Source organism: Coturnix japonica, chromosome 1 (assembly GCF_054131305.1).
Source record: "Coturnix japonica strain WE chromosome 1, WE-NBRP24, whole genome shotgun sequence".
NCBI lineage: Eukaryota > Metazoa > Chordata > Aves > Galliformes > Phasianidae > Coturnix > Coturnix japonica.
In genome coordinates, this window is record NC_140663.1 from 77,974,444 (window position 1) to 78,116,056 (window position 141,613).

At 42.9% G+C, this 141,613-nt stretch overlaps 5 protein-coding genes and 1 long non-coding RNA gene across 25 annotated transcripts; 4 read left to right on the top strand and 2 right to left on the bottom strand.

Annotated features, from left to right (window-relative positions):
• Nucleotides 1-1,399: 1,399 nt before the first annotated feature.
• Nucleotides 1,400-16,392, bottom strand: ZBTB11 (zinc finger and BTB domain containing 11). Of its 3 annotated transcripts, XM_015877240.3 has the most exons (11): nt 15,811-16,392; nt 13,717-13,952; nt 12,832-13,063; nt 10,905-11,728; nt 9,372-9,551; nt 8,667-8,903; nt 7,686-7,830; nt 6,196-6,313; nt 5,740-5,898; nt 5,081-5,256; nt 1,400-4,477 (listed from the first exon to the last, which is right to left on the bottom strand). In XM_015877240.3, the coding sequence occupies exons 1-11, from the start codon at nt 16,118-16,120 to the stop codon at nt 3,951-3,953; spliced, it is 3,144 nt and encodes a 1,047-aa protein (XP_015732726.2). In that variant the 5' UTR covers nt 16,121-16,392; the 3' UTR covers nt 1,400-3,950. The 3 variants fall into 3 exon arrangements, with proteins under 3 accessions (XP_015732726.2, XP_085402023.1, XP_085402026.1); XM_085545897.1 differs by lacking the exons at nt 12,832-13,063; nt 13,717-13,952; nt 15,811-16,392 and adding an exon at nt 12,215-12,396; XM_085545900.1 differs by lacking the exons at nt 1,400-4,477; nt 5,081-5,256 and having other exon boundaries at nt 5,857-5,898; nt 6,196-6,267; nt 15,811-16,377.
• Nucleotides 16,393-18,866: 2,474 nt separating this feature from the next.
• On the bottom strand, nt 18,867-23,002 carry RPL24 (ribosomal protein L24). Its single transcript, XM_015877277.3, has 6 exons — nt 22,974-23,002; nt 22,775-22,850; nt 21,999-22,109; nt 20,520-20,656; nt 19,617-19,680; nt 18,867-18,994 (listed from the first exon to the last, which is right to left on the bottom strand). The coding sequence occupies exons 1-6, from the start codon at nt 22,976-22,978 to the stop codon at nt 18,914-18,916; spliced, it is 474 nt and encodes a 157-aa protein (XP_015732763.1). The 5' UTR covers nt 22,979-23,002; the 3' UTR covers nt 18,867-18,913.
• A 67-nt stretch (nt 23,003-23,069) lies between these two features.
• Nucleotides 23,070-32,288, top strand: CEP97 (centrosomal protein 97). 3 transcript variants are annotated; one of them, XM_015877253.3, is made up of 12 exons: nt 23,070-23,344; nt 23,800-23,942; nt 24,685-24,843; nt 25,323-25,424; nt 25,928-26,041; nt 26,184-26,350; nt 27,253-27,417; nt 28,077-28,207; nt 28,332-29,076; nt 30,076-30,151; nt 30,647-31,301; nt 31,737-32,288. In XM_015877253.3, exons 1-12 carry the CDS (start codon nt 23,290-23,292, stop codon nt 31,835-31,837), a joined length of 2,613 nt encoding a protein of 870 aa, XP_015732739.1. In that variant the 5' UTR covers nt 23,070-23,289; the 3' UTR covers nt 31,838-32,288. The 3 variants fall into 3 exon arrangements, with proteins under 3 accessions (XP_015732739.1, XP_085402034.1, XP_085402031.1); XM_085545908.1 differs by having other exon boundaries at nt 30,647-31,216; XM_085545905.1 differs by having other exon boundaries at nt 30,647-32,288.
• Nucleotides 32,289-39,847: 7,559 nt separating this feature from the next.
• NXPE3 (neurexophilin and PC-esterase domain family member 3) lies at nt 39,848-60,010 on the top strand. 14 transcript variants are annotated; one of them, XM_015877311.3, is made up of 10 exons: nt 39,848-39,971; nt 41,207-41,281; nt 42,243-42,385; nt 44,245-44,298; nt 44,667-44,864; nt 49,707-50,467; nt 51,371-51,444; nt 52,064-52,129; nt 55,294-55,500; nt 56,917-60,010. In XM_015877311.3, the coding sequence occupies exons 5-10, from the start codon at nt 44,772-44,774 to the stop codon at nt 57,465-57,467; spliced, it is 1,752 nt and encodes a 583-aa protein (XP_015732797.1). In that variant the 5' UTR covers nt 39,848-39,971; nt 41,207-41,281; nt 42,243-42,385; nt 44,245-44,298; nt 44,667-44,771; the 3' UTR covers nt 57,468-60,010. The 14 variants fall into 14 exon arrangements, with proteins under 14 accessions (XP_015732797.1, XP_015732787.1, XP_085402158.1 ...); XM_015877301.3 differs by having other exon boundaries at nt 42,262-42,385; XM_015877341.3 differs by lacking the exon at nt 39,848-39,971 and adding an exon at nt 39,985-40,289.
• A 14,627-nt stretch (nt 60,011-74,637) lies between these two features.
• On the top strand, nt 74,638-82,859 carry NFKBIZ (NFKB inhibitor zeta). Of its 3 annotated transcripts, none has more exons than XM_015877405.3 (12): nt 74,638-75,011; nt 75,531-75,670; nt 76,273-76,309; nt 76,436-76,542; nt 76,659-77,422; nt 77,861-77,966; nt 78,291-78,437; nt 78,778-78,841; nt 79,403-79,572; nt 80,017-80,127; nt 80,234-80,401; nt 81,385-82,859. In XM_015877405.3, the coding sequence occupies exons 1-12, from the start codon at nt 74,783-74,785 to the stop codon at nt 81,436-81,438; spliced, it is 2,097 nt and encodes a 698-aa protein (XP_015732891.1). In that variant the 5' UTR covers nt 74,638-74,782; the 3' UTR covers nt 81,439-82,859. The 3 variants fall into 3 exon arrangements, with proteins under 3 accessions (XP_015732891.1, XP_015732910.1, XP_015732900.1); XM_015877424.3 differs by having other exon boundaries at nt 74,649-75,011; nt 76,439-76,542; XM_015877414.3 differs by having other exon boundaries at nt 74,649-75,011; nt 75,534-75,670.
• Nucleotides 82,860-92,382: 9,523 nt separating this feature from the next.
• Nucleotides 92,383-93,516, top strand: LOC146762539 (uncharacterized). Its single transcript, XR_014945626.1, has 3 exons — nt 92,383-92,552; nt 93,185-93,278; nt 93,422-93,516. It is a non-coding gene; the product is annotated as an uncharacterized LOC146762539 (long non-coding RNA).
• The last annotated feature ends 48,097 nt before the right edge of the window (nt 93,517-141,613 follow it).

Sequence of the window (141,613 nt, forward strand, 5' to 3'; positions counted from 1 at the left end):
TGCAGCAGTCAGTGAGTACAGCTGTGCAGATGTCATTTGAGATAGGAAGGAGACAGTCCTGGAGTTCCTGGAAGCATGACAAACCATTGATGCTGACTGAAATAAAGGCTCAAATTTCAAGTCAGGTTAGAGAAGACAACCACCTTTCTCTTCCAATACAATAATGCCAGTCTTCCATACCAGTTGGAGGAAAGTGGAGCAAATTGCTTGTCATGGCTGGACTGCTGTGCCACACTCGATGAGTAGGCCAGATTTGGCATTTTCTGACTTCCATCTGTTCAGGGCAATGAAAGATGGACTAGATGGGCAACATTTTCCTATTTTCCTAGCAACGATGCACTCACAGCAGCTATGAAACACAGCAGGGCACCTCTGCTGGTGCAGATTTTCATGAGCGTGGCTCTCGGTCATTGCTGGTGAAAACACACAGCTAGGGGTGGTGGCTATGCTGAAAACCGGATGAGGTTTAACAAAAGCAAGTGTAGAGTCTTGCACCTGGGTAGAAATAATTGCATGCACCAGTACAGGCTGGGGGAAGACCTGCTGGAGAGGAGCTCTGCTGAGAGGGACCTGGGCGTCCTGGTGGACGACAGATTGACCATGAGCCAGCACAGTGCCCTTGTAGCCAAAAAGGCCAATGGCATACTGGAGTGTATTAAAAAGAGCGTGTCCAGCAGGTCGAAGGAGGTGATCCTCCCCCTCTACTCTGCCCTGGTGAGGCCTCATCTGGAATATTGTGTCCAGTTCTGGGCTCCCCAGTACAAAAAAGACAGGGATCTCTTGGAAAGAGTCCAGCGGAGGGCCACTAAGATGGTGAAGGGCCTGGAGCATCTCCCCAATGAGGAGAGACTTAGGGAACTGGGTCTGTTTAGCCTTGAGAAAAGAAGGCTGAGAAAGGACTTGATCCAGGTTTATAAATACCTGAGGTGTGGGAGCCATAGTGGTGAGGCTGGTCTGTTTTCAGTAGTGCGTGGGGACAGGACTAGGGGTAATGGGATGAAAGTACAGCATAGGAAGTTCCGCATGAATGTGCGGAAGAACTTCTTTACAGTGAGGGTGACGGAGCACTGGAACAGGCTGCCCAGGGAGGGGGTGGAGTCTCCTTCTCTGGAGATATTCAAGACCCGCCTGGACGCCTATCTGTGCGATGTGGTGTAGGGAGCCTGCTTTGGCAGGGGGGTTGGACTCGATGATCTCTAGAGGTCCCTTCCAACCCCTACAATTCTGTGATTCTGTGAAAAACGTTCAGTAGCTGAGAATGCACTCTATCAAAGTGTTACTGTGCTCTTTGCAGCATGGAGGCATTACTTTTGGAGGAACCAGCATAGATGGTAGAACACAGAGAATAAAGAACTCTAAATCCTTTTCCACAGGGAAAAAAAGGTTGCTTAGGAGAATATTTTCTGACAATACTGGATTTATTTAATGACAGAAACCATAACTTTATACATCAAACACTAAATAAAAACGGTATAGTTTACAGATCCAATTATGTACAGGAATTTATTACTAGGAATATAAATGGATACATCTTAGGAGCTTTATTTAAAAAAAAATAATAAATCAACTTAAATAATATCAACTGCATTATTAGCAGTCTTCAAATAGGCGATGGGAGAATCTTAAATTAAGAGCTTAAGGAATCTGAAGGAATACATAAGGCAGCTGCACAAACACAGGAACAGCAAAGCAGGCATCGACAGCCCCCTGTTAACTTTGTGCCGTTCTGAAGAGGCAAGGCACAGTACGTTAGGAAAGAGATGTCCCCAATGTTCAGCTTTGATATTCCTGGCTGAGTTTTGCTTATGAAACAACATCTCAGGTGGTTTTTCATCTGTTTTGAACAGCAGGCCTATGGGCTCTGAAATTTCTGTTTTTACCACATATTGGGCAAATAAATTAATGCATCAAAAATTAAAAGATCAGACTGAGGTGCCGATAATATTCTTTGAAAGGTAATGCACTAAATATACAAATAATGTTCTAGCATCATTTACAGCTATATTTCCTTGAAATTTCATCACTTAATACGTAATTATCTGTCAGATACAAACACTGGAGTAAGTTTGAAAGATTACTTAGCAAGTCTATTCTTTTCCCATCATAATGGCGTTAAGAATTGTTAATTGACTTATGTCTGTGTAATTTAAAGCAGGGTGGCTATCTCAAGATTCCTCTACCTTACAAAAATGGAAGCATTATAAGCTAGCAGTACTTCTTCCCCCAGAGTATTCCTCTTAGTTTTAATCAACTGGGTAGCCAGAAAAAAAACAACCCACAATTGTGAATGCTGCAGGATATATAAATGATGACATTAATTCTCGGCAGGATGACCTGCACTTCTGAAATGATCATCCACAGATTAACACAAATGCAAGGTGGGAACTTCCTTAGATTACCTTAAGAAAAAAAGACTAAGAAAAAAAGAAAAGAAAAATCTATAACTGCTTATTTGCATGCTTGTAAAATAGAAAAAGAGCAGTCTGTGCTGTAGCTTCATAAGCAGATGCTCGTAGTTAAATATAATGAAAGGTAGAAATACTAATTCATATGAAGTGGTGGCTTTGTCACGGATTTTGCAGTGCAGAGATACACACATGTAACTTCACGTCACACCCTGCAGTGTTCCAGGCTTCCTTGGGTACGCTGCTGCTGTCCAGGTTGGAAAGCATTGGGCAGTGCCAGAGGGACTAATTTAAAGCAAACAGTTCTGACTGTTCACATACATCCCATTATCTCCAACCGGACGCATTTCTTGTTTGAACTTAAAAATGGAAGAACCCACACCTTGAGATGCATACAGTACATAGTATTAAATCACAGACATTTCAACTAGGGCCAAGAATAGCTGTGAGTTGAGCTTTTCCAGTATGAAAACCTAGTAAGAATGTTTCAATCCACATAGCATAACGCTAAGTAATTAGCTTCCCCTAGCATTTGTTACAGCAGCAGCAATTAAATCACCAGCCTCCAGAAGACATTAAGACCAATTTATTACATGATACTGAGATACTCACAGTTCTCTACCCTGATACTGCTGTGTCTCCCATTTGGGAACCATTGGGGTTCCTCCCCTCAGCAAGACACCAAATCAGATCATAAGCAGCAGGACTCCTTCAGTACAAACATACACCCATTCTCAAAGAAACATGCCATTAATCTCTTTCACTTACAGGAAGTTGTATTAAATTCAATGCAGAAATAAATCCATCACTAAGTCACCTGCTTTGGATACACAGTCGTGCATAGAGGATGAAGTGCAAGCTCCTCACTTAAAGAACGAAAGATTACTGTAGAGTAATGGTTGAACTTACATTCCTCAACTCAGACAGCAGTGCAGCCCTGCCCGTTAGCTTTCTTTTGTGGAACCTTGGACCTGCAGCCCACTGCCCTGACATTTCAATGACCTCTGCAAAACTGGGATTCACCGATTGCAGATGTCACATCTGCCGAAAGACAAAAGCCTCACATCTTCTCTAAGTCACTCACAAAGCACAGCCGCATGAAGCCTTTCATCATTGCTTCGTTTTGGGCAAGAGATGGGACCCAACTCTGGTGATTTGCTCACAGGCATGATGAAATGCACATGAAACAAAAGTTTATCGATCAGTTGCTATGTTTCTAGGTTTTAGTGCAGCCTCTTTGTACATGTTCTTCAATTTACAGCATGATACTTACCCTGTAACACAGGAAACATCAGTAGTCCAGCCTTTTTTGTTTTTTAACTGGACCAGTACAGACATCTTTGCCTTCAAAGCCTTGGCCTAAACTGAAGCATTTATACTTTTTCCCCCGTAACACACAGTGCTGTATTTCATAGCCAAGAAATTCAGTATAAGGGATTAACTGTTAGAGAGCAGGTGTCACTGTAAGACTCAGATACCCAGCTAAAGCTCGGCTGTCCCACATGGCAAGGCTTTGGCCCCCTTGCTTTCTCTTTCAGGCTCTGCTCACTCTGTCTCAGTAACTTGGGCTACTTCCACTTCTACAGTTTCCATGGCCTGAGTAACTTCAGCCATTTTCTGTCCTTGCTGCTGTGCAAGTACATAATTTACCACCTGCATGATGCTTTGGTCAGAAAGAGTGGAGACTGATGAACACTGTTCAGTAGTTGCAACTGCTTCAATTGCCTCAAGCGTGTCTCCAGTCACCACCACAGTCTCTATCTCCTCACCACCAACACTAATCTCAGTTTCTTGTTCCTGCATGTCTGCCGCTAAAATACTGATGGCGTGCTCCACCTGCGTCCCCTGGTTATGAAACTGAAGAGTATCTTTTTCCAGCATGATTTTACAGGGTACGTAGTCCCTGTGAAACTTGGTCATATGCTTTCTTAGCGTCCGGGCATCGATGTAAGCTTCATTGCAAACTGGGCAGACATACGGTCGCTCTCCAGTGTGCGTCCTCACGTGGCGCTTCAGGGAGCGTGCGTCAGCCCAGGCGACCCCGCAGGTTAGACATTCAAATGGCTTCACACCTGTTCTCAAACGCAAAGCAAAGATGACTCAGCTTTTGTAAAGCAATGAAAAATGACAGGGAGGACAGCAGTATAACAGAACAACAATCATAGAAGAAAAGGATTTTGCTTACCCCTTCCCCAGTAACACCTCATTTCTGTAAACACACCTCTCAGCAAATCAACACTTATTCTAGTTAGCTTCTAAGGCTATCTACAGCTTTTTCTTCCTCCTTCACTCTGCATACATTGAAATACTGCATGGGGTGTGAAGTTCTTATAATCTTGTAATACATCACGAAGGTGACCCATTTCCAGCAGACTTTTTTCTAAATTCAAGCCAACAGTTCTCTTGACTTTTAGAAATGTTTTGTTAACTGTGCGCCCATTCCAAACTACTAGGTACGAATCTTTGCCAGATACGCTGCTTTGTATCATTTCTAAAAGATATGACCAAAAGACTTCGTTGACTGTACAGACAAGCCTAAAACTAACTGGACGGTCTATAAGAACTTCTGTGTGTCCTGCATCACAGGACAGACAGAATCAATGAAAACCCACAATAATCTCTGCACAAGGTTTTTAAGGGTTGGAGAACATTCCGACTACCCGCTTTCTACACACCTTGATGATTGTTCATGTGTCTCCTGTATTCCCGGAGCTGTGTGAATTTTCTTCCACAGTGCTCGCAAACTCGTTCTAGGTTTTGTTTTGCTCTTCCTTTTTTCCCATGTGTGGCTTTCTTCACATGTCTTCTGTACAAAGCCTTCTCATAAAATTCTTTACCACATACATTACACCTGGAACATGTTACACAGGAGATCTGTCAGAACCATTACCCTGTGCTTCTCTTATGTTGTTTGAACAAAAGTTGAGCTTTAATTCGCGTAGGTAATGTTTAATAAGAACGCTCCTTTATATGACAGATAATTCCATAATTACAAATACTACTAGGCTGTGAAAGACATATTTTGTCCTAATCACAGCCATAAAGCTTCCACTTACTCTAGCTCTGGAGCAGCAAGACCACATGCAAGGCATTTCTAAACTAATTACATTTATTCTCTTACGGCTTCCAATGTATTAGGCCCTGGATCGTGCCAGCAAATTACCAGTTTGACAACTCTATCTGAAATCATCCATCCATTCCTAAGGACTCAAGGTCCCAGTTAAGGACAATCAATTAGCACTTTTATCACAGACAAGGCAGCTCCTTGGTGACTAATGTAGGGCCATGGAGCTGAGTAATCTCATATACTTCAGTTAAGTACCTTTCCTCTTACCTATAAGGGTCTGTGACAGAGTGAGACTTTACATGAGAATACCAATCTTTCTTCCAACTGTAACATTTTCCACAGAACTGGCACTGAAATGGCTTCACATCTAAATGCTTGTTCATGTGCTGACGGAGATCTCTAGCTTCATAGAAACTCTTTTCACACCTGTAAAAGTAAAGGCTTTAGCGTTCCAATGTAGTGTCATCAATATTGATACAGCATTTGCTCAACATTCTGTATTGCATATACAAGAACATTACAACACGATTGCATGAGACTACGTAAAAGTTAAGAAACAATCTTCTTCTCTCCAATGCATGTATTAACAAAAGCCCTTTTTACTCTTCTTGTTAAATATTATTTAGCACTTTACAAGTCTTACTGCAGGCAAATGAACAGTTGTGTTACAAACAGGAACTGCTTTTAATCTTCATAAAAAAACAACAGCACCGGACAACTTACTGAGTACACTGATAGCCACGAACTTCAGGCTTTGGCTGGTGTTTCTTTATGTGCTTACTGAGTCCCGATGCCCTGTGGAAAGATTTTCCACATATGTTGCAAAGATACTTGGATTCTCCTGCCAAAACCAAAACCAAACATGTTACAAAGGAAAGCTTCCATCTCTTTGGAATGCTTTGTGAAAGAGTGTTACTTTCTTCTCCTAGAATTTATCCGAAGGGGTGAGAGCAGCGGTACCAAAAGAAGATGATTTAATTACATGCAGATGGAATTCTGAAAAGTATTTTGTATGTGCTAATATTGTAGCATACGGAGGAGGGAGTAACAATCCTAAATTACTTTCATTGCATGTTTCTAAGCGCAGAGTACAACATTACAGCTACTGATATGTGAACTGTATAAACATTTGCCCCCTTGCATAAAAGCATTCAGTGCTTTTTCAGTGTTTTAGCAGAAAGAAACATCATCTTTCCACATATCAAGGTCTTTCAAGACACCAGTTTAAAAAACAAAGGTATTCTAATATCACACATTTTAAATAAGTCCTTGATTTCTCAGTTAAAAGTACAGCTTTCCAAGTGCCATTTTATCATTGCTAAGAACTCGGAAGAAAACCCCACAGCAATTCATTATTCCTTTGTAATGAGAACATTCACAGAGATCACCTACAGGTTGCAGACCATACAAATAATATCCCACGAAAGAGGAAAACAGAATCTTAAAGAGATATAAGCTATTTAGATATAAACAGACATAAGCTTTAGACATAAGGAAGAACTTGCTCTCTCAGAGAGTGGTCAGGCACTGCAATGGCTGCCCAGGGAGGTGGTGGAGTTGCCATCCCTGGCAGTATTCAAAAGGCATCTGGATGAGGAGCTATGAGATCTGGTTTACTGGCTTGTAGCAACAGTAATGGGAGGGCAGTTGGACTAGATGATCTTGTAGGTCCTTTCCAACCTTGTGATTCTATGGTAGGAATAAGAATTGATGGATATTTCTCATATTGACTAAAAATATCTATCTTTTACTGAAGTAATTTAGAAGAGCAGCACATAGTATCTTCTTTTTTATAGATGTTTAATTAGTGCAGAAAGTCTTGTAAAACATACATGGATTCTGAAGAAATTTAACTTAGTAAGTATTCCTCTGAAAGCACACACTAAAAGAGTCGGTGCTTCAAAATATTCCATCCCCGTGTCTGTCTTTTTTGAACTGATATAATATAGGCACAAACAACAAAAACATAGGAAGAGACTAAACATGACTCCTTCTTCTTCTCATATGCAATGTTTGCATAATAACCTTAAGCTATGGTGAAATACGCCCAGAGAAGGAATGCAAAACATCTGCTTACCTCTAAGTCAACAGGCTGACCAAGGGGAAAAACTACTTATTTTTCAAAGTACTTCTCACACTGAAGGGCAGTGTTAAGAGTTCACCAGCATACAAAAGCCATCCAAAGTAAAAGGTTCCTCCTCCTTTTCACTTACCAGTGTGAATGCTCATATGCTCCTGAAGGCTTCTTTTTGTGACAAAGGACTTCTCACACAAATCACACTTGAACTGTTTCTGTACTTCGTGAAGAGCTAAGTGCATTTTTAATCCATGCTTATACGTAAAGGTCTTTCCACAAACCTAAAAAGAAATCCAGATCCAAAAACAAATTAAACTCAATACTTAACAGGTTTTCAAAGCAGTTGTATTTTATCTTCAAACACTGAAAAAACTCCTGGATTTCTTAGGAACTAGGATGACCAAGCTTGTGATATCTCACATGTAGCAAAACAAGTCTGTTAAAAACACAAATGCTCAAGCAAATACATTTTCCAGACTGAGAATATTAGCTTTCAAGATTCCGTATCTAGTTCAATTCTACTTCTCAGTTTTGGACTACAAGAAATGTCGTCAGGAATGTTACAATATTTTCTCCATACTGTAATGACATAAGTCAGAGGGCTGGAGCACCTCTCCAATGAGGAAAGGTTGAGGCAACTGAGCTTGTTCAGCTTGGGAAAGAGAACGCTCCAGGGAGACCTCATTGTGGACTTCCAGTACTTGAAGGGAAAGTATAAACAGGAGGGGAACAGCCGTTTATGAGGGCGGACAGTGATAGGACAAGGGGGAATGGTTTTAAACTGAGACAGGGAGGTTTGTTTAGGTTAGAGATTAGGAGGAAGTTTTTCACACAGAAAGTGGTGTCACACTGGAACAGGTTGCCCAAGGAGGCTGTGGATGCCCCATCCCTGCAGGCATTCAAGATCAGGCTGGATGTGGCTCTGGGCAACCTGGTCTGGTGGTTGGTGACCCTGCACATTGCAGGGGGTTGGAACTAGATGAGCATTGCGGTCCTTTTCAACCCAGGCCATTCTGTGATTCTGTGATTAAGCTCTTTTTTAGGACAGAGGGTCAATACTAAAATATAATAAATATATTACTAAATTGATTATGGAATAAAATAATTTTCTCTTTACCTTGCAAGCATGTGGTTTTACGCCAGTATGTTTGAGCATATGTATCCTGAGAGAATAGAGCTTAGGTAGAGTTCTCCCACATATATCACATATGAACTCTCGTTTAGTTCTCCCTTTCACCGAGGATGCGCCCGTCTCTTCTACACCATCAGCTGCAGCATTCACCTCAGTCTTGCGCGTGTGCCGGACAAGATGAGCTCGCAGGGAGGCACCATACTGGAATTCTTTTTTACATAACTGAGAAAGGAAACATCACAACTTTACTTAGCCTTTAACATCTAAAAGTAATTTCAAAAAAGCTGAATCAAGGATTTTAAGAGTAGTAATCCGATTAGGTAGGCCTACATCTTGACTCCAATAGACACTTTATGTCTGTAATGAAATGCTGAATTTTATAGCTAACTGAAGAAGTGCTGATAGCTTCCCAATAAGGCTACAACTTGCAGGCTAATCTAAACATAGTTGCAGAGGTACTGCTGCGGTAAGAAGGAAAAACCCACCCCAGCACTATGAACAACAGCATGCTCCCATGTCACACGATGCTACTGGGCAATGTGACTGCACTGAATTTTACCTATTCAGGCTCCATCTGTCTCTAAAATCTATGAGGAAAATAAAAGCACATACTAAGAGACAAGAAAAATAATTATTAATGTTATTACTGAATGAATTTTAACAGCAAGGTTACAGACAAAAAAAACTTACAGGGCACTTGTAGTCTTTAGACCTTTCATGTTTCAGTGTGTGCATGATAAGTGCATAGCGTCGCTGGAACACCATTCCACACTCAGTGCATTTGTGCTGAGCTTCTACTTCGTTATTTTCAGTGGTCTCTCTTTTGGGCTGTTTCATTTTCTTCCCTCTCTGAACCAGCTTCATGGCAACCTAAATTGAGAAAGTATAACCTGTGAATGAACTTTATTACATTACATTTCATACGTCGTCTGAAAGTCAGCACTAAAGCTTATTTCTTTCTTACTGTAACATCAGCCAACCTTGCTTTGTTTACTTAGCTACTGGAGTACACAGCTTTCTGTGTACAGCTATTGTGGTTTTAAAACAGGACCATTCTTTCCTGTCATGATCTGATTATAATTAATTGTGTCCACCTCAGAGACAACTAACCCTTCAACCCTGAGTAACTACGTAACCTAGCTTATAATATGCTTATAGCTTACAATTGCCAACTGCAATTATTCTAATTTAAGGCAGCAGTATTTTTTGCTGCAATTTGTCTTGTTATTCTTCCAGTATCAAAACTGGGACCTCAGGAAGGATCAGCTCTTTCCTAATGCTCATCTAACATCCAGCACCACACGAGGAGTTGAGACAAGCATGAGACAAAAGATTAGATATTAGGAAGATATTCTTTACTGTGAGGGTGGTGAGAGGCTGGAACAGGTTGCCCAGAGAGGCTGTGAATGCCCACTCCATGGAAGCATTTAAGGCCAGGCTGGATGGGGCTCTGAGCAACATGGTCTAGAGGGAAGTGTCCCTGACTATAACAGGGGGGTTGGAACCAGGTGATCTTAAAGGCCTCTTCCAACCCAAGCCATTCCATGATTCTAGGATACTCTCCCACAAGAACAAACAACAACAGAAAACCCTAACACTCTCTGAGATCAATGTCATGTATCCACATACACCAAACAGGAAAGGCTCCTGAATGGGACAGAATAAGACCTCTATTTCATTGAAAGAAAAATATATATATTCAACTACTAAGCATTTACTGTGTCTGAGTGCTTGCTTATTAATATCAGAGCTTTTTTTTCCATTAAATAATCCCAATCTGAAGGTAAAAGGGCTGGATCATTGTGCTTTATAACTGTCTTAACCTAGGATGTGAGTCTTAACATAAGTAGGGCCTGACTTCAATAATGGATCTACATATCTACGTTTTTATCTATCACTGACATAAACGTGTACCAGCTAAGAACTAAATTCCCAGGTCATTAAGAATTTCAAGGAGTAGATGTCCAACCAATAGAAGCTATGAGGGGGATACTCGAGCTAAGATAAGAATAGCAAGCATTCCAAAAATCTGGAAACAATTTTGATACTCCCCCCCAACAATGGTCACATCTTAAAAGTTACTTTGGTTTGGAGTAATGTTGATTTCTCGAAAAAGAAAACACTTAAAACATTTGCCAGGCACTGCTTGGAAATGAGAAATAGTCTTTTCAAAGAGGTTTGGAAACACAGGACTACCACCACCAACAGGCCTAAACAGAATACCTGCTGTATTGCAGACTTAGGATTTGTCTTTCTGTTCTGCAGTTTCTTCTCGATTCCTTTGTGCAACCTGATGTATCCACCTTCACTAACAGACCGCTGCCGAAGCTTACTCTTGTAAGTGTCATCCTGGCTGGAAGTCAGGCTTTCCGATGGTGAAGCTGAAAGGCTCTGTTCTCTACTTTGCCTGCCATGCTTTTCCTTGAGCGTATCTGAGGAGTCTTCAGAAACAGTCTCTGCATTTACTTTACAATTTTCATTTTCGTCTGTCTCCTTTTCCAATGGACTTTCTGTATCCATGGCTTCCACAGCTGATGGCTCAGGCTGCCTGGCAGACATAGGGCTATTTGAACTGCTCTCTACCAGCTGCATTTTGACACCATTTTCAATTGCTTCAGACTGCTCCACAGGCTTTGAAAGATCATCAGGAGAGGCCTCCGCAGGCCCTGGGGGCAGGACACCAGGCTGGGGTTCTGCTTTCTCCTCTGGCTCAACAGAGGAAGGAGCTCCATTCACAGTTGCTGTCACTTCACCAGCCGTCAGCTCTACTGGCAGAGACTGCTCAGCACTGTCCGCAGGAGGCATCTCAGCTGCAGTTTGCTCTGCTAAGTTTTGTGTCGATTCTACTGTTTGAATATCTCCCTTTTGGTACACTGTAATTTGTTTCTCTTCCATTTGTTTGTGCACGTTCTCACAGATTTCAAGAACCTCTGACATGAGGAGATGCCGGGCAAGCATGGCCAGTTCTGCCATACTACAGAAGTCAAAAGTTAATTCTGAAGTATAAGCAAATTCCAATAGCGGAAGGAAACTTGACTTGCAAAACCCTACCAAGAACAAAACAGAAGATTAGAGCAAGCACTGATGACCCCCCTAGTTACACCAAAATACCCCAAGATAGATACAACAAGTTCACCTTTGATATGCTTAAGTCTTAAATTTACACTTTAAACACACCCACGTGAAGCCCCGCTACTCAAACCCAAATCACCGTCACTTACACAAAAACATTCTCCTTATATATTTTGTTCATGGAAGCCAAACTCAGACAACTTTTTCAATAAGTAGAAGGGAAGTAGTTTCACAATAGAACTGTTAAGATGACTGTTTGAATATCTTTGAAGCAAATGAATCCTAATTTCACCCAAGTCTTTCAGGGCTGCTACATTCAGAAAGCATTTAAGAGTTATGTAACAACCGATACTGCAGAAAAATAAGGCTACAAAGTGGCCAGTGGGGGAAAGAAAAAAAGAATATACAAAAACTTAGAAAGAAGCATTTGGTATAATCTCCCACAGTTCAATAAATCATACATCTAATATTTGGGGAATCTTCTGGACCATCATATATGTTCATTCACGTCTATTGTTCATGCAAAGACAGAGACAGTTAAGAAACCACCGGGCAAGGAATGGAACACATGCAAGTTCTGCACAATATTCTTCATCACTACAGAGCTGTTTCTTGTGCATTTCTTTTTGGACCATCTCCCATCTTCAAAGAAACAAAAGGTTTGAGAAAGAAGCAAAAATATGGGTAATGATGTTTTCCAGACATGAGACAATTTAGTCTTTGCTTCTTAATTTGTTGAGAAGCCACTGAACGTCTCTTCTTTGTGTCTTGTAACATTTAAAGTGTGGGACTAACATAAGAATAAAATGCAAGTAAATAAGCTAAAAAAAAAGAAACCAAAGACTCTTAGAAATTAGGAGATAGAATTCCATTGTCAATTCAATATGGGAGATCAGATATGCTAAACCAGAGCGATCGCTTAAGCATTAAATGCATATAAAATACTTAGAGATTAAAAGAAGAAAACAAAATTAGCAAGATATTGGCTGTCTCAAACACTCGAAAGAGACTAAAGCAAATACTGTACAGCGTACTTCAGATATAACAATTTCTATCTTTGAAACCCACAACAATTCACCTGACAGATCCACTACAGCTTCGTGACTAGTGACAGCTCCCTTCTCAATGAAGAGCTCTCGGAAGTACTCGCTGTTGGCTGCCAAGACGGATTTGTGAGCTTTGTACTCCTCTCCTTCAATCAGCAGAGTCACATCACAGAACTGATTGGAAAGCCTCTGCTGATTCAGTTGGTTTAAGACTGACAGACAGTGTTTGGAAGACGACTGCTTCACAAGGCCCTTACTATCAACCTGCCACAAACAACATGATGAGAACTTCATTACATTTAGACTATGCCATTCTTTAAGCATTCAGACTGAAACACAAAGACAATTACTTGCTGCAACCAGAAAAGTAGTTCAAGACTGTATCATCTTAACTCCCATTCTCTTTCTTTAGATGTGCCAAACCTCACCCTCCCTCCAAACAATTAAAAGCAAACAGGAAACATGGGAAGCCATATCCAATCAGGTCCTTTACTGTATTTTTCAATGCTGCAACATGAAACTGCTTCTAGATTCAGAAGCCTTTACACACGTGAACCCCCAATTACCATCATCAAACATTTTATATACAAACACAGCGTAGTTTATTAAGTAACAGACACGAACATCATGAGAATCTTATATGGAATACTTCACTTATACTTCTGCAGTTCATTTTCCCTCAAGACTCACATACATATATAGAAACTTTATATATATAATCATTTTATTTTCCAAAGGCCACGTACTATCACTGGTTTCATGTCATATATACCAGTCACCTGCTTCCACATACTGAATATCTCTGCCAAATCATGTCATCTTATCCTTACCAGATAATCACAGCAATGGAAAATAGGTATACAGCCAGGAATGCATTAACATCTCAAAGACATTCAGATGTAAACAACGGTACTTACAAATACAAGCTCATGCTTTGCTATTGGCTTCTTCTTCGCAGGCTTTGGGGATGCAGTTGGGATTGATGCCGCGTTACTCACTTCATCATCTGTTTCATTACTGTCTTCGTGAGATTTTACGTCCAGTCCAAGCTCCTCAAGCATTTCTGAAGGATCTGACAGAGATCTAGAACGATCCAGCTTTTCCTGGCACTTGCTGCATTCTTTAATGTAATCTTTAACCTGCTTAAGAATACCTAAGGAAAATTAACAGATTATCATTAGGTTTCTAATCTTCATTCAATTCACCTTAAAAGCATAATTAAATACGTAAGTGACGAGCAAAAATAGATGAAATGATTACTTAAGAAAAATGAAGTCAGTTCTCTGTGCTTTCCCTTTATAGCAGTTCTGTCACAAGGTCGGTATAAGAGCCTGTGGAACACACTCCTTTATGCTTCAAAATCTACCAGATCTCAGAACCTCAGCTGACACAGTGTTAGACTCACGCTGCTCATCCTATTGTGGAGCACACCGTGTTCCATCGTTAGATATGCATCCCTGTTAAGGACTGGCAAAACACAGACCTCAAGCAACCTGGGACACACCATCACAGGACATCTGTGCCCATTTCAGACATGGTTTATGTTCCCCTGATTCCTGCTAGAAGCTGGGCAGGACACACGGTCTCCTATTTGCAAATCACACTTCTAATACCATTTTCAACCCCTGGGCCGCATTCCAGCCCATTGGTTGCCAACTGCAGCCCCAGTAGGTCAGCATCAACCTAGGAATGATGAATGAGTGAAGGCTGCTGTCCCCTAACACCAAGGAAGGATCATCACAGCAGGGCAAGCACTACCTTCACAGAGACAAGAGATAAAATGCATAAATTGAAAGCTAGGTGTGAATTTCAGCATTCTCATTATAAGAGAAATAAGAAAAGATAGGTTATGCAATAAAGCTACCTAATAAAATTGAAAGATACAGAACATCCTACTCTGACAAACAGAAAATAAACTGATGTCCATTAAGAATGTATCAGTTGATGGATGCCAAGGATAACAGCAGATTCCATAACAGTCTGATGTTGGGCAGACAGCAAGATGCTACACAAAGGCAAGGAGACCATCATCCAGAATGTGTCTATCAACTTGGAGACTCCAACTCCTTTTTCACATCAAACAACTTCAACTCAACAAGATCTGGACTGGAATGATGGACTGCAGCTAGAGCATGAAGCCTACAAATTAAGACAGAGAAAACTAACGCTGCAAGGGCAGATGTTAGGGGAAAATGGGAGGGAGTTTGGGTTTGTTCAGCCTGGAGAAGAGAAGGTTGCGGGGTGACCTCATTGCAGCCTTTCAATACCTGAAGGGAACCTTACTCCCAGGAGGGGAGTAAACTCTTCAAAAAGGCTGATAATAGCAGGACTAGGGGAAATGGTTTTAAGTTAAAAGAAGGAAGATTTAGGTTGGATGTTAGGGGGAAGTTCTTCACTAGGAGAGTGGTTAGGCCCTGGAACAGGCTGCCCAGGGAGGTTGTGGATGCCCCGTCCTTGGAGGTGTTCAAGACCAGGTTGGACAGGGCCCTGGGCAACCTGATCTAGTAAATGTGTATGTTTGGTGGCCCTGCCAGGCAGGGGGGTTGGAACTACATGATCCTTGAGGTCCCTTCCAACCCGGGTCATTCTGTGATTCTATGTTGAAGCTGTGGGTGGGAATTACTGATGTTAACACAGCACTGTTTCTAACTGCTGTGACATCACTCCACTCCCAGCCGGGGGTTAACTCTGTGCGTGCAGCTTCCCATTGGATGGAAACAGGCAAATATAACGGTGAGTGCAACAAGCACACTTACAGTGCTGCTACTGGACAGCGAAGCCAACACCTTAAAGACTGACCTAAGGCCACATAGCACACAACGGAGCCGCCAGAAGCATCAAGCAGGAGCTCTCTCACGACACATCCCCCTTTGAAGGGCAAAGCCTCCCACTCCCAAAGCTCCAGCCGCGAGGCGGCGGAGCACGCTCGGACAGCCCCCCAGCGTCCCCACGGCCAGGAGGAGCACAGCAACCCATGGCAGCACCATCCCCTGGGGTGCCCCCGCTCTCACCTCGCCACCAGTACTTCTGCGACAGCCCCTGCCATGTCTGCAGCCGGGTGCGGTGCGCTCCGTCGGGCGCCAGGTGGGCGGCGCGGATGAGGCGGGCGCGGCGCTCGGCCTGCAGCACCACCTCGAGCTCGGCGAAGCGCTGCTGGTCCCTCTGCCGCCGCTGGTAGTACAAGGTCCCGCCGCGCACCACGTAGCAGGCGGCCGCTTTGCGGATCTTTCGCTTGGCGTTGCCCTCCGTGCCGGGCGCGTAAGGCTCCCGCTCGTTGGTGAGGTAGCGGAGGATGGCCAGGTAGCTCTCCTCGCTGGACATGGCGAGACGAGGACGCGCGGGGCCGGGCTCCCGCTCCCGGGGCCGGCAGTGTGCGGTGGGCCCCGGGAGAGGGGGGCCGGGGAACGGCGGGGATCCGAGCGGGGCGGGGTGGGCGCCGGGCGCCGCCGGGAGCAGTGAGGGGGAGGGGAACGGACGGGCAGCGGGAGCCGGGCCTGAGGGGGAACTGGAGTTTCGCGGCCAGCGGCGGCGGGAGGGAGGGAGAAGCTCGGGCAGCAGCAGCAACGGAAAGACAAAATGGCTGCTGCACAAGAGGAAGTGGCGTCAGCGGCCCGCGCCCCGCGGCGGGGGCGGGTGAGCGTGCGCGGGGAAGGGAGAGAAAGAGGGGGGCCGCCATCTTGGAGCTGGGCACGGAATGAGATCACAGAATCACAGAATTATCAAGGTTGGAAAAGACCTAGAAGATCATCTAGTCCAACCATTACCAATACTTCCCTGCTAAATTATATTAGATGGCTTCGTGGGGTGCCTTGTTGTTCCTCAGCTGTGTCACCAGGGGGTGCAGAAGAGGTGGGTGCAAGCGCCTCTGAGCTGAGGGGCAGGAGGCAAGAAATGCAGGATTGTGCACGGAATTCTGGTTATATGTGAGATGTTTCATCTTATGGCAGCCTTACACTTCACCGCAGTAAACTCAAGCATCCAAAGTCTGCAAGACTTCAGTGTGTGACCTGATTGTCTGTATGGGAAATTGGTAATCACAGCCTCTGATTAACCAGCTGAGGCAAGTGTTGGGTCAGCTGTTGGAGCACAGGTGAGAGTAATTGAGCTGTGCTCCCGGAAGGGGTGGAGCTTGACTCCACCTCCTCTAGACCTCATTTAAAGGCTGACCACCACTAAGGCAGCATCTCTTGGAGATTGCTCCCTGGTTGAGATAGCCTCAGCAGTTCCCAGTGAAGGCATCTGTATGGGTGAGTTTTTCCCTATACATAAACTCTTGAATATCTCTTACCATCTTTGTATCATTCCACCTTACGTTGTCATATGTGACAATCAATTCCTATGTATCACTTGTGGTATTACAAGCAGATTGTTTCTAATGGCTTATTTCTGCTTTTCAGCTGATGAACTTCATTTACAATTAAGACTTGCTTTGACAGGCATGTATGCAGGGTGCAAGCAATACCAAAATACCAAATACAAATACCAAATACTGGTAACTAGTGATAGGACTAGAGGTAATAGCCTGAAGTTGCACCAGAAGAAGTTGCAATCCAGAAGATAAAGTTTATATTCTCCTAAACTTCTAGTAAGTTAAACACCGCTTTCCTGAAGCTATTACTACCCAAAGCTAAGGGGGAGTTTGGGCACACTGCCTACAAGGCACAAGTACTAAACTAGAGAGCTGTGTACCTTACATTAACAATTTTGGATGCCATTTTGCCTGGGAGTAGGAGCTAAGCTAGTTTTCTGACTCCTCCGCTTAATTTCTTTTGCTGATGGATGGAGAGCTTTTGTGCTCTCAGAAAGGCATCCTTAAAGAGCTGCCAGCTCTGTTGTTTCTTCATCTCTAAGGATAATTTCCCAGGGTAACAGTAATTCCTTAAATAGATTGAAGCTCACTGTCCTGAAATTTGTGATTCAGAGTCCGTTCTTTGCTAGACCCGTGTTCCTTGAGATCACAAACTCAACCAGGACATAGCTGCTACAGCCTAGGCTGCCACTGGTCTTAATTTCTTTTAATGACCCCCTCCACGTGGTGAGCACCAGGTCTAAATAGCACTTGCCCTCTCATTTGTCTATCCAGTACCTGGACTAGGAAGTTATCAACAGACTCCATCAGTCTCCTGGATTGCTTGCAGCTCACAGCATTGTTTTCCTAGAAGATATCTGGGTGGTAGAAATCCCCTACCACAATGAGAGCCTGTGAGCATGAAACCCCTTGCAGCTGAAACAAGGCCTTGTCAGCAGGCTTCCCTTGATCAGATGGCCTGTAACAGAACCTAACCACCAGATGTCCTTCATTGGTCTGGTCCCCAGTTTGAACCCATAGGCTGTATCATCCTGGTAATGCTAGTTTCTCACAGGCAGCCCTTCAGTCTTAACATAAGGAGGCAAACCCACCATTTCTTACCTTCTACAAAGCTTGTAGCCCTCAGCTGCAGTATTCTAGCTACATGATTCATTCCCAGCGTCCTTCTGCAATAACAATTTTAAGCTTATTCAACCTGTTATAAATGGTTTAAGCGCTGCTAACTGGATCACACTTGCAGAATGGCCATACTAGGTCAAGCTGTGCTGTTTAGCTTAGCAAAAGCTCAAGGAAAGGGTGCAAGACCTCAATAAGCTTTGCCTGCATTCAGTGGTTTTGTTACTTCCTAAGGAGTTGAATCTCAACCTGTTCAAAAGCCATATGGTTTGTGAAATATTCATTTCTGAAACCCTTTTTCCTTTTATCTCGTTCAACCCCTTTGCAAACATCTGGTTTCATAATGCAGGGGGTGTACTTTGTGTCACAGTCTGCGCTGTTTCACATCCCCTACAGTTTGTATTGTGAACTCACAACTCTATGCCGTTTGATGTTCATGTCGTAGCTTATTCTGCTTGTGCACATATCAGCTCAGACCCTCCTGATGCCTGGACTACTCTGTTCATTTTAAAGACTTCCAAGATGTCTTCTAGTACAGCAGATCCTTTAAGGAACTGAGCATTTCACGGCATAAGGGTGTTCATCAGTCTTTAATTCTCTTCAGCATCTGTCACACGGTCAAAAAGAACACGGCACAAGTTGTGAAAGCGAGTCAGCTGTTTATTCAGTATGGCTAACACATTGGCAAGCTAGCGCTTCCCACCAACACGGGGAGCAGAAACCTTGACTGGCTTCACAATTTTCTGCTTAGGTGCTGCCTTTGTTGGAGCCTGTGGAGAAACAACAAGGTATGAGCAAAGAGAAACACATTATCCACATTACTGAAAGCATCCCTACGTTACACTTATAATTCACAGTTGTGAATTGTGGGTTGGAAGGGACCTTAGAGATCATCGAGTCCAACCCCCAGGATTCGAGCCTCCTGTGTAGCAGAGCGGCACTTCTACCACTTGTGCCACAGGGGGATTCGAACCCGGTATTCTTTACATAAATGAGGCAATCTAAAAATCAGATAGGAGTTAACAGATTGTTATTACACCTATCACTGTGAGCTTGCAATATGGATGATGCTAACCTTCGGCGTTAGGTCAGAAGCAGAACTGAAGAGCATGTTAACACTCAGCAATACACTGCTACCAAGTCCCTAAATAATGTCACACCTAGACAAGCTGACATCTACACATCATTGCCATCTGCTCACAAAGTGGTTTTACTATAATATTTACTCTCCCTCTAAGAAGTGGTTTGTTCTGTTCAGCAGTTCACATGCGTATCTGTAGTGCATTAGCTTGGTCAGTATGCTTCAGGATCAAAACGGACAAAACCCCAGTTCCCAAGTTCTGTAGTAGTGTTACAACATGGCATATTCCAAGTATACCCACTGCATCTTACCTTTGCAGCAGAAACAGCTGTTTTCTTGGTGGCCTGCTTAGCCTTCTTGGCTTCTTTTGCAGCCCTGTTAATTCACAGAAAAAAAAGCTAATTATTCATGTCTGCCATTCACTGTTTCTTCATCTCAAGCACTGTAAGAGCTCCCTAAGATCAGGAAACAAATGCATTACTTGAGGTTTATCCCCTGCATTCAACGCCTCAAGCAAGTCTACCACAAAGACAACAAAACTGCACGTGACAAAAGCAGTATTTTCACAAAGGAAGAGAGCAAGAAGAGACCCCTCTCTGCTGATATTAAGTCTTGCTGAGATTACTCAATGTTGCATCCAAACATACTGATCGCCCACAACATGCTTGTAATACACAGAGCTCAGCTAGAGCTTAGGAAAGACATGGAGGTACTGGAGCAGGTCCACAGAAGGGCAATGAGGCTTGTGAAGGGCTTGGAGAATCAGCCCTATGAGGAGAGACTAAGGAAGCTGGGGCTGTTTAGTATGGGGAAAAGGAGGCTGAGGGGACCTTATCGCCCTCTTCCAGTACCTGAAAGGTGCTTACAATGAGAGCAGAGCAAGTCTCTTCTCACTAGTGACAAGTGACAGGATGAAGGGAAATGGCCTCAAGTTGTGTCAGGGCAAGTTTAGGTTGGATATTAGGAAGAACTTCTTTACAGAAAGGGTAGTTAGGTACTGGAATAGGCTCCCCAGGGAGGTGGCTGAATCGCCGTCCCTGGTTGTGTTTAAGAGCTGTTTGGATGTGGTAGTCAAGGATATGATTTAGTGTAGGGTTGTTAGAGTTAGGGTACTGGTTAGGCTGTGGTTGGACTTGATGATCTTCAAGGTCTTTTCCAACCTGGGTAATTCTATGATTCTAAGATCTTGTAGGAAAATGCACGTGATTTCTCACCTGATGGCTTGTTCCCTCTGCGCTTTCCGTACTTCAGGCTTCTGGTTCCGCTTAGCCATAATCTCAGCTAAGGATGCACCAGTAATAGCCCTCTGAAACTTAACAGCACGGCGCGTGCGCTTCTTTTGTATCTCTTCCTAAAACGACAGGATACAAAGACAGTTAGCATGATAACACATTAAACAAAAGGCTGACAATTACAGGAACAAGCTGCTAGTAAGATTGAAGCTATTACCAAGCTGTGTACAGAAGAATTCTATTCCTCATTTTGGACATAAACAATTAACTGATTTGCCAAAGCAGACCAATAAGCCATCGACTTTGCTTCTCTAAATAAACTCACAGGTGCGCTGAGCCAGTGTTTCCATGTTAGCCTTTCTAACTACACTTTTGCTGTGCAATGTTAAGCAAGTGAGTGAAATTAACTATGTTAACATGCTGTATATTTTCAGTGCGATGACAACTGCATAACACTGACATTCTACTAAGTTAGAAACCTAGAACTGCTTTAGCTGGAGGGGACCTTTAAAGGTAAACTAGCCCAACTCCCCTGCAAGAACAAGGACATCTATAGCTAGATATAGAAGTTTTCAAGACAGTTACAGCAACTTTTCCTTCACCCATCATCCCCCAAATCATCTGATAATCAGTATTCTAATAATCCTGGAATCTTATAGTCCAAATAATTAAGCAGTACACAGATTAAACAGTGCTGTCCCACCTTCTGTAAACAACTTCATTTGAAAAAGCTTTAATACGTATAACTCAGACAAATGTTAAAATCTGATGTAGCTCCTGTGGTTCTGAAGGGACCCTCAGACATAATCACAGAATCACAGAATTATCAAGGTTGGAAAAGACCTAGAAGATCATCTAGTCCAACCATTCCCAATACTTCGCAGCTAAATCATATTCATCAACACAACATCCAAACGTTTCTTGAACACTCCCATGGTCGGTGACTCCACCACCTCCCTGGGCAGTGCATTCCAGTGCCTGACTACCCTTTCCGAGAAGTAATAGGACTTCCTAATGTCCAGCCTGAATCTCCCCTGGCGCAGCTTAAAACCATTCCCTCTAGTTCTATCACTGATTACACAAGAGAAGAGTCCAACCCCCAGCTCACTACAACCTCCCTTCAGGAAGTTATAGAGAGCAATGAGGTCTCCCCTGAACCTCCTCTTCTCCAGGCTGAACAATCCCAGCTCCCTCAGCCCCTCCTCATAAGGCCTGTGCTCCAGACCCCTCATAATTAAGTACAGTTACAGCACTCTCACTGAAGTATTATGTTCCAAATATAAAGCAACATACAGACTTGAGCAAACGCACGCTCACCAAGCAGACCACCTTGTTCAGGTATATACAAGTCACACTTTTGCTACCTATCAACATACTGCAGTCACCTCCATTCTAATAGACCAGTTACCAATTCTTTTTTGGTGGAAAACCTGAGAGCAGCTTTCATTGCTTTATACTTACTGACTGTCCTTTCTTGTGCTTACGCCTGTACAGAACAGTCCAGTTGATTTGACGGGGGTTTCTCTTGGAAAGGAACGCAGACTCACATTTTGCATTCAAGAACTGGAAAACCTGAGAAGATAATAAAGTATTTGTGTAAGCTTCATTTCTATGAATGACACTGTCACACTTTATATCAGCATATCAAGTAATTATTTGATTCAGTGTTTATCCTGTCACCAGTGAGAAGAGACCAACCCCACTCTCGTGTAAGCACCTTCTGTACGTGTGGGTCACGAGAGGCCATAAGCAACACTTGAGAGACTAGAACTGCTCAACACCTTCTTGACTAGAGGAAACTGAAGGCAGTATTAAGGGCCTGATTTGCTACTAGCTAGTCAGGTTGAAGCACCTCAGTTTCTAAGGAGATCGCCTCAAGAACCACTCGGTCCAGCTGTTTAGCTGCCATAAGACATGCTGCACAGCAAGACCACAGCACTGGAACTAGAAAGACTCGCAAGATGGTTGGGTTGGAAAGGACCTCAAAGCCAGTTCCAGCCTCTACTGTGGGCAAGGCTGCCACTCAGCAGCTCGGGCTGCCCATCCAGCCTGGCTTTGAATGCCTGCAAAGATGGGGCACCCACAGCTGATCCAAGAACCAGAGCATCTTTATAGACACAAACATCGTATCTCTAAGATAAGGAAACACAGACGATAAGGAAACCAGATCCCAACGATCCACTCAGCACCCGGTCCCTACTCGGCTCGGCCTCGCTCCCCCGCTGCTCCGGCCTCACCTTGCCATCCGTGCGGGCGTAGCGGCGGCCGTGGCCCGGGTAGATCTTGTACCCGCTGAAGCTGCACAGCTCGACCCTACGAGAAAGACACAAGTTAGCAGATGGCGCAGACCGACGGCCAAGTGTTCCTCAGCCATCGCTCGGCTTCCCCGCGGGGGATGGATACGGATAGAGCAACCAAGGCCGCAGCCCCACTCACTTCATGATGGCGGCGGGCGGGCCGAAGAGGACGGGAGCCGGCCGGAAGGGGGCGTGGCCCCGGCGGCGCGCGGTGTGCCGGGAGCGCTCCGCCCCTGCGGGACCCGGCGGGAGGGTCGGGCCGCAGAGCGGGGGTCGGTGTGGGATCCTCTGCCGGCTGCCGCTGCGTCCCGTTGGGTTTCGCTGGCTGCGGGGGGCGGTCGCTGTACGAGGAGATCAATTAATCTTCGGAACAACGGGAATTTTCTCGGCGAGCGGCGAGGCAGCCAATCGGCGCCCAGCGTCCGGTTGCCTGGCGGCGTCGGTGAGAGGGAAGCATGGCAGCTACCGGAGCGGAGGAGCGGAACGAGCCCGGCTCGTCGGCTGCGGGGGGTGAGGGCACCGCTGCGGGGTCACGGCGCGGGGGGCGGGATGGAGCCGGCGGCTCGTTGGGTCGCCGTTGTGCGGCAGCGCGTGGGGTGTGATGGGAGATGGAGTCGGGATGGGCGCCGGGTACACGGACAGTCAGGAGTGATTTCCTCATCCCTTTATATTGGTGTCTGGTGGAACGCTTTAATCGGGTGCCAGAATTGGAAGAGGGACTGGTAACTACATCTACACTGTGCCCCGGTGGCGCAGTGGTACAAGTGCCGCTTTGTAACACCGGGGCCCGGGTTCGAATCCCCCCTGTGGCGCAAGTGGTAGAAGTGCCGCTCTGCTACACAGAGGCTCGAATCCCGGGGGTTGGACTCGATGGTCTCTAAGGTCCCTTCCAACCCGCACCAGACTATTACCTATTATCTTCTAATAACTGTTTGCTTTCTGTCTTATGTTTTTCTTATTCTAAGGTTTGGTAGTTAACTGGTCAGGTCAAGGATTGCAGAAGCTGGGTCCGACCTTACCCTGTGATCCTGATACTCACACTCTGATTCTGGACAAAAACCAGATAATTAAATTGGAACATTTGGAGAAATGCAGGAATCTGATGCAGGTCAGTGTGACTTGAGTTGTATTTGCTGTAACCCAATGGTTGGATATCAGGAATATCAGGAAGAACTTCTTTACAGAAAGGGTTGTTAAGCACTGGAATAGGCTCCCCAAGGTGGTGGTTGAGCCACCATCCCTGAATGTGTTTAAAGACCATTTGGATGTGGTGCTCAGGGACATGATTTAGCAGAGGGTTGTTAGGGTACTATGGGTAGGTTGTGGTTGGACTTGATGATCTTTAAGGTCCTTTTAAACCTGAGCAATTGCATGGTTCTTGTTAACACACTGAGTTATGTAGGCTCTGATATTGCTAGTGCTTAGCTTTAATATACTTAACTTTGAAATGTTTCATTTAGGTACATGAGGGTTAAATATATGGTACATGAGGGTTAAAATATGGTTTTACACCAGCAATGTTGCAAACGTTCGTAAAGTGATTTGGCAATTTTGATTTTAAAAGCTTATTTTCATACGATGCAATTCCTCGTTTATTCCCCTCCTTTATTAGCTGTTGATATGAGAAAGTCTTCACAGTTCTACAGACTTAGTGGAAATCTACTTTCTTTGATGATTAATTCATTTCTTGTCTCTTGCAGATTTTTGGGTCTGTAGTATTTGCTTAAAAATTGAACATCTACACTGAAGTAGTTCATGTTGGATTGGGCTTTTAGCTTGACAGACAGCCTATACTATCAGTAGAGTTTAATCATTGAATCTGTTTCTTTTACTTGTGTGTCCATCTGCAGTTGTCTGTAGCCAACAATCGCTTGGTACGAATGATGGGTGTAGCAAAACTGACTCAGCTCCGTGTGCTAAACTTGCCTCATAATAGTATTGGGTATGTGGAAGGGCTGAAGGAGTTGGTACACCTGGAATGGCTCAACTTGGCAGGAAATAATCTTAAGGTAAAGTACATAGAGTTTTATGTATCTTTCCAGAATCTACCATAGTAGAAACTTGGAAAACACCGTGAAGATGATCTTTACGATGTTTCATTCTGTTCCACTGCAAAGAAGTCTGAATTTCTGCTTCTGGTTTTAATGGGAATAAATGTCAAACCTTCCTGTCCACTAGTGTAAATGAAATGAAAGAGGGCAACTTTTGGACAAGAATTGGCTTGGGGAAAAATAGATCGTGGCTTGACACCAACTTGTAATAAGAACTGGGAAGTAGCCAACAAAACAGGAAAAGAATAGTTATCTTTAATTTCAAAGTGTCTGATATCAGGTAGTTATACCAGGTATTAAAATCATTTTTAATGCATGATTTTAATGTAGGCCTTGTTATGCAGTGCTGTTAGCTTCCCAAGTTGTTTTCAATGATTGACACCTCTTTTGATTTAATGACTAAAAAAATATTGAAATTGACTCCTTTATTTTTATAGGCCATTGAGCAAATGAATTCCTGTGCATCTCTTCAGCACCTTGATCTGTCAGACAACAACATATCTCAGCTAGGAGATCTCTCAAAACTTACGTCTCTGAAGGTAGATGCACTTTTGTCTGTTCTTATATTCTTTGCATTGAGCGTTTTTGTTTAGAAAATTGTAACCTTTTAAAACATTAATTATTCAGATGCTAGATTTTAAAGCATTCTAATTAATCCCTATGACTTTTAGAAGGAGGAATTTAAGGGGTATTTTGTTGCTTTCAAGTTGCACCAACTGGGCCAGTGATTCTTCTGCAGTCGCTAGTGATTTTGATTAAGGTGATGCTGTAAGACAGCACTTGTTTCTCTTAGTGGGTTATGAATCAAGGGAAAGCACAGTGTTAAGTTATTTTATCACATACCCAGAGACAGTGTTTCAAATATACTTGTGAATGCAGCTAAGCATCAGTTCTATATTTCCTAATAGTAACAGTTTGCTTTAAGATGTAAAATTCAGTTTTCCCTCCCTGGAATACTTTTGGAAAATAGTTTTTAGTAAACTTCTGTTGTTGTCGTTGTTGTTCAAACATGCATCTTTATCACTGTATTTCTATTTTATAGACCTTGTTGCTGCATGGAAATATTATAACTTCACTTCGTACCGCCCCCGTTTGCCTACCTCACAACCTGACTGTTTTTTCTTTGGCAGAAAATGAAATCAGAGACTTAAATGAGGTAAGATTAACAAGCAAGTGTGATTTTCAATGTAATTGTAATGTTGTTTTTTGAGATGTACTGCTGTAATTAGGCAAATTGTTCCATTCTGTAAGCAGCTAATGGTTCTCTTCAGTTAATAAATATGTCTTGTTTTCTCAAGGTTTCTTTCCTGGCTTCTCTTCCTCAACTGGAACAGCTGTCGATAATGAACAATCCTTGTGTGATGGCCACACCTTCGGTCCCTGGTTTTGACTACAGGCCTTATATAGTCAGCTGGTGTCTCAACCTTAAAGTTCTTGATGGATATATGGTTTCTCAGAAAGAAAGGTAATGTGATACTTCTAAAGTTAACAAGTGACCAGTTAAAGGTCAAGCAGGGGATCAGGCCCAGTCAGAATGGGTTTGTGAATGGTAGATCCCACATGACAAACCTGATTTAATTCTATGACAGGGTGACCTGCTTAATGAATGAGGGTAATGCTGTCAGTGTGGTCTACTTGGGCTTCAGTAAGGCCTTTGACACTGTCCCGCACAACATCCTCGTGGAGCAGCTGGCTGCCCATGGTTTGGGTGGGTGTACGCTCTACTGGGTGAAACACTGGCTGGATGGCAGGGACCAAAGAGTTGTGCTCAATGGAGTTAAATCCAGTTGGTGGCCACTCACGAGCAGTGTCCCCCAGGACTTGGAACTGGGGCCGCTTCTATTCAATATATTTATTAATAATCTTGATGAGAGGATTGAGCGCATCATCAGTAAGTTCGCAGATGACACGAAGTTGGGAGGGAGTGTTGATCTGCCCGAGGGAGGAAAGGCACTACAGAAGGACCTGGATAGACTGGATCGATGGGCCAAGGTAAACTAGATGTGTTTCGATATGGCCAAGTGTTGGGTCCTGCATTTTGGTCACAACAACCCCAGGCAACCCTACAGGCTTGGGGAGGAGTAGTTGGGAAAACTACCTGATGGAAAGGTACCTTGGTGTGCTGATGGACAGTAGGCTGAATATGAGCCAGCAGTGTGCCCAGGTGGCCAAGAAGGCTTGTATCATTATGTTTTTTCATCAGTCTTTACTGTATCACTGTGTGTATCACTGCTATCTGTATGACAGTGGAGGTATCTGGACACTGTTGACGTTCAGTGTTTTGGTAGCTCTTAGAGGAGCGGGGCTCAAAGAAAAGTTATGAGGTGTATGCTATATATGTATTAATAGTAACTCTCTTCCTGACAGTTTGAAAGCAGAATGGCTCTACAGTCAAGGTAAAGGAAGATCGTATCGACCTGGGCAACATGTTCAGTTAGTCCAGTACTTGGCTACTGTTTGTCCTCTTATATCTACATACGGTCTCCAGACTGAAGAAGATGCCAAGCTGGAAAAAATACTGAGTAAGCAAAGGTGAGAGCTTCTTGCTTCTCCACTGTTAGAGAATGTAATTGAGAATACGATTGTTTGTCTCATTATGTATTAGATATTTCCTTTTAAGAGTTTTAAAGCAATAGCAAGAGCCAAAGATGGGAAGAGTAATGGAGGTAAAGGATGAATGGAATGAGGAACAAGAGAGCAGCAGGAGTGTTTGCTGGGCACTCTAGAGGCAGTCTGTGCTCTGTAGAACATTGAAAGTGATTTGTACGAGGACTGTAATTAATATAAACTCTACCATCACAGATTTCTATCACAAAGAAAAAACGTATACACACAGGATCTTTAAGGCAGAGTGATTTTCTAATATCTACCTCATGATCTCTTAATTTCGCTAGGTTGAATTAACCTTTCTCTTTCTTCAGATTGTAAAGAATGGCTTTGTGGCAATGCTGTTACCTGAGTCCATTCCTCAAACTCTTTAGGCATACAAGCATAGCGTGTCCTGTGTAGTTCCCTACATTGTGAGCAGTCCTGTTATTAGGAGTAGGCTGGCACCTACCTATAGCTCGCATCTTGTTTTAGAAACGGTTTGATTTCTTGTTTACTTCAAAGTAGTTGATAGTTTATTTCAGATGCCTCATGTACCAAAAACAAATATTAAAATATAAAATCTGTTGAAACTTTGTCCTCAGGCTCCACCAGAGGCAGCTGATGTGTCAAAACCAAAATGAAGGACCAGCTACATCTGCTTCCAACAGGACTTTGCCCGTTACTTCTGAGCACAGCAGTCCAGTTCATCCACCACAGATAGTACTTGAAAGTGGTAAGGTGTAAATTTGCGCCTATAATCTTACCTGTGGGAATAAAATACAGATTTATTTTCTATGAACTGAAGTATTTTATTGAAACACTGTGTGACTTCTGAAAATGTCTTTCTGCCTGTCTAGAACGTGTCATCCAGAAGAATTCCTGGGTTGGACCAAGTGTGAATGATGATCATTCCTACGCAGTAAAGAACACTTTTCTTCATGAAAGAAATTGTCGCAAGGAGCTGTACCTTGAAGACGTACAGACTGATGAAGACAAGCTAAATAGCAGCCTGTTATCTTCAGAGTCTACTTTCATGCCAGTTGCTTCAGGATTGTCTCCAGCGTCTCCTACTTCAGAACCGAAGTTATGTGGAATCAGTTTGGATCTAGAAGATAATGATAGTACTGTACTTGAATTTGCAAAGGATGCTAATAGAAGAGAAACAGTTAACAAGCAAGAAGAAAGTTCTTGGCTTACAAAAGAGCACTCCAACAAAGTGACAGAAAGTGCGGAAACTCAAGAGCAAATGAAGGAGAGGGTGCAGTTATCATCTTCTGATCTGGTAAAAGCTAACCAGACTGATGCTGGCAATTCTTCAGCTTCCTCTGAAGACCAACTTCTGCATGGTCAGCCTGGCACTGAATTGAGAGTTACAACAGTCTGCACTGAGAAGGTGGCAGGAGAAAATTTGGATTCTTTAGCTGCTGTTGATCGAGGTGCAGATGAACTCCAAAGAATGACTAAAGCAGCTACCAAGCTTCAAGCCTGCTGGAGGGGGTTTTATACAAGGAACTACCATCCCCGAGCCAAGGAAGTACGATATGAAATTCGACTGAGCAGGATGCAGGAGCACATACTTTGCTTAACTGATGAAATACAGAAGTAAGTTGAGTTTGTACTGTGCATTTTTCAAGTCTGGATAGAGATTGTTCCAAGGTAGTTCTGGAATGGTATAGATGGGTTTTCTTATAACTGCGCACAGTAGGACCAAGCATTAATGATATAAAACAGTGATAATGGTAGAGGAAGAATTCCTGTAAGATATAATGGTTACACATGCATGTAACTTCTCATGCTCTCTGCATGTCCTCTATGAGCAGGCTGGTTTAGAATTAACTTTCTGTGTTCTTTTATTATTTGGACATGCATGTTGTGCTGCATAATCAAAATAGCAGTTGTAAATTATGAGCTTTTTGACTTAATTTGTTAGCAATTACAAAGTCTAAGTGTTGGTATTGAGTCATTCCTCTGTTAACCGTCAGAGGAATGATTCTCACTTTGCTTTTATGATTTTCAAATACGATTCTGTTTTTTGATCACATGAATCTATGTTTTAGGGGGATTGTTATCAAAGTTTCTCAACTTGTAATACAGGAATTGTGGATATATTAATATCGTTCAGGATCAGTCTGGGAACAGTTTGTCAGATCCCTTTGGTTTACTATCATAAATGACAGAAGTTCTGTGAATCAGACTGAGCTCTTGGTGAGCCTATAGAAAATCCCAATGCTTTCACATGATACCTCCACATTTATCTTGATGGCATCAGGTGGGGAAGGCAGAATTTAAAGCGCAGAAGCACTATTTTTCTTCCTTTATCTCCTTCCTACTTCAGGAGAAAGAGACACATCTACTTGAAGAGGTCAGGTTCAGTATGCAAAAAGATCCTTGAAGTATTAGCAAGTCAGTGCATGTTTGACAGCAAAAGGAAAGCAAACTCTTAATTGTTACTTGGACGGACAGCAACTGGATATTGATGACAAGCCAGTGTTGGGCTCAATGGTGTTTTCAGAAGTTCAGAGGGCATTTTTATGTAATCTTGTTGATTTTGTTACCAGGATATTATTTAATTTGCATTATTTTGGATATGTGTTCTTGCAGACTAAGAAAAGAAAGAGAGGAAGATAAGATTCAGAGGCTTGTACAGGAGGAAGCTGTCAGATTTGTTTGGAACCAGGTAAATAGCTGTAGTCCTCTTATTTTTTTTTTGCTTATGAATAGAGAAGATATTTCATACTATAGAGCATGAAGAGATGGTGAGTATGGTTCATTCTTCCAATTACAAGCTCAGTGGCTTATTAGAATCTAATTGCAATGGATTTGGCTGTTCTTTTACTCAGGGGAAAAGTAACATTCAGAAGTGTTAATGCAATAAGCTGTGTTTGTAATAAAGTGATAAAATACAGCTTGATATGAGAAGAAGGACAAAGTGCAAGGAAAACTAAACAAGCATGGTAGGCATGAGACTTGATGCACCTGCTGGATGCTTAGGGCAAGTGAAATAGTGTCGAGCGGTGTTGCTTCTCATCAATCAAATCATTTCTAGAGTAGAAAAAGCATGTATATATATCTTTTAATAAGCTGTTATTTCTTCCCGAGCTTGAATATTTGATTAGAGCTTTGTTGCCAATTGCAATAGCTTAGAAACCTAAGTGCTTTTTATACTTTGCAGGTTAAATCCCTTCAACAGTGGCAGCTTACAGTGACACAACACTTAGGTACCACTTGTCAACCTGGGATCCCTTCAGCCGGTACTTCTTGTCTCTCAGAACCGTCCACTCAAACATCTACTCTTGAGCAAGAAACCCCATCAGATGTCAGTTCTGCTTGCTTAGCTCCAGCTGGTGATGTCCTTCAGGAGAAGCCTTTGTTACAGTTCCCAGATTCTGGCTTTCATTCTGCCATGGCTGACCAGACTCATACTGGTGACTTGTGTACTGATGAAAAGAGTCTAACAGAAGGAACTGAGGGCTCTCTTTCGGTGGAAACCATCAAACAGTGTGGCAATTCTGCTTCAGAACGTTCTTCAGATGTAGAAGATGACGGTGGGGGATGTGAACAAAGCACAGAGAGCTCGAATAACGAGCAGGACAACAGGCTTCTACAGCAGTATTTGGAATCTGTTGAGCAACTAGTAGAGGCGGATGAAGGGACAAATTGCAATGATGAAGGAGAAGAGGGTGGCTGGCCACAAGTTGATATTTCAGCAGAGAGCCAAGATTCTTCATCTGACCTTCTGTCTGTAGGTATCCCTCAAGGGACATCTTCCCCAGCACGAGGTGAAATGAATCAGACACCTGACAGCTGCAAACTAGATTCAGGAATAGGTGAGGGGAAGCAAACAGACTGTGATTCTTCATTTCAGATGCTGCATGTTGGAATAGCTGTATAGTAGGCTCTGTTTCACTAAGGACTAGGGATTCCATTTCAGTTTTGTTTGTTTTTGTTCCCCCATTTATATAAAACTTATTTCCATTATTGTGTGCTTGGATTTTATTTATTCACATTCTATACTCATGTTAACAATTTGTTTTAATTGGCAGTCTGCTCATGTTGCTGAGGACTGACGTATACTGTGCTAGCTTGAAGTCAACGAAGTTCTCAGTGTCTTTCATTATGCACTTTATTTTCTAACACGTAGCTGATATTCTAGTAAATGGCTTCCTTGAAATTAGTTCTGAAGGGGCGCAGAGGGGTGTTGGCTGTAAATTCACCTCAATGAACGTGTTAGTTAGTCTTCTGATTATTTTTTTTCCTTCTAGAAAACAGAATTGAATCCTTGCTCTGCAAAGAGAAAAATCTGATGAAAGAAGATGAAAGCAGTTGCCTTTCAGAGCTTTTGACTACAGCAAGTGTTAGTTAGCATTTCAGATATGCGTTCCATGAATCCTGTGTCCAAGCCAGTGACATCTTACTATCTTTTACTTGAAGCTGCTGGCTCAGAGTTTGGTCAGTTATATAGATTCTGAAACAAAGACTTAGAGGAGTCAGACCTTAGGGGAGCTTCAAACAAACTTTGGTCTTTGTTTTCCCTGGGGTTGAATTTCCCTGTTTTTTCTCAGGTAAGAAAAAACTCAAAGTGGAACCTGTAGCAGCCTTTACCAAGTTTCAAAAGGGCATGTGATCTGGGAGCTTAGTTTCCAAGAGTACACTGCTGACTTACAGCAGCGGACTTAATGATACGTATTTTGCCTCCACGAGGTTGCTAATGTCATTTTGGGATTCATGACTTTCTAGACATGAGTGTGTTTGATGGATCACAACTCCTATATACAGCTATGAATATTAAAAGCAAATGTCATGACTTAAAACTATTGATATCTCTCTTGGTTGTTTCTTTTTTGGGGAAGTTGTTTTTCCTTTTTCTACTTGATGGTATTTGACATTCCAATTATGTGTAGATAAGAAACTATCTTAATTGCCTGTTGGAAAATACACTTAGTTTCCTAAACTGTGCTTTCCATTTAAACTCCAGGCAAGGAATTGCAGGTATATTTTGTGTAAACCATTTTTTTAATTACTTTTTTTTTTTTTTTTTTTAGTGAAGAAAGATTAGGTAACTTGTATGACAAATGCAGGAAGGGAAATTAGTTTTGCCAGTGGATGTTAGATTGATGTGACTTTTAGGGGAAAGTTAGCTTTGCTATTATTGTCTTTTGCAACATGCAGTGAAAAGCCGGTGTTTCCAACAGTTTGCTTATACTAATTCCTCCAAGAACAATACTGCCAGTCGCACAGACATGAACATGTACGCCTACTGCATCTCTCTGAACACACAGATTAACTTCTGGTGCTACTGTGTCACTGAAATCAACTAGCCCTGTCCTAAAGTAATTCTTCTGACCATGTTGCCATACAAAATAACATAGTTGTTGTAAAAGCTTTTGTTGCTTGTCTATTTTAGGTTCTGAACTGAAGTTTACCATAGTTCAGGTGTTTGGCATGAGGGCAGCATCCACCTGAGGCCTCAAAATAGCCTTTTTTTAGAACATAAGTGGTGTATTGGAGTTGTACCAACCCTCTGCGCAGTGGTGGAATTCACCTTGGAAGAATAAAGCTTACCTCTGCATATAGAGTAGCCATCATCTTTGTGTTTATCTATTTAGGTGTTTTTTGTCTGGAATTCTAAGGCACTGAATGCTCAAAAGACCTGCCACTGTAGCCTAGCTGACAGCTGACCTTGCCTTGCATACATGAGAGCATTAAACATAATGAGGCAGTGTATTCTCAATGTGCTATTTCCTAACTCGGTCTCGTTTACAGCATATTCGTGGTGTAACCGGATTCATCACTAATCTTAGAACTTACATGCTTAGTGTTGGAAGGTGGTAGAGGTGCACTGAGGTATCACAATATCTAAATGGCTGTACAAAGCAGTGTGTAGTCTACCTGGCCATACCCTTGTCCTCTGAAGTTTCTCAGTGTGTATTTGGGTTGCTCATGCTTGGAGATCTCTGTGGTTCTTCTTGACCATCAGTCTATTGCCAAGATTCCGCAAGCCTTCTAAGAGAACTTATCTTTGAATCATTTATTGGACTGTAGCATCTGAAGGCAGCAGCTAGGTATAAGAAACAATAAGCTCTCTTTTGCAGCAGAGTGCTCAATTAGCGTGTGCCAGATCTGCAAAAAAAACTAGACCACTGTCTGGATAAAAAATGCATCGCTGAAGACACCGCAGTGCTATAAATATTTCTGTTTTGTACTAGGAGACTTTTTCTGATGTTCTGAAAAACATCATGTATATGCATAAGATTGGAAGGTACAGAAATCTAATATAGGTGAAACTTTGGGTTAGCGTTTACGGGGCTAAAAGTAATTAGTTTATGCATGTACAGAACACTTGCAATCTGGCCATTGAAACATACAGAGGGAAAGGCATAATAAGGGATATGGTGTCGAAATAAGGAATAAATGGTTCATACTTTGCAATGGCTTCTTTAGATCCATTCTAAGCTCTCAAAAAGTCAGTATGTGGAAATGGACACATTTTATATATAGTTTAACATTTACTCTTGTTTGTCTATTTAAGCTTTCTTCATCCAAGTGTAATTTTTTCCACAGATAGGGGTGTACAGCTCCCTTTGGAGATGATGGAGATTTCATAAAATAATCAAAAGGCCAAGTATATGAAAATCCATGTCTGAAACTTTCCCGTAGTAATACTGTGTGTCTTTTGGTAGTTTGCTTTTGCAAGGCTTTTGTATTCAACAGAAGAACGTACGTTGTAGGAGGAGAGTTGTTTTCTTGGCATGGACTCACCCTGCAGTGCTGATGGTTACTATTTGTCAGGCAATGTCTGCTCTGCTGTGAGTCTAGTTTAAGCACTTTGATTTGTAAAGATTGGTTAAATGGAGATTTGCCTGACTATTTTGAATGATGAACCAACACAACTAGCTTTGCCCCCAGTGAGGTCATTGGCTCACACAAGCCTTTCAGTTAGTCTGGCAGAGGTCACTCCTTTAATTGCTCTTCTCAAGAGGGGCACAGTGACAAAGATGGCAATGCATTTCAATGTATTTTCAGATTTAATGTTTGATTGATAGTAACATCAACTCATTGCTCTTTCACTTTTCTACCACGTGCGTTTATATTTTATAGATACTGCAATCTTCCGTGTAATCGAGAATGCTGTTTTTCTAATGTACATAACGTTTGATGCTGTTCAAATGATAGTTTGAAAAGTAGAATATTATCAAAGCAAGCATGTTCACACTTTATATTTCAAGTTTGGTTTTTTAAGGTATTTGGATAGTATTGATTCCTCTGTGCGTTAGGTAACTTCACAAAGGAAAACACAAAGCAGTGCATCATTAATGAGAGCAGGTGAGCTTGTGTTTCTGCATTCTTCCACAAACTGTCACAATTCTGTTCTCCCTACCTAAAACTCTAATGGGATATTTAGCCACTGAATGAATGCAGCCACTCAGACATTTTATTGTGGTGACTGTTACTGTGTGGTGCTATTTTATAAACAACATAAGCATGTGCTGCAAAGGCAGGGTACCTTTAAGGATCTGAATATTGACCCGACTTTTCTTTTACTTAAAAGAAACAGGGTCGTACTTCAGTTGAGTGCTTGTGAACTGGCTGTTTAAGTTGGGATTTACCATTATCTACATCTTCGGAAGTGTTCTTATACCACAAAGCAAGAAGGCATTAAAACTCCAAACCTGATTTTGTTGCTTCTAGAACAGAAATATCTTTCAGCTAATACTTAAGATAGTCCTTGCTACACTAAACAATGGAAGTTTAACAGGTTATAGTTCAGCTCCTTAAGCCACCACAGACTCTACTACTTGCATGCACCAATCTACATAATTCACATAGCAGCCAGTCTGTCTGTATATATCTGGTTTTCCTGAATAATGTTGTGTGTTACTGAGTTTGCAATTTATTCCTGTTTTTGTTTTTTTTTCTAATGGATTTGTAAGTATTGTCTGAAGAATTCCAAGCTTAATTTCTATTGCAGCAGGTCATTTGAAGACTACTTTAAGACTACTTGGGACCTTTTGACTGGATGTGATGTTATAGCGTGTCGTTCACACACGCTTTTTGCTGAGCAGGTAGAATTGTAGCAGTTAGTGGAGACTTGCTGAATGATAATAAAATGTAAACTTGTTCTGCTTTTACACAGTGTAAAAGAAGCTTATTTCCTTGTTATTTTTCTTTTTAACCTTGAAGACTGTGCCACCCAAAGAAATACATGCAAAGTGTTTGTGGGTTCTCCAAATCTCCTTTTGCAGTTACAGGATTTTTCCCCCTCCTTCCTCAGTTTGGCTTTCTAGGACAAAATACTGGAGGGGAAAAGAAAAACCCTGCTTTCCTTAAAGCTGCCAAAAAATAATCAGGACTTTTTCAGCCTGTTCTGAAATGCTTTCCTTGTTTCAGTAAAGGAGGAAGCACGGGATACTCAACTTGTAAAATCATTAAAGAGCCTTTATCGGGCAAGGTGCTTTATTTCTCGCAAAGTGCCAAACCAAATTTTGTTGTATAAATTAAGAGTTCTCAATAAGGAACTTGTTTCATGACTTCATTGCATTTATAAACATGTGGGCCAAATTCACTTGTAGCATGACTCTATTGAACTAAATTTTGCTAAGCCTTTCACAGTAGTGCTCTACCTCTAAACTAGAATCTGGAAAAGTAATGATTGGACTTTGTCTTTCTACTTCTAACTATTCTCTGTCAGGAACGGTGGGTCGTTAAATCGGTACAGTTCATATGTTTTCTATAAGCGTTTACATTTTCTGAATTTATTGTTTCTTACATGTTTTGTTTGTACCTATGAGTTTTGAATTTTAAATAAATGATTTGTATGTTTATCGAACATGTTAATTAGTACTTTATCCTGACTCTCGCAGCTACTAGTTGTTGTCTTGCATTTGGAGGGCTCTTTTAGAGACAGACTGCTCAGAAGTGCAAAATAATGATGGCAAGGTAAGCGTTAGCATTCATGACTTGGTACACTGAGGCATCTAATAGTCTACTGTGCTAAGGACAGTTTGCAGTAGGGTACTGAATTTATACTCACTGAAATTGGGATTCCTTACTCAAAGTCCATTGGTTGAATCACCAGTCCTCTATTTCATGTTGTTACTTGTCTGTTGTGTTTAAAGTAAAATACATGGCGGTATTCTGTACAGAGTTCTCTAGAAGGAGAATTGTAGGGTCATCTAGGTTAGAAAAGACCTTCAGGATCAAGTCCAACCACCAACCTGACCTACCGAATCTCATCACTAAACTGTCTCCAGTTCCACGACTACACATCTCTTAAGTAACTCCAGAGATGAGGACTATGCTCCTAAGGCTTATCAGAAGAAAAACAATTGCAAATGTGCTTAACTGCATTCAAGCACTGATCTTTCTGATGTCTTTGCCTATCTGTTTCTGTTATATCAGCTGAAGTTCTCTAGTTCAGTGCTGCTTTATTTTTCTGATGTCTGAAATGCATGGAAAATAAGCTCAGGACGTTACTGCTGAAGTGCGAAGAGGCTGTGAGATCTGAGGAGAAACAGGAGATACTGAGAATAGCTGTGGCCTGAAATCATATGGCCTCAAGTTGCGCCAAGGTAAGTTTAGGTTGGATGTTAGGATACACTTCTTTACAGAAAGGGTAGTTAGGTACTGGAATAGGCTCCCCAGGGAGGTGGTTGAGTCACCATCCCTGGATGTGTTTAAGAGCCGTTTGGATGTGGTGCTCAGAGATATGATTTAGCAGAGGGTTGTTAGAGTTAGGGTGCTATGGTTAGGCTGTGGTTGGACTTGATGATCTTCGAGGTCTTTTCCAGCCTGGGTAATTCTATCTTTTCTTTGATCATTAGCTCCTTCAGCTTGAACTTGAAGGCAGAAATATGAGCTGCAGCAGCACACGTTTTCAAGATCCACTCCACAGATATCTTGTGCTAACCTTACTGGCGTGGAGTTCATTCACTTGAGCTCTCCTCATTGCAGCTTGCTTGGTCCCAGTTTTGGGCTGTGTTCTTTGCAGATTCTTCTCAAGACTGCCCAATGCAATGCTCAGGAAAGTCCCATGATATATATGCAAAATATCACAAAAAGCACAATAGTATCTATTTCCTCTGACAAGGGCTCAGGTTTTGGTGGTGCCATCATCTTCAATCCCCTCACACCTACTGTCATTTTAGTTACAGATGGGACTTATGCCTAACATTTGATGCTAATTAGATGGTTTTGCCTGGGGCCTCACTTTGAACTGAGGAGGCTGTAAGAAGCTTTGAAGCACTGTAAGGCTCAGGAAAGAGGCAAGCAAGTAATGAGCCTGTTATAAAGTTGGTAGGTAGTACATAGAGAGAAGGAAAAAAATCAATACAGGGTACCTGTATTTTAGATTCTTTATGTAGCCAGTTAACTTTTCAGTTTTTGACTCATAGATTATACATAGGTTGCTCTGAAAGTAATGCCTCCTATTTGTTTCTATGGAAACTACCACAGGCACAAAGAGCACAATAACACTGTTATATAGAACATGTTCTCAGTTACACTGAGCTATTCAGATCCAAAATGTGGCTTGTCTTTAACACCACTGTTGCAACCACTGGTAGAGTATACATAAAACCCCCTGCCATCTCACTGTGATCACATCCACTGTTTGGTCTCCTGAAATGTTCAACAAGTAATGATGGATACCAATGGGTGCCATTTTTTCCACATGGAAGAATTCAGTGACACAGCTTTGCTTCATCCGCACTCCCATGACAGACGCCATTCTGTCAGACTGCCCCTCTGCTGCCATTTGTCACACAGCAACAACACGTAATGGAATATAAGTGGGAAGGTTCAACCTCTACTACCATCCCACCAACATCTGCCTCTGACAGCGTGGGCCAACAGAGTAACAAAGGATGCATTACTTTTGAAACAGTCCTCATTACTGTCACATTACTGACAAAAGATGGCGTATGTTGAGACTTTGCTTTTCATCTCTACCATGTAGTCAACACTGTAATGTGTGGAAAAGGAGAAGCAATGTCACATAATTCATTCTAAATAGCCCATGAGCAAGAAGTAAGCATTTATAATAGCTAAAATACTATGTTCATGGTAATGTTTCAGCTGCTCTGTGTGTTTTCAGCTTCTCTGTGAAGAAGTGAGTGTGCTACCTTTTCCTTAGGGGACACATAACTGAGCTTTTAACCAGCCATGTCCCACCCATGGCCCATCCCATTCTGCCCTGCAGCTGCTCGCTGCCCCACACCATCATGGCAGGGGCTCTGCCCCACTGAATGGCTCATTCCAGCCCTGGGCACACACCCATTGCTCACAACTACCACACAGCGCTGTGGGAGTGGCACTGTGTGAGCTGAAACAGGGATTTGAGGCATAGTGTGCTGGTGACTCAAGTACTGGCAGATAATGTTACCCATTTTGGTACACTGGCTGAACACAGCCCTGTGAACAGTGAAAATTACACAGCTGTGCTTTCTGTTGTGACACAGTGTTTCAAGAGTGCTGAAAAGTGTGCAGTAGCTAGCAGGTGAATGTAACCTGTATTTAAAGAAGCAGTAGCTAGCATGTGAATGTTTTGGACAGAGGTATTCCCCCATGTGCCCAGTGATTACAATGGCAAACCCAACTGCAGATGTCTTGTTGCCAGACTGAGTATGCTATGCAATTCTGATGCAGAGCATTATGCTCAGTGTTGTCCTTGTGTGTGTCCCCAGCTCCTGCCTTGAGCATGACTTATTGCCCAATTGCTCTGTGCTCTTCTGTTACCCATGTCCCTAGTGCAGCTCCTGCAGCTGGCCTACTACCTCCCCAGCTTCATCACAGAATCAGAGTTGTAGGGGTTGGAAGGGACCTCTAAAGATCACCTAGCCCATCTCCCCCATTAAAGTAAGTTCCCTACAGCAGATCACACAGGTAGGCATCCAGGCATGTCTTGCAATCTCCAGAGAAGGAGACTTCACAATCTGGGCAGCCTGTTTCAGCATTTCTTTGTATTGGAGATGCTCCAGGCCCCTCATCATCTTGCTTGCTCTCTGCTGGGCTCTCTCTAGGATATCTTTGCCTTTTTTGAACTGGAGAGCCTAGAAATGGACACAGTACTCCAGTTGTGGCCTCACCGGAGCAGAACAGAGGGGAAAGATCACCTTGCTCTTGTAGAACCTCATCAGGTTCCTCCCTGCCCAACTTTCCAGTCTGATCTTGCTGAATGGCAGCGCAGCCTTCTGGTGTGTCAGCCACTCCTTCCAGGTACCATCAGCACACTTGCAGAGGGTGGACCCCATCTCTTCATGCAGGTGGCTGATGAAGATACTTAACAAGACCAGACCCAGCACCGGTCCCCTCTCAGCGATGGCTGTGGGCGGCCCCGGCCGAGCGGCACGCACTGGCGGCGGGCGGGGCCGAGGGTGTCGGGCCCTGGAGGTGGTGCCATGGCAGCAGCGGAGCGGGCCGGCAGATGCACGACGTGCCGCCTCCGGGCTGGGGAAGAGGGAGCTGTCGTCTCCTGGCCCGGGGGAGCGACCGGCATCACGGTGAGTGGCCGGCGGGGGGAGCCGGGACCGCGGTTAGGCCTGCGGCGGCGGGGCTACGTGGGGAAGAGAAACTCCGGCAGAGGAAGCGGGGCCGGGTCGGTGTCGGGGCGCTGTAGCGGGGGAGAGCCCTGCAGCGCCCGCTGCCTCCCCCTTGTCGCTCGGTTTTTGTCTCAGCGTTGGCGGCTGAGGGAAGGAAGGCAGCCGCTTCCTGCAGGCGCGGGGCTGCTCGGCTCCGCCCGCGGCCTCCCGGGCTGCACCCGCTACTGGGCGGGCCGCTCCGAGCCGAGGGGAAGGTGTGCTGCGGGTCGGAGGAATGAGGTAAAAGAGAGCGTTTAAATAGCGGATTGACGGCTTGCACTGCGGGAGGCAGCGCCTCTTGCTTGCTCTCTTCTCCCACCCCCCTTCCCCTGAATGTGGTGGAGCGTTGGAGCCGTGATGTGGCAGAGCGTGTTTATCAGGTTGGAGGAGTTGCATTAAGCTGCAGTGAAGCGAGCTCCTGCCAATGCCTTGTGGTGACCTCTGAATGTCAGTGCTGTCAGCGCTGCTGTTTGGGGAGCGCCTGTCTTGTGCTGTGACTGCAGCAACTGGGCGCCTGGCATAGGAGAGACAGCACCACAGTTAGATCCATGTGTCTCAGGGATGTGCACCTCGGTTCTTTGAGGTGGCTGTGATGATATGAGGGAGCTGGGTTTGTTCAGCCTGGAGAAGAGAAGGTTGCGGGGTGACCTCATTGCAGCCTTTCAATACCTGAAGGGAACTTACTCCCAGGAGGGGAGTAAACTCTTCGAAAGGGCTGACAATAGCAGGACACGGGGAAATGGTTTTAAGTTGAAAGAGGGAAGATTTAGGTTGGATGTTAGGGGGAAGTTCTTCACTAGGAGAGTGGTGAGGCCCTGGAACAGGCTGCCCAGGGAGGCTGTGGATGCCCCGTCCTTGGAGGTGTTCAAGACCAGGTTGGACGGGGCCCTGGGCAACCTGATCTAGTTAATGTGTATGTTTGGAGGCCCTGCCAGGCAGGGGGGTTGGAACTAATGATCCTTGAGGTCCCTTCCAACCCGGGTCATGCTGTGATTCTGTGATATGTGCTTCAGCGGCTCTATTCACTCACAGGTATCTGGGCGTAGAGGTGGTAGTGATTTACAGGGTAAGAAAGGTAGGTCTGTAAATGGGCGTCAGACAACACGAAGGCTGGTTGTAAAAAGCGTCATTAATTTTGTGTGTTTATTTTTTTATAGCCTCGGACAAAGCGATGTATATAATAACTTGAAGTGGTGCAAAGCTGACAGGAGTAATACTTAATGAGCTGAAAAGTAAGTATAGGACTGAAGTGAAATACTTAATAAATAAAATCCCTGATTTGCTATAGGAAATATATATATATATATATATATATATTTTAAAAAATCTTAACTGCCTGTCTCATCTTGTTTACTTTTGGAAGCAAACCACCAGCATAAGAGACTTTGCTGGAAGAAAATACTGTGTATACGCACATGCTTTATGTTATTTATATATACACACACACATACATACATAAAAGGGGCCTGGAGCATTTCCCAAATGAGAAAAGGCTGGGAGACCTGTGACTGTTCGGTCTGGACAAGGGAAGGCAGAGGGGGTTTCATCACTCTTCATAAATATCTGAAGTGTAGGAGTTAAATGGTTGGATTCAGGTTCTTTGCAGAGCAGTGATAGGACAAGGGTCACTGAGCACTGTCTGGAGTATAGGTGTAGTGGAAAGGATAAGTCATTGCTCAATTAAACATGATTGACCAGAAAGGGTGGAGTCAGGATCCACCCCTTCCCAAATCTCATTTAAGAACTGGCTGTGGTGGTGAGGGTATCTTGTTGGAGATCCCTGTGTACCTGAGGCCTTCTGAAGGTAAGTAGCCTCTTTCCTTTATTTCTGTGCCCCTGGTTGTTGCATTTGAGCAAGCTCTTGCTTGTTGAAGCTTAGGACTTTGCTATTCTGCTGTCATTGCTGCACTTTCCATTGTGTTACAGCATTACAACAGGGCGTTGTATATAAATATGAGGAAAATCTTCACTGTCAGGGTGATGGACCACTAGCACAAACTGCCCAGAGAGGTGGTGGAGTTGCCTTCTCTGGAGGTATTCAAGACCTACCTGAGTGACCTGCTGAAGGGAATCTACTTTAGCAGATGGTTAGATTCAATGAGGTCGCTTCCTTCCTTTTTGGTATTGTATTATATACATGCATCTATGCATATAATATTACTTCATCTTCCTTTCCTCTTTATTTTTTCTAAGGATATTCTCTACCTTTTAGATGAATGGCTTCAGAGAACACTTCAAGGATAGAGGAAGAATTTAAAGCTTTTTGTCTTGCTGTGATGGCTTGTGTTATATAAAAGATGAGCTAGATCAGTTCTTCACAGATGACGAAGCTGGAAGTAAGTTGAGGCCTTTGCTAAAGAAAGCTCTAAAACATGCTATTCCTTGTTTTGGAGTGTGTGACTTTTACAGAAATGTAGTATTTTGAGCAAAATTTGTTTTCTAGCAAGAGAGCTATGTAATATGTATGAGAAGAGGATCTTCAGTGACAGGCTTGCCAAGCTGATGGAGAGAGATTTTTAAATTACAAGTAGCAGAGGAAGGGAGCCTCAATCTGCTGAAGAGTTACTTGTTCAGTACCGGGAAAGGGATCGGAGGTCTCTAGGAGTGCACCTGAAGAGCAGGACAGAGCAATTCCAGTAACTTCATGCAATAAAATGATTTTATTAGGGGCACAGATTGAGTACCTCTACACAAATGCTCACAATGCAGGAAAGAAACAAGAGAAACTGAAGGTTCGAAGTCTCTGGGCTGTGTGATTGGCATCAGTGAGACATGGTGAGGTACTCACTTGCCTGGAGTTGATAGCTACATGCTTTTTAGGGAAGGGAGGCAGGAGAGGAGATGGGGTAGACCTTTCAGTTAGGTCAGCCTTGTCTGCATGGATCTCGGCAGTAATGATGAAAGGCTTGAGTGTTTCTAGGTAGCAGTCTGGGAAAAAGCCAGTAAGGCTGATATTAAAGTGGGATTCTGTTACCCAACCAGAACAAAGAGGTAGGTAAACTGTTCTGTGCGCAGTAAGAAGTCTAGCTCTATCTAGTCTTCCTTCTCATGGGGAACTACTGCTTCCCAGATGTCTTCTGGAAATAAAATACAGCAGAGAGAAAACAGTCCAGGAAATTTGTGGAGGATAGCTTAAAAGCCTATCTGGTGTATTATCCAAACTTAATACTTTATATTAACAGAGAGCTATTCCATTAAGTCTGCTTTTCTTGTTGCATTTGGTCAGTTTTATGCTTTTATTTTAATGGATGTTTTGCTCTTTTGATGCTTGTTTGTCAGTCAGAGATATATTCTCTGTAATTCTCTGCAAAGCAACTGCAGTTATAATCCATATAATCCTTATAAAGCAATTCCATATACAGTCTATTTTGAGACTGTCCTGGTTATCCAGTAGTATATTTCAGGATTCTAGTCTATGCTCATCTAGTGAAAGATTTAATTAGGTAATTGTGATATTCAATGTATTATTATATTTAAGTTTTTATGTACAAGGTGTACTTCACACTGTCTGAATAAATGCTGTAGCTTTTCATCTAAACTATAGGAAGTTGTGTGCAGTTTATCTAATCGTTTGATGTTGCAGTTGGTAGGTGTTTGTATGAGTAATGCTGTGTTGAGAATATTGCATTTGAAGGAACTGCGTTCTTTTGACTGCCTCTGCTTGCCATCTGTTGTGTTTCCAAGTTCAGAGCTTCTCCTTCTGTAAGGAGAAACCCATTTAACTTGCGAAATCACAACCTTGAAATTATCCTGTTCAGAAAGAAGAAAGGCTAAAGTTCAACCTGAGAAAGCATTAAGTTGTGAGAACAGTTTATCAACAGTTGTTAAGTATGTGGTTACGGTTATGTATCACAGTTGTTTATCATTTATCAAGCAGTATTGAGGAAACGTTATATTTCTCAAAAGTTAAGCTTTATAAAAGTATGGCTATTACGTATTGTATTTCATAAAAACAATCTTGCATTCTTCAAGAAGGTTTTTTTTTTTTAATTATTAAATCTATGTGAAAATATATAAAAGGAATGATAAAAATCAGAGAGGATGTAGTCCAATATCTGGAAGGATTCTGAAGTTTTTTGCTCTGTTTTAATGTATCCAGCACTGTTATACATCTCTTCTTGAACTGCTAGATGTTACAGCTGTTTGCTTCTGTCCCTCAGCCTTCTGCTTGACATACCTTTTATCTTACTTACAGAGAATTGCTTCAGACCTCAGTCCTCGATAACAACTTGTTGGAGTCACCAATCAGGTAAATGTGGGGAAGCCTAAAACCACAATATCCTGCTAAAATTCTTGAGCTTACAATGGCTGGATGGTGACAGTGTGGCCTAGTAGATAAGTAGAGTGGTTGTTTTCTTAGTTGCCAGAAGGAAATCTCATGTTCTTCTTTTTATTTCTCTCTGTCAAATACAGGTGAAGTTGCTTTTATATTATTTTTAGTCTTGATATACACATTAGAATTATAGATGTTCAGATTGCCACAAAAATCTGACTAGCACTATAGACTTATCAAGTCTGTTGAACCAGTTGTTGTAGTGAAGAGTTTATATGCTTTCTGAGTTCAACTTGAAGTAATTTTCTGGGGGCTTTATATATTTCTTGTGAATGCATTTGTAGGAGTGAAGTGGAAGTGTGCACTACTGAGACGAAATGACCTTCGTGTTTGTGATGAATGGAAATCATGGCAGCATCTAACATGGGAGGAAAAGACATGAGTGGACAATGTGGCGTGATTCATTCAGATTGCAAATCTTCTGCCTTCTTATGGCAGTACTGGCTGTTGTGGTGCTGGTCCATAACTTTTTTCAGGTAGAGGTAAGTGGAGATGGTATGGGTGGTTGGAATCATGGAAAAAATCAGAGCAGAAAGTGTGTATGGAGGTCTTCAACAATCAAAGGGCTAACTCTAAAGTTACTTCGGATTGCTCACTATGTTCTGAGTTGAATTTTGATGCCCTTCAGCAAGGACACATTCTACAGCCTGTCTGGGCAGCCTTCCATTGCGGTACGTAGAGAAGAACATTACTGTTATGTGCATGTGTAAGTTGCCTCTTGTCCTTTTACTGTATGGTTCTGACTTCAATTTCTAACTCCCCTTTGGCTAGTAAAAGAAACCCCAAACCTAGTTTAATCCCTTCTTGGTTTTCTCCAGACTTTTGAAAATCTGCTTCTTTTAGTGTCTTCTGGTATGTCCCATATTCCAAACCCTTAGTCATCTTAGGGGTTCTCAGCTGATCTCTTCAGCTTAACTGTGGGAGTAGGTGTACAAAAACCAGGTATAGTGCTTTAGATATGGCTTTACCATGGCTGAGCTGAGGGGGAATTAGCACTAACCTCAGTTCACTGGGTATGTTTTTGTTAGCACATTGCAGCAAAACAGCGAGTTTTCACCTGATCAGTTTGCTATCTACCAGAATCCCTAATTCTGTTTCTGCAGGTGGACTTTATGCTGTTGATCACAACAGCAGATCAGTTAGTCAGTTTTCATTCCAGAGTAATTTGCATTTATGTAATCTGTACTTCATCAGTTTGTCTATGAAAATATTATGGGACTCTTACTGAAGTAGAGCTAAATAACATCAGTGAGAATCCATTGCAGGGAGTCTTGGGGGCTGACCCTTCCCTTTGGCTGCCTGCTTGCCCAGACTTTCCATTGTAGCATTTTGACAGGTGAGCAAATGCGTACCTAACAGTAAATCCCGATTGTTTTTCATGTATGTTAGCTGATAAATGTGTTACATGTTTAAGTTGCATTATCCCACTTACAAAGTCTTTCACTTCCTGGCTAATGATGCCCAAGTAAAGCGATCCCTTCTTAATGCCTAAAAAGACATTGTTGGCTTGAAGGAGATTCAGATTAGGGCGAGGAGGATGTCTGAGGTATAAAGTAACATGTAGCATAGGAAAAATAACAAACAAACAAATGTTCATTGCCTGTTCCACTGCAAATGGAGACATGAAATTGAGAACTGCAGGTGCCAGATTCAGAGCAAATGGTGCAAAACAGTAAAAGTCCTTGTAGTAAGACTGAGTAGCTGCTTGGAAACATTCAAAAGTCAGGGCAAATGATAGAATCACCAAGGTTGGAAAAGACCTTTAAGATCATGTTGTCCAACTGTCCATCTCTCACCAGCAGACAAAAAGAACAAATGAATTTTGTGACAAAGCTGATATATATATATATATATATATATATATATATATATATATATATATATCAGCTTTGTCACAAAATATATATATATAACACCACCACAAATATATATATTGTGGTGGTGTTGCTGCTAAATTGCAGATCCTTGCAAAAGAAAACTGAGTCATCTCATCGAGTTTATTGCTGGAACAGTTGTGTGTCAGGTGGTGGCTTTTTAGAGCTGGCTTTGACATTTGGATTTATTTAGCACATACTCAGTGCTCTGAGACAGTAAAGACAGAGCTGATCCCGTGCTTGTTGTAGGTGGATATGAGGGCTAAAGTATTTGGAGTGTAAAATGGCTGCAAATAAGGTGACTGGTCATTCAGTAGTTGGTATTAGGTCTCAAATGTTATTTGCTGTATGAATTAAGTTCAAGTTCACTCTGTTGGGTCAACTTGAACTACTTTTTTACTCCCATGCTTGTTGTTTGGGAAGCTTCTGTGATGTTTCCTGTCCTAATGTAGGAATGTAAACAGTTTGGTGTAGTATTATCTGGAGCAGTTGTCATAAATCTAACAGTTACAACTCATGGATCATATTGGACTTTGAAATATAGTTGAAGATCCACCTTTTCAGCAGCAGCTGAAATATTCAGCCTATTTTGTTTATCAACCATCTGTATTGTTGAATATTAACTGAGAACGAGTGTTTGCTGCAGATCTAACGAAGCCACCAGTAATCCTTCTAGAACGTCACAGCTTTCATTTGAAAGGCATCTCTAAAGATCATCTGTTCTTACTCCTTTGCTATGGGCAGGGACGTATCTTTGAGAGTGTGATTGTCTCTCTGGGGTTGTAATGTTTACATTACACTGTATTTTCACTTAGTTGGTAACAAGAATGCTAGAAGCTGAAAATACAGCTGCCATTTTATTTGCTTATGGCATAGCTGTCATGTGTCAGGAAAAGCTCACGGACTCTTTTGTGCTTAATTCATGCGTAATCCATTCTGTCCTGCCTGTTTTACTTGGTAGACATCCACTAAATTACTTTGTGATCACATCCAGGTTCTGGTTATTTTTAGAAAGGAGCAAATAAACAAGTGCTAGGAACTGCATGCACAATCAAGGCATTTTATGTGGAGTATATGTGGAAATAAAGCAGGACAAGTGTTATTTAATATGGAGATTACATTGGAAACTAAAATAATCTGTTTTAAGATCTAGGGAGGGGATTCCTGAAAAGTGTTTCAAAACTATTATTTTCTTGCCTGTTATGAGAAACTAGATTTTTCTTTTTTCTTTTTGTTTTTCACTGCTCATTATAGAGCCCGCTGTTCTGCATGGTAGGCTACTGAATGGACTAGATACTGGGAAGAGCTGTAGACCCCTAGACCCCAGGAAAAGGTCTGGATAGGGAACTTATCTATCAATTCAAAGGGCAAGGCTTGTCTATTTGTAGGGATAGGGGAATTTGAATTCTTGTTTGGAAATGAGCCAGGGAACCTCTTCAGAAAGGAAGATGGTTTGGAAATTCCAATTAAGGATCTTCCGTGTATGAATTGACTCTGAAGCTTTTAACTTGAAGAGCTAATCTCTGTAATGTTTTTTCCTGTGATTACCATTTGTGTTGTAGCATACTTTCACCCCTATTGTTATAATTTTGCAATAATATATGGTCTTATCTGGGCTTGGAAGTAGTCTGTGAAGATGAGCGAGGCTGTTTCAGGAAAAGGCTGTGGATTGTTTTGTTTCTTCACCTTCTCCTTGAAGGTTGATTGAGAAAGTATTTGTGGTGTGGTCAATTCTGCTTCATCATAACCTGGGGTTGAGGTGACAGCTCTTCTCTGGGAACTTAGCTGCATGCAGGTGAAGTGCTTTGGCTTGGCACTGTGCTAAAAAGGCAGCTTAGTTATACTGTTTCAGAAATATTGAGCTATAGCTATATTTTCAACTTTGTTTTGTGACCTTGAATTGGCTTAGTGTTCTTCCTGCCCTGTTCCGCTGAATCATATAGATATTTCCTTGGAGGTACTTCAGGAAAGCTAGCTACCTCATAGCCATCATCTGCACGAGTGAATCTCTTACAGAAGGAGTAGGTTAAAACAGTGATAAGTCTGTTCTTAAGGCTTTCTTAGGTAGTTCGTTTCTGCCCTTCATTTGTAAGGATGTCTATGCTTTTTATCTTTTTTTTTTTTTTCCCCCCATCTAACCCCCCTGGCCCATATCCTCTTGATGAATCAAGTTAAAAGAAGAAACTTTCCCATGAGGATCTCCACTGAATTTGAGAGTTTTACAAACACCCCTATTCTCCCCCACATTCCTCCTTAGGAAGATTCTTAAATGCTTTTGCATACTTACCAGCGTGTTGGATATGTTCAAGTATATAACTAACTTAAAAAAAGAAAAATCTCACCATGCAGTGTTTTTTTGTGTCATGCATACATATGAGCAGAAGAAAGGAAGTAGCGAAGGCATCCAAAAGAAGAAACTTGGCTTAATTTAACAATGTATATGGGCAAGATTTAAGGTTGAACTGTGCTTGAGATTCATTCTCAGCTTTGCCTGAAGTTTACTGGATTAGGAAATAGTAATGTGTAGAGATATGTTCACATTTTACCTGATCCAATGGAAAACAGAGATAAGTCTGAATTACCCTTAATGGGCTTTGCAGAAATATGATTTCATATTTTATAGTCAACATGGATACCAAACAGAAAATTGTGATATAGAACAGATATATCTTAATGTGCTCATTATCCTCTCATTTTAAGCTGATCAAAACCAACTTCTAACAGTGGCCTTCAAAGCCTGTAAGCTTCTATTTCTTGTGAGGTTTTCCTTTTTTTAGGAAAGAAAGAAATATAAACAAAGTTATTTTTATTTAATTTGAATACATTAATATACTACATAAAGTGGGGGAGCGACTTAGTATGTATGCCAGGTAATACATGTGTCAAGGTTCTTTCACCCTGTAAGTGCTACACAGCAACAACTAAACCATTGATGTGTTATCAACACTTCTTCCATGACACATCCAAAACACAGCTCTATTTAAGCTGCTGTGTAGAAAATTACCTCCATCCCAGCCAAAATCAGCACAGTGCTCTGACCAGAATCTAATTAACATAAGAATATGAAATATTAGGTACTTTTCTGTTTAATTGTATGACTTTCTGTATTTTTTTAATATTGTTGATACAGAATATGCTAATAACCAAAATGTTACCACAGAAAATACTAAGCATGCCTTACATAAAAGTCTCTTTGCCAGGGCAGGATAAAGTAGCCAACTGGGTAATTGCAGATTGTACAACTGCTTCTTTAGACATCTCAGAGTCAAGAGAATCAATTTGTATGTTCTATTAAAGTTGCTTCATTTGGTCAGTGTAAAATGGCTGCTTCAAAGCTGTGCAGAGCAAACTCCCAATTGGATTGTTCCCTAAAACAGTATCTGTTTTTCATCGTGTTTCATTTAATTGCACATTTTCTTGTACTCATTTTTATTTTTTTTCCCCCTCTAGCACCTGGATGACTACACAGTTTCAGGATCAAATTGGATAACAGAGAGCAATGACCAGACTTCTCTATCACAGACAACTAAATCTACCAGGAAGCCTTACTGCGGTTATGAGCAGCAGACTTTGTCCAAAAGAGAACGAGCAGAACAGGAATCACTGCTTGCTGCACTACAATGGCCAAAACCCCCTGATGACAAAATTGCTTTTTTACAAAGCACTGATCCGGTACACAGTGACTTTGTGATTGTGAAGCCCAGCAAGTTCTTCGAGGTGGGTGACCAGTTAGAGGTGGTTGTTCGCGTGAGGGATTTCCAAGGCAAACCCAAGCAATATGGTGGAGACTATCTACAGGCACGAATCCACTCTCCTCTGCTGAAAGCTGGAGCAATAGGAAGGATTGTAGATTGCCATAACGGCCTTTACAAAGTCTTTTTCACATTACTTTGGCCAGGAGAGGTGGAAGTATCTGTGACTCTTGTCCATCCAAGTGAAGCGGTCCAAGTCCTCCTGCGTTTACGAGAAGAAAGGCCTGACAGAGTTTATTTTAAAAGTTCATTCAAGTCTGGGAGGTATTCAGAAACTACTGAGTGCAATGTGTGCTTGCCTGGAGATCTTCCAGTCTGTAACTTCACAGATCTCTACAGTGGTGAGCCATGGTTCTGTTACAAGCCACGGAAACTGTCCTGTGCCAGCCGAATCAGCCATGCCAAGGGTGGATATCAAAAAGGCCTTCTGACGCATGAAGAAAGCCTCTTTTTCCAAAGGTATGTATGTCATTGACTTTATATATACTCAGTCTTTTTTTTTTTTTTTTTTTTTTTTAATATGTATTTGGTTTTTAAGAAAAACTTTAGGATGAAGGGGAAGAAAATACTCAACAGCTTGCATCAAGCACCTATTCCTGAAGACTTACACCTACTCTAAGGGTGGGAATCTCTTATATGAACCAGTGGGGTTCAGTCACAGAGCCCTACTGGGTTTATTCAGCTGTCCACAAACAAGCTCTTCTGAGGACTTTTTGTATGTAGGAGGTGTGGGCTTTGCCTCCATATTGAGCAAACTGCTCAGATGTTGCTGAAGATCTCTGAGACCGGTTGGATATTGATTGATACTTCTGTCACCACTGGCAGCATAGCAAAGAGATAAAGTTGCAGGTGGTGATAGTGCTGAACTGCTAGAGATCTTATGTGTACCATGAACCAGGATGTAGCATTACAGAGGCTGAAAGCAACAGCCACCTCCACTTGAGGTAAGCAGTTACTGAGATGGGACAAAGTTGGAAGAGTTGATGCAGCAACATGTCCTCTCAAGTTTGCCTCATGTCAGAGGTCCATACAACCCAAGCTGGGAACCTCCGATCTTTGTTGTTAATTCCCCAAAGCATATAACAGACTCCTCATAACCTGATGGTTTTATCTAGGCTTGCACGAGTAAGCATATGCACAGGATTTGAGTCCTTGTGCTCTTAAATCTTGAATTCTGTCTGAAAACAGTGATAGTGGTCTTAAGGAAGTTGAATAATCTGTTCAGCTATATGGAGTCAACCTAAGGAAAAAGATTCTTATTGTGAGCTTTGTGTTCTTACATGAAGTGGGTTACAAAACTCGATCTGTAGGGCTGTAAAACTTGAAGGTAACATCACATAACTATTTTAATTTTTGTTCAAGTGGTGTGAACATCAAAATGCCGATACTCTCCAGCGGACCTGACTCGGTGATTGTAAAGCCCAAGGCATTTACAGGTATAGTGAATTTTATTAAATTCTTCTTTTTATTTCATATTTTAATAAAAAGAGCAAGAAGATCAGGTACTAAAGAGTTTGTTAGTTTTCATAACATGGAGTAGAAATAGTCTTAAGTCTATTTTGTGTTGAAGATGGAAGCTTTTGAGTGTTACTAAGGACTAACAGCAAGCTTATCTAAAAAGATATGTAAATGGAACTTCTAGGGGAAAAAAAATGGTATTTTCTTCAAATGTTTACTTAGAGATATAAAATGTCTGAAGTTAACTGCTTAGCAAATGAGTTAATCTAGCAAAACTACCTGTGAGGTGGTTTTCAAGTTCCATACACTTATTTTTCTGAGAAGTATATGTAATAGGTATGTATAATCAATAAGTAAAGAGAGGCTAAACAGATGTTGAGTTAAGAAAGATTATTGTGATGGAAAGATAATCTATAATAAATGGAAATGCTCACCAACATTGAAGGCTCACAATAAACTCCACAGAGAAGCAGTCTCCAGAGAAAAAGATCCTGCCTTAGTGGTGGTCAGCCCTTAGATGGGATCTAGGAGAGGTAGAACCAGGCTTCATCCCTTCCGATAGCACAGCTGAATTACCTTTCACCTGTGCTCCTGCAGCTGACTCATTGCTTGCCTCAGGTGGTCAGTCAGAGCTTCAGGATGTGATCAAGTTTCCCACACAAGGTATCAGATAACTTGCATTTCATTATTAGCATCACTTGTGTTACCATGTCATAATCTAAGGTTGTGGACTAGAACCTAATTTTTCTGTATCGTGTCTAAGCACAGAAAAAACAGTCTGTGTTAAGTTAAACTGAAACATTAATTCAAATTCACCTGCATGCTTTTAATACCTCTAAGTACACTGCATAAAAATATGATAGAGAATTACTTCTTAATTGAGATCTCTCCATTTTTTTTTTTTTTAATAAGCTGTAGGAGATATTAAAGATAGAGTTCCTGACCCGAGCAATTAAATCATAAAAGAAAGCAGCCTACGGTGCTGCTGCTTTTTAGTTCTGCCATTCTCTGTATTTAAAAATAAAAAGATGCTATCGGGCCAGCAGCAATTTTTCCCCCTTCTGTCTCCAGACCCCTTAGATGTGATGTCTTCTGTTGTTTAATTTTTAAAATATTTTCTTGTGGAAACTGTTTGAGATTTGATGATATCACCATTTTTGCAGGAGATAGATGATCAAAGTGTGTTTTTATTTCCTGAGGTTTAATGATAAGTTGGAAAGGGTTGATAGGAGTGGCACAGTTTCCTCAGGGAAATTCCTTCTAACAGGAACCAGTCTCTGAACAAGTAAATCTAATACTCTGGAATAGAGATGATGGATGTATGATTTAGGATTAATGCCTGCTTACATTCCTTGTTTTGTTGTCTTTGGTTTTGTGCATTCCTTTCTTTGGGAGATAAATGTAGATAAAGTTTATTTTTGAAATTTCATTTTTTTTCTGAACTATAAGCTTCTATTTCTATTCTTGGTTTGTAACTGTTCAGATTGGAGCTTTTACCTTCTTCCTTAAAATCCAGAAGTAATGACTCTTTGAATTCTGGAGCAAAACAAGTATGCTGTTGTACATAGGCTTGAAAAGTTGGTGTTAGGTTTACTGTGAGTTCAATACTTATTCTCATGTCTCACTTCATGTATGCACAAGGGCTGCTCTGAGAGTAATACCTCCCATTTCATTATGTTGGCCCATGATGTCAGAGGCAGATGTTGGTGGGATGGCAGTAGAGGCTGAATCTTCCCACCAACATTCCATTACGTGTTGTTGCTGTGTGACAGATGGCAGCAGAGAGGCAGTCTGACAGAATGGCATCTGATATGGGAGTGCAGATGAAGCAAAGCTGTGTCACTGAATTCTTCCATGTGGAAAAAAATGGCACCCACTGACTTCCATTGGTGCTTGCAGAACATTTCTAGAGACCAAACAGTGGATGTGGATGCAGGGAGGCTGTGTGGGTGATGTATTACAGCAGGAGTGGGGCACTTCATCTGGTATAGAGCTTTATGAGTGTGGCATGCATATTTATTAACCACTGGCAAAAATGCATAGCTAATGGTAATGACCATGCTGAAAAATAGTGTTTTGTAGCTGTATCTGTTGTAGTTTCCATGGGAATAAATAGGTATTACTTTCAGAGCATCCTATTTATATGCCTAATCTAATAATCAATTTAAAAGGTTTAGTGTAAAGATTCAAACTCTTAAAAAAAACCAAAAAACTTAAAAAACAAAAGAAAAGATGTGAATTCACATGAGTTTGTCTTTAGTTACATGACCACATGGTGGCCTTTTCTCTTCCTTTGTAGGAGTCCTATTCAATATGATTTAGATTAATCTGCATTGTTAGTTGATTGCTTTTTTTTCCCCCCCTCTTCATTCATTGGCCCTGTTGCCTTATTTGCTACATATTATTTAAGAACTTATCCAAACATAAGAGGTTATAATGGATTTTTCTATGGTTCTCAAGATTATAGACTTCACATTCTGTGAACGTTCCTGTAAAGTCTAAGGGGGCTAAAATCTATTGATGTAAGTCACAGAACATTGTATAGGAATAATGAGACATGACTATTGGGGGTGGGTGTTTAAAGATGCCTGTCGAGTCTGTTGGAATCTGTGAGTCTTTGGGGAGTTTAGCTGCTGCTGTGTTATAATGAAATATCTAACAGAGGATGTTTCTGAGCACTAGCACTCCACTTCCTCTACTTTTTCATAGTTAGAATGGGCCCTGGCGGGGTTTTGGCCATGAGTGGGTGTTCAGTCCCAAACAGCTGCAAGCTATGACAGGGCAGGGACCTGTAGTCTCCATGCCATGGTGGGTATAAGTGTTTTTTAATAGGTGGTCATGGTTCTTCTGGTGCCAAAGAGCAGCTCTGTGCTTGCTTAGTTCGCTGCCACTGACAGCTTCTCTATTCAGTCTGTGACTATGGGTTTCTTTGCAAAATGGGCTGTGAGTCAGCCCATTTCCAGGCCTTTAAGCATTAGAACAGATACGTGGTAAAAGAGGAACCTGTACTTAATGACCTCATGAAAGTTCAATGTGCTAGTATCACACTGGGCGCTATGAGAAATAAAGCAATGTTTGACTGATGTAACCTTGAGATTGCAGCTTATCTTCCTGTACTCACTGGCCCTAGCTTTCAACATACCATCCAACTTTCTGCCAGACAAAGAGGAGTCCAAAGGATCAGAGCGTCCCTGGTGTCCTCAAATTACTCCTCAGGGGGCAACCTATTACAACATCTGTGGTAGGGCCTGTATCAGCATCAGCGTGCTGGTTGTTCAGTAGATGGATTTACATTAAGCGAATACAGGCGGTATGAAGTTGTTTCTTGCATGTTGTCACCTTAGTGCTGGTGTCCGCTGCTGCAGTGGGAGGTGCTGCTCCTGTAGAGCGCAACGGCTGCCATCCCTTCCTGTTGGCAGACTCACCGCTAGAGGGGGGAGCTGTACTTTGGTGATTGCAGATGCTTGTTGGCAGGGGAGCCATAGCGAGGCCTTCTTTATCATCATCAGATACAGTTTAACTTAGAAGTACTTCAAAATAAGTTAAAAAGTAGTTAAGTTTAAAATAAGTTTTTTTCTCCTCAAAAAACTTCAAAGCTGCAAGTGGTCATGTGTAGTAGGTTCTGATGCAGAAATAGTGGGGAAAATATTTGGGCTTACAGACTTGAGATGAGCTTTTTAGTGTATGTTGTACATTCAGCTGCTTCACTTTAGAATGTATATATGTCCATTAAAGTGATAGGAGGTGTGTTTCTTATATGTTAATTTCAGAGATGTTGCTTTGTTTTTTTCTAATTTTTTTGTTTGTTTGTTTGTTTTTTCTTCCAGATTCCAGCAATATGGACAGAGCTGAAGATCCCACAGTTTTCCCTTCTGGTTATTACTATGAAGACCTTTGGAGGCCAAGAACACACTGGATTTATCATTTTAACAAGTCAGACGACATAAGCAAGTGCTTGCAAGGAAAAGTAATCCACTTGTTTGGAGACTCTACAATGAGGCAGTGGTTTGAGTATCTGACTGCAACTGTTCCAGGTTGTTATTATTTTTCTTTTAAATTGATTTTTACCTTGAAGATGTTGGCGATTCTTTGTTTTTCTCATCTCAGATACAGAGTTGATCTTACTAAATAGTAATGTCAAAAGAAAAGGGAGAGGAAAAGCAAAACATCATCACAAGTGCTGATAGAAAGGCAATCATTTAAATGCTTGAGAAAACTTTAGAATCTTTTAGGCTTTAGGAGAAAAAGGGCCTCAAATTGTTCATCTACCCAGTTGTCATTATAAAATGTTTCACTAATTAAGAACATTGTTGCTACTGTGAGTTATTATGTGGCCACGAGGGGGCATACCGAAATCGTGGAGGATTGCATGGGTGAGGCTTTGCTGGTAATAGTTTGGAATGAAGTAGCAAAATGACTTGATGAAGCAGATGACTACTGGTAATTTGGTCTTCAGCTCCTTCCGTTTTCCTTATTTCAACTTTTCCTTAAATAACAGAATTTCAGTAGCCAGTTTGGTATCCTTCCTTCATCCCAGCTCTAAGGCAGTTCAGTAGTGTGGAAATGGAGGCTGAGACTCCTTCATGTTAACCAATTAAAATAAAATAACCAATGAAGAGGCCTATTAGTAAAATAAGAGATCTATTTGGAGAATTTGTTTTGTTTTTCTACCAGAGAAAAAAAATAGTTTTGGAAACTTGGAAAAAGTACTAACATTTATGATCTTCTGAAGGTAAACTGTGCTCTTTTGCCGTGCTCATAAACTCCATTTTGAAATATGTAGCCAATATGCCTGTGGAGCTGTTGGATAGAGAAACAGGACACAAAGGTAATTAGAAGGCTGGTACTCTTCTCCTGTGAAGAAAGATGGAGGGAGCTGGGTTTGTTCAGTATGGGGAGGAGAAGACTGCAGCAGGAGATGTCATTGTGGCCTGCCAGTACTTAAGTGGCGCTTATAAGCAGAAGCGAGACCAAATTTGTACACAGGCAGATAGTGATAGTATAAGGGAGAATGGTTTTAAACAGGAAGAGAGAAGACTTAGCTTAGATATTAGGAGGAAATTTTTTACTTGAAGGGCCTGCAATACTGTGGTATTTGTGTGTGAATTAACCTATTTGTGTATTTGCGGTGAGGCACGGACACAGGCTGCCCAGAGGGAATGCTGATGCCTCATCCTGATAGGTGTTCAAGGCCAGGTTAGGTAGGGCCCTGGGCAGCCTGATCTAGTGGGTAGCAACTATGCCAACAGCAAGAAGGTTGAAGTTTGATGGTCTTCAAGGTCCCTCCCAACCTAGGCTATTCTATGATAATGCTTATCTTTTGTTTCACTTTAGGATTCTTAGAACTGCGTTCATGTTCGCTGCTACTGTTGCCCTATGATCCTATTGTCCTGTTGAATAGTTTTGTGTCTTTTTCTGTCTTTAACTAATGTGTGCTTTTGGGTTTTCAGATCTGGTGGAATTTAATCTGGGGAGTCCTAAGAATGTGGGCCCTTTTATGTCTGTGGATCTGAAGCACAATATCCTACTGAAATTCCGCTGTCACGGACCACCCATTCGCTTTACCACAGTCTTTACAAGTGAACTGCGCTACATTGCTAACGAACTGAATGGCATTGTTGGGGGGAGAAACACTGTGATAGCCATAACTATATGGTCCCACTTCAGCACTTTCCCTGTGGAAGTGTATATCAGGAGGCTGAGGAACATTCGGAGGGCAGTTATTCAACTGCTGGACCGCAGCCCCAAGACTTTAATTGTCATCAGAACTGCAAACGTTCAGGAGCTTGGGCCAGAAGTGAGCCTCTTTAACAGTGACTGGTATTCCCTTCAGCTTGATTCTGTCATGAGGAAAATGTTCTCAGGAATTGCTGTGCACTTTGTGGATGCTTGGGAGATGTCTCTGGCTCATTACTTGCCACATAACTTGCACCCAAAAGAAGTAATTGTTAGGAATCAAATAGACACATTTCTATCTTATGTGTGCCCTCTGCAAATTTAGTACACGTAGGCATTCCTGTGTCATGTTTTGCTGCAGCTGAGTTAAAGTTGGTCTTTGCCAGAGCTACTAAGTTTATGATGGTTGGTGTGGGAGAACTCTGTTTATCATGTCTGCATTCAGTATAAGCAGGTTGGCCATAATTCTAGTAGCTATAAGGGATAGTGGAGAAGAGTTAACTTTTCAGGCCATATCTTCCTATGAGGTTGATTCCTTAGGATCTTATTTATCTCAGATTATTAGCAAGCACCTTAAAATGACAAGATTCAATAGGGAATTATGTGGGTTATTAGCTTTACTAGTCATCTGCACTGTATATTTAGTCCATATAGCATGGAATCTGCTCAGAACTGGGGAAAATTTAGTGAAAGAATTATCTGGGAGCAGTCTTTCTCCCAAACTCTCTCTCTCTCAACTCAGAGTTGAAGGAGCAATCCCTGTAGTTCTATGAGGGTCAGAGAAGCACAATGCCTATTCTTTTTTCAAAGTCTTAACCAGGAATGTTAAGTGTGTGTCCTAAAGCTGCTACTATCACTCAAGGAAGCTTAATCACAATGTCTATAGTATTAAGTCATCAAGAGTTGGCTAAAATTTAGTTAAGCACACTAGTTAGGCACTCTTGGTATTTACAGATAGCTGCTTAATAATGCAAATGGCCAGTAATTTGAGTTTCCTATACTACTGAATCTCTTCTGAGTTTTGATACTGTCATCTTCTTGATTTATCTGTTACCAAGCAGTGTGTGTATGTTGACTGCAGTGAAGGCACTGTCTCAGGCAATTTGTGCATGTTAAAACTGTAAGCTTGCCTGCTTGAGGCATTTCCTAATGAAATCATTTTACTTGCCATTGTTAGATAAACATGTTCCATTATGCTCTTGCAAAGCTGGGCTTCTGTCATGAACTTTTATACATACATAAAGTGTTGTGTCAGAAGCCAAGTTACTTGAATACACTTAAAAACAATCTGTGTACAGGTAGTAGAAGTCTGGCATAAGCTAGCATCAAGGCTGTGTGCTGATGTCCTCCTTTCCTTCTGTATTGTGCAGTTTTATTACTTACACTGGCAACAGTGAAGCTGTTGAATGAAGAAAAGACAGAAAAATAATAAATCCTGCCCCCAAACCAAACACACACAGGACTGCCCTTCATACAGGTGTTTGGTAACTGCTGTTTTGCCAGTGTGGAAACAGGTGGCTCTTGGGCCTCCTGGAACTGTTTTAAATGCTGCTAGTTTGATTGAACCTGCCTATAGTTTTAATAAGTAACACTGAACACTGATCCCCCTCAAGCCAAAGTTGGTCTTTACCAATGGCTGTACTGAGAAACGTGTCATGACACACGTAGTACATTTCTTCTGAAGAAGTGCATAATGCTTAAAGAGAATATGAGTCAATTATTTGTGAGCGAACTGAGGAGGTAAAAATTGAACAGACGGGCAGGTCACAGAGCGCAGTAACTGAAATGTCAATTGTATCAGAAGTGTTTTGCTCTCTGCCATGTTGATTGCCATGTATGGGGAGATTGTGCTCTTGTTGCTGGAAACTAAAGGGATCTTATGCTGCTAGCTGCAGGAAAACTGCTTTAAGTGCTTTTAGCATGTAAAAGTCAACATCATCCCTCAATAAGCTTAAACAAATTGAGAAAATGTAAAAATCTCTGTAGGAGCTGCATACAGCCAAATAGCATTTAATCTTACCTTTTCAGATCACAAGTCAGGATGTCCAGTTTGCCAGTTGCTACTGACAACTGCCTCCCTTAGTGTCTGTGGCATATATTAGCTTTAGGTAAGTGTTTCTTACTTGAATATATTAATAGTGATTCATCCTCTGCTAGTAAGACCACACCAGTTCAGTCCTGGGAAGGTAAACCACCACAATGCAGAATGACTTTTCATCTTCTCTAGGTGCATTTTTAAAACGGGTAGAGTATAAAGCTTTCATCCTGAATAAGAAATCTATTCAAATAACATTAATGAGAATAAGGCTTCGAACTTTTACTTTGAAGGAAACCACTTAATTTGTGGACTGTTTGGTTTTTCTCAAAATGCCATATCGTGTGTGAAAGCATTGTGCCGGCACGTTTCTTCTCTGAATGTTCTACTGTTCACTATTGCTCTTCAACTGTTAGCCATCAAAAACAGAGAGGAAGAAAGCTTGAATGTTATGACAATCGGAAGCAAGAGAACTGGATTGTTATTAGCAAAGATGTTGAATCACCTCCTGATAGAACCTCTGCCTTCCAGATTACTTTTTTTAAAAAATTTTTTTAATATGTGGATCATGAACTTGAGGAAAATTGCCTGTTAATGTGGGTTGAGAACTGATGGTTTATTTCTTTGTACTCTGAAATAGACAGGGAGAAGAAAGGGAGATATTGAGGAATTACTGATGTTGAAAGATGAAGACTGCAGGCAGAACGCTTTTGTCATTCGGTTTGACTGTAAGCTTATTTTCGTCTCTATTCTCCTTTTGCTACCTGTTTCACCAGTTGTGTATGTACTGTATATAGTAACATAATCAGAAGCAATAAAATATTTTTAAATCACTTTCTTTAAACCTTTAAGCTTCTAAATGGATTTTAATGAGGACTTAAGAGGTTGGTTATTTTTCAAGTTACTTAATATGAAGTGGAACTCGAAAGGAGTTTTGCAGTTGTCAGTGGAGAGTCTTCATTTACATGTAGAAATTTCTTTCATGAGGTTTTTCAAAGCTGTTTTTCTTTCCATTCCCTTCAGTTAAAGGGAAGAAAATGTGCTATTTTGGATATTTTTGTTCCCAACCCTGAACATTTTGACTATTAATCTTTCGGTACAGAAGTTTTCTTTACCTTATTAACTTATTTCTTCCGTGTGCGGCTCACTGAAGTATCAGCAAAAAATACTCTTTATGGTGCTCATCAGAAGATATCAGAGCAATTTGTAATGCAAGGAATCTTCATTTTACAGTTTAGACTGATACCCAGTGATTTTCTACTGTGAGCTCTTGATGAGAGAGAGGACAGAAGTCAGTTGTTGTCATAACTGTTTTTCAATTTCAGTTGTTTGTTTTTTTTCCTGTTTGCAACACTACTGCACTTTCACTTTGAAAAATACTCATTTGATACAATACAATCAAGTATTCTTACTTGTTAACGGTAAGCATCTGAAGAAAAGAATGTTGCATACTAGAAGGGTCAGCATGACTTTTTGTGTACTGTAGGCGATGCTTCCATGCATACATGGCAAACACAAACATCTGAAGCTACATGCTAATAAGGGTAAGTGTATTGGATTTCTCTTTGCTTTTGTATTTTTCCTGAAGCATGAATTAAAACTTCTTTCCACTCACACACAGTTAAGTAACAGCAAAAAATGTCTGTCACAAGATGCTTATTTAACTTAGAAAGCTCATACTTAATAAGTCCAGATCACTTCTTTGTACTTAGTTCACGCTACACATTCAGACTGTTCAGAAAGCTCTTGGTGGCAGTGAAGGTCTCTCTGTGTTCAAAATAAGAATGTTTTTACAGGTGGTTTTTTTCTATTACATGGGTGATACTCAAATGCTTACAGTACAGAGAATGCTGTAACGTATTATTGCCTGATGAGATTGGAAAAGCCATTCAAATAGCCAAAAAAACCCCTCAAAGATTAAAAAGTTCCTATTAAAATGGGCAAGCCTGTGCACCAAGCATGTTTGATCTGATTTGGTATCAGTTTATCTTGTTTGCCCTCACATCGCATAACTTTCCTTCTTTTTATGGTTCCTTTAGAAATGTGTCATATTTCCCTTAGTTTTACCTAATTATACATTGTGTTGCGTATTGGGTAGAAGTTTTATACAACAGTATATAGATAAAAATCTCTTTACTTTTTTTTTGTTCAGATGATGTATGTATATTTGGAGGGGCGTGATCTGTGCAAGTGGCTCAAGCCTGGCACCAGACCTAGTACTGAAACACATTGTTTCCTGTTGTCAGTGTGTCAGTCCTGACATACAAGAAAACTCTATATGTAACGTAGGCTTCTTTTTCTGAAGGCATTGAAAACCCAGCTGGCCAATAGAAAATCCTTTAGTCACTTCATTATTTTAAGTAATGGACAAAATCCTGTAGTCTGGGTATATGCATACTGCCATGTTAGGACATAAGCTGTGCTTGCTCTGTTGTGGCTTGAGAGCCAGGATGGAGGAGGTGGAGGACTGCTATTGGGTTGCCCTGGGTTTGCAATGCAGCCAGGATTCACTACTGGGAAGCAAGTGAAGCAGGGTGCATTGCCAACAGTACCCTGTTTGACTTGGAAAAAATCCCCCAACTACAAGTTCTTGGCACACAGAAGTGAATATAGTGAGTCAGAATTGCAAAATGTTTTCTGCTTTTCTGCCTCCCCCCCCTCTCATTTCATGCTGGTCCCACAGGGAGGCAGTGTCCGAGGCAGTGTCTGAGGCAATGTCTTGTGGAGTTATCTGAGTTGCTGTTCTTGTTTCCCTGCGTGAAGCATGCTGCTGTTGTGTTCCATCTGCTTATCCAACCAAAAAAGGATCAGAGGGGGTTGCAAAGCGTAAGATGCTTTTTGATGTGTTGTGAGATCAGGCCTCAAACGTGCTTAGAGAGGAAAGGGGAACAAGGGATTGGAAAAAAGGGGAAGCAAAAATAACAGGATTGGGGGGAAGGAAGAATGTCTTGCAAGGGTCTTCTGTGGCACTGAGAAGAGGAAGTTATTTGGGCACGTCACAGTTTTCATAGGCAATAATAGTAATTGTGAGGGGTGGAGACACTCCTTGGATAAAACACCCTGAAATACATATGTTGCTCTCCAAATGTGTTGAAAAAGAACAGTTCTTCTCATGTGGGCTGTTCAGACACTTCTTACTCAACTCCCTTCCCGACTGTAATGCAATACAAATTGTTTGTTAGGTATTGCTGTAAAACTTTTTGCTTGTCGTTTGTTTATACAGTCACGTGTACTGGGTTGTCAAATCTTTGTAGACATGATAAATAACAGATAACTTTTAAAACCAAACCCAAAACATAGAATAAGGAGGAGTATACAAGCAAGCTTTCATCATGTGCCGTGTGTTATTCAGAGCTGGTGGTGACTCAGAGAAGGCCTCTAACTTTCCTGAAGTGAAACAAGTGCTTAGCACAGAGGGGACTGGAACCTGAGTTTTTGACAACAAGGCTGGAGCCTCACACTTCCCGATCAATGGTGCTACACTGGGTCTAAGAGGTGAGACCTTAGGGTTCTCGATCCAGTTGACATGGGTTGTCTTGTGTTCATCCCATAGTTTATTACTGTATCCTTAGTTAGCAAAGTTCTGCATAATTTCTGACACATCAGCTGTCCTTCTTACAGTACAAAAAGCTCTGAAATAAGGGAAATGTTTTATTCTCTCTCCAAATCTGAATCTCATCCTGAAAAGTTCATTCTGCTGCCTTTCACACATCTGAACTCTCATATTAGGTTACCTAGCTCGCTTCTGGGCCCTGTCTCAAATGTTATCCTTCTTTAATGCCTGTTTTACTACTTGTCTTTAGGGGTAAAATAAACTGGTCTGTTTTCTGATTCTGTCACAGTGAATTGCATAGGAACTTCTCTGCCTGGAGTGGAGCAGAGGGTTTTCATGGGAAGATGCTAGAAAGTCAGCAGTGTTTCAATAGCTTTCTGTGAGCCCTATGTGCAGAGTGAGTGTGTAACTAAACCCAAGTGAAAGTACAGTATGCCCTGCCTCGCTGTCTTAGCTGTGTCAGCTGGGATGGGCTTAACAGATTAGTGAATCATTAATGAATGTGCCTAGAAGGGGATTTTGAGGCGCTGAAAAAGAGCCTGGGATAGCTCTCAAATGAAAGCTCTCTTAAATCTGCCATTGATAGTGGTTCATCTTCTAATTCCCAAGGCTTAAAAATGAATGGTACAAACACCACTTTGTGATACTCTATGTAGATCACTCCAAAAGTAATGACTCCCATTTATTTCTATGGAGACTACAGCAGATACAAAGAGCACAATAACATTGCTTGGTAGAGCTAACTCTTAACTGTGCAACACTGTTTTTCAGCAGTCACTGCCATTAGCTCTGATTTCTTTCCAGTGATGAACAGGTGTCTGCATTCTATGCTTGTCTAAATCTGTGCTGGTGGAGGTGACCCACTGGTTCCCACTGCTGAAATGCACCCTCTACCACCTCAGAGTTCACATCTGCTGTTTGGCCTCTATCAATGTTCAACAAGTATCTATGGATGTCAGTGAGTGCCATTTTTTCCCTCATGGAGGAATTCAGTGATGAACTTTTGCTTCAAACACACTTCCATATCATACACCACTTTGTCAGACTGCAGTCTGCTACCATCAGTCCTGTGGCAACAAAGTGTAAGTGAATATTGTTGGGAAGGTTCAGTTTCTACTGCCATACCACCAACATCCACCTCTGATGTCGTGGGCCAACATAATAACATAGGAGGCCTTACTTTCAGAGCAGCCTTTGTAGGCAATTGTATTTTACCTCCTGTCTTCATGCTTGGGCCTTCTGCATATCTGCATGAGCCTGGTTTCTTTTTGGTTCAACTTGATACAGGGCTCTTCCTTTCTCATTCTGTCTGAATGTCTGCTGCAGCTTGTTTGCAATGATTGGGATTTGGTATGGTATGAGTGCTGCTCTACCGCAGCATGGCAGCTTGCTCTGAAGGATCTCACAGAAGAGCTTTAAGGTAGGACTTACCCTCTGGGGCTCACCAGGTATGCGGTATCACAAAAGTACCTGAGTAAAAAGCAGAATAAGCAGAACACGCTGATGTTTTTTTTCCCTTGCTATTCTACTCACAGTTCTTTCCAATCCTTCTTCCTCTCTCTTATTCCCTGGGACAAGTGAGTCACATTTTCCACAACCACTTGCCCTTTTTCCTGAGTCAGATTGATTCAGATTCTGTCCTGGCAGGGCAGATATTTCTGTCATGTTTGTTTCTTCCTTCTAATCTTGTCTTTCCTTTCTGGTTCACCTTTAACATTTTTGCCCTTTGTGTTTTTATTATTAGTTGCTTCTACTGCGTCTTCTGCCTTTGATAAGAAAAACAAAAAAAGTAAGGAAAGGAGATACTGTCTTCACAATTTAGTTTAAAAAAAAAACAAAAAAACAAAACTCAGGTAACAAACAAATGCTTTTATTGTTGTAAATGTCTCTAATAAATGTGTGTTTTCCAATCCCACTGACTTCATATCCACCATTTGCAATGTAGGTTTTGTGGCAACAGATTTATTTCTAGTGTCTTATTGTCCAGCAAATACTGCTACAAGAAGATATTTTCATTTCTGACTGAAATTATGACTCTTTTTCCTGTTCTGCTGCATGTTTTATGCTTGGCCTTGTTACTTTGCCATTCTGTGCCTCAGTTCCTGCTTCTTGTCCCATCTGGACTTTGTTTTTGCTGCAGCAGTTAGAATGAGTGGATGGCCCTCCTGGTAGGGCTGACCTCTGGTGAGTTTTCAGCTGATAATGAATGTCTGATAATGGCTTCAGGGCACAGAGCACTTGAGCTACTCTGGTTTGGGAGGCAGCTACACCTATGGGAAAAGAGCTGGATGAGCTGAGTGGTGCTCCAGGTACTGGTGATTCATACACATCCCTTCTATGCAAAGAGAGATCTTGGTCTCTTGGGGAAGTGTTGAGAGGCCACTCAAATCTCCTACTGCAGCCCACTGTTGCAAAGCTGCAGTGGGAGAGAGCTGGGTGAGGGCCTGGTTGGCACTTCCCTGCAGTGTGTTAAGCAAGGCGGAGGGCACTCTAGTTCTACAAGCTGCCCACCAAATTCTTGCCCCAGCTAGAAGAAAATACCCTTATTTTGAAGAAGCGTTGAGCCCACTGAGATTATCAGTTGAACATGTTCCAGTGATATAATAGATCTGAGAACAGGAAGATGGAGCCCACACAGCATTTCCTGCCTGCAGGCGGAAGGTTTCAACATTATCACCGTTGGGAAGGAAAAGTTCTCTCCTACGTCTTTCATCTTGCTGAGGCAAGGTGAAGGTGGGGGTAGTGTCTGACTTTCTTATTCTGCTATTTTGTTGTTTTTTAACATCTACTTGCAGTGTAGGAAGCACAAGGGATACAAGGGGATTAGGGGTTAAATGGTCTTGCCTGGTTGGTAGACATATGTTAACAGTGCTTAAGAAAGGTTAACGAAATATATCGAAAACCAAGAAATGTTAGCTCTGAGAAGATCTGAGTGTCCTCTCCTTGTTGGCTGTGTTTGATGAGTGAGGAGAGTTTTGGCACGTGGCACTGGTGAAAGGGGAAGAAAAGCAAAACCTTTTCTAAGGAGCCTTTCTCCTTTTAGGAAAATCTTGGGAACGTTTCCCATTATGTAGATGTGAAGATTAGTTTATCTACAGAAGCAGATGACTGCTTTACATCCATTGCATCTGTGACTAGGGGAAGTACTTCCTTTTTTTTCTTTTGATTGTGCAGAGTTTGCACGATATAAGTGATAGTAGCATCCGTGAAATTCATCTCAGCCTTTCTGAAGGCGAAACACCACTGAAATCCAGATACTCACCAAGGAGAAAAGTATTGTTCCCTGCTCTGTGTGGTGAAGGGCTCAAGCTGCTCAGTTTTTTTTGTTTAAATCCATGGATGCTTGCTTTCTTTGTGGCTGCTGTACAGGCACCTGCTTGTACGGATTACCCTGTAAGCACACTGACAGAAGAAGATTACAAAATGCTTCTCAGTTTCTTGTGGCTGGATGGTACGTTGCTGAAAATAGAAAGGTGGAACCAAACTACATGAGGAAAGAAATCCTGCTGAGTTGCACACTGCAGATTTCTGTTCCCTTGCGTTGTTATAACAGACCTCTTTCATTGCTCTTGCTGTAAGACATACGTCAGTATGTTCTAGACCCTATTTGGCAGTGTTACGCCAGCTCGGGGTTTCCTGCCAGCCTCCCTGGCAGGGGAATGTCCCTGATGGGGCTCACCCTGCCTGGGAAATTCCACCATGCAGAAAAAGTCCAGGGAGCCGCTCTCGCACTGCCGTCCTCCACCCTCCCGCTTCCTCTCACATGTCATAACATTCCCCCCGCCCTCCCCGACTAACCAGAGCTAAAAGATAAATGGTGCCTGGGCACTGCAATAAAAACAGCCCTGTGGGCACTCAGCCTGGAGCTGTAAAACCTGGGGAGAAGGTGTTGAGAGTGTCTTTTTTTGACTGCTTTTTTTGTTGTTTTTTTTTCTCCTCGTGACTAAAAAGGCAGAGTAAGCAAGATGTTTGGTGGGTAGTTTCCCTGCTGTTGCTTCTCTGTTTCATATTGTTAAACCTCAGAGGAACTTTTCAGTCATTCTCACAGACGTGGCCATAAGGGACGATTGGTTGCCAGTGGGGTACAAGTAGATTGCTTGTATTGCACTGAGCTCTAACTTCGCTCTTCTGACATGAAGGTACTCTATTATTTCTGTTTGATTTATTATTTAAAAGCTTTAATTGATTGGAACCTACATATTATACATATGTATATGGCACACATCTGCATTGGGGTTGGGTATAGAAGACGGGTTGGGTTTTGGATGGGTAATGGGTGATAACCAAGAAGGAAGAAGCTACAAGAAATGCTGGGATTTTGAAAGCCCGCAGTGGGTCTAGGGACAAAACACAAGTGGAAATAACTGCAGTTTTTAACCCCAAACAACTTTTATACTTTGGGTAATTCTCCCTGCTTATCATCTCTTTTTCAGCAGAGGGCATAATCATTTTCCAGAGTTAGGACAGATGGGCAGCTAAGCTCAGGGCATTGATTGGAAGAGGAATTGGTAATGGATGCAAGTGTCTTGGGTATCTTGATTCCAGCGTGTGTGTGTTTGTTTTTTAATCTAGTGAGTAATTATGGGATAGCAGAGTTCATCAGCATAGAAGTTTGCCATGTTCAGTAGGACAGGAGTAAACTTGTCATGGTGCATTTAGACTGCTGACAGCACAGCAAAATGTATAAGAACAGGGGTTTATGCTTGCTTTTGAGATTTAGCAAAAGCCTGTAGGAATAAAAAGAAGTACATTTAATGAACCTCAGGTTCACTTTAAAATCCAGTACACTTTAAGTTTAATGAACCAGGCCATAAACTCCTTTTCACTGCCTGGTGAATGTTTCTCTGGCTTACCACATGAGGCGGATTATGCAGCATCCTGATTTGTGACCTGTGCCTGTATCTGCAAGATGGGAGGCAGCTCAGCACTGAGCTTCTTGGAGAGAACAAAATGTAATTGTAGTCATGCTACAGTGTCACCTGAGACAAGTGTATGGCTGAGGAAGGGAGGCATGTGACTACTTGAGATAGAAGCTGGGTATTTTCAGCTGGGAAATCCTGGCTTCCATCAAGGCATCTGTGGATCAGAGAATAGGCCAAACTTTTTTAGCCAGTCTGTGTGACTAGCTAGTGAGGTGAAAAATGTCACCTAGGAGTACTGGGAACAAAGCCATGATTCTGCTCCAAATTAAACTCTTGTATCACCTTCATTCCTGAGGCAATCAATTTATTTTTGGCTACTGAAACCTTTTATTGACTTTTTAAAACAGAGAGCCATGTTTCCCTTTGCATTTAATGGAAGTTGATAGGAGGAGGTTGTGTGTGGGGAGCAAACACCTTCTGCCTCCAGGTGCCTGTGGCTAGCTGCTGGCAGAGCTCTGGGACTGCATGCTGTTTTCCTGGGCATATCCTTCTCACTCCCAGCCTCCCAGAGCAATAGGATGGTAGGGGTGGCCCCAGCCCTCCCTTCTGATGTAGCCCAGGGTTTTGTGGATGGCAAAACGCAGTTGCAATGATGCCACCAGCAAATCTGAGTGTAGTTTTTGCATCCCCGATCACCAGCTCCAAGAGACAAAATGTGTAAGTCTAGCCTGTAGCTGCCTTTAGCCCTGCTTACTTTGTAAGAAATGGCAGGAATTGAAAAGGAAACTTAAAAACCCACGGTCTAGCTTCCATGGAAAGCAGTGTCTTATGAGACAGGACGTGTCTGGCTTTAGACAGTACATCTTCCCAGCTGAGAACTGAAGGAAGGAGCCAAGGTGTGAGAACAGAGTTTTCCACCATGCCCCACTAAATCCAAAGGGTTTCTTTTCAAGTTTCTTGCTGCTTTATGCTAACTGCTGCCCAACTTGCACATTAAGGTAATGTATTGTTACTATCCATCGTCATGGATTTCTTTCTAAGTGTGTAGAAACTGGCTGTTAATCGCACAGAGTCAAAAGAAGACGTGACACCAGTGTCTTTTTCATGATATTAATACCCTTCATGCAGGTGTAGGAATTACATTACTGGGACGTGTGTGGCCACAGATTCTGAGAGTGACGTTGTCCTACTTGAAGGTGACCGCACACATTTAACTGCGGATAAACCCTGCCCTGGGATTTGAAATTCATCCCAAGCATCAGGGAAGTTTTTATATTGCTGCCTGGAAGAAACCAACATTTTCCTTACAGTAGCAAAATCTTACTTGGCTGCCTTGGTTTAGGTGCTTTTTAGAAAAGTGAGAATATTTCCTGTTTATTGAATTTTTGTCTGACTAATGGAGGACAGTTCCACAGCTGAGTTTTGGGACTTTCCTGGGGTCAAGTGATTTGAAAGCTGGGATTTCTCTAGTAACTGGAAGTCTGAACTTAAGGTATTTAAAATCTACGCTATGAAAATCATAGTGAAATAAGGTCAAGACATAAGGCGTGCGAATGGCAAGTGCTTTGCTGCAATAAGCTTTGAGTTGCTAATGCGGTGCGAGTCTCAGTGGTGTGAGACACTCAGCATTGTCTCGTTTCTGCCTGGGGTTTCCTGCATGCTGATACTCACTCTCAGATTGAGCAGATCCTCACATATCGACTGTGTAGGACAGTGGAAATCAATGCTGAAGCGCCCTGCAGGCATTGATCTCAATGCACAACTACAGTGCCGTTGATCTGGATGTGTGCTACCACTGTGCCTGGGATTTCTGTCCAGGTGTCAGCCCAGTCAGAAGTAGATGTGACTGAGTTATTGCATCCAAGAAGCAGGTAATTTTTCAAAACCTTTCTGGGCAATGTTTCTGAGTAGAAAAACATGTTTGAGAAGCCTGAACGTATAGTAACATTACCATTAGTCTACCCATTACTATACTTAAATTGAGAGACTGATGGGTCCTGGGCAAAGTACAGTTTGAAAAGTATATTTTTCTGGTTTAAAGCCTTGCTGGGTTAAAGCGGTTTCTCCTCATATTCCTGCACTAAAGAGCTGAATGATGCTGCTGCATTCTGGGAGACAACTTTGCATCTCCAATGAGAATGTGATTCTGTTTTCCTGGTAGTTAAAGTTGACCTTGTTTGTGGAAAGTAAGGAGACTGAAATCCAAGTCCTCTGGGGCTTAACCCACTGCCTTGGCTGTAGCACTGCTTCCGCGTCTGACAGCAGAAAGCAAAAATGAATGTGGGCTTAGAATGATCAATTGTTTTTTGTCCTAGGCTGGACACCTGAGTTAGGAGGAAAAACCTTTGGCTTGAGTCAAAAGGAAAGCTCATGCTTGCATCTTTAAATCTGCAGTGATCTCAACAGCACTGAGAAACTTCACTAGCTCCCTTTCTAAACCAGAATACTATAAGCATAGTGTATTGAGACAGGAACATACACTACTTACCTCGTGTATGCATACACCAATACGCTTTCCAATTGACATGTGATGTTGCCCATTGCTATGGGGAAACAGCATTTTGCTCCGTATTTACATTCTGTGACATCAGCGGTGCGTGTGTGTCTCAGTGATGAGTTCCTACTGCAAGGTACTAATGAGAAAGAGCAGCTTATGAGAAAACATGACTAACCAGGGCAGTGACTGTGCCGAAAGGAATGTCCACAAACACAAGTTGTACAAGGCAGACTGTTTACTTGTAAAGAAATCAGTATAGGCAGCTTTGAACACTCACAGGTTCGGTGTTTCTTTTCCGCTGTACTGATTTCAGCTGCTTTATATATGTAGTGTGAAAGAATCTACCTGGGAGCAATCAACTTTTCTCTTAAATATCAAACAGCCTGTGAGGAAAGAAAAGCAGAAGTGAAGGCATTCTTCAGATCAGAGGAGTAAGCCCCAAAAGGTACGCAGCAAATAGCCTGAGTTTCTCTCTAATATGAAGAATTACACACGCTCCCTTTTTGAAGTTCAGGCTAATCCTAGAGCAGCAGTTGTGGAGACCAATGTTGAGGAAAAGTAGAGCAGAGGGAGGGAGCACAGACTCCTCTGTACTAGCTTTTAGAGGAAAAAATGCATCGTGGCCTGTTTCCAACCTGCCGACACGTGGTCTCTTAAGTTGTTAGGGCAAACATGCTTTATTGATCCTAGAGAACAGTCTCCAGGAGGGAAGTAGTTACTAAGCTTCCATCTCCAGTTTTCTCAGTGCTGTTCTAAAAGCCAACTTGGTGTTGTGTTGGACTAGTTGGAATTTGTGTGCTGCATAGAAATGCTTCTGGCACACAGAGAGGTGTGGCAGCTGTATTCGCACACCTTGACTCAAAGACTTCAGCAGGAGGCTAATTATACCTATTTGAGAATTTGCAACATTTGACATCCACGTAGCAAATATTCACTTGCATTAAGCAACTGGACAGTAAGCTACCATTCTTATTTTCAGTTTAAGAAATACCACCGAGGTCATACGATTCCAGAAATGGGTTGCAAAACCAAATTCTTGTTACTATTAGTTCGTCCCTGCCAATTTACCTAAAGGCTGTTCTGTGTCGTTCTGTGCTGCCAATTAGGACAGCCTGAGGAGGCTTTAGACCACTCCCATTCCCACCATACTGTGAGATGCTCTGGGGGCTGGCACTGTCCTTGTGTGTTAGGAGTGGCTGTATATCTGACAGAGACAACCGTGTACTGCTGTACGGTGAAAGCAAAGCTCTGCTTTCTGGGGTTGATTTATTTGAAATCGATATCCCTTATTGCATTCACCCCAGTGTGTGCCCCAGGGACCAGGCAGTGCAGGCACAGATGCTATGCAGACTGGCCGTATTTATAAAGCATAATCCTTTGCTGTGATCTCTTCTGAGCCCCGTGTGGCCTCCTCAGGACATATTTTTCCATGCTTGGTTTGTTTCTGTTTTTCTTTTTCCCTTCTCAACACTGAGCGCCTGAAAAAACACATCACCGCCAACACAGTACTGCTTTTCTAACAAGTTGTTGCTGCATATGTGATGTGGAGCTACAGCTTCCAGGGGATTTTTCTGAGGGGGAAGATGAGGAAGGATGCTTTTTAGAGAGTCATTCAAAATAGCGGGAGGTAACCTAGCACAGCTTTGCCCGTAAAACTGCCTGTAGGAAGCAGTCCTAGAGCAAACCATGCCCAGGTTTCACCCTCAGGAATTGGTGATCCCAGAACTGAGCACATGGATGTGCCCTGTTTCCAATCCTGGGACCAGGATATGACGGTATGCTGTGGGGCCACACTGTTTGACCATATAAAAGCAGGGGCTGGTTTTGTTGGATTGGTAATCACTTACCAATGAAGCTAAAGAGGATGATGATGTAGTGTGTTAGGAGGAAGTAACTTACAAGCATGCACAAACCTTTACCTGAGCTGTGCAGCCTGGGTTTTTAAGAGCTGGGAGTGCTTGATCCCCTCCATTACCTGTGCTGTGGGCCTTGCAGAGCTCATTGCAACAGTTGTCCCCATCCAGTATTGAGGTGGTTTCACAGAAAATTTCCTTCTGGTTTCTTGAATGCCATGCTGCAATATGGTCTGGAAGTCCCCTTCCAGCTCAGGCTATAAGCATTTTGTGAGGAAGGATAAACCAGAGATGGTTGAAAGCTGGACAGGAAAAAAAATCTCTCTTGGTTTGAGGTTATGTTATCATCGTTAAAGTGTTACTCTCAGCACCAGGACCCAGAAATGAGGGAAAACCTCATGGTTATGGTTAGGAAGGGTGTTGAAAACAGTGAAAATGTGTTTTAACAGAAAAGCACTGAAGAGGTTTCTTGATCTGCTTCAACTTTGGACAGTGGGTCAGCTGTTTTCTCGTGTCAAGAACAGGCCTTGTCCATGGGAAAACCCAGGACAGCATTTCTGGAGTGTCTTGGCTCAGTGCTGGCTCTGAATTAGACAGCAACAAGGAGACAGGCAGCAGTGATTAATCTGCATGTTTAATTGGCAGCGAGGGCAGAAGCTGAGGTTTTGATTTGAAAACCGATACATTGCGTCTCATTGTAGCAGCGATCTGAGATATGAACATAAGCGCATCTCACTATTTGCTGCCCCGTTCAAGACTGGTTTCAGGACAAATGTTGCTAATATTGGCCACTAGTTGGCATTATTGATACATCGCAGTGAACAAGAGGAGGGGTGATGAGAACCTGGAGGCCTTTGCTTATGGAGCTGAGCCATCCACCCCATACACAGGCCTCTTGGCTCTGCAGCTCCAGGGGTTTTGCAGGGTTACTGCTCAGCCAGAGCTGGCTGAAGCTGCCTGGTGAGCACCTTCATAGCTCCTTCCCTGCTGACCTTCTCCTCCCAGCTCGTGGCTGTCCATACAGGCTCTGCCAGCTCTCCTGGCAGGAGAAGAGGTGATGAGCCCTTCTGGTTGCTACCCTGCCTGGCAGGAATTTCCTTAGGCTGAAGACATCTGCTGGAGCTTTGGTCACCAGAGATGTTACGTGGTGGTTGAGCCAAGAGAAACGTTCGAGGTCTGCAGTATTAATAATTACAATTTGTAAATGTAGCAATAATTTGCCAGTAACTCGCATGGAGCGCTTTGAGAGGTTGTCGGGAGCCGGCTCATCTTGTGCAACATTGGGTGTGTGTATTTTTGAAAGAGTCTTTTGTTAACAGAGTTTGGTGGATTTAGACTTGTCTTAATCTGCTTTGATGGGGAGCAGAGATTTATGTCAGGAGACCTGATAAATGAGACATTGCTGATGAAACGCGTGAGATCTAAGGTGTCGGAGCGTTACCTGAAGTGGATTTAGCGTGGTACAGTGGGAGCAGATCAATAATTCAGCCTTCAGTACTTGCAGCTTTGAAATAGAACAGAAATTCCACAGCATCAAGGTAAAAAGCTTGTTACGTTGTTTCATAGGATACTTTTGTTTATGTGTAGAGGCTAATCCTCAATTAAGTCAGATCCAAAATGATGACGGAATAGCAGCGATAAGGGAGTTGCTCACTCTGCCTGTATGTGTTTTAAGGACCTTGCGTGACCCAGCAGAATTAAGAGGAGGGAAGTCCACTTCTGGTTTGACATCCACTTTTACCCTTGGCATTTCTAAGGGAATTACAGACCACTGTGACACTAAATCTAGGTGTTTTTTTTCCATCTGTATACTTCTCTGATTCACATTATTGTTAGTTAAAAGATGAGCTGGAGACCCTTCTGACCAGACTAAAAACCATTTGCTTCCCATCTACGGAGCAGTGATGTGCAAATTAGGATAGATCAGTCAGATTTGTTAACAGAAAGCTTCATTATGGATCCTCCCATCAGTGTGTAAAGTGTGTCCTAGAGGTCAGGGATCTTTAAGAGCAGAGTTTTTGCAGTGGGACATTGTAGATGCTGCCAAGTGAAACCCTTTCCTCACTCAACAGGGGACAAAACGTTTGAATAATACAAAGCAATTCCCTCCTGCCTCCTCACAGCTGATTAATATAATTTCACATTGCACCTGCCCCATGTTTTTTTTTTTTTTTTTAGCACAATTAAAACACATATAATAACCTAAATTACAGACCTCCAATTTGCATAATATACTTCAGAAATACAGTGGTGTTTTACTGCATATTTTCGGGGCAGCCGCAGCGCTAACAACATCCTAATCACAACCTGCTGCGGACAAACACGGGTTCGTGCGACGGTGAGCACGGGAACAGCTGAGGCAGCAGAAACACCTTTTGGAGAGGCAGAAATGGGACAGGTGTGCCCTGCGAATACAGTTAACCGACCGGTGCGGTTGATGTTAAAAGCGAGTGCGAGATTGCGCTTGTGCTTAGTACAGGCACCACGCAGCTTCACCTCCGCGCTCTGCTGCGCTCCGCCTCCACCGCAGCACGAAAACAAGGCGGCTTTCGTGCCTGCTCCCCGCTGGGCAGCCGCTGCGGGGTGACTCTGCCTGGCTGCGTGCCCCAGCCCCGTCCCGGGCGCGGCCGCGTCCCGCCTCCCCCCGCCGCCCTTACGGGAAGCGCGGCTCCGCCCGTGCCCGGGTCCGCCTCTGCCGTCGGGGCGGAGCCGCTATAAGCTCGGCGCTGTTGCCGCCGCCCGTCAGACCCCGTGTCCGCGTCGCTCGCTCAGCCCTGGACGTTCCCGTCTCCTCGCCGCCGCTCGCCGTTCTCCGCCGCCCGCCGCCCCGCGGCACCGCCATGATCGTGGACAGCAGCCGGGACGCAGCGCCCGACGGCGACGGCGGGGCGCTCAGCAGCCCCATCAACCTCGCCTACTTCTACGGCGCCTCGCCCCACTCCAGCGAGGGCAGCTGCTCGCCGGCTCACTCCGCCCCGGGCTCGCCGGGCTCCGACTCGGACCTCTCGGTGAGCAGCCGCGGCGGCGGCCGGAGGGACGGCCGGGGAGGCGCCCGCCCCGCGCTGCAAGGTACGGCGGGGCCGGGGCTGCGGGGAGGGGACGTGGAGGCGGCCGCGGTTCCGCGCTCGGGTTCTTTCCCGACCTTTCGTCTGCGGGCGCTGGGCCGGTGAAGCTGGAGGAGACTCTCGGCTGCGACTTCGGGTGGCTTCCCACGGGCTCGTCTGCTTTCGTGAATGCCGCTCTTCGAAAGGGCTGACAATAGCAGGATACGGGGAAATGATTTTAAGTTGAAAGAGGGAAGATTTAGGTTGGATGTTAGGGGGAAGTTCTTCACTAGGAGAGTGGTTAGGTCCTGGAACAGGCTGCCCAGGGAGGTTGTGGATGCCCCGTCCTTGGAGGTGTTCAAGGCCAGGTTGGACGGGGCCCTGGGCAACCTGATCTAGTAAAGGTGTATGTTTGGTGGCCCTGCCAGGCAGGGGGGTTGGAACTACATGATCCTTGAGGTGCCTTCCAACCCGGGTCATTCTGTGATTCTGTGAATGCCGACCCCGCGGCTTAAGCTCCGTCTTCCTTGTGCTCTCTCGACAGCAGAGCAGCACATGGGGGGAGGAAAACAGCACAGAGGGCCGTTCCAGGGGGTCCGCGTGAAGAACTCGGTGAAGGAGCTCCTGCTGCACTTCAGGAGCAGTAAGCAGATGTCCTCGGGCCCCGCTGCGGACGAAAACAAGGTAATGAGCGTTTGTCAGGGCTGATACGATGGGGTTTAACCAGAACTGAGGTTGGTGAAGGAAGACACACGATAAAGCAGTTGTCGCATTTCTGGTGTTATCTGTTATGGATGGAGTTATGATTCTTCCTTTTCAATGCATGCTGTGGAAGGACTGAGCTGGGAGGAGATGGGTGCGACAGCTCCTGCGGGGTGGGGGGGCACCTCAGACAGAGAAACAGAGAAAATGGGAAGCCTTATTTACGTTAAAGAGAGAAGCAAAATCTTGAGACCTCACTGGGGAAATGTTGTCTTCCTCTACGTTTTCATGAGTTCTGTGGTGTTGTAACAAATAGCTTATTAAAAAAGCCTTCATTAAAAAAAACACACTTGGTATTCATTTAAATTGCATAAAACTCTTTATGTTTCCTAACCTCAATTGAAAACAATTAAATTAGGGTTTGACTGCCCTGTGCTAGGATTATTCTAAGACACATTCAGTGCTTATAGAAGCAAAGCTCTGCTTTTGTTTGTTTTGTTTTCTTTGGAATAGCACGATAACGATCAAATAACCTGTTTTTGTTGGTTGTTTTTCTTTCCACCCCCCCCCCCCCCCCTCAAAAGGCACAAGGAGGACTGGTGAACTACGAACCCTACACAGGTAAGAAAAAACAAACACCTGAACGTTTCTAAATACCCTGCAATAGTATTTTAAGAATAGATTGTAAGAGCAGTCTCTAAGAGGGTTTTAAATGCGTTTATTTATTGAGATATTTATTTATTTTAGCAGAGTTGAAGAGCATTCTAGGCCAGGGTGGCAAAAGAAAGGCTTCTGAGCTCCTTTCTGATGGACCTCCTTTCAAACGCCAAGTTAATATTCACCCACACCTCCTGGTAAGCTTGAAGTAGAATTCTCTTCTTTTCTCTGCCTGTTTTTCTGTAACCAGAAATGATGTCTTAAAACAAGACTTCTGACTCTGTGGGGCTTGTTTTGCTTCTTCTTCTGACAGACACCTCCCCAGACCCCGACCTCAATGGATAACGTGGAAGAAACGCATAAAAATGAACCAAAGCATGACAGCAGTTCTGATCTGCTTCAGAACATCATAAACATTAAGAACGAGTCCAGCCCTGTTTCCCTGAATACAGTGCAGGTTAGCTGGTTGCATGGTGTCTCCAGCCACAACTCACCTGGCGAGCAATACCACGACAGTCCTGGAACGCAGGCTTTTTCCCCACCCCAGAAGTACCAAGCATTCCAAGATCACACCTCTCAGAATATGCTCGATCCGCCTCAGCATTACCAGTTTCCTTCCTCGCAGAGCCAGGATTTGTCACAGAACTACACTTCGGATGCATCTCTGGAGTACAGGCCGTTTTCTGCCAGTGACCAGTCTCCAGGCTACCACCAGCATGCCTACGAGAGCCATGAACTGCAATATTGCCCGTCGCAAAGTTTCTCCTCCCTCCTGAATGACTCTGAAGGCTCAGAGAACATCTCTGCTCCCCTCCAGTCCTTGACCAGCGCCCACCCACAGGCTAACGTCAGCCCTCATGCTCAGAACTTCAGCCTGGCTCCCAGTAATGTCTGCGGTGGTCTTGAACGCAGTGTCTCTTTGGCCACTTTGAATGTCTCTCTACCACCCCAAAGTGTTGCCAGAAACACAACGCAGCTGGGCAAGTCGTTTTTCCAGTGGCAAGTGGAGCAGGAGGAAAACAAATTGGCTAACATCTCTCAAGACCAGTTCCTCGCGAAAGACTCGGATGGAGACACGTGAGTAGCCCTTATCTCACTGTTTCTGAAGTAAAAGGTTGGAGAACACTTCTGTTCAGGTTTTGGTGGACCACTGAGTTTTAGTGGAAGCTGTTTGTTACTGTTGCTTGTGTCACGAGTGCAGTGGTTTCACCAGTTGTGGTCTTGCTGATGGGCTGTGATGCACGCAGTTGCAGCATAGTAAGTAGATAAGATAGTTGTATCATCTCATTTCAGGTATTTATTAGATTATTATCTGGTAAATTGAGAGGAAAAAAGATTCTACTTTAGATGCTTTAAGTTGCCTTGGGAGGAAGGTGCCTGAGTATCCATCTTAGTCACTCAGATGAAGTCTGAAGCTGACAGTGTAAAGCCCTTCCCACAATGTACGTTTGGAATCGCTTGATGACTTGAGCCCTAGTCAGTGTGGTTATCTAATTGTTTTCCCTCTTTCCGCAGCTTCCTTCACATTGCTGTTGCCCAGGGCCGACGAGCTCTCTCCTACGTCCTTGCAAGGAAAATGGCTGCTCTGCATATGTTGGATATTAAAGAGCACAATGGCCAGGTGAGGTTTTCAAACTCTTCCCACCCGCTTTGTGCACCTGAGTGCTCTGATGTCTGGACCCCGAGGAAAATGTGGTGAAACACTTATTTAATATTAACACCGAGATTTAGTCTGCATACTAATATTAACCTTGAGCTATTAATACTTCTTGGGATCACCTTGAGCTGGTAACACTATACACTCGACTTTTGTCCTGGCTTCCTGGTATTCATAATCACTGCTTAAATAACACCGGGTAGTTAGGCTTTTTTATTTGTTTTAGTTGCTCTTTCCTGTTAGAGATCAGATGACTAATAGTTGAAATTTTCTTCTCAATGTTTGCAGAGCGCTTTCCAGGTTGCTGTGGCTGCCAACCAGCATCTCATTGTGCAGGATTTGGTTAGCCTGGGGGCTCAAGTCAACACCACAGACTGCTGGGGTAGAACACCGTTGCATGTTTGTGCTGAGAAGGGGCATGCCCAGGTCCTTCAGGTGAGAATGAGGCAGACATAGCTCTGCCCTATCCATAGTTCTTAACTTGGGATTAGCAGTTTGGGAGGGCTACAAAAATACTGTGCCTCTTCTTATCTTTCTTCTGCGCTGCATTTTGATATGTCTTAGACTCTACGTTAACGGTTTTAAGTGAGGTTGACTCTTGCTGTAAGATTCCCACCAGTGAGTGATTAGGTAGTGTAGTATATGCAAACAATAAATAAGTCTTTAATACTATTCCTGACTGCAACTTTGTTGCAGGCAAGACTGTATACAAGCTTGAGGAATCAGTATGTGGTTTGGGGTAGACCTAAATGCATATCTGTTCCCACATTTGTAGGCGATCCAAAAGGGAGCCATGGGAAGCAATCAATATGTGGACCTTGAGGCAACAAACTATGATGGTGAGTAGTTTGGGGTTTATAGCTACGGCTTACTGGGTGATACAGGGTTTTATAGCTGCTGTTGTAAATGTTATCCTGGGAGAAGAGCAATAAAATGGATTGTATCTTTGCCAGGTTCAAATTCACAATTAGAATTGAAATTGCGTTGCAGTTGGCATATCCGTCAGATAAAAGCTTGGCTAGCCTCTGCCTGTTGAGATCTTTCCCTGTTCTCTCTTATGTATGATTGACGTGTTTGGCATGGAAAGGATAGATGATAATAGGCTATTGTTTAAAATGTGAGTGCCAGTGGCTTATTGGTGGATATAAAATGCAGTATCTCTAGTGCCAGAGAGCTGTTTTAACTGAACCTATTTTCCATGCAATAGATCTTCCTGAAGCGCATTCTCTAAAGAAGTATATTAAACAGAGATTCTTATGTGTTACTTAGAGTGACTAACAGCCCCAGATCCTGATCTATTCAGGAGTAGTAGCCATTATTACTTAGAAATGTGGAAGCAAACAGCCAGTCAAGAATTCTTTATTATGTTCACTCGTTAATGTTGAATTTGTCATCTTAAGGTTTGACAGCCCTGCACTGCGCTGTTCTGGCCCATAATGCTGTGCTGCATGAACTACAGAACTGTCAGCCACCTCACTCCCCTGAGGTTCAGGAACTTCTGCTGAGAAACAAGAGCCTGGTGGAAACCATTAAGACTCTGATACAAATGGGAGCTTCTGTTGAAGCAAAAGTAAGTAGGGCAATTTTTGTGCAAAAAGCCAGATCCAAAATGTATGGAAGCAGATTGTGCCCCTTTCGTCTACACCCCATCTCAGCCTGCTTAACAGAGAGGAAGTAGACTCATTTGAAAGCTTCCTGAGCAACCTACAGCTTAATTTACCTAAGTGGAATAAGAATGTTGCATTTATTAAGAACAAGGTATTATCAATGCAAATGAACCATGGGAAAAGGGAGGCGACAGTCTTAATTTCTGGATTAAGAATGATGCTGTGCCAGTCGAAATTGGTCGTGCCTTAAATTTAAGAATATGTTTGGAGTGTTGTAGTAATAGGGTGCTGAGGATAGACTGCTCTTCAACTGTAAATTGTTGTCAGATACTGCTTCCTGCCCAGGCTGACTTTCAGTGAAGTGTATTATAAGTACTTCTGTTCAACCTTGTTTTCTTTTTTGGTAGGATCGCAAGAGCGGTCGTTCTGCTTTACATTTGGCAGCAGAGGAAGCGAATCTGGAGCTCATTCGTCTCTTCTTAGAGCTGCCCAATTGCCTCTCTTTTGTTAATGCAAAGGTAGGTAGATGTAATCCAAGATGCGTACGCCCTGTCACTGTGACTTGTACTGCAACTCATGCCCCTCGCTGTTCTTTTTCCCATGGTGTTGCTTTGTCTTTTCCAGGCTTACAATGGCAACACAGCTCTGCATGTGGCTGCCAGCCTGCAGTATCGGGTGAGTCAGTTGGATGCAGTTCGCCTGCTAATGCGAAAGGGAGCTGATCCAAGTGCCAGAAATTTGGAAAACGAACAGCCAGTTCACTTGGTTCCTGATGGCCTTGTAGGAGAACAGGTAAAAAAAAAAAAAACATAGGTTAAAGCAACCCATCTTAAAAAACCCCGAACTCTTAGCCCTTATCCTTATCCAACACAAAAGTTCTCTCAATGTTTTCCAAGTTCTGAGCACTTGTTCCTTCTAGGGAAAAGTTCCAGCAGATGCTTTTTTCTTTAGGAATCTTTTCCTGTTAGGATCAGGATTAATATGCAGAGAACTGAAAATACAGATTTAATCTGTAGTTTTTTCCCCCCATCTCAGAAGCCTTTTCTTCCCCCCATGAAAATAGTATTTAGAAGTATTTTCTCCATAGATGTGTAGCATATGGAAGATCATCTCCCTTATTGTGTTGACCTCAGTATGATAGAAGGTCACATTAGCAATTACAGCAAGCAATGAGAATAGCAGTTCTTAGGCCCAAATAACAGATGAAGAAATAGCGGTTCTACAAATATGTAACCAAAAAAGATGGCTTTTGAGCTAAGAAGCTAATAACCTGAGTAATTCTGTTGGTTCAAGTCTTGTACAATGGGATCCATCCTGGTATAACTGAACTTGGAAGCTAGACTCAGATAAATGAAGAATGCGGAGTTTGCAGAATCACACAGAATGGCTCAGGTTGGAAGGGACTTCAAGGATCATGAAGCTCCAACTTTCCCTCCCACCCCCCACAGGCAGAGCCACCAACCTCCACATTTAATACTAGACCAGGCTGCCCAGGGCCCCATCCAACCTGGCCTTGAACACCTCCAGGGATGGGGCATCCACAGCTTCTCTAGGCAGCCTGTTACAGCACCTCACCACTCCCATAGTAAAGAACTTCCCCTGACATCCAACCTAAATCTTCCTTCCTTCAACTTAAAAACCATTTCCTCTTATCATGCCATTATCTATCCTGTAAAGAGTTGAGTTGGACCTCTAGTGTTGTTTTTTTGTTTGTTTTATGTTGGTTCTCTTTAGGATGATACATGCTAATGGTTTCGTCTTTTTCTTTTGTTTAGATAAGACGTATCCTAAAAGGGAAGACAGTTCAGCAGAGAGCGTCGCTGTTTTGAGCTCCATGTTACTTGGAGTTAACCGTACACTCACTGTCAGTCAGGCAGTCCTAATGTATCTGTAAATAGACCATTTGCCAGGTGTTGGCAAATGTTAGTTGTTTCTATGAAACAAAAGTATTTTGTTCACTATCATATAGTGGGTTATGTAAGGTTTGGGGAGAGGGGGGGTGGGGGGGTGAAGCACACAAAAAAAACCCATAAAAGCCTAACAAACCAATTATTAAATTCCTCTGAGCAAATGGGAATGTTTCATTCCCAAGTATGTGGGACCTTTGCATGGATACCTGGATTTCATAGCTACAGCAAACTAACTCACGGACAAGGATGATCCTATAGTCAGTCTTGTTTGGAGAGGGCTGATACGTGACATCACTGCAAAGTTTTTTGTTTGTGATAACACTTTAATATTAAGTGTAAGAGAAATACTTTTTTTCAAGTGGAAATTTTATTTATATGCCTTTGTGGCTTATTTCCAGTATCCTGTGCACAATTGTATATAAGTATTGGCGTTGTTGTACATTTGTATAGTTCGGAGCATCTATCAGTAGATTAGGAATTCGCTGATCTTGAACTTCTAAATCACATAGGAAATTTTGATACAGTACTGGTAGAAAAAGAACAGTTGAGATGGATTGTCCCTAGCATTGATGTGTTCATGCTCTTAGAGCTGTTAATAAAACATGAGCCATGCTCGTTCAGGGGACAGTATAATGGGTGGTTTTGTACCCAGCAGAGGGGTTTTCTTCTGTCTAGACAGTAGACTGAGGGACAGATATTGTGATTTATGTAGTGTATATAATGTCATACTTTAAGGATTGCAATCCTGATTCACTGAGATAATTAGTATGTACTTAGCTCTTGATGCATGTTGAAACCTCTCTTTGTTTGTTGTGATACCTAAATGTTTGTAAGCCCTGCTAATGTCAGTAGAACTTGAGCACATGCCTGAGTTGTCTGCCGAATTGGGCTCTAGTCTAGAGATTTAGCATTTTTCACCTAAGCAGAGTTAGTCCGTTTATGGCTTTACCTTATAGGTATTGTAGAGAGCCAATCAAAACTGATGTTTTTTTTTTTTTTTCTATTTTTAATAATTATAAATATTAATGCGAAATGTGTACTAATTATACTGTGTACTTGTATTCTATTTGAGAAGAAAGCTTCCTCCTCTTGTCAATTTCAGAACGATCTACACTGGGCTGTAATCCCAGCAATATGTTCTCCTAGTTGTCTTTGCTCTTATCCTGTTCTTGCATCACACATGATTCTCTGCCATAGCTATTTAGTCTGACTGTGCTGTTGTGACGAAGTATGTCTTGTGGGCAAGCTAAATGGGAAAATCTAACGTGCTGAGGCTGAGCTGTGATGTGTTTCTTGAAGGGTTTAATGTATCTTGTGTTTGAATAAACATGTTAATTACACATTTTGTTGGTTATTGTCTGTGTCTGATGGCAAAATCAAGCTTGAGATGAAACTGATATAGCACAGCAATACTGTGAGACTGGTGAAGGTCCTGTGAGCTATGAGATGGTGTCTCCCTTCTGTTCCGCTGCTCACGCTTACTTTTGGTGGTGCTTTTGTTGTGGGTGATGATAATGTGTTTTGGGTCGTGCACTGTGTGATTGTGTTGCCTGTGTATTTGGTAGCTACCCTTCAAATAGAAGGGGTTAGAATTTGTGCAACTTAGCAATTAAATTGTTACCTGAATGGTTTCTCTCACAGAGCATCTTTTATTCTTTTACTGTCCTTATGTGAAAGAATTTCAATTCTGTAAAAATCTCATGTTTTCCCTGTTGTTTTTCTTGCCTGCCTCCTGAGCTGCCAGAATAGGTACAGTCAGTTTAGTGCTGATGAAAGCCTACGAGTGAATGAAGCTATAGGTTTGGGGAAAGGCTGTTCTCATTTCACAAGTAAAAAGATGGGCTCTGAGCTGACTGCAACTGGTCTCTCAGGAAGTGAGATTTAATACGACAGACTGTCCTTGCTGAGCACTGAGCTAATAGACAGCAGCAGTCAACAAGCAGAGGAACCACGTAGTCCCTCTCAGTAGGAAAGGAACTGAGGGTAACTGAATCATTTATGTGCTACCTAAATAAATCTATTGTTTGCCCCCCCCACCTCACTTTTGTGTGCATTTTGGTTGTCTGCTCAGGTAAGAGGTGTTGGGATTGGAAGAGGTGTGGGTCTGTGGAAGAGCTTCCCTATGGGGAAGAGCAGAGCGCAAATGCTCTCCCACTGCAGGAGCAGTGACTGGCAGTAGATAGCACAGGCCTGTGCTGTTGTCCAGCCAGAGAAACTGAACCGGGATTAGCTGCTCAGTGTGTGTTCCATTGTACAAGAGTCATGCACTATTAATGAAGGAATCAAGAGCACGGCAGACAAAAGGATGCGATTATTTGAGATGAAAAACATAGAAGCAAGACATACAGTGTTGCGGGGAGGGGCTGTGTACATATTTAAAGGCAAGCCTCTGTGGAGGACTAGTAAACAGATGAACTGTGTTGGTCCTACCTGTGTTGGAGGGTGCTGGGAGAGTGCTTGATAAAGTTCTGTAGTATCATACAAGCTTGGCTTGTCCTTAAATCTCTCCTGGGGTTTTCCTAATTGTCACTCTTGCAGGGCCAATGTTGGAGTAGATTATATCCTCTCTCCAAATCATTGCAGATAGGGTCTTAGTGGTTGATTTCCAGCTTCAGTCTGACTCTGTTGATTCCAGATGCACCTTTGTGAGAGGAAGATCTGGGAAATTCATCTTGTGGTTAAAATTAAGAGTGCTTTGAAGGAGGGCCAGCAGGTCGTTTGGTTTGTCACTGCTCTGTGCAGCAAGTGGTCCCTGGGGGCCACAAAAATAGCTTCTTGTGCTGAGAAATGACAGAAAGAGGAGGCTATGCGTTGTGTAGCAGTTGAGACTATTGATACGATGATGGAGAGTGGAAATAGGATTGAATTTCTATTAGGCTATGTCAAGTTGAAATGGTACCTGTTTAAGGTGAGTGACTAATTGGACCGAGACTGTACTGGATATGCTGTCATCTGGATGTATCTATTACTGCTGAAGTTGTCCTTATTTTTTGGCTGTGAGGAGCCAAACTGCAAGCTTTCTGCACTTTCATCTTCTTTATAAAAGGCGATTACAAAGGAAAAAAGTGCTGATGAGATTTGGTCCTTCACATCAGCCCAATCTGCCTGCCTGGCACTCCTTTTTGGGTGTTGTTGACTGAGTCATCTAACAAAGGGATAGAAGCACCTTGGGCTTCTGAGGGTAGCAGAGCGTGCACTCTGTGCTTATATACATGAAACAGATGCTACTGGTGAGAGGGTTTTAACAAAGTGGGGGCTGTTCTTTTGGTGATATTTGTGCTGTTGATTTGTAAGCGTTCTTGAAGGCACTCCACGTTTTTTTAAAAAAAAGAAATATGTATATTAAATTTATACACACACACACACACACATATATATATTATTTAAAAAAAAAAAATCCCGAGGTGAGACAGAATTGTTTGGAACAAATGTAAGCTGCACGGAGTCTAATTCATTCATTGTCTTGAGGTCATTAGGTAATTTCACAAGAAAGCTTCCTCACCTCAAGTATAACTGAGTCATTTATCTGTCCTATAGTATTGCTAAGTCCTGACGTATCTGATGTGACATGAACAGGTATTTGAAACGATCCTTCTTTTTTTCTTTTACTGAAGGGCATGGGATGTTAAATATTTAGCAGGCCAGTAGTGTTTACTTGAAAACCTGCAGTGCTGGGAAAGCGTAGAATGGCTTTTATTGACTTGAATGCAGGCGTGCCATTCATTTCTATAGTTACAGTAGAGGCAAAAGAAACTGGCTTTGGTCTGAGTAGGGATCTTAAGACGTAGGGAGCTTTGTTCCCAGGATGTTTCTGATTTGTTTGTCTAAGTAAGCCAAACCTCAGGAACGAGTGGCTTTTTGATTTTTGTGGGCTATTCATCTGGCTGGAACTGTGGAAGGTGGCAATTCATGATTTACAAGAAACGCGTTCTGCTTCTGGGGATGGAAAAAGTACATTTCCCACATTCATTGCTCATTTTATTATTTTTTATCAGAAAAAGAAAACGTGTCCGGGAAGTGCGCTCTTAAGAGAGGTTGGGTGTGGTGGAAGAGACTTCAAAGATACAACGTGAAGTGCTTGTTCTTCTCGCCTGACTGTTTGCTTATCTGGTTGCCTTTCTTTAAAAAACGTAAATGCTCTCCTCTGTAGGATGATTCAAGTGCCCTAAAAACGGAAACTCAAGAGCAGGTTCTTGCAATTAAATATCTGACGAAAGCTGATCAGATCTCTTAGAGGGTTCAAAGCAAGTTCTCCTATCGTCCTGCTCCACCGCTTTTCTTGAGTGTTTGGTGGTGGTGTTGGTCCAAGGTACTGATGGCTTGTACCTCTGACTTCACATCAGGATGGTTAATATCAGCCAGCCGTCGTGACCCAGCTGCCTGTTACTTCTTGTGATTAGGATAAGGATGATGCTCCCAGTGATGAGAATGACCTATGATTGGTTTTAGAGAGGCAAGTGGCACTCCCACTAATCAGGGAGCCTTTCAACAACTGTCCCTCTGCCTTCCCCCATATCTGTAGGGCTGAGTGAGGGCTTGCTTAGCTGTGTTCTTCCACTTTGGGAAGTGGCCTCTCTTAGCACCTTAGAACTTTTCCAGAAAATAGTTTGCTAATTTGAGAAGAGAAAGGTTTAGTTTGCTCAAGGGATGGACTTACTGATATTGTTGTCTCTAGAGAAGGCAGAACTAGACCCTGATTGAAATAGTTTGAAGCCAGCCTTGGTATGTGGGAATGCTAATCTGTAGACAAAGCTCATGTGGCCAGCTGTGTTTCCTGGCAAAATGTACCCACTCTTGTTGACTAATGGACCCATATTGAATCTTAGTATTTTATTTTTGTTTATTTATTTGCAGATTAGCCCACTCTTAGCAAAAACTCAAGCCCACACTGATGAATTTGGAAACCACAGTAGTGTAGAGATGTTATGTGAGGTTGTCTCTTTTCAAATGATTTGTTTTGAAGATTTGTTTCACCTTCAGGCACCTATCTTGGTTTTGTGGGGGAAAAGTGATATATATGGACTTGCATTTGTATAGTGTGTACTTTCAGCTCTTAGAATTGATTGAGAGGGTGACTCAGTAACTCTTTGGCTTTTACTTGCTAAACCATCCTCTTAACTCTGAAAAATTGATCTAAGATGTTTTTAGACAATAGATTTGTTAGTGCAGCAACCACACTTGGCTTGTGGTTTTTCTCTTAGTTTCTGGTAAAATATCTCCACTCCCCTGCTAGTCAGAAAGCTTGAGGGATGATGAAGGCAGTGATTTTGATTTAAGAGTGGAAGCCCATTGCTTCTGTAAACTTGTCTAGGCTGTGATTTGGAGTGACAATGGGTCTTGGTGAAATGTGTTTACATGAGTACAATACAGAGATGCTTTCTCATATCCTTAATGAAAGTTTGTAGCCCTGTTCAGATGGTCTCAGTCATGTATGTATAGTTCATGATACCAAATGCTGCCTGAGATTGGATTTAAGGCCCCAGGTAAAAATCTCATTAGCAGTGCTGAGCTCTCTCTATTGACTTTGCTTTGGAAAGAGGCAGAGCTTGCTTCATCAGCCTGTGACCCCTTGGGATGTTGTTCAGTTACTGCATACATGTCTCTTGGGGCCTTTCTGGAAAGGCCCAGAGCTGCTCTGGTCTAAGAGAGACAAGAGAGTGATTGCAATTCATTGATGTCAAACTCAGGCTTACCATACAATTGTCATGAAGAGTGGGACTACATAAACAGCCAATAAACCTTGCTGAACTTGGCAGGTACACGTTATTATCCTCAGACAGAACACAGGCCTTTTCTCAATGGCTTTCATTCCACTCAAAACTACCCAGTAAGTGACACCAATAAGTCTGGGGTTCTTGTAAGAAGAACTGGAAAAGTGAGGTCACAGTAATGAAAGAGTTTGAGAGAAGAAATGCTTAGTGTTACCTGTGACCTTGTCCTTTGCACTATGTTGCAATTTGGTGTAGCATGTAGGAGTAAGAACAGGATCACCAGTGGCAGCCCCCCCCCCACATACGTCTTGAGGAAGGTCTTTGGAGCAACTGGAGGAAAAGCAAACGATACAGCAACATGCTATTATCATCATTCATCAGTAGATTTCCAGGTGGCTTCAAAGGGCAGTCAGACATTTATCCTATCACCTAGATAAGAAACCAGAAGTAGAGAGAAGAAGCTTGCCTGAAGACACTCAGAGAACCACAAGAACCTCATCTAAAGGCAGTGAAAGCTTGCAATTATTCCCGTAGTTGCCTGCTCTTTCAAAATCTGCAGTGAGCAATGACTGATCTGTCAGTCATTCACAGTGATTAATAAGTAATTCACATTTAGTTCGTGTGGTGCCAATGTGAATTCTCCACACGCTTTGAGAGATCTTGCCAATGGTGTGAGTGGGACTGTCAGACAGTTTGGATCAGCTACTGGTCAAAAGCTCAGGAGGGAGATGCAGACTTCTTCCAGAAAAGTTTCGTCTTGTTAACTCCAGGCTGCTAGAACAGGAAGAAAATAAAAGCAGACCTAGACCAGGAAAAAATAGGCTGAAGCAAATGTAGTGTGAGACAACTGCAGAGAACTCTGAGCTTTACCCATGCCTCCTGTTGCTGCATTTTGTGAATGTTGGAGGTGGAATTGTGAAAGCCTTTTTTCTTCTGTAAGGTGAAATCATATATTTGGACATCTCATGAAAGAAGGATATGGAGTTGCTTGAGTTTATGCAGAGAAGGACAACAAAACTGATGAAGGGACTAGAAAATGAGATGTGAGGAGCAGCTGAGGGAACTGGGATTCTTTAGTCTGCAAAAGAGTATGATTGGGGAAGACCTTATCACTCTCCACAGCTGCCTGAAAGAAGCTGCAGCCAGGTGGGGATTAGTCTCTTTTCTCAGGTGATAATGATAGGATGTGAGGAAATGGCCTCCTGCTCATTACACCAGAGGAGGTTTGGACTGGGTATTAGGAAGAATTTCTTCATGGAAAGGGTGGATAGGCTGCTACCTGGGGAAGCTGTGAATCATCATCCCAGGAGGTATTTAAGAGATTGGCAGATGCTGCACTAGGAGACATAGTTTAGTGGTGGACTAATGGTGTGAGGTAGATGATTAGACTCAGTGATCTTAAAGACATTTTCCAGCTTATATGTTTCTATGGTTTTAAAAAGCTAATCTCAGAATATGGTTTTAGTCATTGATGTATTTCTTAGAAAAGAATGGAGATGGAGATGCAAATGGAAATAAACATTTGTTTTGCCAAGAAGAGTTTCTAAAGGTGCTTAAAATATTGCCATGAATACTGTGACAGCTGTGTAATATAAGTCTTCCTTTTAGAGCAGGGGGCAAGATTCAGCTCAGGATGTGATTGACTAACTAAGAGATGGGGACTAGTGCTTAAAGTAGACAGAACTCTCTTGACAAATGATAAATAAGTGTATTTAACAGTTATCAGGTAGGAGAGGATGCCTTACTGCCTAGAGTATGCTGCTTTTATCCATCTCTGTCCTCACACCTGGCCCTAGTCACAGGCTGGTACGGTTCTTCAAACTTTCTCACGTATGTCTGAAGAAGAAAAATGCATATGTAGAGTAAGTTTAGAATATGGATCAATTTATTTTTGTACTCTAAGAGAATTGTATGTATGTATGCATGCAAAATCTAAGTATGTAAAATGTATTGTGTGGGAGTGCATAAGACAGCAAAACTCTTTCAAGAAGATTAATCTTTTAATCCAGGATTACTTCATTACTTCAGAAGTTTTTAAGTTCTTTTGTTAAAAATAGAAACTTTTCCCATACTGTTCACTTGAATTTGCAAATGGAATACGCTAGTAAAAACCTGTAGCAAAATAACAAAGCTCCACATGGAATAAAGTCAGGTTTTTAATGGATTTCTGTCCTGAGAATGAACGCCAACGTAGACTCTCCCATGCCTGACAAAGATGAATAATGTCTTTTATGGTTGGTGAGGACCCTTGTGTGCTCCCTGTTCCCCCTTTTGGTTGCCTCTCTCTTCGTAAATAGAGTAGGTCTGTGTGAGTTTGTAAACTTTTCTGTCTCTCCTCTCTGTTTTGGTAAGGAGGAGGAGGACCCCAGAAAAGGTGGTTTGTGTGCACGTTTTGGCTGGAGTGGGGTGGGATGGCCAAGTCAAGATGGTGAGGGTCTGATGTGCTGCTTGGAACATAGCACAAAGTGCTCCAGAAGTTTCCAGCGCTCATATGAGACTACAGCCTGCCCATGAGCCAGTAGTGCAAAGGCAGGTGCCTTTGTTCGCTGTGTCTGTAATAAAGTACAAAGGACTTTTGTTTCTTGTTCCTTAGTTGTCATAATGAAATTCTGTTACTAAAGTGGTTTTATCTGTCTCCTGATGAGCATGAATGTCGTTAGCCTCTTTCCCACGCTCTCTACTTCAGCTTCTTGGGATGTTTCCCTTGATTTTGAGGTAGCTCTGTCTTTCTACACCTGGTGGCCTCAGCCCTATGTTTGAGCAGAGCCTGGGCAGGGAGGGCTGGGGGGGAACCTGTCTGAGGTGGCTGGGCATTAATCAGCTTCATGTCTTGCTGAGGATGAGGATGTGTTGGAGAACATTTTGTTGTCCTGACTATGAGGACCAGCAGTCTGCCCTTTGCCAGTAAAAGGTACTTGCTGCGGGGTCACTGACAGCCAACCCCTGTCAACATGGATGGGTCAGGAGCGCTACTAATAAACTCTTCTTTTAAAAAATCTTTTTGCTTTTGAGGAAACTACCTGAACAGTGCAGCAAGTGCTCTAGGGAAGGCAGTGTGGACCTCTATGGAAGAAGCATGAGCCTCTGTTCAGGGGCCTGCTGGTGCTGCCCACCCCTGCAATCTCCCACTGCCCCCACATGCTGCTGAGATCTTGTGACAGCCTCTGCCCTGAAGAGCTCTTGGTCTAGACGCTGGCACAAAGATGAGCATGCATCAAACAGATGAGTCTTCCCTGACTCCTTGCTTGACTCTTCCAAAAGGCCTTCCGGCGTACATGAGGAGATTTGAATAAGGAGAGGGAGGAGGCCTGGCTGCCCCATGGGGCCTCCATCAGCTTCTGGTCTGGTTTCTGTACAGTCTGCATGCTGCTGTGCTGTGGTCCTTGTTATCACACTGATGGCTCTGGTTCTTGCTCTGCCTGTTTAGTTTTACTCCATTGTTGAATTTATTGCTCCTGGACTCTTTACTCTTGTTGTTGGCTTCTGATAAATTGCTGCCTCTTATTAGCCTTAAATTACTGCCTCTTACCAACCTTTAATTACTTGCCATCATATCTTGGTGCCACATCCTCTTAATAATTGCTCCCATACTGGTGTAGACTCCTCCTTGTCTTTGCTAAAGCCATTAGCTTTGCTTTCAGCTTGCTTGGTCTTCATTTCTCCATACCCCTCTTTCCACATCTCTCTGCGTTGATGCTATGCAGAGTATCATAGAGCCTTATCCCCATCCTTTCCCAAGGGCATTTCTGGTCTCACTGCATCCCTACTCTCTTCTTCGCAGCCTGCACCCTACTGCCTTTCTGAGGGCTGCAGGGTGCCAGTGAACTTCTTTTGTTCTGTCTTCTCTCTTTCTGCTTTCGTGCATATTCTGATGTCCTCTGCCTGTCCAATTTCTTCCATCTCTCCTACTTCTCATGTTGTCAGCATGGTATTTTTGTTAGTTTGTCATGTTTTGTTGTGTGCTGATCACTTTGGTGTAAATGCTTTGCAGCTTTTTCCTCCCTTTTGCTGCCACACTTCATCTTGAATCTTGCTTTTCTACTCCAGGCTGCTGCTGTGAGCTCCTTGGTGCCTCTTTTCCTGTGTAGATCCCAAGAGCTCTCTTGTTGGCTCTCAGTCACATCTAAGCATGGTACTTTTTCTCATCTCCTGCTCGGTCTCTTTGGAGCGCCATGCCCTTGCTCATGTGGGCAGGCCCTGCCTTGCATGTTGCCTTTGAGCTATTTACCTCTGTCCATTGCTGGTTCTGCTTGGCTGCTCATCAGACCCATTTCTCCATCCTGGCCACCCCGCTTATCTACATTTGTTGCTAAGGCTTTGCCTTGTCACACCATTCAGTTCTCAGGCACCACCCCTGCTCTCATGCTCCATGTCGCTGCTTCCTGCCCCATATCCTTTCCCAGCCTCACTTTTGGAGCTGCTGTCTCCCTTGTCCATTTTCCCTTTTGTGCAAATCTTACTTTCCAGCACCACCAACACATTTCCCTTTGTGCCTGCTTGTGTTGAAGCGTTGGCTGTGAACAAGGGTAACTGAATTGAACAGGAAAGAAAAGTGGTCAAAACTAGAATCATAGAATCATTAAGGTTGGAAAAGACCACTAAGACCATCTAGTCCAACCATCAGCTATCTCTGCCATTCTCATTGACCCAGCCATTCAGTGCCACATCTACATGACTCTAGAACACCTCCAGGGATGGTGACTCCACCACCTTCCTGGGCAGCTTGTGCCACTGCCTCACCACCATTTACGAGAAGAAACAGCCAAAACTTGCTGATTTAACTAGAATTATCCATCTTACCACCTTACTCTCATTTTCAATTCCTCTGGTCATAATTCATTGTCAAAAGGTCGAGTGCTTGCTTCTGTGCTCTGTAGACAGTACCCAGAGCCTGTGATCCTCATCCCTGCAGCTCAGCCATGCTGGGGCCCAGTCATAGCCTGCAGCCTATCTCCTGCCACCCTTCATGCAGGGCTTTACTGATGCATACAGCAGTATCTACTGAGGCATGCTTTGCATCTTACCTCTCAGTGTGGGGTCCAGCAGTTGCACTGACACTACCATTTCTTTGCCTAATGTTGGTCAGTGAATATTTCCAGCTGTTCTGTGTGCACACCCAGAAGCACATTCTTTGCTATGTCATGTCTTTATGGTCTGTATTGTGCTTCTCATCAATGCTGTCAGTGAAGTCAGAGACCAGGGTATCCCCTCAGTACCAGCCTTCTTCAAGGATCTGGTTGTACCTGGCCAGCACTGTTGGTTCTCAGGACTCATCTGCTTGATCCAAGCCATCAGCAAGACTGAGGGAATGATTCTGCCAAAGTAAGTAATTAGTTTAACTAATACTGTATCTCTTTATTGTAAAAATGCGCTTTGAGGTTGATTAATGAGGGGTGGGTGGAGATAAAATGAACTCTGGTTTTACAGGTGAAACACCATTCCTTAAAACAAAATACTTGTAATGTTACAAAAAATAAACCCACTTAAAACAAGCCTCTACTTCTTCCTGTGGGGATACTCTCTTCCACAGAACGTTATACTTTTTCCTGCCCTTCCCCCCCCCCCCTTTTTTTTCCCATAAACAATGTATTCCCTTTATCTGTCTGCCCCTTTATCTGTCTGTCTTTGTTCTTCCTCTCTCCCGACTGCTAACATTCTGGGTCACCAGGTTGTACCAAGTCCCTTTGAGACATATCCATTACCTGACATAGGGTGTAGAAACACTGCAATATCTTGGAGCAGGATGCACAATTTTCCAAAGCTCTCTTCATGTGGCATTGTGCAGCTGCCATTGCGGGCCTTCAACTGGGCCATCGGGAACCCTGGAGACTGCAGTGAGCCCAGGGAACCTCCTTTGGCACAGTTCCTGGTTATTACATCCTTTATCAGGAAGCCACGGGAAAGCCTGTGTTGGGATGTTCTCCTAAATAAAGTTAATCTTCTATGTCTTTCAGTGCAGCTGGGAGCTTATTTCCAAGCACAGGTGCCTTGGGGTAATCCAGCAGAGCCATCCCTGTGCCCAGTGTGTGGTGTCACCAACATCCTCTGGTATGTTCCTTGATAAAGTTGTAGCTGTGTGGTGGAAGGTAGGAATCACCAGTTTGCTTTTGTAGAGCTTGCCACCACAATGATCTGCTTCCCAGTGGTTGTCTAAGTCTGCCTTTTACTTTCTCTCCTCTCCCATTGTCCAGGCAAGAAGGTCTCACAGAACAGTTTGGAAGCACCAGGTTTTGCTGATTGTATGATACACAACCTCCTCAGAAAGAGCCACTTCTGGAGCAGCATGGTAAGGTGCCCCTTTGCACAGCTCCATATGTGGATAGTTGGGTTGAGGCTGGAGCACTGCTGAGGCTGATTGCCCTACCACAGGAATGGGTGAGCTGAGTGTAAAAAACCATATGACGTATATCTGTGCCTGGCCTGAGCTTGATGTCTTTGTGCTTAGCACTCTGTGTGCTGCAGCAGCTGAAGAGCTGAATGGATAAATTTAGTGGAATACACCTTGGCACTGTGGCCCTCTGCCTAGCGTGGCTTGGCTTGGCTTGCTCTGCTATGCCAGACCTGAGCCTTACTCCCTGTGCTGTGAGGGTAGGAAATATCCCTAGCATCAATTCTGGCTCAGGAAGCAGACAAGGAGAATGGCTTTGTAACAGTGAGCAGCCCTGCCCCGTGTTGGCTCATCCCTATCTGGGAGGAAAAGGATGCTTTCCTGCACTGGAGAAGTAAGAGGGGGAAGGAGACTGCCTGTCCCTTTCAGTCCATGTCCAATTTGCAGCATGGAGATTACTGCTGGTGCAGCTGGCTGGTGGGATGAGATACCTTAAACCAGTTTTACTGACATCTCCTAATACAATAGCCATTCCCCTAACTTCATGGGGGACAGGGTGAGAGCCCTCCCCCAGGATAAATAACACCTAATGGAGGTAGCTCAAAACTAAGCTCAAGGCTCTGCCCCCATGGGAGAGGCTGAGGCTTCTGGGTGCTGGCTGCACTCTGTCCATTGGGCTCTGGGCCTTTTAGACCCATCTGCTTCTCTTGTCAGACCTCTGACTCCTCACCGAGCTCTGCAACCCTATGAGTTTGGGATATGGTTGGAGATCTTCTTGTGAAATGGTGAAATCTAGAGGGAGCCATATGGCTCCTCTGGGATGTGGAAGGGCTTTGGGCTGTTTGCAAGACAGTGAAAACCTTTCCTTGTGCTTCTCAGTGGTTATGGCATGTGCAAGCAGTGAGCATGGTGAGGTGAGGCTATAATTAAAGCCTTCTGACCTCCTTACCTAATTTCTCTTAAATCGAACCTTGCATCTGCTTTCCTTTTCCTTACCCAAGGATAAATGCAAAGTAATGCAATTAGGTTCAGTGGAGAAACAAATTATAGAAAACCGATCAGAGATATGAATCTGATCTCATCTTTTCTAAAATGGTGATCTTTCTGTTGCTTCCTCATCCTGGCAAAACCTCAATTGTGAGTTCCCTATCCGTCAATCAAAGCTATTGGTTCTCTATAATTTTGATGCCCAGGCTCCCTTCCTGCCTGCTGTACAGATGTGCCCAATCTCTGTTCCAGCTTTGACTCCACAGAGGACACCTGAAGGGGATGAAGTAGCCTTTCCTGTGTCCCGAAACCTGTGGTGGCACCAGTGCTATGTCTTCATATCCCTTGGTTGTGCAGTGTAGATCACAGGTCCTTTGCCCTAATGTCTGGGGTCCAGATTAGCTCCCTGCTTGCAGAGAGGAGTTTTGATCCTGGGTTTTGTGCAGGATAGACTTACCTGCCTACTCTGCTGGCGGCTCTCATAGGGAACCTTGACCTTAGACCAAAAGAGACTAAAAATTGGCCAGGTGCATCACTGTACACAGATGGGGAAATGAAGTACTGCTTTGTGCAAGGATGTTGCACTTGGCAGTCTTACATGAAAGCCGCCTTGAGTTTTGCTTTCATTTTCCCATTAAGCAATTACCTGTAGATTTGTGAAAAGTTCAGTCTTTCTAAAGCATAATAAATAGCTGTGGTTAGCTCTGGTCAAAGTGCTCCTGTTGGTCTCCAGCCTTTTGTGGATGCATGCAGGCTGCCAGGAACAGCAGAGAAGAGGAATAAGTCAGATTTCTTATCCTGGTGTTTTGTTACAAGTGCACTGTTCAATGAGCTTCAGCTGGGTGAGATTTGCAGGAGGAGGTAACATCATTTATTAGACCAATAGCTGCCACTGAAAAAATTTGAGATAATCCTTTGGGAACAGAGTGATTCTTGGCTTTGAGACAATAAGAAAGAAAAGTATTTTTTTCTACCTGTACCAGTCAGTGGAATAAGAGAGAGACTTGTATGGTGGCTACTCCAGTACAATGAGCACTACTACAGGGCAAGGAGGTTTACGAGCAGCACCTCAATAGAAGGAGCTCTGCAATGTACAGCTGACCTATAAACCAGCCCAAAGAAATAAATTAACCTATCAAGTTCAGTAAATCGGCAACGCACACAGTCCAAAGTTCAGCTTTGTTTAGGATTTATTGCACTCTCAAGACCGACCATTCCAGTAAATTACTGCCGTTTGGGTTCATTCTGAGTGCTATAGCAGTGTTGTTTCAAAGAAGTAATAAAACTTCAAAACTGGACTTTGAGCTATATGGCTGTGCTTAGGTTCTGAAGCAGAATCTGTCTGTATCACCTGGGTGGTGTGTGCATGTTTGTGTGCTCCAGAGGGAGAGCGAGAGGGAGATCTTTACATATCTTCGTCATCTTGAATTTCAAAGGGCTTTACAAATCTCAGTCTTCCAAAATCTACTAAAACGCCATGCTTTGCATATGATTATGTGAAGCTCATTAGTAAGAGTACTAATGAGACTCACACACCCGAGGCAGATAAATGAGGTTCCAGAGCAAAATGATTTGCTTAAGGTCAGACTCCTGTGAGCTGACAGCAGAGCTGGAAATAGAAACCATTGTTTCCCAGTGTCTTGCGCCATGTTCCCACGGAGGGAATGTTGTTTTTAAAGATGAAAACATCTCTGTTTGTTCAGGATCTTTTGCTTCTTCTGCTTTCAATGTAATCTTCACAAATGCAAATGCTCTGACCTAGAGCTATGTAAGGCCTTCATTAAAACCTCTCTACATCATCAGGCCTCATGCAATTGCATGAGGCAGAAGGGATAGCACGACCTGACAATTCTCACGCCTTCCAAAGGATTGCCCTCCTTTCTTTAAAGTGTATTCAAACCATAGGTCCCAATGTGATTTAAGGCGGAAGCCATGCTATTAATTGTCAGTCTTCGGCCATTAGGGCTGCTGGTTACTGGAAAGCAGTGTTTGTCTTGTGTACACTAATAGCCCACTTTGTTTGGTTTTTATCTTTAGGTTTGGATGAAACATGCTGACCTTGCGCCTCTACCTTGAGGAGCTGTGTTTGGTGTGGGGTTGTAGGTGCAGGCATGATGCTAGAGAATCCATGGGGGTGTGGGCAGTGGGATTCTGCCTGGGGCATGGCACCCACTGAGATGCCTAGTGCTGGTGCCTATGCAGAAGGTGGGATCCTATCCAAGGAGTGAGGGGCAGGTGGTGTGAGGAGGAGGTTAGAAACTCATGGTTGTTTCTTTCCAAGAGCACCGCATCTCTGTCATTCTGTGTTTAACCCATGGATAGTGAAACCTCTCCTGTGCGTTTGCCCCTCTCTGCAGCTTTTTCTCCCTTTCCTCCTTATGTACAGCATGCCTGTTCCTCATTTCCCTGTTATTTCTGGAACACATCCCATTGTTGGTCTTGTTAACCACTTGGAGCAGATTTTTGGCAATTCCAGGCTTGCAGGGAAGACTTGTGGCCCAGAAAGAAAAGAAATATATATATATATATATGCATGCATATCTGCATATACATACACATATATAAACATATGTACATATATATGTGAGAGAAGGAGAGAGTCTGCCCACAAGCTTACTGTATGTGCATGTTTTTGGCAGGGCACCTGTGGCTGTGCTGCCACTTTTTGTACCCCAAGTGCCAGCTCTTATTCCTGTGTCTTCCTGTAATCCTGAGCTCACCTGAAGCTGGGATGTTCACAGACAAGAATTCATTCCTGCAGAATGGATGTGGCACTGGGGAAGCTGTCTGTCTGTCCGTCCATCTGTGCAGGCGATGCACCTGCCTATGTGGCACATATTGCACAAGCCCTTGCAGGACAGATGCTGTTTTCCTTGCAAGAGCTCGCACTGGGGAATGCTGGAAAGGGGAGTAGAGTGAGCATGAGCAAACAGTGTACTTGCTGCTTGTATAAACCAAGCAGATGAGCACACTGGTGTTCATTCTCCTGCTTATCTCAGTGTGACTGAACCATGTGATGGCTAGGGAGTGCAAATGCCTTGTGTTGAATAAAACCATTTTTTGGAGGTTATCTGGAAACTGCCCGCTTTTTTAATACACTGAAACAATAGCAATAAAAGCTGTAAAACTCTGTTCTTCTTCTGGCACCAACCCATTGTAAACAGCAAGCTACTGGGCTTAATTAGGCAATTCTGTGCCGTCGCTTTTAATAACTGAATGTTTGTCTCCCGGCTATTCAGGTGGGCTATTAACGATATTTAATATTACTGGCAGTGTTGTTGCTTGCTCTGTGCCAGCTCTGGCAAGGAACAACACGATTCATTCAGATAACAGAACTGCAGTAGTATTTTTTCTGGATGTAACTGAGAGAAAGGCCACGCACAGAGGCTGCACGCTCTTTTTCAGCTCCCCATTTTTTCTTGCAAGCGTTTTTCCAGAGATCGAAAGGGTTAAGCAAAATAATTGCAAGAATAAGCATGTTGGTTCTAGCTTCTGTTATGGCAAACATCAGTATGTATTGACCTAAAAGGCAAATATTGATTGAAGTGAAAAACTGACGTCAAACTTCCAAGCGCTTTGTATCTTGTTGTTTGGCACATGAATGCAATCCTGTGTGTATCGTGTGAAATACTTAGATTGGTTTTAATTGCATCTGTGAAAAGCTGATGATAATGGTTCTCTTTTCAAGTGTAACAAATGACTAATGCTTCTGAAATACAGAAATGGCCAGTGATGATCTGGAGAGTTGAGCTGTTATTCCACATATGACATCAATGTTTTTTTTTTGGTTTTTTTTTTTTTTTCAGAGAATTTGGTCTGTCCAAATTCTCAGGGTGTTTTTTTCTCCTTTTGTGTGCTTTGTACCAATATTTTTTCCTCTCCTACAAATCTGGTGATGTGAAGCTTTATGGCTGAAGACTGGGATGTCTGGTCTCAGTGATAACCCTTTCTCCCCACAGTTCTGTTGTAGCCACTGCTGAGACTCGACCAGGACATGAATTCCAAAACAGCCATGAAGCTGTGTGTTGTATGAATGTCCAAGAGGTCTCAGTGCCATGTCAGTGCTCTGGATTATTCTCCTCTCTTCAAGAAGTGCCAGGATGACTGCAGGGCTCTGACCATGCAGATGATGCTGGCACCAAGAAGGAAGACAGAAGAATCTTGCATGTGAGCTGTGATAAAAACATCTCGTACAAGGTAATCTGTTTTTCTATGGAAAAGCTTACCTACAGCAACTATATTTTTTGTTGCTCCTGAGCTCCTATCTCTTCTCTCTTCTCAGTTTTGTACTATATTGAATAATCCTGCAAGAGCTATGTCGCTCAGGCCAAGCTGACTGGCCAAGCAGATGATGGCAGCAAGGTTTAGAAACACACAAGCATTCATATATCTCTGAAGATGTTTTTTGACCAGGGCCATTTTTCATAGAATTGTTAAAGTTGGAAAAGGCTGCTAAGGTCATCTAGTCCAACTGTCAGCCAAGCCATCACCACCATGCTCACATGTTTCGAAGACCAGGAAGGTGCTCCGTGCTACATGATGGCCATTTTAGCTTTCCACCAGTGCGTTAACTGGGAGATCCAACAGCAAGACTGCATACAAGACAGAGGTTGGTAGTATTTTCCCTTTCCAGTAAGAGCCTTCTTGCAGAGATAGTCATGGCAGACGGTGTAAGGGACATGCATGCAGCTCTTGCTCCCCATGGTAAGAGACATGGCCAAGTCCCAGACAGTGGAGGTGGGCATGGGTGCTGGGCTGGAGTTTGAGGATGTGGGTAACAAGAGATGGCTAAGAACAGGAATGTTTTGCTTGAGGGGTGCAAGGGTAGCACAGGGTAGGATGATGTGCCTGCAGCTCTGCCAGTGGCCATTATGGAGCAAACTACGATTAGGATTAGACTTGCAAATCTCCTCAGAAGCCCTTGGGAATGCATAGTCCATGATTCATAGGGCTGGTCCCTGTGTGCACTGCACAGTGGAAAATCCTTGACCAAAGATCTCACTCTTGCTCTGGCAGGGAAATAGGGAATCTGTGCCTTCAGCTTCTAGTTCTGCTGCTCAGCCTGGTATCACATCTCGGCATGTCAGAGCCCTTATGTGTGGGTGCCAACTTTTCTCAACCTCTGTGCATTGAGTAAAGGTTGTGTTCATTTTTATGAGCTCCTGGCTGTGGATTGCACAATTACAGGTGTCCTCTGAAGAGGCAACCAAAAAGAGAATGGCCAAGTGGAAGATGATAAAAATCAGCTGTTGGCTTCTCAAGGGAGATCTGACCGTGTATATAAACTCATTTTTGTTCCCCAATAGAAGTGGAGACTCACTGCTCTTCCAGAGTGCTGCTTTTGCCAGCCCAGCACTAATCCACAGTTAACTTGAATTTAGGGGCTTAGAAGAATGGCTTCATCTGAAGGCAATTTGGAGCACTGTTTCTTCTTCTCTGCTTTTAGGGTGTTCCCACATCCTGCTTTCAAGCTTTTCTCTTTCAGAAACTCTAAAGGGAAGAACCTTTAATTGGAATGTTTTAATTAAATATAAAAGATGACATTCTCAAGCTACAGCTCACTTCTGGCAGCTTATATGTTAAGACAGAGATTACCAGGCTACATTAAAAACACACAGTGTGTGCCTTTTGATTTGTTTGGAAAATCCTCAAGGACTTGATGAAGAATTAAGCACATTGAATAGTTTTCCTTGAGCCTTGAAGGATTACTTGCAAGTTAAAAAACACACACACAAAGAAAACAAAAAACAAGGGTATTTTTCCAAGTATTTTCAGGTATTTGAGCTATGTGGTAAAACAAGGTCTCCAACTAGCATTTTCTTCTGTTTTGCAGGATTTCTTCTCGGTGTTAGATCTACTGCCTTCAGGGAAAAACATGGCAGATAAGACTGGCGTTTAGCAACAGAAACCCACTGCCTCTTCTTGTGGGGAAGAGCAAGAAGGACATTTGAGTTGAAAAGGAGCAAATTGGGGTACTTGCATTTTCCCTTCTCTTCTGGTTGACTATCCATAATATGTTTTATGAGATCAACCTACTGTTTCAGGCCACTCCCCCCATGTATGTTGGTCTGGAGGGCAGCAAACCTGATGCTTCAGAGGAAATCTTGTAATGCATTGCAGCCTGGTTCTGTAATGTGGCACATGTGGGGTGAAGGAAAATGGGCGAGCTTCTTTCCAGACCTTCTGCATCTCTTATTCAAGGGCTGACTGTCCGTTTTGTTAAGAGATTGTGATTAAGGTGATGTATTATTATAATTTCTTAGTACTGTATAAAGCAGATATTGGGTCCATTGCATTTTAATTGCAGGAGTACTGTGATTGCTTCAGTGTTTGAATATTGCAAGATAAAAACAGGAGGCAATAGAAAGAGCTGCTTTAAATATAATTGAGTTGAAAATGAAAGGTTCTCTGCATGATACTCAGCTTTTGCTGTGTCACCAGGATCATCACATGTAAGCCAATCCCTGGTGTGGGGATGGTAGTGAAGAGGGGTTGACACTGGTCACAAGCTTGTCATAGTTCAACACGTGACTGCGAGTAACCCAAATGGCTTTGTTTTGTGTCTTGCTGGGACAAAGTGGGGTGTTGTGCCACTGATGCACCCAAGGGATCTCTGGGGTGTTCCAATGGCTTGTGCTGAATGGGGTAAACTGCCCAACAGAGGATACAGAGCACACACAGTTTGTTGGCCAGGCCTGGCCCTGCAAACTTATCTCGGTCACCAAGGGCATCTCTTAAACTCTGACTCACCCCACAGAGTCACAGCCCACAGAGGAAAGGTAACTTTGCGTTGCAGCTGCTCTGCAGTAAAACCGCACTTCAAGAAACCTTCCTGCTGATGAGCTCACCAGCTCTGCAGTGGTGATTCTTCACCTTGAAAGTAGAGTGCAGGATGTTGACCCAATGGCAAGTTACTTGATTGAAAGAAGAACAAGAATGCTTCTCACAATTTACCACTAAACCAGGGTTTCAAGTACTTTGTTTACAGAGGGAGGAAGAGGTGATTCATCTTTCTCTGGGTAGGTGGGTGATGTTCCTCTTAGCAGCCTGGGTATTCCCCTGCCTCCACCTACATGTGCTGTGAGGAAGGCATTGCTCTTGAGGCTCCTCTTCATGTCTGTGCTGCCAGAGAGCAAGTGGCAAATTTTGGGTGCCTCCAGTGATGCTGCCGGGGGCACAGCAGGCAGCAATCAAGCTGTCTGTCCTATACCACCACTGTGTGATTCTACAAGGGTTCAGGGCCCCGCTCTGCTTCTGGCACAGAGACCAGGTGCCAAGTTTCCACTTGATCAGCATGGCTTTGCTTTCCCTGCTTTGGCTGCTATGTACAGGTCAGATAGAGGCTTCAGAAAGATGCATCTGAAAAAATAGCCAGCTGACCAGTGAAATGGCAGGCCGCTTCATCACACTAGAGTGCTGGCTCTGCTATTGGCCATGCATCAGAATTTTGTTTGGAAGAATTCTGATGGAGCCAACATATTTTGTACTTCGTAGCTGGGGTCAGTCACAGAGTGCAGGAGGTTGAGCTATGTCTTGCAGGGCGAGTGTTTTGCATTTTGAGCAATTTGGATGTGATCTTGTTCTATGTTCTTTTCATGATGTCAAACCCAGTGTTGCTGAATAGTTGTGGAAAGGAGAATAGATGGCCTGACCTTGTTCTACAGTTTGAAAGCAAATTGGTGCCTTCTACGAATTCTTGCCGTAGTGTCAGTCCAGTTAATTTCTGTCTGTTCATAATAATTCCTTATTAGCCTCAGGAGTCTGTGCATTATTGACTTGCTACATATCTATTTACAAGGCTGATATCCATGTCTGCTTTTGCAGATGGACATCATATGGGACCCGGCCAAGGGAAAATATCCACTTGTATGGCTTATGAATTAACTCCATCTATGTTCTGAGGTGGAAGTTTCTATCAGCTCTTTAGCTGAAATAACATGCAGTCAGTTAAATATTTGGGTTCTACGTAACATCTGTAGTGGCAAAGAAATCAAGAGCCAGTGACACTATTACACAATACATGAAACCAACATACATCTGCCATCTTGGGTAATGTGTTTATGTACACTTACACACGTATATTTGTCTCTGCATACTTAATTCTTGAGGTGGAGCTACTACCCTGCGTCACATCTGCTTCGTAATAAGCTTTTTGGACTGAAGTGGAAGAAATCACTCTATTACTTTGCTGAAAAAATTGTTTAATGGGAATAGGTTAAAAAGCTAGAACTCTGGCTCCCTTTTTCACTTCTACCCCCTCCTTGAGGTCAACAGTGATGAAAATAAAACTGATAAGAAGAAATTTTCAATAGACTGTTTCTCTAGTGTCAATACGCAACCTTATCTAGAGAAAAAGGAAGCACGGGATGTTTCACTGATACTTGTGTTAGCCATTTGCTTGGTGTTTCCTTTTATATATTTATTAATTTATTTATTTTTAATCTTGAGAGATTTTCTTCCGATTAAAGCCTTCCTCTTCTTCATTTCCTGTAGGGCTTTATTCCCAGCTGTGACGTGGTTTGCTAATGGCTCATGGCTGTAGAATGGAAAAAAAGTCTTAGACTGGAAAATATTTGCCTAGACTGACCTTAGCTTTAGGCTCACAGCAAGCAGAAAAAGCATCTAAAAGCTTTGAGACTGCTTTTAGAACATCTTGCTCTGCTACTATAGAGATATCCCTAAACGATAAACTTTTTCCTCTGACTGGGCTAAGTCTTCTCATTATGGGTTGATTGTTCCATTCTTGGAGAGCCGTTCTCTGATAACTGTATATGACTTGATTCTTGACTCCAAGGATGTGTACAGTGATCTTCAGTGAAATGGCAAGGTTGCAGTGGACTTCAGTTCTACTGCTAACTTTGTATTAGCCTTTATCAAATTACTTTCCTGTAAAGGGCCTAACCCTGATTTTTTGTATTTTCTGAGACTGGGTTTACAGGTAAGCGGTACCATTAACCAGCATGATTTTTTTCCTTTTGCTAGCGGGTTGCATAGATCTATACCCTTCAGCTCCTCAGATGTTGGCTTTTGTGACAGAAAAATAACAACAGTGATGTAAGGCTCTCTCGAGAAAAGCAACAATATAACTGTCTAAGTACTCTATATACTTCTCCATTCCTCTGCCATGAGAAACAACAGAGAAGTAATTTTTACATCCCTACAATACACCCTGGGTATCTGTTAAGGCAAATCCATACTTGCATGTGTCCCTTATGGATCATCAAACCTGCTTGGTAGAGTCTTCGATCCTGGCTATTTATTTGCTATGGTTTTGCTGCCTTTTGAAACTGAATCTGAATGTTATGATAATATAGTTTAGTGATAGCAAAGCAAAGCAAACATCTTGTCTTAGAATTCTGGTTCCTGGAAGAGGGGTATGCAGAACACAGGGAAGTCGGGATTTACATAAAAACAGGTGGAAACCAAACCACGATGTGCGTAGCTCCACTTAGCTACAAACTATTACATCAGCAGTGGATTTAATCCACAGAAAACATCTAAGGATTACATGTACGAGGCATCTAGAATTAATATGTGCACATTAATAGCAATTATTTTCTTCTGGTTTTGATTACTGGATAATGGTGGTGTTACTAAGTAGTTGTTCTCCCTTCCAGCTCTCAAGTATTTTTATTCCTCTGCCTGTTTTGCTGTTTTAGGAGGGTTTTTTTTTCTTTTCTGGTTTTGTTTGTAAACAAGGAAGCATATGTCAGGGCCTGAAACCTATTAGAGATCTAGTCCAAAAACCTTGAAATGAAAGTGGGTGATTATCTTGCCTTTGAGCTCAGCTGACTGTCAAGCTAATAGTTAGGAATGATTTTAAGCCTAACTCTTCCACGCATTCATAGCAGTGATTCTGGATATTCTTTTTTTACCTGTATTGACTGACCAGTTGATCCTTTGCTTCTTCTCTTCCAGCAAGGAGTTTCTGAATGGTAGCAGTATAAAATTTTTAATGGGAAGCTGCATTTGTTCTTCTCATCAACTTTTGATGTTTTGTTATTGAAGAAAATGCATGAAAACCTCTAGTTTTTAAATTCTTCATTCTACCTATTGAGAGCTGCTGTTCTTACCTTGCCTCATGGGATCACCACAACTCTTGAGTGCCTTACATGAATGGCAAAGCCACCATATCTGGTGCAATAACTTACTGCCATACCTGACATTTAAAATCCTCTGAGTGACTCTCCTATACCTTCTCCCACTGTATGTCTTGATGTATGTGAAGCATTCTAATGTCCCCCCAAAGTGCAAAATGAATGGAAAACTCAACCCAGCTAAAAAGGTTACAAGTGTCTGTTGCTAGTGATGATGAATTCTGATTTGGGTTATGCAAGTCTGTACAACAGGAAAACAAGTAGAAATAGCAGTAACATCGTATTTTCCTTCTTTGTTTTTGAAATTGGACCCAAAAATGTCTATGCATATGATTTAGAGATATTCACATAAGGTGAAGCCTGTAACTTTCTTTGAGAGAGCAACTGACCTTTGTGCATGTTCATGTACCTACCTGCTGCTGGAACAATGAGGCACTGAGAGCTGCTGAGCCAAAGAGAGGAACCACAGTTAGTAGATGTTATGTCTGTCAGCCCATTTACAATACGTAATAGAAACGTTTCCCTCTGGATTTAGGGTGAGTCACGAAAATGTCTCAGTGTAGAAAATGTCAGAGCACTTTCTGTAACAGCCCCAGTTTTGGTATATTATTGCTCTTTCCACACTATGAAATGGCTTTCCAGTGATTCTGATTAGCAAAGTGCTAAAAATTCATCAGCCTGCAGCAGTGACTTCTGTGTCCACAATTTCCACTGACCAGACTAAGGATAAGCAAACTGCTGGTGCTGCTTCCACCACTGTGCTTCACTCTCCTTACTGGCTGCCCTGGGCAGAGTGCCACTGTGCCTATATCTGTGCTGACTTTGGGAAGCACCTTGGCTTGGTATCCCTTCTGAGGCAGCTCCTCATCCCAGGAAGTGCCTTTGGCCACTGGCTGCTCTGATGTGAGAATTCACTGTGAAGCAACTGAATTGACAGCAGGAATGCAACAGACCTGATCCAGCCACCAGCATGTTCAAAAGCATTGGTGCTTGACCTGAGTTACCTGAAGTGGTTGATAGTTGTTTGATGATGACGCAAATGGGGTCCAATTTCAGCTATGGTGTTGGCTCCCAGGCAGCAATGATCTGTTCAACTCTTCCTGTTCCCAGTATCCTGGTGTCAGACAAGACTAAAAATTCCCCTGGTGCCTTGGCAGTCTGTATTGAAAGGGTCATTTAATCTCTTCTGGAGTGAAAAACTCCTGCCTTGCTCTGATTTAGACCTGTGGGGTTTTTCATCAATCTCTATGCAGAAGCCATGTTCTGAGGACCTGTCTGAGCACCATTTCACCTATCTGTGCTCTACACACTTTTATTATCCAAAATTATGATGCTAAAATACCATTCGCTGACTTGAAGTCTCTCCTCCACATCCTGACCTGATCCTCAGAACACCCTCCATGATGTGTTGAACTGGAATTACCCTCAGCACTGCTGGCAATAGTTGTGGAAAACCGCTGTAATAGCTGCTTAGTAGCACTTGATATGGTTTATTGTGCTTTTATGAATGTTTTCACCGAGTTCCCTTCTGATGTGCTCATTTCTAGCAACCACCACCCAATGCCACATATGTGGTAGTTGAAGCACTGACTGTGCCCTTGGGGACAGTGGGTGGAAGAGCTCAGCTGCAGCCCAGACCTCTCATCCCATGGGGCTGTGCACTCCATGTGAGTCAGCAGCTGTGCCTCAGCCTCACTGTGTGCATGACAGGACAGCAGCATGGGTAGACAGCAGAACTGGCAGGGTCTGTTGTCTCAGCATCACCCATCAGTTAGTTCCTGGTGCAAGGCTGAGGAATGGTGTGAAGAACTCTAAGGCTGCCTGGGAGCACACCACATGTGCTTGGGGTCAGCTCTCACAGTGGAAAAGTTGAAGTTGGGAAAGAGACGTGGGAGGAGAGCCTTGGGCTGGCCAAAGCATCCCAAAAAATCTGCAGTGGGTATTTTCTGTATGGCTTTTTCACTGGCATGGTTATGCAGTTCTATCTAAGCTCTTTGCGAAGGAAGTGAAGTGGAGAGAAAAGGAAAAAAAAAATAAAAAGAAAAGGTCCTTCTTTCTAATGGTAGTGCTTAAAAATAATATAAAACCGTCCACAGTGGCCAAACCACAGAAATTGCCATGCAGATCCAAGAGCAGGTGTGCCTCCTGGAGCTATTGGAACAGCATCAGAAACCTGCTGGATCCCTGCTAAAAAGTGTCCTTTTAATTCTTGGTCAAATTCTGCTCCAAATGTGGTTGAAAGCAAAACTGCTATTTACTTTAATGCTCGTCAGCTTTCATCTGTTGTTTTTGGAATAAACTGAGTTCAGACGTGAGAAGTGCAGTGTGCCGCTGTGAAGATGGTAAGTTGGTGCTGTGCTGGGAGAGGATGGGAATGAGCTGCTTGGTACATTTGGGTCTAAGGGACTAGGCCTTTTAGGAGTGAGATGTGGCAAATGATAATTCTGGTCTTACCGCCATGAAGTTGAGGATATGGCTTTCTGTCCTCCTCTCTTTTTCCTGAATTTCACCTGTAGGACCCTTGGATAGCTGCAGCCAAATGTTTATATTTGTGCCCGCTGTGATCATTTCCATGTTTTTTTTTTTAACTTGTTCCATTCTGCTATGCCAGCAGCTCTGGAGGAGCCATCTCTGTGCCTGCAGCTGTGGATGTGACCAAGCTTTGCCATTGGGTTCCTGCTCTACCCTGGTGCTACATGTGGCCTCCACCAGCATGGATAGGTGTTCATGCTTAGCTGGCCAATGGAGCAGGGCTTTAAACTCCACCAACATGATGCCTATCAGGTAGGGGTTCAGGCATTTTTAGTGCTGTGGAAATCACTCCATTCCATCAGTAGTAATAGACTGTCTCAGTGCATTCTTGTATCGCTACAGAAATATGGAGAGAACAAGTTCTGTTGTACACATAGGCACATATGGGGTTTATTTCTTAATTTCCTAATCATTCAGCCACTTTTTTTCTGTGTCAGAGTGGATATGAGGTGGTAACTCATATTTAATGCAAACTTCCAAACAGATTGAAACCTTCCATCGTTCTTTTCTCATTTCATGCCTATCAAAAACTTCCACATAAATAATCGACCTATTATTCAGTGGGAGAACTCCTTTCCCTCCCACTTTCCTCCCCCCTGTTTCCCAAACCATTCCCTCTCACTTAAAGCCTTCCAAAACATCTGAGACTTGATAGTCCAGCATGCCAAGCACCCTGGCCCTGATTCAGTAGAGCACTTAAACTAGTAATAATTTCATTTGAAGTCAATGAAATTATTTGCATGCTTTAGTTGCTTTGGAGTGAATTACTCCATATTCAGTTGGGTGGAGCCCATCCAGCTCTGTCCTGGTTGTGCAGCTCAAATTTCCTAGACAGGGAGGAAAGCTGGAGCAGTCCTTCTCAGTGCTTGTGCTGCTGGTGAACAAAGGGAAGCGGCACCTAGAAAGGGGATTTCTGGGCAGGCTGGGGTTGTGGTTCACTAGGGCTGCATTGTAAAAGGCTTGTTCTCATTGTACTCTTATCAGAGCCTGGGAGATTACTCTTATCACAACCTGTAACATTATTTTTATCAGCATGAAAGATGATTCTTTTATATCAGGGCAGCTGTGAGCCTTGTAAGACCTCTTGCTTTATTTACTTCTCTGCTGTACTTCTCTGCCTCTCACCCATCAGTATTTGCCCTTTGATATGAAAGCTCACAGTTGACCGACTTTTAAATGTGCTACACTGAGCTGGAGGCATTTTGCAGTGTAAAATGAATGGATATGTGATTTAAACTACTGCCTCTCCATTCCCAGCTAAAACTGTGGCTCAGGCTAGGCACCAGCATTTGCTCCTGACAGCACAAGCTGATGGCAGAACATGAGGGTATGCAGCAATCTGTGCTACCTTGAGCTGCTTGGGTGTGCTCTTGGTTGAGCTCAGCAGCTCTCTGGGCAGGAACACCTTTGCTATTTGATATAGAGTCCACAATAAGATTGTAGCTCCTGAATCCTCTTGGAAACATCATTTCTTCTTAATAATAATAATAATAGTAATAATAATAATATTTAGTCATGTTCTTGTATTTTGGTACTTCAGTCTGGAAACCTCATCACAGGGTGACATCAGCAGATACTTCAGACCTCCTATTTCAGTAGGATCTGGATTAAGCTTTTACAGTAGTCTGTGTAGACTTTTAACAGGATCTTAAAGTCAGTCTTGAAATGATGTTGCATATAGATAAGATCCAAAAGGAAAGATGAAAAAAAGCCTGAAAATACCTCTTCCATCTCCAACCCCAATCTAAACCCTCCTCACCACCAGATTTTGCTGAGGCAGTGGTATCAATTGAATGTGCCACGCTTTTTGCACATTTTAAGTCAGCCAGACATCCTAGTCCCTGACTGACAGTAATTTTGGCAAAGGCCTGCAGTATGTATCTGGCCTATATGATGCACAGTGAGGCACCTTGCCAGCAGAGATTTAGGCAGGTATTTGAGTCCGGATGAGTTTCACAATCTCTGGAAGCCCCTGGGCTGATAGGAGTGTTTACTGGATGCTGCAAGGGAGAGTAACGCTCAGCAGCTTGCAGGGTGGAGCTCATCTTCCTGCTTCCAAACAGCTTGTCATGAATGCCCTAGTCTGAGAGAAAAGGGACAGTGGCGTTTCCCAGTGCTTGTACCCAGGGTAATAAAGGGAAGAGAGACTAGTGGGAGTCTTTAGAAGCCTCTAACTCACCATAGGAGCATAAATATCTTCAAGGGATTGCCCTGGGGTGCTTCTTAAAAAAGCAGCCGGGTTAAAGTGGCTTTGTTAAGTTTGTTCCCATGAATATGATTTTCCCCAGGCATACTTTTTACATATACTTGTTAGATAAAAGCTACCACACAGTAAAAAAAAAAAAAAAAGCCAACAAAAAAAAAACAACAAAAAAACCAGCATGCAACCCTCTTAATTAAAGATATGGGGTGAAGGAGGCTCCTCGTACAAACAAGAAAGAGATGAGATGGTTCTGGTTTAAAAATCTCTGAGAAATAAAGCTGCCGGTGGCTGCTGTGGTGGTCCACCCAGCCTTCTGCACAGTGCCTGGCCTCAGCAATTACCCGTGGCTAAGGGGTACCCAGATGACCCAGTGCCTTACTCGCCTCCAGCCACTCCAAGCAACCTCTAATTTCCTGGCAATAGCAGGTGTTGGGAAATCCTACTAGAAAGCTGCTCCTGTCAATCTCCTCTCCTGGGCTGGTCCCTCTGTCATACCTGGCCTTGGTTATCTGCCTGCCTGCTGGAATTCTGGTGTTCCCAGACTCCTGGAAGGTTTCCCAAATATATGACACATTTCAGAGGGTAGGCTCCTGCCATGTAAGTGACAATGGCATGATTCTGTTTGTGGACACAATCATAGTGCTATCCCTGCTCTGCTCTGTGCAGAACTTCCCAGTGTTTTCCTCTCCTCTAGTGAGGGTGGACTTCGAGATCCTTCTCTTTTAGATGTGTGACCCCCCCCCTTTCCCCCCCCGTGTGAGACACAGTGATTTTAATGTAGCTTTTTTTTCCAGCTTATCTGTCATATGCTGCAGAAATGATTCCACAGTGCTCAGGTCCTAGGAGCAATGCTTACCCACCCTCAAGGCTTGAGAGTGTAATGCAGAGGAAATGAAAGCAATGACTTGTTCTGGTGGAAAAGCCAATAGCTGGATGTACCTCTTTTGTGCTGGTAAATGCAATCATGCCAAAGACTTTCTTTGATGTAAAATCACTTTTGTGAACAAGCCTGTAATGTTCTATTTGAAAACCAGGAAATTTCTGTTGTTGAAGATTTGGAAGCTGTAAATGCTTTTGTTGGTATGTGATGACAGTAAAGACACATGGGTTATGCCTTTCTAAATATACTGGTCTGAGCCATTGTGGAGGGAGAGAAAAGGTGGAAAGGGAATGGGGAGAGCCTCCACCAGCTGAGAGCTGTGGAGCATTTGGTTTGGAAAGTCCATGAGTATTTGTCATCTAATGGAAAGGGGCTTCACAGTGCTATCCCATCTACTGTGCTACAGCTTGTGTTCATGTAGGTGTTTTGGGAGCTCAGTGATGTGCTGAGCCCCTTCTGAGAGGACAATGTGATAGTAGGGATGCCAGGAGAAGCTGGGGCTTTGCACAGGGTGGCTGGCTGATGCTGAAGGATGGTCCTTGTGGGTCTGGATAGTGTGGCCACTGGGTACTCTGCCAGTGGTGCAAGGCCGTGGCTGTGACAGCAAAGGGAGGGAACCCAACCATGCCACCAGCTGCTGGGCAGTGCTTACCCATGGAGAAGAGTGTGGCCGTGGAGGCATACACATTGGCCGGAGTGTTTGTTAGCAGTACAGACACAAGTATCAAGAAGTATCCTGGCAGCTCAGTAATGGAGTGGTAGCACTGAATGAACCAACTAGTGCCAGTGGAAAACAGAGCTAGAAAAATACTGTGAGATCTAGCGGATAGTCCAGACTTAGTAAACCACTGTGAGAGCGACAGCAGCAGTTTATCTAGCACACCCATCAGTCTGTTCATGGGAACCCATGCAGTGAAGTGTTTATTCAGAGGGCTAGTTGTGTAGGTGGCCTAGCGTGTTATCACAGAAACGAAATGTTAGTCATGAGAGCATACTCACCAGACATGCCTCCTGCATGCACCTTCTCGTGCAGCAGCCAGCTTTATTTGCTGGCAGCACACTGGTCCCTGCCAACTTGGCATGGGAACGTGGCAGGACAGGACTTGACGGGAAGCCTGGAAGACAAAGCTGCTCTGCCAGCACCAAGAGCTGGGGCTGTGTTTCCACATCTAATCGGTCTAATTCACATTTGAATTAATACAGCATATATGAAGAAGCTTATAGCTAACGAGCGATTGTGGTTTTGTTTTTCAAATCTTTATCTTGCTTTCTGATCAATGAAACTAACTCTGTGGCCTACAAACAAAGTTAACACACTGAGGCTTTCCAAAATATGTAACTCCAATGTTGGCTTGATTTTTGGGTGCCCAGCTTTAAACTTTAAGTGACTTTTGGAAATGCAGATTCTGATAATGGAATTGAGCACAGCACAATAGAGGGTCCTAAATTACAAATGCCTTGGCTTAGAGTACTTAGATCTGGTCTTTACTTGTGTGTGAAAGAAGACATTCTTAACAAGAGTGCTGCAAGCCCTAGTTTCATACAAGTGTAACTGAATCCAGAAATGTATTCTCTGGGAAATAATGAGCAGTGTTAAGTCAATGTATGTAAGATCATTTTTCCTCTTTTTGGCTGTTTCAGTAGTGTTAAAGCAGTATAACTCCTAGCAGAGTCTTTTCTCTTGAATAATATAAAGTGATCTAAGGATTTTCTGCTTCAGACAAGTTCTGGTATGTGGTAGAACTCTCTGGTCAGCATGCTGGGACATTATTTCTGCAGTTGTTCATTCCTCAGTTACTCTAATTATAATAAGAATCTCTTATTTAAATGAGGAATGTCTTGAATTTTGAAAACAAAATAGAAGCAGATAAATACAAGAAAGTTGTATATATCGTGCTGTTGAGTCACAGAGGGGAGATGGCAGCTGAAGGATTTTGATCATAGAGGGAAAGCAATACACTTTCAGGGATGGAGGAAACCCCTGGTCTTGGGCTGCCCCTTGGGGCTGTATTTGGTAGCCTTGCTTCACAGCAAAGTAGCTCAGTAGCTTGTAACAAGCTCCATGCAGCACAGTCTGAAGAGCCCAGAATATCCCTTAGCACTGCCCATGACTGACAAAGCATGTGAGGCTGGGGAGGTTTCCTGTGTGTTACAGCAAGGGAGGAGTTAGCTCCATGCATTGCTAGCGCATATTAGCAGAGTCCTCAGTGAGGGCTTCATCTGTGCACATTTGCAACTTGTTCATCATTCTTCCTGCCTTTGCAGCATGTCAGTTAATGCCTTCCAGATATGGCAGAAGTATTGAGTGCTGCAGGGAGACCTGAAGGAGGAGGCTGTGGGACCCATGGCAGGGCCATATTAAGAAAGTAGAAGAGGCTTTGGCAGGCAATAAGCACCTGAGGCCCAGTTCCACCTGCACCCTGACTTGAGGAGGCGTTCCCATTGCCACTACACTATTAATTTACCCGCACTGCAAGTTGCCAGGGATTTTTAACTATCATTTTCTTGGTACTTATTGATTTTATTATATTGCCTACAGGAATAGAAATAATTAGCAGAAGTCTTCCCATTGCATCTGCCATATAGTTAATTAGAGGTTTTATACTGTAGAGTAGTCATGTGAGAAAAACTGTGCTTTAGCAACTCATATTTGTGTTTTTCAACTGATGTGAAATAGCAGATCTCCACTAACTCCTACAGGCCCTCCTCACTTTGCAGTAGTGGCAGAAAAATGGTTCCAGGTGTCAGAGCAAACACCAAAGTCTTCTGTTTTGTGCATACTTGGAGGCCCTGCAGGTGCTCTAGGGACACTCCTGCTGTTAAGCAGCTTGTTGGGGAATTAAGCCAACTTGTTGCACATCAGGGCACTGTTCCCCCAGTTTTCTTTCTGTCACTGTGGGAGGGACCTGACAGGTCTACAACATTTCCACATTCTTCACATTCATCTGGTGTTTAGGATACCAGTTTGCCCTAGGCTTAGGACTCTGGGCCTTGCTATGGCAAAATTAAACACTGATGCACGCACAGGAGGTAGCTAGCAGACCGCACATGTTCTGTCCACCCCCCTGTGAGGCCCTCCATGCAGAGCATGGCCCATAGGCAAGATGGTGGCCTTGCACATTTGAATACAGTTGATGATCAGTGTGTGCACATTGCTGTGTTGCTTGTTGTATCTGTTGATAGCAAACTTGATGCTCAGGTGCTGCTAGGAGTGGCAGAAATGTGCTTTGTTGGTGTGCATCTGTGTTTATGTTGAACCCATGGCAGAGAGGAAAAAGAAACTTGCACAAGCCAGTAGATAGTTTGAATATTGATAACGAATCTTCCTCTTGTAAGTGAGTGGCTTAAATCCAGCTCATGGCCTAGGGAGAATAATGTTTATTCCTGAAACAAAGGCTCTTCAGCATGATTCTCTGGCCATGGTTCAGTGCTTGATATCCATTTCTTAGATCAGAATAGATATACACATGTTCCAGACAGGAAGTGAGGCTGGTGGCTGCTGAAGGTGGAATCAATCTCATCTCCTCTCGAAAGGCTTCTCCTATTAGGCAGGGAGGAAGGATGTGCTGGTCTCAGCAGAGCTCTGTCCTTAAGCCCTCACCTCTCTGAGTAGGTGCTGTGCCACACAACTGGTGGTTCTCTGAAGATCCCATGTTTAAGTACTTGTTCCAACTTATGACATGCAGAGATTGATTGTGCTCTGGTGGGGAACACAACATTGGCTACAGCTGGTTTTGAGTTGAGTGGCACTACTTTGTGCCGAGAAGAGTGACTGCATATATGAGCTGGTGGGATTTCTTTGGAGGGGTCCTGGTCAGCAAAGTGGGATAGATGGAGGTGCAGAGCAGGACATCTCCTAGTGGCATCCCAGGGACGGCATCTGAGCAGAGACTGGGATTTTGGCAGTTTCTGCTTTTGGGTATTCTACTGTGAGATGCTGTAAGTGATGCGCCTTTTATTTCTGCAGCCACTGCCCTACTTGCATGGCAAGCTCTTTGAGCCTGGGTGCTGCTTGTCTTCCTGTTGCGCCCTGCAGCCTTGATTTGGTATAATGCTTTGCAGGTACCTGAGCTGGCTGTGGGGTTGGGGGCACAGATGGGAAGCCTGCCTGGGGCACACATTCTGAACTGGGGGCTCTGGGATGTTAACTGCTTTCCAGTTACTCTGCTGATGACCCAGGGCTGGTTTAAGCACCCAAATTAGATGCCAAAAACTAACCTAAGAGAGCACAACTGTCTTCAGCCTCTCTCAATATGTGTGTTCAACCCTCAAGTGTGTTATTACATGGCTGATGTCTGATTTTTCTCTGACCTTTTCAACCTGAAGGCTCTTCTATGTACAGTCAGTGTGGCACTGACCTACGTCTGGAAAACAAATACACGTTGAACATTGTCTTCCTGCTACCTTTGTTGGATCCTGAAATGAAGCTCAACTATTGTTTGTGTACCTCAGACTGCAGTTTAAGGTGCGTGTTCATTTTGGATGGTAGAGAGTATTTAAAAATACAACTTTGCTAAGCCTTCCAAAGGTTTCTGTTACATCAGTATAAAAAATGAAGTTCTGCTTGCTAAAAGCTTGCTTCCTCTAAGATAACTACCCATACATTGCCTAGCTCAGATAAAATACCCTCATTGTAGCTCAAAGCTATTACTATATTAGAAGTGGACTTCCTATCTGAGTCTTGCATGAAAGGGCTAGTAACATCAAAATAGTTGTAACTGAATGAGCAGCAGCTGGGCTATACATTGGTTGCTTCTTCAGAGATGGCTTTTTAAAATTTCTCCTTTAAATAGCTGGCCAGGCTGTATTCTCACTCCTTTTTAATTTAAGGCAAGTTCACTCTCAGCCGGCTTGCTAAAGGAAGACAGTACCATCACCTGCCTGTTCATTACTACTTCTGTGCCTGAGAGAGGCAGCCATGAAAGCGTCAGACCTCTCTGGTGTGTGGTGGAGGGATCCCTGTGACTGTATCTTGGTCACAACCTTCCTGCCTCCAGCAAGCAGCTGCCTCGGGGTGTCTGAGGGTTCACTCTCAGCACAAGCGCACAAGGAAGGTTAATGCATGGGGAGGCAATGCAAAGCTCTGACTAGATCTGCCAGCAAAACTGCTTGTTATCTGCACCCTGATGGAGATGAAAGGAGCCCCATTTAGCTATTTAAACTTTTTGAATGAGTGTGCTCTGACTGAACTAAATGAAGGAGGAAGGCGGGTTATGGGCATGTAGGGATGCTGAGCTGCTGAGCTGACAGTGAGATTTGGAAATCCCATCCACTCATGACCTCTCAATTAGAGCAGTGTGTGTGGCAGTGAAATAACCCCCATTACTTTTGAGCAGGAAACAAGAAAGGCTGCATACATCCCCAGCAATGGGAAGTTGTCCAATGGTATTTCTAAATGGAGGATAGAGAGGGAAGCAAATATCTGAGTGTCTGCTGTGATTAAAGTTGTTTCTGAACTCTCAGATACTTTAAGTTGCAGAATGATGTGATGAGAAGCAGCACTTGGGTCTTTGTTTCAATTTCAGTGGGCTTTATGGAAAGCCAGCCAAAGCCGTATTGAGTATTGCTTGTGATCTTTATGTGTTAGGGTGATGCCTTATTTCAGTGTCAAACAAGATATTTCACAGCTCAGATTCGCTTATGTCATACATAGTGAAAGCAGAGATTCTGTTACTGGGTAGTTTCTTATTATTGGTTAAATTATTCCTGGGGCTAATCTTTGAGCCTCTCTAAAGAACTCAGGAGCTACTGAAAGTTGAAGCTAGCATTTTTCCCCAGAGTGATTTTCTTGGTGAGGCTTCAATGGGTAGAACAGCAGTCAGGGCCTGATTCTCCATGTCAGGTCTTCCAGTGGCTTTAATGTGTGTGTGAGCCATGGGGCTGTGCCCAAGCACATTGCAGAGGAGGAGGAATGAGTGGGAGCTGGCATCAGCAAGAGACAGGATGGGAAGGGGGGAGCCCAGTGGGAAACCAAGCTAATCTCTGAGCCATTTCTGTTGGAGATGGCATTTGTAGGGTTGTTGAGGGACCCTGCACCCCTCTCTGGGTACCTGTAGTGTGAGCTGTGAGAGCTGCTGATTTGTACAAAGTCAGAAGATCTGTTCCCAACCTGAGTAATCCTTTCCAAAATTCCTACTGGCTTTCTAAGGAAGTGAAAAGTGTTCTCACGCAAACTAGATTGACATAAAAACAGGATCAGCTCTTGCAAAATATTTAGTTATTGCACTTGGTGTATCTGGGTAATTAGGTGGACAATAAGTGTAGTATTTCTCTAACAAGAGCTTCACTGATTGCCTAACAGGGCAGGGAGGAGAAACACGTGGAGCAGGGTGCCAGAGACAGCAGCTCCTGGAGTGGTGAAGACAGCAGTGCCAGGGAAATGTGAAGGGACAGCCCAAACCAAGGAGTTAGATTGTCTCTGCCAGCTCCTGTATCTATCTAACTTGCTTTAGCAGCCAGGCAGACATGACATATCTCCAGGAGCCCGGTTGCCCTGCACTGCACTGGGATGGCAGCTGCCTCTAAACAAGTGTGTGCTAGGGACTCCTTTTTGGAGCCATTGGATTTTCCTCAAAAACGAGAGGTTTTTGCCCCCTATTTTCCCCCGTGGCAAGGTGCATGAAGAACAGTTTCTATCTCCCCAATGGACTTGTTCTCAGGCTTTCCTCTCATTCACCTTGCTGGCTTGAGACTGTTTTCTGCTGCAAGGCATCTCACTCAAGTAATTATAGTTTCGCCCCTCCACCTGTGGTGGATGTCCTTGTGTTCTATCTGCAAAGTTTTGCCTTTGGATAGGTTCTTTCTTTCAGCAAGAAGAACCATACAGCCTTGACCAGGAGCATAAAGCCTCCCCCACATCTCATGTTGCTGCACCAGGGCTGGAGGTGTTTGCTGCTGGTTTATGAGAGGGCCTCCTTTCCCACTCTATGGTGAGTGGAAGACAGGCAGGATGGGGTTTGGCATCCGACCAAATGCTGCCATCTCCTCCTGTGGGTGTGTGGAACTGTTCCCACAGGTCTGCTGAGTCAGTCCCATTGGCAGCACTCGGCTGCTGGTGAACCTTTGCTGGAGGGCAGGAGACTGGTATGACACTCAGGTGGGTGCAGAGGAGGAAGATCAGGCTGAACTCAGGGTGTTAACCTGAGCATCGTGTGTTAAAATGGGCTCCCACACTGGGAAGACGGTGCTCAGACCCCACAGCCTCCAGCCCATACACCAGTGGCACTATTTTGGACACAGTGCACTAAAGCTTGAGGCTGGCTGGTTCAAGAATATTTGTGTAGTGCTGGCCTTTGCGCTGCCTTTTTGTCTTACTCTTGTGTTCCCTCTCATTTCATGGTGCTCAGATCACCTGATGACTCTTCTATTCTCCCCAGCCCTACTGGCAGTTTCTTTGAGAAAGAAAAGCACAAATTTCTGTGTTTTCCTTTTTAAAATAGGTCATATGCTTCATTTGTTAAAATGAATAAAGGCCTCCTAAGGGGGAAGTGATAAGTAAAAAACAGAAACCAGTGACTACCAGTTGAACCATTTGACCTGCCTTTCTGGTTAGCTTCCTGCACTGCCAGAAACACTTACAATAAGTGTATTTCAAAAAACAAAACAAAACAAAAACGAGAGTGATTTTCTCTATTTCTCTTTTTCTGTGAAAAACAGAAAGTGCATTTTGATGAGATCATCGTATTGTGTGACATGGGAGGCTCCGTTGAGCTGTTTTCCTGCAAACTGATTAGAGGAAGAATTACTCAGCAGAAGTTCCCTTGAAATTAATTGAGATATATGCATGTTTCATCTACTTCCTGAAAGCTAAATTCGCTTGCACTGTGATTTAAAAAGATCTGGTATATTGTTTAGTCTCTCTCTAGATCTGAGTTACTCCAATTCTTGCTTGCTAGAAAGTTACTTCTTTTGCTCAGACTTCAGGTTGGATATAGGGAAAAATATCTTCTCAGGAAGAGTGGTGAAGAGCTGGCACAGGCTGCCCAGGGAGGTGGTGGGAGTCACCATACCTCAGGGTGTAAAAAAGGCATGTAGATGTGGGACTGAGAGACCTGGTTAGTGGCCTGGTGGGAATGGGGCTGGTGGTTGATCTAGGTGATCTGAGAGGACTTTTTCAGCCTTAATGATGCTATGATTCTCTGACTCTGCTCAGGCCAACAAAGGCTGAACTGCTGTGGCTGCAGTTCTGCACAGGGGTTGTGCTCACTGTGTAAAAGACAGCACTAGTTCTGCCATCTGATGGATACAGAGAAACTGATGGCACTTCAGTGCTGCTAGTGAGCAAATGTAGTGAAGAGGAATGCTCTGAAATACAAGTTTGGTGGCATGTAAGAGTCATGCAGTCAACGTAGGTACCACCCCAGCTTGGCAGGAGTTGGGCTCTCTAGGAAAAAGTAGCGTGGGATTGTGGGCTGTTGGCCATCATCTATCACCTTTTCTTCTCTTCAAAAAGTGAACATAGGCAGGGTTTAGGTTTTGGTTTTGGGGTAGAGGCTAGTTGGAGTTTTGGCTGTTCATTTCCCAACCTGAAATACCAGGGAGAAATTCATATAGGGAGCAAGATGCTGCTGGATATTTACTTCAAGGTTTTCTCCTGTGCAGTTTTAGGTGTCTACACACAAGATGTGACCTGTGGACCTGGTTGGTAATGCTGCAGTATTTGTGCATACCCTTTCCAGCAACTGTCAGCACAAGTTCTTGGTGCATAGTGGCTATCAGATTGCATTGGAGCAGTATGGAGGAATATAAATTATCTCTGGTTTCCACTAGGATATGTCATAGTTGTAGCCCTAATACCTGACATATCATTTGGTGGAACAGAAACTTTCCTGCAGCTGCTGCTCCATATGAAATGCTGAAAATAAGTCTGCATCTGATTCACTACCTGTTGTCCCGCAGGCCAGATTGTTCCCCACTAAAGGGATCTGCCCTCTCTCACAGCCCATCAGTGGAGTTCAGGAGAGCTCAGCAAGGCCCTGCAGCAGTCTGTAAAGAAGTGGAGGGGAAATAGTTCCCAGAAAGGCTCTGCAGCTGAAATGGAAAGAATCAGAAGGACTCGAGGCTGAGTCAGAAACTGGAGCGTGTTCGAGGCTCGAAGCACACATGGAAACATGGAAAGATTCCTTCACCTCTCAGACTGAAATGTTTAGAGCTGATCACTGGCAACAATGTGCTGGGTTATCCAGAACACTTTCCCACTTTTACTTATAAGCCCAAGAAAATAGAAGTGAAGGGTTAATGTAGATACAAGTAACATTCACTTCACTTGCACTAAGCCTTCCAGATTTTACAGGAATGCTTGCAGCAGTGAAGGAACTTTGACAGGAGCCACCAGGTCTAGTAGTGTGGGGAGGTATTCCACATATTGGAAAAAAGGGTGTAGTCTATGTAAAAAAAAAAAAAAAAAAAAGTGTTTTTATAATTACTTTTGTGCTCTTACTGGAGTAAGTAATTCCTATGCACTGACCTTATTTTTTGTTCTCTTAGTGAAATATTTATAATGAGTTAACAGACCTTTCACTTCGATTTGAAGTGACCTGTGCTGTTTTTATTTTTAAACCCATACAAATATTTTTCCTGACTGAGTTGCTGAGTAGCTTATGGTGTCATACACTTTGAATTTCAGGTATCACTGAAATGATTTCAGTGAAACTGTGAATGTAGAAATAAGGCAAAACTGTTCTTGCATGCAAAGGAAAGACTACAAAAGAAGACTTTCCATGGCTTTTTCTACTTCTTTGATGTCATTTCATCTGATATTTATTTGAAAATCTAAACATGAGCGCATGTGCACTTCCTGTGGTGGATACTGTTTCTATTTCTGAAGTAAAGGAAATGATTATTTTCCTATTTGCTTACTTCTTTTGTACTGATTCAGCCACAAATACTAGATGACCTCAGCTGGATACAGATCTATCCGGGCTTTTCTGTTCTGCTCCTTGCAAAATCTTGCATCTCTGCATGCATGAATCCTCTCTCACCTTTTTGGTTTCCCAATCTGTATTTTTGTTTACGGTCTGTAGCACACAGATTTCTGCTGTGAGCCCAGAAACCACAATGAGTGCAAGTGAGGAGTGGCAGCAGACCACAGCATGCATGTGCTGCTATTTTGATGAAGTTGGTATGGTCATTTTCAAGAACTCTTGCTGGCAGAAGAGGATGACATCTTGTGTTGTGATCACACAAAAAATCCCCTGCTTTATTTCAGTATGAATGATCTCAGAGCTCTTACTGTTTGAAATGCAAAACCTGCATCCCAGTGTCCATGTGGTGCAGCCAGATGAAGCTGTGCAAACTGTGTATAGCTAATTGTTTAGCTTCCTGACCTGGTTCTTTTAAACAGATACAGTAGCCTTCAAAGATATCTAACAGTGTGCTTAACTTTTTGTTCTGAAACTTGAGTATTTATATAACAATGAAGTGTTCAAATTACTTCCCTCATTCTATTTTTTAGCTTGATGGAATAGTTTAAGATTGAGGAATGGATCTCCAAGGCCTGTCTAAGAGATGTAGATCTGAAACAAAGATCTATACAGATTCTGTTGCTCATTCTGTGCCAGCAGTTAAACTGCTGGCCCATTTCTGCGGATATCTTGTTGAAGCATATGCTTCTCTCTGACAAGTTACTACGGGAATGCCTACCAAAAGTACACAGGTACATTTTATTGCATATTTGTGGGATCAGTTCCTCCTCTCCACAAAAAGCTGTACGTTCCTGCTGATTCATGCAGGGTAAGGAGCTGTCCCATAATTTTGTTGGAATTCTGGGCTATGCCAATTATTATGAATCAGAAAGGGTTCTTCTCATTCTGATTCACTTTGTGATGAGTCAGATGGGGTGGCAGGACTTATATTGTAGCGGTGGTGCCAGTGCCCTCTCTTCTTCTGTTTAGGATTAGGAGAATGGTGCAGAAACAGTTTGATTTCTGAAAGAAATCTCTTAGACCTTTTCAGAACAGACAGCATGTTTTGGGAGACTGGAATGCTTCTTGTTCTATGAAGTGGTACAAACAAAAGGAGTGCTTGTTTGTGGCCAGGGTTGCTCCTGATGCCCTGTAAAGTGGTGCCATCACCAGCATGGCAAGCAAGGAACAGGCATGCAAATAGCAGGTCTTCTGGGTTGCTGAGCACTTGCCCTTCCAGTGCATAGGGAACAGACTTAGATTTCTGCAAAAGATTATGGCAGTCAGCTCGAGGTTACAAAGAAGGTCAGGGCAAAAAAAATAAGTCAGTCTAGATCTTTATGCACCACATTAGGTCCACCTCTACAGACCCACCTTCAACCTCTCCTTTTTTGGTTTGGGTTAGCTCACTTCCTTTGTAGTTTAAAATGTCCTCCATTGCTGCTGACAGAGATCGTTTCATTCTGTGCAGAGCTTTTGAAATAGTGGTATTACTGATGCACATCATTGAGCGATGTCTCTCTCCAGCTGGATGAGGCTGCCCATGAGCACTTTCTCCTCTCCCATGATTGGCCAAAAGACTGAGAAGTGTCCCAGATTTGCTCCATGTCTGTTTTGTGGTGGAGCTGATGCTAACTGAATTCTGACTGTTTTCCTATCTACATGAACTTTTTATTTTACTAACTCCCCTGAGATCTGTATGTGGGAGAAGTTGCAGCTAGATCTTTTCAGGAGGTCTCAATGAGCAAAAGGTAGGAAATGCCACAAGGCCTGCCCACAGTGAACATTAGGGAAACTCCTGATGTAATAAAGAAAAATGTGAGCTCACAGAGGGAGCAGCAGCTTCTTCCCTGAAGGCTGATGGAGGATTAGGAGTGCATGCATGACCTATAGAGAGAGATGCTGTTTGGTAGTGTCTGTCTCACCTGTGACGCAAATCCACTGGGGCTAAATCTTTGTGTAATGAAATTAAGCAGAGTGATACGTGCTTCAGATGTCTCCCAACAGCAACAGAGTCACCAGAGGCTGGCTCTGTGGTTTTAAATCTAAATATTCTTTACAGTGATGTGGTTGATCAGAAAAGAGAAATGAAGTGGCTTGTGGCCATCAGGAAGCTATGTCTGATCAAGGATCCTGATGCTAGGTCAGCTCTCCTGGAGCTACAGCTTGCAGCCAGTGGGATTGCACAGTGCCTGGACAGAGAAGTGCTACAGCATGCCTCAGGCTTCTAGACATTGTTGTCCTACAGATAAATAACAGGGTTTGAGCTGCTGACGTTGCTTGTAACACTGTGAGTCAGATTTTCCAAAAAGTACTGAGCATGATGTGCTGAGCTGGGGGAAAAACTGGCCTCGCATTTAGGTGTCTGCTGGCATGCCATGCTCTTGAGAAGGTTCAGTGCTGTTTTGCAGAAGGTATATTTCCTTGGGTTCTGTGGCTCATGTCTTCTGCTTGGGCTTGAGGCTAGCATAGCCTGACTGGTCCTGTGCTGCTACCCTGGATAGAATACCCCAGTTCTGTGTGGAATTATGCTTGCCTAGTACCCCATATTGTGGATCTGCAGCCAGCCTTGCTCCTGCAGAGGCAAAAAGGCCCCCTTGCCCTTTCCCCCTTCACTTACCTAGATGCTCCTGCACCCTGAAGAGCCTGGGAAGAGCCAGGCATATTTAAAAATATTAGAGAAAAGTGGCTCTTTGCTCAGGGTTCTGTTCAGCCTTGGAACAAAAAAATCCACTGGAGGTTATTACGAAGGCTACTCTGAAAGTAATGCCTCCTATTTTACTATGTTGGCTCATGACATCAGAGGTGGATGACAGTAGAAGTGGAACCTTCCCACCAATATTCCCTTACATTTTGCTGCTGTGCAACTGATGGCAGCAGAGAGGCAGTCTGACAAAATGGTGCCTGGCACAGAAGTGTGGAAGACTAAAAAGTGTGTCATTTATTTCTTCCATGCAGAAAAAACAGCACCCACTGGCATTTGTTGATACTTGCTGAATGTTGACGGAGACCAAACAGTGGATGTGAGCACAGTGAGGCAGTTAGTGGTGCATTTTAATAGTGGCAACAGTGGCTCACCAACCCCGGTGCAGATTTTGACGAGCGTGGCATGCAGGCTTTTGTTCATTGCTGGTGAAAATGCATAGCTAGTGGTGGTGACTGTGTTGAAAAAGAGTGTTTTGTAACTGAGAATTTGCTCTATCAAATAATGTCACTGTACTTGTTGTATTGGTTGTAGTTTCCTTGCAAATAAATAGGAGACATTACTTTTGAATCAACCTATGTAAATATGCAGAAACTACAGATGACGCAGGAGGTCCCTGAGTTGTACAGTGCTGAAAAATGGGACTGTGCTCAGAGAAAACATTGTCATATGTCTGTGCTCCTCTGACACTCCTTTAAAATGGTGCATGGATGATTTTGGAGGGCTGAGGTGAAGCAGGATGGGCTTCAGAGCCACCTCAGGCCTCTGCTTCAGGCCTTGCAGCAGCATATGGCTCTCCTGAGAGCAAAGGTAGCCCTTAGGGGGAAGCTGTGGCCTACACAGCTAGTAGAGAATGGTCAAGATCCATTCTCATGTGTCCTGGGTGCATTCTGATCGGGACTGAGTTTCCTAATCAGGAATGACTAGGAAATTCAGCGGTATGTTTTCCTCACTGCATCGATACCAAGAAAAAACACAGAGAACCTTCAGGCCACTTCTTTTGTCTACTGTGCCTTCCTTTTTCTGTATCATTTATAGTTCCCATTTTTCACTTGTTTTTGCTGTCACTTTTATAATGCAAAAATTCCTCCTTTGTGTTTTTGGTTTTTTTATAAACATGATGTGATTTGAAGACTTCCCCCTCTGTTCTTTCTCTTAACACGTCTAATGTGTACAGTGCAGCTAAGAATCAGATGGTGGCTTTTATGGTGGCTAGAAACTCTGTGAAACCTGCAGAGATATTGCCAAAAATCTCACTGTCTTCCAGAAACAGATATCAGTGGTGACACACTTCAGGAAGCCATAGGTCAGCTATGATGACATCTGTGAGACTCTCCTCATCGCCCACCTCTGCCCCCTGCGGCAGCAATAGCTCCAAGCACAGACTGTGGGGAGAGAAATATCAGTATACCCAGCCCTCCCTTCTACAGCAGTGCCTGTGCCACCTTGCAAGCTGTCCATGGACCCATGTGCTTATCTTTTTGGGCTGCTTCCTTTCACATTTCTAAGGAAAACGCCGAAGTCCACAAGGAAGTGCTGTAAGGTCAGCCAACCAGACCTTGCAATTTAAATGGAATTTCTGTATGTCTGGCTGCCAGGACAGCTGTTCCTTTGAAGCTGAAGATCCTTTTGGGGGGAAAAAGAAAAATACTGACCATAAAAAGGTCCGTAACTAAACAAGGCACTGAGCAATTTTGGGATGCCAGCAGCTAGGGATGGAGAGCTGCCTGTGCCTGTCTTCTGTGTGATGAGCAGTCCCTCCCTGGGGCCAAGCTGGACACCCAAATCCCATTGATGGGAGGTGTGAGATTGTTGATTGTTTGGGTTTTCTTTTTCCCCAAAGGTCAAAACTATCTGAAAAACAAAACTTCAGACCTGCAAATCCTTTCCTTCCAAGAAGGAAAATAAAATCCTTTAGTGCAGTTTGGATGGAGTAAATTGTTGTGGCCTTGGTTCTTTTCTTAAGATTTTATACTTTACTGTAGCCTATTTCTACAAAATTAAAACGTATTGAAAGGTCATCACTGGAAAGAGGGAGATCCCTGATCTTCTGAGATATGGGAACTTTTGCCCCATAGTCATTCTTACCCAACCCAGATGATTACCAAAATTGATCCTGAGATGCTGGATGGAAAAGCAACCTCATTAAAATTTTCCAAACCAACCTTGTATTTATCTTTGCAATGTGGGAGTGTGGGAAGGAACACTTGTCTTCTTATCTAATAGATTTAGCTTATAGACTGTATGGTCAGGCCTGCAGGCTTACTTCAGCACTTAACCCCAAATGATTTCAATAAAAATGGCATGATTAAGCATCATTGAATGCCAGGGCCTGATCTTTTTGCTAAAAGGATGCAGAAAACTTTTGGCAGTGCCAGAAACTAACTATCCTCCCTGGTGAAAGATTCCAGGCAAGGTGTGGCTGCAGTACTTGATAGCACCTGCAATAGACTCTGAAATAGAAGGCATGGCTAGGGAGGGAATTTGAGATATGAGGACAGGTCAAACCAATGGGAAGTCATTTCAGTTTTAAAAAAATGATGCTGAAATGTTGAGAAGAGTAAAAGCTTTTATAAGTTAAAATATTTTACAGGTTAAAATAGTTGGAGTGCAAAATTGGCAAAAGATTAAATTTGGAATAAAAAATACTTATTTGTTCTGTTGGGAGAACCATGGAAATGGAATGTTCAGATGCTGGAGCTGCCACTAGCTGACCAACAGATGTTCTGCTTAAGAACACCACTGGGGATTGTCACAGCTCCCCAGTGCATGATGCATAACACTGGTAGCACACTGGGTTCTTGTGAATCCAGTCTAATGCTTGAGCTATGGGAAACTATTTGATTTCCTTGGCAAGATGAAGTATTACGCAGTGAAACCTAGTATCCTGCTGATAGGGAAAGAAGCGTTTCAGCCAAATTCATATTTTCTTCTGTTGATCTTCTTCTTCTTTTTTTTTTTTTTTTTCTTTTCTTCCCAGAAAATGCATGATGAAAGTTTAATTTGCAGGTTAAATGTTCAAGTTATACATATTTAGGAGGCAAAATGCTCTTAGAACAAGGTACTTGTGAGTTTGATGGATTTCCCTTATGTTATTTATAACATTTGATTGTCATGATATGATGTTGTTTTTAAGATGCTCTGTTGCTCAGCCAGGAGGCTGAATCTTAAGAGATCAATTAGCCTCATCAGCCCCTGCTCAGGAAGTAATCTTCTCTGCATCCTGTCAGTGTAAGTGTTGCTAATGTGGAGTGTAATTGAATGCAGTGTATAGATCATTAATGGAAAGAAACGCTATTTTCTCAATTAAACTTACTTTTATGTTTGCATCTTCTCAGGTGATTCACTAAACTGACTGGTATTGTGCTTACTTTTATGGCATGAAAAATGTAGAATAAGAATAAATATAGAGTACATGAAATTAAAATTACACTTTTTAAAAATAGATCAAAGTCAGAATTTGAACTATTTGATGTTGAGACAGGCTTATAAATGTTATCCAGAGAGAATAAAAGCAGCAGATTATTCTTTTTTCTTTTACTCTTTTCCTTGCTGTGGCTAGAATATTGCAAGTGTGGACTTACTTTTAAGATGACCAGACCCCCATCAAAACAAGCATTTTAGAGGATTTCTGCTTCTCAGGGTCTGTATTATGCTACGCAATATTAAAGCTGTTTATATATGTGCAGAAGGGCACGTGGTGTTATGCCTGAATTTTCATCTGAACTGTAGAGTCACATTGAGGACCTGATCCTCAGAAAGTGTTGTTAGTGTTTCAACGTGGCCCATGTCCTTCTAGTTCCTAATACTTTATGTTCGGCACTTGAAATTCTGGTTTTAGATATTTGTTTTCCCCTGTGGTTCTTGTTCTCATAGCTTCTTAATCATTCTCCTCTGCTTTGGCTTCCTGAAAGGAGCACATCTGTTCTCTTGCACTGGTTTCAGTCTGTACTGAAACCACAAAACTCAGATTAGACTCTTCAAAAGCTTTACCAGGCTTCAGGAACTCCTGAAGCAAATCTGGGCCCGTTTTCATGCAAATCCAAATACCTTTTATGGTTTCGTTTCAACTTGACATTTTGATTTTGAGATTTTGAGTTGCTCAGACCCTAGGGCTTTGTGTGAAACCCAAAGGGCGTGAACTTACATGAACTAAAATGGAAAAACATTCAGATGAGCCCACTGAAGACTGAAACTATGTTCCCACAACTGTGCTTAATAAACCGCTCTGTTTTTTTCTTAATTGGAGAAGTGACAGCTTCTGTTCCACAGCTTGAAGCGCACAGCAACGCATAGTTTTCTTTTTATGTACACTGGATATTAATTAGGCATCTGTAAATCATGGACAATTCATATTCTTCCAACTGGGAAGCTGGTAAAAGCAGCACCTTTTCCAACTCAGTGTGACCTGAGCAGCCAAAAACAATGCTTTCCCTTCTTCAGGTGTGCTGGTGCAGGGGTTACAGAGTGCTTCTCATCATGGTGGGTCACCCACTCCACCGCTTCCAGGAAAGCTGCAGCTCCTCCTTCACCTCGGCACAGCCAAAGGCAGCGCTGACTAGCGCAGCCCCAGCTGTGATGGGGAAGTCCTGGCTCTGCTCTAGATAAACCCTTACAGCATAATTTCTGTTTCTACTGGCACTGGCCTGGTGGTCCCTGCTGACACTCCACTGAGTCCCTGGAGTGGCCATGTCACCATCTTCAGCCCCAGCAGCTCTGGGGATGTGTTCTGCTGGCAGCAAGTGGTTGCACTTGGGCATTTTTAGCTTGGTGCCATCTCTGCTTGCTCTTCTGCCTTCACTGCCTTGCCAAGGGCCAGGAGGCTATTGGGATTGCCCCCTGCAGACAGAATGGGAGTGGAAGGAGAGGGTAGGAGAAGATACTATCTGACTCGGGTACAAGACAGGGAACAGTGAGTGATCCAAAGAAATTTTAACAAACTGCTGGGACTTGGTTATCATGGTAATAGATAGTTGTGTCCAAACTCAAGCTTGTCTATTCCCAAAAGTGTGCCTACACATAAAAATTGCAAGGTCCTAGCATGACAAAATATTTTAGAAGTCATGAATGCTCTTAGGGAGTTATTCCTGATACCGTCTCTGCAAGACTGCATAACTGCTACTTTTTCCCACCCTCTTTTAACTTAGCTTGTGATCCTCATCCATCCATGAAGACCTGAAGTCTGTCTGTCTAAGGAAACACCCTCAGAAGAGAGTTGGCAGCTCTTGGCATCCCAGTATTCTGTTCAGTCTTTTCATCGGACCCGCTGTGCAGCACTGGAAAGTCCATTCTGAGTTTTGCAGTGTATGGCACTCATTCCCCACCTACGCCCAATGGCAGTGGTGATTGCTTACAGATTGAAAAAAAAGTGGTGATATTGTGATGAACATTTCTTTCTTTGTGATGAACCTTTCTTTCATTTTCTCAGTTCTTCAGAGTGCTTTCTTCGCTGAACTGGGCAAAGCCATGTGCTCTCTGCAGAAGAGGCAGGAGTAGAGAGCGAGCCTCAGTGGCTGTCCTTGTTGCAGGGCTTGACTTCCTTTCTGCTCTTGAGATTTCAAACATAAGAGACCACGGTAGTCTCCATTCAGTGAAACATCTGGCAGTGGTGGGCTCTTAAATATACATATGTGTATATTTAAGCCTTATTGGCACAGCATTTCTAAAGGCCCAGAAGAGAACTCCCACAGGCTGTGACACATCCAGATACAGATGGCAGCTTATGGTGTTTTGGCATCATATTCATCTTGAGAGGCTACTGACTAAGGAGAGTGGTAAGACTACTGTGGAGCCATCGCTGTGAAGGGTCATGTTCAGCCCCTAATTTTCTCCATTTTAAGAAAGCATGCAGGTGGAAGTAAAGATCTGCCAGTTCAAAGGTTGACTTTTATTATGTATGTTTGTGACTATAGGTGAAGTAAGCCAATCCACGCCTAGGAAAATTAAGCCTTTTGAAATGAAGCTTTCAAAACCATCAGTTAAAACTTTTTATGTTAATTAAAAGATTAATATAATTGATTTAAAGAGCATGCACACTGTGGCATCCTATTAGGAATGTGCTATCTGCAGTTTACATTTGGTATACTCACTGCAAATACCATATGTGCAGTGAAGCAAAAAGGGTGAGGTTAACCATGAGTGGAGAGAAGCAAGTTGTCCTTGTTTAGTTATCTTGTGGTAAAAACCAAAACAACTTTATCTTCTTTAGGATTTTACTACGAGCTTGCTAATGCTCAGTACATAACTTGTTTCTGTGTTGTCTTTCACTCCTCCCCCACCAACTTCTGCATGAGAGGCTTCATTTCAGAGTTATCCTTATTTCCACAATCACAGTTTCTGCACACTTAATTGTTGCTGAGACATTTTGCTCGTATGGCTGATCAGGGACTCTGCAACTAAATGACTTTCTCAAAGAAACATAAGAAACAAGCTGGAAATCGAATGTGGGCATTCCCATTGAAGTGGCTTGCTTAGAAGTTTTTTGTTTGTTTGTTTTTTGTTGTTTGTTTGTTTCTTGCTTCCTGTTTAATCACTCTGAGTCTCTTTTTACATTGGCAAAAATGGTCAGTTAATCCACCAGACCTGTCTTTAGGCTGTCATCCCCCTAACACCAAAATTTACAGAGTTCTTCACCAAATCAACACAGTCTTTTGTAGATGAAGTTTAAAAGAAATCAGTCTTCCAAGGTGTGCACTAGTGACATCTGTCTCTCCAGTAACACAATTCCAAACAGAACTGATTGTAGCCTGCCTTTCCTTCTAAAAGATTTACAAACCCTTCATAGAGGATGGGGACTGGTAGGTCTGTCTTGCTTTTACTTTCTGCCAGCCATATGTAAAAGAAAGGACTTCCTTGAGAAAATTTGCTGGTCTTTCATTCCTATTTCTATGTTGACCTCTTGTACTGAAAATTGTATGAGAAAGCATACTAAGAACTTATTGAATGATCAGTGACTATTGCTCAAAGCTTCCTACAGGGAAGAAGGCCATAAAACTTGATCACTCTTCCTTTTACAAATATCATTATTTTAATCAAAGCTGCAGTGCTTCAGAAGCTTAGTGAAGAATTAAAGCCCTTCTGAACAGCTGTGATGTAACAATGGTGAGGAGCAGAAACTAGGAAGATTCCAGGTGTATGCAATTGTCATTAACAACATCACTACCATTATCATTGTTAGAGCTCAGAGAGTTAAAACACTCCAATAGGAATTTCATGCAGGATTTTTGTATTTCTTACTCTAAAATCATTTTGCAGAAGTTGGATTTGTACATATAGCCATAAGAATAGATTGTTTTGTTCTTCTTTTTCTTTTACCAAACTGACAGTGTTTCCCTACAGGTTCTGCAGATATGATGTGCTGAGATTTTGCTTGTGGAAAACTTCCAAATGGCAGCTTTGGGTGAGTGAGCCTTAATGTTTTCTTTAGATGGCTGATCTCTATGAGATTAACAATTTCTTAAACCACTAGTAATGTTTCCTGGCTTCTCTTCCCAGACGAATCTCATGGATGCTTTTCACTATGGTGTTTAAAAAGAAAACGATTAGAAAACTTGTTTCAAGAGGTGTGCATTTAAAACACCATCTGATCATTTTTCATTTGCAAGAATAGCTGTTAAAAAAAAAAAAAAAGTGGAAAACAGTGCAACTTTGCTCAGCTTAAAGTGTTTTGATTTTTTTATGAAGCCTTTAATTATCATCTGGCTAGGGCTCAGAATATGCTTGATAATGACAGATGCTTTGTGTAATGAGAAGGCTGTTAGACCTCAGAATGACAGGTCAGGGTTGATTCTGTTGTCAAGTCATCCACATCACTCCCACGACAAAGGCCTCAGGGAAACACCACATAGGGCTGTTTCAAGAGGCCAAACATACAGTGAGCTGCTGGATGTGGTTCCAGTGTTTCTTTCTGCCAGTTTAGAAGCAGAGTTGATTATGTACGGAAAACAAAATCCAAGCACTCATCTTAAAAATAGAATATGCTGTTTGTACACTTGGTTCATTGTAACATAGTTCTGAGAGGCAAGGCCTCGTCTTTTGAAGACTTCAGTGATCTCAAAACTGTGGTACAGCTTCAAGTGATGTTTCATCCACAGGAAAGACCAAGCAAATTTACTTTTCAACAGCTCTAACTTTTAGCTGGGAGCAGTCTCAGATCTGTAGACATCTGTGGGCCAGGATTCTCTTGATTCTCAAAGAGTCAGTTGGGAAGTCAGATCCAGAGGTTGGAAAGAACAGGGAATGTTTATATCTGAAATAAACACTCATTTGCGCACAGTGGTACAGCTTCTGTTTAATGTTTTGTTATGATTTTGTTATTTGTGGTTGCAACAAGAGACCAGAGTTGTTTGTTTGTCATGAATAATGTGCACATCCTGTGACTGTTTATTGTAGCTGGCCTATGCATGTTCTCCGAGCAAATCAGAAGCAGCTGGAAAATAATAAACCACCAAAACAGCTGTTAGGGTAAGAGGTGGAAATCTAAAGCCTTCAGAAATGGAAAATAAAAAAACTTCAGATAGCAATGGAAAGCGTGCATCAGCTGAAACAGGAAAGAACATTCGGATTTACATCAGGTTGACAAAAAACTACCTACTAAGTCTTGCTTCTCGCCTTGAGGAGATTGTACTCAGGTTGGGATCATTGGTTGTCACTCACTGATGAGTGAGCAAAGAAGTGGAGCTTCATTACCTTTATGTGGTAGATAACCAGGTCTCTCTACCTTCTTGCGTAGACCTGGTCTGTTGTTTCAGTGCAAATGCTATAAAAGGTTTTAAAACCCATATGGATATTGCAGACTTATCACAGACAGTAATTTTCTGAGAAACACTTTAATTTTAATATTCAGTAGTGGGTGCATTTTCTTTCACCTGACTAATATGAGCAATTCTGTCTCAGATTTCCAGACACTATTTTTATAGGGTGTGGGTGGGAGAAGAGAGAATTCTGTTCTTGCATTCTGAGACTGACTGTTGTGTGCTGCAGCTGCCAAGCATGATGTGTGGTGGTTTCAGTCTGAGGTAGGCTCCCACCCTTAGCTGCATTCCCTCTGTGATCCACTTACCTTTCAACAACTGCAAAGCCTGGTGTGCTGCTCTTGGCACCTCTTGGGATGGGGTCTTAACCAGTGACTAGGGATTTTTGCAAAATCAGCTTGATGCAGCCTGCACGGTGTATGGCAGTCACTCAGCCTCCTTCAAAACCTTTTTCAGGGTAACCTTTTTCTGTACAAGACTCTTTTTCCAGGTGTACCTGCCCAGGCCTGTCCTTCTCTAGACTGACTCTACATCTGACAGGCCTAAAAAGCAGCAAACTGGAAATTACTGTTTTAATAAGTGCCTCTCTGTAGTTTTTTGTTACAGCTTTTCTCCTTTTCCCCACCCCTTGCTGCTTCTTCTCACTACAATGATTGAGCATCACATGATGTTCACACTGTTCGGTGTATTCATTCTCACATGTGTCTTTGCATCCCCCTTGCTGAGTTCTTGGTCAGCTGGAGCAAGAAATGGTATTTTCTGGTTGTGGGGCAAACCTATCTTTTATTGCTGAGGGGCTATGAGAAGCCATGGCAGCGTGCCCTCAGCAGCTGCTGCTGCCAACCCAATCTACCTGCTGCACAGGCACATGTATACAGTGTGTGTGCAACCAGGCTGTGATACACTTTTCTGTAACCCACTTCAGGGGTGAGCACTACTGAAAGTGAAGAATGGACAAAGCTTGGTTTCCTACAGCACTGTGCCTTGTGGTTTACTTTGCTGGTGCCAAAGACAGAGCAGATGACAACTGACGTGGTTTCTGTGCTTGAGAGACATCACGAAAGCCTGTGTGAACCTCTGTGTCATTTCCCTTGGTGGTGGCTGCCTCTCTCCCTCCTGCTGCCAGCTGTTGCCTTGAGAAACTTCTAGGAAATAGCTGCCTTTGAAATTTCTGTGTTGGTGAAACATGGCTCAGTTTGGGGATGGGGCACTGGGAGGATGGATGGGAATGAATAGATGAAGCAGCTCAGAAGCCTCTTTTCCTTAGGGGGAAAAAAAGGGTTAAATGCTATAGATCATTATATATTTTTTCTCTGCGTAGGCTCTCTCCATTTATAACAGCACCCAATTCTGTCTCTGTCAGCACATGTGGCATTTTTAAGCTGCTAATCTCAATAAGGATAGTGTCTTGGGGAGCACTTTCAGAGAGAAGGCTGCCACCAACTGATATGCAGGGAGGAGAGATGTGTCAGACTCACAAATTAGCACAGAAACTCCTCATGTCAGCATCCTACAGCAAGGCCACCCAAGTGCCAGGTGGATGGACAGGGACAGAACATCCTTAATTCTAGGCTTGTGTGAAACTGCAATTGCTTCATAGGATGCTCAGAAGCTCCTATTCAGGCAGGCATGAAGAGAAGTAGTTGCCCCTAGCAGGTCATACTTTGCTTGCTTGTGTGTTTAGCCAGTTTTCTTTCAGGCAAATGCCTGTATTTGTGTTTGGCAGCAAGCTTCTATTTCCCTAGTCACTGAGTTCTCTTATTTGTTGATTACTATTCATATTTTTCCTTTTGGAGTGTTTCCGTCATAGATTACAAAAGCAGATATAATGCCAGGATGCAAAACAACTTTAACAAATTATAAACAGCTGAACAAAACTATCTGCAATCAGCTTGGGCTAAAAGCTGTTTTGATACCTACCTGGTCAAAGAAGCTGAAAGCCACACGCATTCTTGGCATTCAAGGCTTCTCAGTAATGAACTATGGACTGCAAATAGTTGCAAACTTATTTCATTTCGCTCTTCTCAATAGCTTATTTCAGAAGTCCCTATGGCCCTGCTTTATAGAACATCTACAGACTGAACCTGATGAGCACTTTTTGAGAATCCAAATGTAAGTGGCTTAGGAGCTGATGATATATAATTTTGTACAAGATCCATGCTGGTGTATTTCCTGTGGTTTGCTCTCTTATCTGGGAAGCCTATGACTCATGTAACTGTTTTTCCCACCATAACTGCTTTTACACCAGCAGTAGTTTAACTGTACCAGTACACTTACAGTACCAGCAAAGTATCCTATATGGCTCTCAGCAGAGGCCATCTCCCTTTTAGACAGGAGCCAGATGTTCCTTTGGGTGAGGCCGGGACATTTGGGTGAAGCTAGGAGATATAGTTCAGTATTTTTTCTGTAGGTGTGGTAAAGGGGGGACGGTTGGACTAGATGATCTTGTAGGTCCTTTCCAACCTTATGATTCTATGACATTAGAATCACCTCAACCTGCAGCTTTCAAACTGGTTGTCTGCACTGTAGGATCCCACAGCACTGTGTTTGAATTGGAGACAGGAAAATATATGAGCAAAGTACTTTCATCTGGGAAATAGGCCTTACTATCTTGATTTCTTGTTTCAAGAGAAACCAACTTAATTTCTTGTTTCAAGGGAAATACACAAAGGGCTATTCTCATTTCTCTGTCTTAGGAGACAGAAGTTCAGAGAAGAACAAAGTGGTACTTTCTGATAGGGAAAAAAAAACAAAAACAACCACGTATTCTGTGGCTCATCTTTTTCTATCCTCGTGAGTATTTGTGTTGAAGTGAACTGTTCACATGCTTACATTCTAAACTCTTGCTAGATTACTACACTGCACACAGCATGATATTGAAGAAGTTTGCTTTGTATGTCCCATGAAGACTTATTTGCCACTGTGTTATACCTACTAAATTGCCATAAGCACTGAAAAGCAGCAGCTTTTGATTGTGAACCTTCTTTATCACTTTTCCTTTTGTGAGGTAGTTGTCTAGGGTGCTAGAGTGTACACAAAGGCCATTTCAGACAGCTTTCACTGCTGTAAATAATGGAAGTAGGATTTGTGTGAGATTGGGAAAAAAGGTAAGCTGGAAAACAATGGGTAGCTTGCTCTAAATGAAGTTGTTTTTCTTGTAATCTGGAAAAAAAAATAGTAAAAGGTTGAGGCAGTTGGGATCTCTAGCACTGCCTATCAGATATGACTCCTTTGATATACATGCAGCACTGCTAATCTAGCTGAGGATCAGATACAGGGGTCTTTCTTCAATACAACAATAATCCCTTTATTTGATGCTGATGATTCCTGTGTTTTGGCCTAATCTAAGCTCCTGTCAGATATTTAATTCTAGGAATATCTTCACATTGTGGTTCTTTTCCTGTAACCTGTTCCCTTTTAACGGGGGATAATGGTGTAGATTAAATACTTTTGTGCTTATTATAATCATCTGTGTGCACCATTAAGCACGCATAGTGGTTGATTTGGTTTTTTAGCTTTGCGTAATTCATGTCTAATTTCTTTTCCTCATACGAAAGCTGAAGTGGATATTAGCTGGAGCACAGCAAAGAAAAAACCACTTGGATATTACCTAGGGAAATGAATGACGTTGCAAAACTCCTTGTAGTTATGACTGGAACAAAATATTTTTGGTTTTCCCATTTTTGTTCCCTTTCAGAAAAATAAAAAAAAACCAACAGCATCTTTCATTCGCATTGCCATGAGCTGCATCAAGCAGAAAGCCACAAATGTTAACCATGGGTTTGGGTTTTATTAATGTTTTTATTTTTTATTTTTTATGTTTTATTTTTTTATTTTTCACAGAGTGGAATAACAGCTGGTTTAGGGGAAAGCTGCTGGAAAAGACTCTGACCATCTTTTTCATTTCCCTGTGTAGAATTCAGACCAGAGCTAAAAAGCACTGTTTGTTCCCAAGCTAATAAAAATCTCCAGGGAGCCACTGATCTTTAATATATCCTGGTGGAAGCAGATGCAGTTAAATAGCACAAAATATGAAACCCCAAAAGGATGAACAGGAGGAACTTTTACTGGCACTGGTGGACAAAGGTAGAAAGAAGCTTCAGTTTGTTGACAAGTACAAGGATGCCACAAGGCACCACGATAACCCTGAGCTGGAAGGAAAGTTAGTGACAACCTGGCATACCAAGTGAAGGGTCTTCTATGTAAAGGCAGGGTGGTATTGTACACTTCTTCAGACGTTCTTTAATTAAATATTTTATGTAGCTTTGGTTACCTGTGCTCCAGAGGGATTAAGTAATTAAACTGCAACAGGTGCTACTCACCTGAGAATAATGGCATTTCTTCCTGTGAAAGATTCATGTAAAGACACTGGTTTTGGAAATAGAGAAATTAAAATTGGAAAGGAATATGATGGCTCTTTATAAAAGTGGTTTGGGGAATAGAAAAAGGGCAAACACTGTGGAAGCAGAAGAGCTATTTGATGTAAATGATTCTACTGGCACAAACCCAGTTGGCTAGAAATTGATCATGATGATGTTTTAGGCTTTAAATTAGTAAAACCATTCAAAGAATGAAGTTCTGGATCAGTCTCTCAAGCAATGAGAGGCTGGTTACAGATAGATTGTAGCAGGAGGTACGTTGAAGTAAAAATCCAGTACTGGACCGGTGTAGGGATGGAGCACTTTGTTTTTGTCTTTGGGTTAACTAATCCTGTGATGTAGAATGGAAAAATTTGTTACCAGCCAAGAGAGCAATTCTTCCTTCTTTCCATTGTCCCACTGGAATAAGACAAAGTCCACTTCCAAGACCTGTGTGGGAACTTGTCATGGTAGCCCTCTTCTACCATAAGTAGAGAGAAAGAGGTATTTTCAGGGAGTGCCTTGTTTGACCTAATTTACACATTTCCTTCAGGATGAGGTAAAAAGTGCTCCAGAATTGTGTAGACCTCTTCGTTACCCACATTAGGAGCTGAGTCAGGTACTTAGAAAACTGAAGAATCCTTTCATCACGGGGAGTGTATGGCAAGGGGGAAATGGCTGTTGTTCTTTATTTTATTCTTTTTTATTTTTTATTTATCCAGAATAGATGCTCTGATGACTTTTCCCAGGGAAACAGGCATTTAAGATATGAGGAATTAAGTTCTTCAAATTATCAGTTTCCTTGACTATCAAAAACTGCCATCAGCTCTGAACTCATCAGTCTCTGACTTTGATGGCCATCAGGGAAGGCTTTACTATCAACCTTTATGGAAGGAGAGCTGAGATAACATAAAAGCAGTTTAGTGTGAGTGAGTCTACATGTGGCTAGCATTGTAAAACAAGAAAACAAGACTTGCATCTTTCCTAAGATACGCTGATTTACATTCTGATAAGCTGCACAGTTAATTCAGGGACCTTTTACAGCACTTTCCTTATTTGATTAAGATGACCTTACACATGTGAATATTTGTATGTGTACGTGACCTGCATGTGTAAGCATTTACCATGAGACAGCAAGAGGAAATGTATTTTGTTTGCCATTTAAAAAGGATTTGTTTATTTTTTTTTCTCACAGAAATGAGAATGCTTTGCAAGCATTTTTCTTGTAAGGATGCATGCTGGAAATGTTTATACTTTGCTTCCAAAAAGAAGCTATGAAGAATGTAGTATCAATTATACAATATCCACATGACTGCATAATCACTAGAACTGCCTTAGACATTATTTTAAGTAAAAATCTTTAACTTCTGGTCCAATAACTGTTTCTGATATATCAGAGATGCATGAACATGTTTTGACATCACCAAAGCTGAAAGTAACTGCAGCGGAAACAAGGAGATAACTTATATCTCAACTATAGCAATGAGACAGAATTGTGAATTGAAGCGATCTGGAAGTCTCCCAAGGTTCTTTTATTACCTCTTTGCATTCATCTCCTATCTTTTCTGGAATAGGAGCAAGGTGTATCGTGAGAAAGCTGGCAGGAATTGGCCTCTGTCAGTGATTAGATTAGAAAGAAGTGAATTCATGAATTTGAGGTGCAAAATAACACATCGCTGCCTTCTTTTAGATTTGGAGTCAAGATGGCAAATATGAAGTAATCTCCTGAGTGACACCATGGCTCATGTAGGCTAGTGCTGGAGATACTGCTTCTGACAAGCTCTAAAGGCATTCTTACCTACCAGAAAGAGTTTCCTTATTTTAGTATTCTTGTTTTGTTTTCTGTAATACAGCCTGCCAAAGTAGGAAGGAAATACTTACTTTCATAAACAAACTACATCCGTGAGTGAAATCCATCCATAAACTGCTGAGGTGTCAATCACCTCCTCAGAAAAAATGACTTGTTTGGTGTGGCTGACTGACAGATCCATCCAGGGTGTCTGAATGTATTTGAGCTGGGTCATGATGGGGTCAGCCTGGGGAAAGGTGGGTGGAGAAGAACAAAAGCAAAGTTTCAGTCTTAGATAACTGATGTGTTAAATCAGAAGTTCAGGGGAACAATTAGGCTGCCATCGGCAGCCTGGGAGCTGTTATCACAATGAAGTTACTTTGTGTCCTTTCTGGAGCTTTACAGTCCAATCTAGTTGTTAAATTGCAGGGGAAACATTGCAGTGAAGGTTATAACAACACAGTGAAGATTTCAGTTTGACACCAACCTATCTCTGTCATTTTCCACAAGATCCTATAAGCTTTCAACTTATAATCATGTCAAACTGATTTTGCTGTGTTGATTGCTGTTGAAACAACGCAGCCATTGTGCAACAAACTGGGTGTGTGTGAACTGAAGCGCTCTGAGTTCCTGAAGCAGAGAGCAGAGGAAGGGCAGGTGTTTTGGTGTGCCTGTGAGAGGCCTGCGCCCACCATGCTGACAGCTTGCAAGGGTCGAGCCCTGACTGAAAGTGGTGGGCTGCCTGCCTCCATGGCTGCTCTCAGTAGAGGCTCCAGCCTGTCCCTGGGGTGAACCAAGTGATTGGGTTGCAACCTGCTGGCCCTGGATTTCAGTTAATTGCAGCTGCTATAAAAGGTGCAGCCTTCCTTTTTTTTTTGCTGTCAGCAGGTGAATCAAGCTTCTGTTTATAACTGTTTTCACACACTTCCCAAGGCTATGTTATGTTTGTGGAACATGCAGACTGGACAGTGGTGATAAGTTACTGTTATTTTTGCCTCTGGCTTTTCACGTTCCTTACTATCAAGACATTACACAGCATGCTCTTGAACTAAAGTGCTCAAAGGAATAAATTACCCTAGCTTCTCTCTGTTATCTCGTATGCCAGGTAAATTAATAGATATTGGCTTTGCAATCCAGCTCAGCCATAAGGGTTTACTTTAAAGAAAAAATCTAGAAGGTAACTACAGCTTGTATGGAGCACGTTGGTTGTAGGGGGCTAGAATCTGTCCCCATGGGCTGTAGTGTCTGCAGAACCAAGGGGATACAACTCACTTGGGACCACGCAGCATCTCTCCCAGTCTCTGTGCTTATACTTGCAGCCAGCCTGCAGAAAACTTTGCATGACATGCCCTGATGTAAGAGATACGAAAGTGTTGAGTCAGAGTTGTGTTCAGTCTCATAGACTGATGGTATCTATTGCCCCAGTGAGCCACTTACACGCTCTTCAGGTGCATTTCAGATTGATAAAAGGGAAAAGGGAGAATTCTGCTTTGTCAGAGGCGTACTCAATGGTAAACCTGCCTGCTGTGGTAAAGGTGGTGAGAGAAGACAGCGTGCTTGGTTAGTGCAAACCCACCTGGTGGCTGGCCACGTGCTCCCTGAAGCACTGCAAGTGCCTGAGCTGGGGTAATGGAACCAGGCTTTCCAATCATGTGTACCCTGCTTCCTCTGCATGGTCACATGTTGATGTGGGGGAGAGCTGTGGTGCTCACGCAACTGTGCAGGGCTGTGTCATTGGGCCTGCAAGTTTCAGTGTGTCTCTAATGGTTGGCTCCCATGCCTGCCAGAGCTCCTGCTCATCACAAATTTGGGGGGTAGATGGGGAAGCAGGTCCTTGGCCCAGAGTTTCTGGACATACTTGCAGCCATCTCTGTTGCTCTAATTGCTGTGGTTCAAAGCAGACACTGGGGCTACAAAGATGGTGAAGGTTCTGGAGGGGAAGGTGCATGAGGAGCAGCTGAAGTTCCATGGTGTGTTCAAGCCCACTGCAGAGGAGCTGAGGGGGGGGTCCGGGAGGGAGGCTGCAGCTCTTCATAGGGAGCAGAGGATCAGTGCTGAGCTCTGATCTGTGTGACAGCAATTCTATGATTCTGTGATCATCACTGAGTCCATATTTCCTACTAACTCGTAAAAATGACCTTGCTGTCCATTTTAGTGTAAAAGATGCTGTTTCAATACAATGTTTCTTTTGTTTGTTTTATATTCACTTTTGTAAAGCTGTAGTTTCCCTTTTGCAGTCATTGGGTGGATAGCATTTATGATTTATGATTTTGGCTAACGAAAACCTTTATTGCGCTCAGGTACCAATAACAAGGAGCTTACTCAGGGCGTGACTGGACATGTGACTGAAATAATCTAAGTTAGAATGTTATGTTATGTTATGTTATGTTATGTTATGTTATGTTATATGTTAGCGATAAATACAACAAACTAAAGACAACCTAAATATACTGAGAACTTCCAGGCCCTTTTCTATTTTGTTCTTTTGCTGCTGACTTGATGCAAGTTATTTCTGTGAGGAGAGTGAGAAGGCAGATCTGTGCCTGTACCCTCTTTAGTACTTTACCACTTTGATCCAGCAGGATGACTCTTGTTATTTGTGGTGAATGGGCTGAAGGGATGACTGGGGATTCTGCCTGCATGACTGCCTCTTGCAAACACACGTGCTCCAGCACCATGCATGATAACGCACATCTCTAGCAGCCTGCTCCTCTGTGCCGTGCTAGGTTTGTACTCATCTTGCACTTCTCTATCCCTTCAGGATTTTGTGCAACACAGTCCCTCTGCAGAGCATTTTGAAAGGATTTGGGTGCACGGATACCATCCTGTCTCTTTAAAAAATAAACAGGTATGCTGGCATGAAGAAGATGTTGGTGAGATACTCACAAACTGCACTTTGCCCTCTTGTAATGATATTTCCTTGTTTGTGCATATTTGGGTGACTGTGTGGTATCAGTGGCTGTGCCTCACAGCATGAGCAGCTCCTGTTCATATTGGTGGCATTCAATCAGGAAGCAGAAGTGGCAGCAGGCAATTTAGATAATCAGGTCGCAACGTGAATTGTTTGTATGCCATTCAAAAAATGTATGCGCAAACCAGAGGCCAAAATGTTTTGCACCTGGTTTATTGTTGGTTTCTGTTTGTGAGTAGTGATTACGGAGCAAAAAAAACTTCTTAGTCAGACCACATCAATAAAAACAACGTAATGTGCAAACTTTTCTATCTCAAATAACAGAAACATGGGCTACAGAGCATTTTATAATATCTTCTTCCGTAGTGAGTCTCAATCTGTGGTGTGGTGATCTGTGACAGTGCAGACAGCAGACATAAAAAGGTGATTTGTGAAAGGGCCAGAACATGCAGAAAATCTCAACAAGAAGCTCTGTGAAAAATACACACTGTCCTCACCTGAGCAGGCAGTTGATGAAGCAGGAGCTGGAGAATTAGAGAAAGAATGACCACTGAAACTGGACCTAGTTTTGTTTGGCTTTAAAAGAAAAGTAGTGGCGTATCAGTGTGCAAGATGTTCTACTGAGATTTGTATTTTTGCTTTTGCAAAGCTTAGGAAAGCTTTTGTGTTTGAAAAAGGTGGTAAGTGGTCAGTGTACTCCTCAAGCTTCAGTAAGAATTATAGAATTATAAAATGCCTTAGGTTGGAACCAAACATAAAGCCCACCCAGTTCCAGCTCCTGATGGATTGCCACCCACCAGCTAAGGCTGCCCAGGGTACCATCCAACCTGACCTTGAGCACCTCCGGGGATGGGATGCCCACAGCTTTTCTGGGCAGCCCGTGCAAAAAGTTGGTCTCCCTCCTGCTTACAGGCTCCCTTCAAGTACTGGATCGTAGAT

Bases quoted from the DNA above. Each gene is read 5' to 3' on its own strand.
- ZBTB11 (XM_015877240.3), bottom strand. From the start codon at position 16,120: ATGTCCAGCGAGGAGAGCTACCTGGCCATCCTCCGCTACCTCACCAAC. The intron at 11,729-12,831 runs GTGAATTGTTGT...TGTTCTTGGTAG, and splicing joins AGCTGTAGTGGATCTGTCAG to GGTTTTGCAAGTCAAGTTTC. The intron at 5,899-6,195 runs GTAAGTTGTCCG...TTACTTTTACAG, and splicing joins CGTGGCTATCAGTGTACTCA to GTGTGAAAAGAGTTTCTATG.
- RPL24 (XM_015877277.3), bottom strand. The intron at 22,110-22,774 runs GTGAGGCCGGAG...TTATCTTCTCAG, and splicing joins ACGCCCGCACGGATGGCAAG to GTTTTCCAGTTCTTGAATGC. The intron at 18,995-19,616 runs GTAAGATGCAGT...GTTTCTCCACAG, and splicing joins CAGCTGTTTCTGCTGCAAAG to GCTCCAACAAAGGCAGCACC.
- NFKBIZ (XM_015877405.3), top strand. From the start codon at position 74,783: ATGATCGTGGACAGCAGCCGGGACGCAGCGCCCGACGGCGACGGCGGG. The intron at 75,671-76,272 runs GTAATGAGCGTT...CCCCCTCAAAAG, and splicing joins CCGCTGCGGACGAAAACAAG to GCACAAGGAGGACTGGTGAA. The intron at 80,402-81,384 runs GTAAAAAAAAAA...TCTTTTGTTTAG, and splicing joins ATGGCCTTGTAGGAGAACAG to ATAAGACGTATCCTAAAAGG.
- NXPE3 (XM_015877311.3), top strand. From the start codon at position 44,772: ATGTGGCGTGATTCATTCAGATTGCAAATCTTCTGCCTTCTTATGGCA. The intron at 52,130-55,293 runs GTATCAGATAAC...TTTTTCTTCCAG, and splicing joins GATCAAGTTTCCCACACAAG to ATTCCAGCAATATGGACAGA. The intron at 55,501-56,916 runs GTTGTTATTATT...TTGGGTTTTCAG, and splicing joins TCTGACTGCAACTGTTCCAG to ATCTGGTGGAATTTAATCTG.
- CEP97 (XM_015877253.3), top strand. From the start codon at position 23,290: ATGGCAGCTACCGGAGCGGAGGAGCGGAACGAGCCCGGCTCGTCGGCT. The intron at 26,042-26,183 runs GTAAGATTAACA...TGTTTTCTCAAG, and splicing joins AAATCAGAGACTTAAATGAG to GTTTCTTTCCTGGCTTCTCT. The intron at 27,418-28,076 runs GTGAGAGCTTCT...CTTTGTCCTCAG, and splicing joins AAAATACTGAGTAAGCAAAG to GCTCCACCAGAGGCAGCTGA.